Source organism: Pseudoliparis swirei, chromosome 12 (assembly GCF_029220125.1).
Source record: "Pseudoliparis swirei isolate HS2019 ecotype Mariana Trench chromosome 12, NWPU_hadal_v1, whole genome shotgun sequence".
Lineage (NCBI taxonomy): Eukaryota > Metazoa > Chordata > Actinopteri > Perciformes > Liparidae > Pseudoliparis > Pseudoliparis swirei.
Genome location: NC_079399.1, coordinates 22,964,694 through 23,087,193, shown reverse-complemented (window position 1 = coordinate 23,087,193; position 122,500 = coordinate 22,964,694). Strand labels below are relative to the sequence as shown.

The 122,500-nt window shown below is 48.8% G+C and overlaps 6 protein-coding genes across 7 annotated transcripts in view; 3 read left to right on the top strand and 3 right to left on the bottom strand.

Moving 5' to 3' along the window:
• Window positions 1-4,511, top strand: part of LOC130203077 (neurexin-3b-like) — a 181,067-nt gene extending 176,556 nt beyond the window's left edge. The window contains exon 17 of the mRNA XM_056428968.1: window positions 2,949-4,511. Coding sequence (XP_056284943.1) covers window positions 2,949-3,267 — 319 coding nt within the window. The 3' untranslated portion in view covers window positions 3,268-4,511. The remainder of the gene's footprint in view (window positions 1-2,948) is intronic.
• A 1,585-nt stretch (window positions 4,512-6,096) lies between these two features.
• LOC130202665 (uncharacterized) lies at window positions 6,097-11,045 on the top strand. 2 transcript variants are annotated; one of them, XM_056428369.1, is made up of 10 exons: window positions 6,097-6,416; window positions 7,906-8,008; window positions 8,317-8,457; window positions 8,592-8,746; window positions 8,869-9,005; window positions 9,356-9,449; window positions 9,572-9,910; window positions 10,014-10,173; window positions 10,313-10,437; window positions 10,566-11,045. In XM_056428369.1, exons 2-10 carry the CDS (start codon window positions 7,912-7,914, stop codon window positions 10,848-10,850), a joined length of 1,533 nt encoding a protein of 510 aa, XP_056284344.1. In that variant the 5' UTR covers window positions 6,097-6,416; window positions 7,906-7,911; the 3' UTR covers window positions 10,851-11,045. The 2 variants fall into 2 exon arrangements, with proteins under 2 accessions (XP_056284344.1, XP_056284345.1); XM_056428370.1 differs by lacking the exons at window positions 6,097-6,416; window positions 8,317-8,457 and having other exon boundaries at window positions 7,410-8,008.
• Window positions 11,046-22,368: 11,323 nt separating this feature from the next.
• Window positions 22,369-72,946, bottom strand: LOC130203066 (centrosomal protein of 128 kDa-like). The gene is made up of 26 exons (XM_056428956.1): window positions 72,380-72,946; window positions 68,231-68,317; window positions 67,168-67,294; window positions 66,880-66,998; window positions 66,561-66,652; window positions 65,430-65,499; window positions 64,223-64,372; window positions 64,029-64,190; window positions 62,324-62,392; window positions 61,589-61,663; window positions 61,242-61,356; window positions 60,152-60,285; window positions 58,668-58,739; window positions 52,203-52,376; window positions 49,203-49,391; window positions 47,968-48,417; window positions 43,297-43,461; window positions 42,146-42,310; window positions 37,089-37,148; window positions 36,181-36,373; window positions 35,352-35,401; window positions 30,735-30,758; window positions 25,820-25,897; window positions 25,400-25,513; window positions 22,681-22,789; window positions 22,369-22,578 (listed from the first exon to the last, which is right to left on the bottom strand). Exons 1-26 carry the CDS (start codon window positions 72,524-72,526, stop codon window positions 22,505-22,507), a joined length of 3,264 nt encoding a protein of 1,087 aa, XP_056284931.1. The 5' UTR covers window positions 72,527-72,946; the 3' UTR covers window positions 22,369-22,504.
• An 857-nt stretch (window positions 72,947-73,803) lies between these two features.
• On the top strand, window positions 73,804-95,281 carry tshr (thyroid stimulating hormone receptor). Its single transcript, XM_056427897.1, has 10 exons — window positions 73,804-74,036; window positions 79,659-79,730; window positions 80,948-81,022; window positions 83,054-83,128; window positions 83,516-83,590; window positions 83,702-83,779; window positions 85,899-85,967; window positions 88,518-88,595; window positions 91,934-92,122; window positions 92,965-95,281. The coding sequence occupies exons 1-10, from the start codon at window positions 73,804-73,806 to the stop codon at window positions 94,403-94,405; spliced, it is 2,385 nt and encodes a 794-aa protein (XP_056283872.1). The 3' UTR covers window positions 94,406-95,281.
• Window positions 95,282-107,680: 12,399 nt separating this feature from the next.
• On the bottom strand, window positions 107,681-113,646 carry gtf2a1 (general transcription factor IIA, 1). Its single transcript, XM_056428050.1, has 9 exons — window positions 113,432-113,646; window positions 111,804-111,905; window positions 111,398-111,638; window positions 110,558-110,622; window positions 109,487-109,562; window positions 108,944-109,065; window positions 108,522-108,626; window positions 108,103-108,423; window positions 107,681-107,957 (listed from the first exon to the last, which is right to left on the bottom strand). The coding sequence occupies exons 1-9, from the start codon at window positions 113,459-113,461 to the stop codon at window positions 107,778-107,780; spliced, it is 1,242 nt and encodes a 413-aa protein (XP_056284025.1). The 5' UTR covers window positions 113,462-113,646; the 3' UTR covers window positions 107,681-107,777.
• A 3,873-nt stretch (window positions 113,647-117,519) lies between these two features.
• The window catches only part of LOC130202463 (forkhead box protein N3-like), an 88,847-nt gene continuing 83,866 nt past the window's right edge, over window positions 117,520-122,500 (bottom strand). The window contains 2 exon segments of the mRNA XM_056428016.1: window positions 117,520-119,253; window positions 120,839-120,947. Of these exon segments, the coding sequence (XP_056283991.1) occupies window positions 118,728-119,253; window positions 120,839-120,947 (635 nt within the window). The 3' untranslated portion in view covers window positions 117,520-118,727.

The following is a 122,500-nucleotide window of genomic DNA, read 5'->3' as shown; positions in this document are numbered from 1 at the left end:
GACCTGTTTGACCTGTTTGACCTGTCTGACCTGTTTGACCTGTCTGACCTGTCTCACCTGTCTGACCTGTTTGACCTGTCTGACCTGTTTGACCTGTCTGACCTGTTTGACCTGTTTGACCTGTTTGACCTGTCTGACCTGTTTGACCTGTCTGACCTGTTTGACCTGTCTGACCTGTCTGACCTGTTTGACCTGTCTGACCTGTCTGACCTGTTTGACCTGTCTGACCTGTTTGACCTGTTTGACCTGTCTGACCTGTTTGACCTGTTTGACCTGTCTGACCTGTTTGACCTGTCTGACCTGTTTGACCTGTTTGACCCGTCTGACCTGTCTGACCTGTTTGACCTGTTTGACCTGTTTACTTCTTAATAATCCCTTCCTGGGTTTCTGTGGCTTTACTTTGTGAATGTTTTGGTTTTTGCCCTAACTCTGAACGCGTTTTTTTGCAATGCCTTTTAATTATGATTTCTTATTTTCCTTTCTTTTTGTGTGGTGTTCTTTTGTGTTTGTTCCGGAAGGTTTGCATCTCTTTATGGTTTAGTCCTGTTTGTGAGCAACGTACAAACAAGCCGCCCTCGGCAAGAGGAGACGCAGCTTCAACGCGCACCTGAAGGTTTCCAGCCTCGCGGTAGAACACATCTGTTAGCATGTGTCTGGGAGTTATTAAGTCTTATGAATAATCAGTTCCCATAGAGTGCAATGTCAATCACGTCTTAAGAGGAACATATTGTCTCCAGCGTTTATCCTGGATCACAGTTACGTTTCTAGTCATGGTCATCTATTTTCTCTCGGCTACTCAAATGCGATACACAACGTTTGGTGGCGACAACTATTTACTATTTACTTACTATTTATAATGTTGCACGCAACCGTATTATGAAAGCAATAATGTACTCGAGGCAGTAATGAGTCAATAATGACCGCGGACATGTATTGACGGTCCAGTGCTGCCTCGAGGACATTATTGCTTAATTCTGTCAGCGTAAAAGTTCTCGTTCCGTTTTAATTTCACATTAATCAGGAGAAAATACCTGGAAACGTAACTGACGTTCAGTTGGAACCGAAACATTCAGGTGTGGTTGAACTGCGCGGCGACTTTGTGCCATGTGGTGACTGTCGGGGTCAAAAGGCACGAGGGGGGGGGGGGGCTCCTTTAGCTCCTTGTCCAGGTCGTGTTGTTATGTTAAGAAGCCCCTCCCCCTCTATGACACTCTTCACCGACAGCTTCTCATTGGTCCTGCTTCCTTCTCCGGATGCAAACATAAAGCGTCTGTCGGTGCAGCAGGTCGCCCACCTGGCCGGGCCCCTCGGGGCCTTTTGATGCAGCGGGGCCCCCAGCCCTGTTCCCCTCCGTCCGTTTGTTTCCTTCCCTCCGTTTGTTTCCTTCTCTCCGTTTGTTTCCTTCCCTCCGTTTGTTTCCTTCCCTCCGTTTGTTTCCTTCCCTCCGTTTGTTTCCTTCCCTCCGTTTGTTTCCTTCCCTCCATTTGTTTCCTTCTCTCCGTTTGTTTCCTTCCCTCCGTTTGTTTCCTTCCCTCCGTTTATTTCCTTCTCTCCGTTTGTTTCCTTCCCTCCGTTTGTTTCCTTCCCTCCGTTTGTTTCCTTCCCTCCGTTTATTTCCTTCTCTCTGTTTGTTTTCTTCCCTCCGTTTGTTTCCTTCCCTCCGTTTATTTCCTTCTCTCCGTTTATTTCCTTCTCTCTGTTTGTTTCCTTCCCTCCGTTTGTTTCCTTCCCTCCGTTTGTTTCCTTCCCTCCGTTTATTTCCTTCTCTGTTTGTTTCCTTCCCTCCGTTTGTTTCCTTCCCTCCGTTTGTTTCCTTCCCTCCGTTTATTTCCTTCTCTCCATTTGTTTCCTTCCCTCCGTTTGTTTCCTTCCCTCCGTTTATTTCCTTCTCTCTGTTTGTTTCCTTCCCTCCGTTTGTTTCCTTCCCTCCGTTTGTTTCCTTCCCTCCGTTTATTTCCTTCTCTCTGTTTGTTTTCTTCCCTCCGTTTGTTTTCTTCCCTCCGTTTGTTTTCTTCCCTCCGTTTGTTTTCTTCCCTCCGTTTGTTTTCTTCCCTCCGTTTGTTTCCTTCTCTCCGTTTGTTTTCTTCCCTCCGTTTGTTTTCTTCTCTCCGTTTGTTTCCTTCTCTCCGTTTGTTTTCTTCCCTCCGTTTGTTTTCTTCTCTCCGTTTGTTTTCTTCCCTCCGTTTGTTTTCTTCTCTCCGTTTGTTTTCTTCTCTCCGTTTGTTTCCTTCTCTCTGTTTTTCGTTCTTCCTCCGTTTGCTTTTCTTTTGCTGTGCGGCTGCTTCTCGCCCCGCCGCCCTCTGACCTCTGACCTCTGTTTCTCTCTCTCCAGGAGGGGCGCTCGTGATCCCCGTGCTAGTGGAGGAGCCCGTAGACACCCCCTCTGTCTCCACCCGCCCCCCCTCTGTCTCCACCCCCCCGACCCTCCACCCCGTCTTCACCATTATCGAGACCACCAAAGAATCCTCGGCCGCGCCCACCGAGGCGGGGCTGCCTTGCTTGTCGGACCGAGGCGGCGATGATTGTGATGATGGTGGTGATGATGATGATGATGATGATGGTGGTGATGATGATGATGATGATGATGGCATGGTGATTTCGGGGTTTGGCTCAGGCGAACGGCCCCCGACTGACGATGAAGATGTTCACCCCACCTTCTCCCCGGTAACAGATGAGATCTTGACCGCGTCTGACGGCGGCTACAAAGCCCTGGCGCCCGAGTGGGAGGCCAAGGACTCGAGGCCTAGCAAAGCCTCCGAGGCCGGTAGGACTCCCCCCGCGGCGCTCCCCTCGGACACGCCCCCCAAGCGGCCTGCCGGGAAAATGAACAACCGCGAGGTCAAGCCGCCGCAGCCGGACGCCGTCCTGCTGCCGCGGCCCACGCCGTCCTCGGACGGCGCCGAGCCGCGGGGGGGCCCCTTCGCCACGTCCCCCGTGCTGCGCACGGCGCCCGCCGCCGCCGCCCTGCCCACCGCGCCCGGCGTGGTGCGGCGGGCGCCGCCCCCGGGGGCCTCGGAGGTGATCCGCGAGTCCGGCGGCACCACGGGGATGGTGGTGGGCATCGTGTCCGCCGCCGCGCTCTGCATCCTCATCCTGCTCTACGCCATGTACAAGTACCGCAACCGGGACGAGGGCTCCTACCAGGTGGACGAGACGCGCAACTGCATCAGCAACTCGGCCACGCAGAGCAACGGCGCCGCGGCCAAGGACAAGACGCCCGGCGGCGGCAAGAGACCGAAAGACAAGGACAAGGAGTACTACGTGTAGGACGTCCCGACACGCCGCCGCGTGGCGGCGCGTGGCGCCGCGTGGCGGGGAGACAGAACCATATTGGCAACTGTGATGTACAAAGAATGAAATCTCTTCAGAACTCTCCAGACTTCGGGAGTCACGGACCTGGAAGCACACTTACTATTGTAAGCATTACAGAGACGCCGCCGGCCGACGTCCTGCTGGACACGCGCGGCGGTGCAGGACGACGTCGCTAACAAGCCCCGCCCCCCCGGCGCCGTGCCGTCGCGGCGTGTCGAGCGGGATCGGTCCCGGCGTCCGCAGCATGCGTGTCAGGTGTCTGTGGCGTGCTGTTCGTGAGGGACCGTCGGGAACGCCGGAGGTCAGAACACGTGGTGACCAGCGATGTCTCCGCCTCCTCGCGGAGCAGCTGTTTGTGTTTGTGTTGTTTTGTGTTCATTTTGTTATTTACTTATTTATAGGATTTCGGTCCTTTTTTGTTTTGTTTTGGAGCACGATGTCCAGTCAGGCTCCTCGGGGCGAGAGGAGGCGTGGCTTCATGTTCACGTCAGAAGAGACGCAGGGAACCCAGACGGGTTCAAGGAGTACGACCCGCCAGGCACAACAACAACAACACACAACAACACCAATGCGTTGTCGTTGTTCCCAACTTTAAATCTTTAGCTTTTTATTCGACTTCTTAACTTGTTGTGAAATGTTTTTCATGATCTGTCCGGCTGAGATTTAATGATCACAACCTTAAAAACAAAAGTATTCCCGCCAGAGAGGTTCTGTTTGCACACGCGATGACATCATCGCCTGCCGGCGTTCCCGGGATGTAAGTCGTGTCGACCTGGAGGTCAAACTCGTCTCTCCGACCCGCGTGGATGTTCACCGGGAGCTGTCGACCAATTAGAAAGCGGGTCCCCGGAGGCGGGGCCTCGTCCTGAAGCATCTCATCGTGCTCTTCTTCTTTCATTGGACATTTTAAGATCCCGACGCGATCGTAGCGCCGCCCCCCGCTGTGAGCTTCCTGCTTCCTGTTTCCTGTTTCCTGTTTTAAACTCCATGTCCTCTGAAGTCGTTTCTTTCTGTTCCTCGTGTATCTTTTTGGTTTCATGTCTCGTTTCCACGACAGCATCTTGTTTTCTACGTCTTTATTTATTGCTGACGGTGTTTTCCTGTCCTCTGAGTTGAGTTGACTCATTATTATTCATTATTGTCTTTTGCTCCTTTGACTCCGAACAATTCCCGAAAATAAAAAAATGTTCCCAAACTTTGTGGATGTTGAACGTGAGGTGGCTGTCGGTCACTGTGAGGAGGAGGAGGGGGAGGAGGAGGGGGAGGAGATTCTCCTCATCACTGAAGGTGCGATTGTTTCCATCCTGATGGAGTCCAGAGCGTCGTTCACCTACAGAGAGAAGAAGGGGATGAGAGAGAAGAAAGGGGGATGGAGAGAAGAAAGGGGGATGGAGAGAGAAGAAAGGGGGATGGAGAGAGAAGAAAGGGGGATGGGGAAAATAATAATAATGATGATGATAATAATACTAATACTAATAATGGAAAAGTGTGTAAATGTGTGTGAGGCCTTGCAGCCGACCTTTGGCTCCGCCCCCTCTCCCGCCTGCAGCTGATTGGTTGTTCATAAGTGAGCCGTCAGCACGCTGTGGCGTCTAGAGAGACACGTCCACACGGATCATATGAAACACTCTCGTCTCCACGGTAACCGCTGCCGTGACGTCACGGAGCTTCAGGTTTATTTATGAATGGATCATAAACTACGAGACGCTAGAAACAACATGTTCAGAAGAGTGACTGAAGGTATTCACAAGGTGGATCAGGAGACTCCTCCTTCATGAAGAGGAGCATCTTCCTCATCACTGACGATGAACACGAGCGACGGAGATCTCAGTGAAGAAGACAGGAAGCCGTCCACTCCTCCATCTTCTGTTCCTCCAGTTATGAAACAGAAAGAGTCGAAATATGAATGATTATGTTTTATGGTGCAGAGACGAGAACATCAGAAAGAACCTGATGAACCGTGAGCTCCCATTGGCTGAGAGGGCACGGATTGTCTGTGTTCCTCCAGTGAGTGAGTGGAAGTGGAAGTGGAAGTGGAAGTGGATCATCTCTTCATGACAGGATCACATTTCACATCCTCTGACGGCTCTGCAGGTTTCTGTGTGTGTGGCGACATTTGGCCCCGCCCCCCCTGAGGCTCCGCCTCCTGCACCCACAGGCTGGCAGGCGACCCGCCGCTTCAGAGATGAAGACGATGATGAAGATGATGAAAGCTGTTGGAGGAAACATGGAGCACTGGAGATGTCACCAGCATCCAACACAGCATCCTCTTCCTCCTCCTGTCTTCTTCCTTCTCCTTTTTCTCCTCCTCTTCTTCATTCTCCCCTTCCTTCTACTCTTCCTCCTCCCCCTCCTCCTCTCTTCTTCCTTCTCTTCCTCCTCCTTTTTCTCCTCCTGTTCTTCATTCTCCCCTTCCCTCTTCTCTTCTTCCTCCTCTTCTTCTTCTTCCTCCTCCTCATCCCCCTCATTGTTCCTCCTCTTCCTCCTCCTCCTTCCTTTGTTCCATGAGGAAGAGGAGTGATGTCTCCTCTGAGGAGCAGCTGTGAAAATGATGAGACCTGACAGCTCAAATATGAGCCGCGACCTCCAGCGTGATGAAGGTCACGCACACACAAACATTAGCAGAGCTCAAATAGAGAGTGGTGAGTGTGTGTGTGTGTGTGTGTGTGTGTGCGCGCATTGGAAACATCAACGTTCACACACACACACACATAGATAAATGCTCTGTTGTTGCACATTCATGTCACAGCGCGGCATTAGAAGTAGTCAGGTGCACAGCAAAATCAAAAGTGTTGGATATTCAGTGTTAGGGTTGAGTGTTAAAATATAGAGTTATTTCAACTCGGGTTTAGTGTTCATCAACTCCAAGAGAGTTATTGTTCAAAATGAGTTGGTGTTAATACAGGGAGTCAAATGTCATAATCTGCAAATAACTCTACAGTGTTGATTTTACACTACAGCTAGTGTTACCCATCCCCCAGAAGGCTGCATGTTTGAAAGAGGCGGGAGATTGTTTCACGCAGCCAGACAAACACCTTAAGACTCTTTTCTGTGGACTGGACATGTTCAGACATCATTCCAACTGTGACTAGGATGATACGTGTGTAAGTATGTCTCCGCATATGTCTCTTCATTAAATGTTCTACCCTAGTGTGTATTTCTACAGGTAACATTAACGTTGGAATAGGTATAACCTTGATGGTTAGCTAACATTAGCTAGCTATCCAGCTCACTAGGTTTAGCTAACCGAATAGCATAAAGAATGTTTAGCTAGCCAAAGACTGTGGTGTTAGCCAAGTAGGATGAATAGGATATTTTCTCATTAAGAAATTAGAATAATCAACACGTTGCAATCACGTTATATTATGAACCGTGATTGTAATTTTTTTTAAGAATTCTGTAATGGTAGAGCACAGACATTTATTTTGAAGGCAGGTTAAAAATTATCCTATGTTGTCCACTATTTTCTTTTCTTTTCGTTTATTACTGCCATTTCGCCCAAATGTGTGTTATTAAATTATTTAAACAAGTCTATTGGGCTTCATATTAAGGTTAGACACTTTTAAATAAAGAGAAATGTGTGGGGGTTGTCGTGAAATGTCGAGAGCATTTTATTTTGACTGCATTTATCTCACTGTTCCGTTAGCTTTACTTCCTGTTAGTGTCGGGACTTTTCGGGGTAAGCCACGTTTCCACTCTGCTCTTTGCACTTTCGTAGTTTTGGTTCAAATTTAAACTGAAGTTATTTGAAATACATGGAAAGTCAATGTATTATCATGTGTACATTATCTACTTGCAATTTAAGTTATTTTGTATGTCCGTGTGTCGATGTCTGTGGGTAGGGCTGCCATGTGGCTAATGTTCTAAGCTAGCATGTACAGTCAAGAACGTGTGCTAGCATTTGTGTGTGTCGATATAATGCGTGACCAGAAAAATGCAAATGGCAGAAGGCGTAGAGTAATTAAAACATGCGTTGGACAAACATGTCTGCACAATGGAGACGTGAAGAGATGTGCAAGCTTGTTGTTCTGGCCGACACATAGTTGGCTAAACAGAAGGTCAGGCTCAGGCTCTTTTAAGTGAAGGATGGGAGAGCTGGGCGCTCCATGCAGTCGCAGAAGTCAAGGCGATGCCACTCTCCCAACGTTTTCAATAGCGGCTCTGTTAAGCGTTTTACCCGACGAACGTGTCCCGATGTCGGCCGCGAAACCACCAGGGTACCCGCCAGTTATGGAGGAATTTTTTTAGATTTTCAACCCGCCCAAAGTGATCGAAATTCGGACCCCAGACTTGGGCAAACCACGCCGAATCATGGAGCCACGGATAATCTTTAATTCGACTGGAGGAAGTTTTCCTTTAGCGGTTCCATAAACCGCTTAACCCGATGAAAGCGGGTCGCGCATTCGCCAGGTCAGGAAATTTTTGGAGTATGAAAGGGGCTTAAGTGACTTAAAATAGTTAGTCACACAAGTATGATGTACATTAATTTGATTTAGTCGTACACTGCCGACGCCAGGTGGCATAGAAAAGGCAAGGGGAAAACAAAACATGAGTTTTAGATTTTTTATGAATGTTTTTTTCTTTTCTTTGTAGGACAATATGCTGGTCAAGGTGAGATTTGGTTCAAGTCAGAAGTATGTTAAGGTGGCAGAAACCGAAGCAGGCTATGAAGACTACAATACATTTATTGAGAAAGGTTGGTATTACTTGTTTATTACACAGCCATATCTGTTTGGAGTAAACTAATTATTTGCTTGAATGTCAGTTCATGTTATAGTGTCTTTTTTTATATTATTTTAAGTAATATGTTTGGTTGCCTCGCCTACCCAATTGTTTTTTTATTATGTTGACCAATTGTTATGTCTTGTGAGCAAGGCAAAATGGACAATTGGTGTATGATGGGGAATTTATATTACATATTCTGCACACTGCTCAGATTATAATAATAAAAGTGTCAATAGAAGTTTACAAAGGACCATTTTTCTAAATCTGATATTCTCTCAGTAATAGGAAAGTTAGGTCTTCCTCTACAGACAGACTTGCACGTGACAGATCAATCAGGGACAGAGGTGGCTGCAGATGTGTTTGAGGAACTCTTACAAGCAGGGGATCTTACCGTCAATGTGTCCACAGAAAAGTCTGGAGGTAAGACTTAGCTTTGTTCGGGAAAATGAGGATCATCAACTGTAATGTACTGTGAGCTGTTTTACTGACTAGTATTGTAGAGTTGTGACGGTATAACCAATTTTTTGTGTGTATTTCTTTGAATTGTCTTGCAGTTGTGCTTCAACCAGATCAAGCAGAAATTTCTTTTGAGTCGAATGTGTCAGACACCGTATCCTCTGTGCCTTCTGATTCATCTGATGCAACAATAACTATTGAGAACGATGGTGGGAGGAAAAGGACCCACGACGATCGGGAATCAGCTGAAGCGGTATATAGCACATTACATTTGTGAATAAAACTGAAACCCAAAGACATTGTCCAAACGAGCAGTGCTCTTGTTGCCGTAAAGGTTAACATAATAACTTATTGTCTGATTCTTTTTATTTTTAGATGGTGAGAGATGTTCTTCAGTCCAAGCCAGGGGGAGAAAAGGTGTTGCATGAATATGACAAAATGAAGACATTGACGGATGGTACCCGGCGACATATGATAAACCTACTGGTGGCTGACATGATTGAAGTTCATGGGTAAGCATTTTATGTTCACTGGTGCAGATCTTAAATCTATTTTTTCTTCATAGCATAAGATGCAGTTGTTACAGAACCCTGTCACATTATTAAATGAGAGATATATATATAATCTCATTTCTGGAGCAAAAATATTGAAGCAATTAAGTTATACAAATTAATTAGCTAAGGGAATTGTAAACAAAAAGACTAATAGTTATCATGATAACACAAATCATTTGTTTGCATTAATATAGTTTACTTTAGAGATGACTGTCTTTTTTGCTTTCTTCTTGATAATAATACTTATTTTAGTTTGACATTTTAACATTTTAAAGTTTGAAAAATAATATGTTTTTCTACTTTTAAAGGAGGATCCCACCAACCTATGTGCGAACAAAATACGCTCTTGGCATTATAACTCTATTTCCTTACCTCGGGGATCCTTACTCAAAAAATGGATATGTAAGTTTGTAAATGAATGGCTTATACTACAATGTATGCAGGGAGGTTATTCTGAATTTGCCTTGTTTGGCTGTGACCCATCAGTGATGTTTAGTTTTGTTCTTTCTTCTCGAATTTTATAGGAGCACTTCTATGATGCTGACAGTGGATCTGGTTATTTGGCCTGGAGGATAAAGACAGTCCAGCGCAACATTGCAGTTCTATCTCGGAGATGCTCAACCACCTGTACCTATCAAGCTGGACCAAAAAGCAAGAGAGATTTTCTCCTAACTGACAATCAACTGTCTGGCGAGGAATGCCGTGAGGCAATCTCCATATTGAAACATACAACTGATGAATCGGTTGTCAAAGAGAAAATGAGGGCAACATTTCAATACTGTCAGACGGTAGTTCAACAAGACCAGCAAGACTCCTCTACAGTCCTGGATGTTTTCCCACGTTTTCTCGATACACCTGGCTTGGTAAGAAACGCATATGGTTTTATTTATTTTTAAAGTGAACAATGTACATTTAAGGACTACACTTTCAGCACGGTTGCAGGGATTTACGGAGTTTCTTCTGTAGATTGACCAAGACTTTGCCATGATGTTTGGAGAGGAGGCTTCTGGCAGATTCTTGGCAAAATGGCCCACTTTCTTCAAACCCAGGATCCTGGCAAACTGCAAGAATTCTAATGAGAATGTTGAAGACTTGTTGTCTGGGCATCACTCCTCAGATGCGTCTGGTAAGCATCGTTCATTATCTTTTTTAAACATTAATTTACTTGCCTGATTCAGAAATCTTGTATGAGCATAATGTGGATATATTTATTTTCACATGTAAGTCTTTGTTAAATCTTCTACTTTCTTCTGGTTTCCCCCTAGGCTGGGACAGTGACCTGTCAAGTATCCTACTGCTGGTTCACCTACTTCCCCCTACTGCAAAAGGACCCAAGAGTCCTAAAATTAGCTCGCATCAAGCAATCAAACATGTTGTGAGATATTTGAGGGTATGCAATGTTTTAATATGCTTGTTAATTTAGTTATTTTCACAATGCCTCTTTTTGTGAAGAGACACATGTGTTTTTAGTAATATAGTGGGCCATTAAAATTGTTCTTCATGCTTCTGTTTTTCCAGATTGGCGCCAGTGTTGAGACCTTCCTTGAGAGATTGGAACCTGGACAACCCATCCTCCTGTGTGTCGGTGAAGAGAAGAACAACATCCAAAGATTCTATGTCATCGTTGACCACAAGGCCATCCTTGCAAGGCTCAGACGTCCCTGGCAGCTTTCGATGAACTCTTTAAGGCCCACTTCATCTTCAGTGTTCACTACCACGAATCCCTTAACAGCTTCTACACATTCATCCAAACAACTGTGTTCAACATTGATGTGGGAAGTCCCAAGGAAAGTCCTCGTGTGAAGGAGCTCAGAGCAAGACTGCTGAACACAAGTATCTGAGGTGACACACATCCTTGGCTGCAAATATGTTGATTTGTTTTATCTGCAAGTTACACCACATAAGTTCTATGTTGCTTTGTAAGCATTTGAGATTTTACCATGGTTTATATCCAGGAAAGACATTACGTTTGAAATGTGGACAGCCGGGATGTTCTTTATTCTTTGCACTTATTCAGGGTTCAAGAAACACCTTATTCGTTTGCACCGGGACACTGTTTCAACAAATACTGTTAACAGTATGGACACTCAAATAATAGATGAGCCTTCAACTTCAAATGCAGTCAGTACAGATATTCCAGTAACCACCAATGTCTCTGTTGACAAGCATAATTTGGTAAACATGTGTTGTTCTGTTGTAGCACAGTTGCAATCATCAGGTGTTGCTGAGAGCACTATCCAATCAATGGTCGGGTCAATGGAAGAGCTTGTAAACAATATTCACAGTCAAACGAGAGACTCAGTCCTCAACTGCACTTCAGAGATGCAAGGAACAGACTTTGAAAAAAAGCTAGACAGTTGTTTTGAACAACTACAAAATCCTTTCTCAGTCTTAAATACAAGAGCCAAACGACAGAAGTATTTCAAGGAAAAGTGGGAAATAGTTGAGCCAGTTGAGTATGTTCTTGGGGTGCGATTTGATGTACGTAGAGATCGAACAACAGGAGTTTACAATCAGATCCCTGTAACGGATAAGTTTGTGTATGTACCCATCTTAGGAACCCTGAAGTCTATGTTCAAAAATAGTGAAATTTGTGAATGTTTCCTGCAGGCCAAACAAGAGGAAGAAGGATTTTAAAAGATATATGTGATGGGTCATACTTTAAAAAAAATGATTTGTTTTGCCAGCAAAAACATGCATTACAAATTCAACTATATTATGATGATTTCGAGACCGCAAATCCCTTAGGTTCAAAGAAGGATACACAAACTTGGTTGTATTTACTTTATATTGCGGAACCTGCCCCCAAAATACAATTCTGTGTTGATGAATATTCATGTTGTGGCTCTTTTTCACTCACAAGACCTGAAAAAGTATGGATTTGATGAAATACTGAAGCCTCTCGTTGATGATGTTAAAAAACTAGAAAATGAAGGAATAGAAGTGCCTTTCTCTGACTCACCATTGCTAGGGTCTATTATTCAAGTAACTGGTGATAACCTTGGTTTACACGGGCTGTTTGGTTATGTTGAGTCTTTTCTGCAACATATTGTTGTAGATTTTGTTTAACCACGAAGGAAGAGTTTCAATGTGTTTTCACTGAAGATCACCCTGGCTTAATATTTCGTACAAAAAGCATCTATGCAGAGCATTGTTCAGCATTACGTGAAAATCCTATGTTAGTGACAACATTTGGTGTCAAGAAGACATGCTTGCTCAATACATTGCGATTTTTTCACATCTCTGACAACTATGCAGTTGACATCATGCACGACTTGCTTGAAGGTGTAGTGCAGTACGAACTGAAACTTGTCTTTCAATACCTTGTCAAGGAGAAACTTTTATCTTTGGAGTCATTGTCACAGAGAATTCAAAGTTTCAACTATGGTTTTACTGAGAGAAGAAACAGACCAAGTGGGTTGAAAATGGATGAGAGCAAAGATCTTGGATTGAATGCTATCCAGTCATGGTGCCTTGTGCGAAACACTCCTCTCATTTTGGTGATCTAGTTGAAAGAAATAACAGTTTTTGGAACCTGCTCCTCCTCTTGCTTCAAATTGTGAATATAGTGTTTTCACCAGTTGTGACTAACGGTATGACATATTATCTGAAGCATTTAATTAATGATCACCACAAGCTATTCAAATATTTGTTTCCTGAGAAAAGACTTATTCCAAAGCATCATTTTATGATCCATTACCCAAGGTGCATTCGTAAAATTGGCCCACTCCTTCATGTATGGTGCATGAGGTTTGAGGCCAAACACAATTTCTTTAAAAGATCTGTCAAAATTTCAAAAATATAACAAAAACATTGGTCAAACGACACCAGAGACAGCTAGCTTATCACTGGGAGAATTTAAATTTTCAGAGGTTTGAGTTTGGTCCAGTGAGGAAGGAAGTGATTGATAGCTTGGAGTGTGGTGAGGCATTAATTGCAATGTTAAATGTGAATGCATACTCTGATGTGTCAACTACCAATTGGGTGAAGAACTATGGAACAGAGTATCAAATTGGTATGTATGTTTGTATGAAAACAAATATGGAAGTTCCTGTTTTGGAAAGATCACCAGTATCATTATACATGAAGATCATGCTTTTATTTTGACTTGCACAGTTGATACACTCTATTTTGATGAGCACTTCAGTGCTTATTGTATCAAGGAGAGGATGATTCATTTTCTGTTGTTTCTATTGATGAGTTGATTTATTATAGACCCTATGATAAACAGTTATCTAATGAGATGGATGACAAAATATACATTGTGCCACATTGCCATGTTGTGTGAACTGTGCTATTGTTTTGTGTTACCCCGTGCTATTGTTTTGTGTGACCTGTGCTGTTGAGGCTGTCATTTAAGAAATGTTATTGTAATGCAAATGCTATGTTTGTGGTGGGCTTGAAAATACAAGTTTTATTTGAACAAACTTTTGTATTTTTGTTCTTCTTTGTAATTAAATAGTAGGAGTATACTGAATTCCAAAGTAAAATTGTACCATGTCTAGCATTAAGGATTGTAACTCCCTACAGTGTTAAAAAATATATATAAATCAACTCTACAAGAGTAAAATACAGAGTTTAATTTTAAATCCTTTATAGTGTTACATAGCTCAGCAACTCTAGTCGGTGTTAAAACAATATACAGATAGTGTTAAATTCTGACACTGCACACTAGTGTTGTGTAAATTCAACACTGGCCTGTGTTGACTGGTGTTAAATGTCAACTATTGAGAGAGTTGCTTCAACTCGATCACAGTGTTGATCTTTTAACACTTTTAAAAGTGTAGTTTTAACTCAAAATAGAGTGGACCAATATAGACACTTTCAAAGTGTTAAATTTAACTCTATTGGTGTTGAATTGACACTCCGGATTTTGCTGTGTGGAGGCGTGTGACGTGAGCGTGTGTGCACGTGAGCGCGTGTGCACGTGAGCGCGCCTCCTCTTCCTCTCCCCATCCCTCCGCAGCTCGCCCTAACTGTCGAGGTGTGATCTGGTCATCAGCTCTGACGGGCCGTCACAGCCCAGTGGACACAGCGCCCCCTGGCGGCCGGGGCCGGTAGCTCACTGCAGACTGCAGGCTGTCTGCATCATAACGCGTGCTCGTGCACGGGGTAAAACACCATTTTGAGCAATTGTTAATTTGAGAGTAATATTACCATAACTATAGTAATATTACCATAACTTTAGTTATATTACAATAACTCTGAATAAATACAAAATCCAGGATAAGAGCCTGAGCTGCTGTCAGGAGCATCAGCGGCCACGCCAGAGCGCACGCTGCCGGGGAAAGTGCAGTAGTGTGCACGAGGTGTAGGAGTGTGCACGTGGTGCACGCTCCCGCTGCGTCTCCGCCTGTGAGTGATGTCAGCGCTCGGCTCCTCTGGGAGTCGGGCCTCCTGTCCGAGCTTCTCGAGTGAGAGGATCCACGGAGAATCCCAATGAAGCGATGAGGATCTCAGGGGTCCCGGGGGCCCCCAGGCCGGCCTGGGGACCCCCGGGACCCCCCAGCGCGGCCCTGGCTGCTCCAGCGGTTGTAGATCTGAGTGTGGTTGTTATGCAGACTTATGATCATATTTAAGTGCAATAAGAAAAACATAAATCCGACTCCTTCAGTCCGACGTCATCATGTAGTCGACGAACACGAGTCACGCCATTCCTCCCAATGCATAATATAATAATGTATAATATAATATAACGTGTATGTTATAATATAACGTGTATATTATAATATAATGTGTATAATATAATATAATGTGTATAATATAATGTGTGTATATTATAATATAATATGTATAATATATGTGTATATTATAATATAATGTGTTTAATATAATATGTGTATAATGTGTATAATATAATATAATGTGTATAATATAATGTGTATAATATAATGTGTATAATATAATATGTGTATAATATAATGTGTATAATATAATGTGTATAATATAATATAATGTGTTTAATATAATATGTGTATGATATAATGTGTATAATATAATATAATTTGTATAATATGATATAATGTGTATAATATAATGTGTATAATATGATATAATGCGTATAATATGTGTATATTATAATATGTGTTTAATATAATATGTGTATAATATGATATAATGTGTTTAATATAATATGTGTATAATATGATATAATGTGTATAATATAATATAATGTGTATAATATGATATAATGTGTATAATATAATGTGTATAATATGATATAATGCGTATAATATAATGTGTATATTATAATATGTGTTTAATATAATATGTGTATAATATGATATGTGTATAATATAATGTGTCTAATATGATATAATGTATATCATATAATATAATGTGTATAATATAATATAATGTGTATAATATGATATGTGTATAATATGTGTATATTATAATATTTGTTTAATATAATATGTGTATAATATAATATAATGTGTATAATATGTGTGTGATTGGTTGAGGGGCCGAGGTGGCGTGTGATTGGCTGAGGGGCCGAGGCGGCGTGTGATTGGCTGAGGGGCCGAGGCGGCGTGTGATTGGCTGCGGGGCCCAGGCGGCGTGTGATTGGCTGAGGGGCCGAGGCAGCGTGTGATTGGCTGAGGGGCAGAGGCGGCGCTGTGTTTTGAGTGTTTTGAGACCCCCCTTGAAACTCACCACTCAACAAAGCCTGACTGAAGCCTTGATTAAAGCCTGACTAAAGCCTTGATTAAAGCCTGACTAAAGCCTGACTGAAGCCTTGACTAAAGCCTGACTGAAGCCTTGATTAAAGCCTGACTGAAGCCTTGACTAAAGCCTGACTGAAGCCTTGATTAAAGCCTGACTAAAGCCTGACTGAAGCCTTGATTAAAGCCTGACTAAAGCCTGACTGAAGTCTTGATTAAAGCCCGACTGAAGCCTTGATTAAAGCCTGACTGAAGCCTGACTGAAGCCTTGATTAAAGCCTGACTGAAGCCTTGATTAAAGCCTGACTGAAGCCTTGATTGAAGCCTTGATTAAAGCCTGACTAAAGCCTGACTGAAGCCTTGATTAAAGCCTGACTGGAGCCTTGATTAAAGCCAGACTGAAGCCTTGATTAAAGCCTGACTGAAGCCTTGACTAAAGCCTGACTGAAGCCTTGATTAAAGCCTGACTAAAGCCTGACTGAAGCCTTGATTAAAGCCTGACTAAAGCCTGACTGAAGTCTTGATTAAAGCCCGACTGAAGCCTTGATTAAAGCCTGACTGAAGTCTGACTGAAGCCTTGATTAAAGCCTGACTAAAGCCTGACTGAAGCCTTGATTGAAGCCTTGATTAAAGCCTGACTAAAGCCTGACTGAAGCCTTGATTAAAGCCTGACTGGAGCCTTGATTAAAGCCAGACTGAAGCCTTGATTAAAGCCTGACTAAAGCCTGACTAAAGCCTGACTGAAGCCTTGATTAAAGCCTGACTAAAGCCTGACTGAAGCCTTGATTAAAGCCTGACTGGAGTCTTGATTAAAGCCTGATTAAAGCCCGACTGAAGCCTTGATTAAAGCCTGACTGAAGCCTGGATTAAAGCCCGACTGAAGCCTTGATTAAAGCCTGACTGAAGCCTTGATTAAGGCCTGACTGAAGCCTTGATTGAAGCCTTGATTAAAGCCTGACTGAAGCCTGACTGAAGCCTTGATTAAAGCCTGACTGAAGCCTTGATTAAAGCCTGACTAAAGCCTGACTGAAGCCTTGATTAAAGCCTGACTGAAGCCTTGATTAAAGCCCGACTGAAGCCTTGATTAAAGCCTGACTGAAGCCTTGATTAAAGCCTGACTGAAGCCTTGATTAAAGCCTGACTAAAGCCTTGATTAAAGCCCGACTGAAGCCTTAATTAAAGCCTGACTAAAGCCTGACCGAAGCCTTGATTAAAGCCCGACTGAAGCCTTGATTAAAGCCTGACTAAAGCCTTGATTAAAGCCTGACTGAAGCCTTGATTCAAGCCTGACTGAAGTCCTGATTAAAGCCTGACTAAAGCCTTGATTAAAGCCTGACTGAAGTCCTGACTGAAGTCCTGATTAAAGCCTGACTAAAGCCTTGATTAAAGCCTGACTGAAGTCCTGATTAAAGCCTTGATTAAAGCCTGACTGAAGTCCTGATTGAAGCCTGACTGAAGTCCTGATTAAAGCCTGACTAAAGCCTTGATTAAAGCCTGACTGAAGTCCTAACTGAAGTCCTGATTAAAGCCTGACTGAAGTCCTTACTGAAGCCTTGATTAAAGCCTGACTGAAGCCTTGATTGAAGCCTTGATTAAAGCCTGACTGAAGCCTTGATTGAAGCCTTGATTAAAGCCTGACTGAAGCCTTGATTAAAGCCTGACTGAAGCCTTGATTAAAGCCTGACTAAAGCCTGACTGAAGCCTTGATTAAAGCCTGACTAAAGCCTGACTGAAGCCTTGATTAAAGCCCGACTGAAGCCTTGATTAAAGCCTGACTGAAGCCTTGATTAAAGCCTGACTGAAGCCTTGATTAAAGCCTGACTGAAGCCTTGATTAAAGCCTGACTAAAGCCTTGATTAAAGCCCGACTGAAGCCTTGATTAAAGCCTGACTGAAGCCTTGACTAAAGCCTGACTGAAGCCTTGATTAAAGCCTGACTAAAGCCTGACTGAAGCCTTGATTAAAGCCTGACTAAAGCCTGACTGAAGTCTTGATTAAAGCCCGACTGAAGCCTTGATTAAAGCCTGACTGAAGCCTGACTGAAGCCTTGATTAAAGCCTGACTGAAGCCTTGATTAAAGCCTGACTAAAGCCTGACTGAAGCCTTGATTGAAGCCTTGATTAAAGCCTGACTGAAGCCTTGATTAAAGCCTGACTGGAGCCTTGATTAAAGCCAGACTGAAGCCTTGATTAAAGCCTGACTAAAGCCTGACTAAAGCCTGACTGAAGCCTTGATTAAAGCCTGACTGGAGTCTTGATTAAAGCCTGATTAAAGCCCGACTGAAGCCTTGATTAAAGCCTGACTGAAGCCTGGATTAAAGCCCGACTGAAGCCTTGATTAAAGCCTGACTGAAGCCTTGATTGAAGCCTTGATTAAAGCCTGACTGAAGCCTGACTGAAGCCTTGATTAAAGCCTGACTGAAGCCTTGATTAAAGCCTGACTAAAGCCTGACTGAAGCCTTGATTAAAGCCTGACTGAAGCCTTGATTAAAGCCCGACTGAAGCCTTGATTAAAGCCTGACTGAAGCCTTGATTAAAGCCTGACTGAAGCCTTGATTAAAGCCTGACTAAAGCCTTGATTAAAGCCCGACTGAAGCCTTAATTAAAGCCTGACTAAAGCCTGACCGAAGCCTTGATTAAAGCCTGACTGAAGCCTTGATTAAAGCCTGACTAAAGCCTTGATTAAAGCCTGACTGAAGCCTTGATTCAAGCCTGACTGAAGTCCTGATTAAAGCCTGACTAAAGCCTTGATTAAAGCCTGACTGAAGTCCTGACTGAAGTCCTGATTAAAGCCTGACTAAAGCCTTGATTAAAGCCTGACTGAAGTCCTGATTAAAGCCTTGATTAAAGCCTGACTGAAGTCCTGATTGAAGCCTGACTGAAGTCCTGATTAAAGCCTGACTAAAGCCTTGATTAAAGCCTGACTGAAGTCCTAACTGAAGTCCTGATTAAAGCCTGACTGAAGTCCTTACTGAAGCCTTGATTAAAGCCTGACTGAAGCCTTGATTGAAGCCTTGATTAAAGCCTGACTGAAGCCTTGATTAAAGCCTGACTGAAGCCTTGATTAAAGCCTTGATTAAAGCCTGACTGAAGCCTTGATTAAAGCCTGACTGAAGCCTTGATTAAAGCCCGACTGAAGCCTTGATTAAAGCCTGACTGAAGCCTTGATTAAAGCCTGACTGAAGCCTTGATTAAAGCCTGACTGAAGCCTTGATTAAAGCCTGACTAAAGCCTTGATTAAAGCCCGACTGAAGCCTTAATTAAAGCCTGACTAAAGCCTGACCGAAGCCTTGATTAAAGCCTGACTGAAGCCTTGATTAAAACCTGACTAAAGCCTTGATTAAAGCCTGACTGAAGCCTTGATTCAAGCCTGACTGAAGTCCTGATTAAAGCCTGACTAAAGCCTTGATTAAAGCCTGACTGAAGTCCTGATTAAAGCCTGACTAAAGCCTTGATTAAAGCCTGACTGAAGTCCTGACTAAAGCCTTGATTAAAGCCTGACTGAAGTCCTGATTGAAGCCTGACTGAAGTCCTGATTAAAGCCTGACTAAAGCCTTGATTAAAGCCTGACTGAAGTCCTAACTGAAGTCCTGATTAAAGCCTGACTGAAGTCCTTACTGAAGCCTTGATTAAAGCCTGACTAAAGCCTTGATCAAAGCCTGACTAAAGCCTGACTGAAGTCCTGACTGAAGCCTTGATTAAAGCCTGACTAAAGCCTTGATTAAAGCCTGACTGAAGTCCTGATTAAAGCCTGACTGAAGTCCTGACTGAAGCCTTGACTAAAGCCTTGATTAAAGCCTGACTGAAGTGCTGACTAAAGCCTGACTGAAGCTCATTAGCATATGATGCTTGAGGCGAGGCCCCTAACGAGGGCAGCTGTGTGCCATTAACCTGCTCTCGTCTTCTGACCAATCACAGCTCTCACAGGACACACTGATGGGAGGAGCTACGCCCACAGCACCTCATGAATATTCATGAACCTTAAGTGAAGTACTCCCTCCTCCTGAAGATATATATATATACACACATGTATATATATACATGTATATATATACATGTATATATATATGTAACATGTATATATATACATGTATATATATACACACATGTATATACATATAACATGTATATATATATTTACATATATATGAAAAATATATATATACACACACACACACCCTGAGCTCTGAAATAAATATATATATAAATAAATATATAAATAAATGTATATTTAAATATATATATATATGTTGGAGTTGGACAGCATCACACCACCTGGACGGTACTCACTGGGAAAAACAGCGGTAGACTTTTACTTTAACTCTATAAAGCGTTTATTCAAAATCAGGATTCAAATAGACAATCATGCGCATGGACCCCAATCCAGAGCTGTGACCAATGGCCCCAGCGCTGGAGAAAGGATGCTGAGCAGAGCGCGCGGCCATTGAAATAGTCAACAGGGACAGTTCTGATTGGTCAGGAGGAAAAGAGGGTGGTGTCTTCTCATTGGTTCTTGTTCCTCTGCTTCCGCCGTTGTCGCTCCTTCATTGGTTCTTGTGGTCCGCCAATGAGTGCACATGTTTGTGAAAGAAAGTGTGAGAAAGGAAGAGAGTTGATTTAATGGGTTCCTCTCTTTAAAGAAGACTCCCTTCGGTGCCTTATCTGTGCAGGGATGGGGCCTGGATCTTCTCAGAAGGTCGTCTATACAAAGGGGGCCTCTTCCCATGTGTGAGTGTGTGAGCGTGTGAGAGGGTGTGAGAGGGGTCAGTGAGGGGCCATAAATGACTAAAGGAGAGTAATGTCACATCTGGACCCTTCCTTATCTATCTGCCCGGTGAGGTAAGGACTGTGATTGCTCTTCCCAAACTATGAATACAATGAGCTCTCTGTCTAGTCATCTTCTCGGATGAGCTTGGTGCAGGGAAGGGGGGTGCATAAAACTTCCTTAGGTGTCACTGTTATCTTTCTTTAGATCAGTTCAGGCGCCAGAGCGCCCCATTAAAGATTTTAACCTTCCTCCAGTCTTCTCCATCTTTACACATAAGCTTTATGCACATAACATTAGGGGTAAGCCAAGCAAAAGTATATATTCTTTACATATACACACACACCCTGAGCTCTGAAATAAATTAGGGCTGTGAAACGATTACAATTTTTAATCGGGTTAATCACAGGTTTCTGTGGATTAATCATGATTAATCACACATATACACTTACAGGGCTCTTACAGGGGGGGGGGGGGCACATAACTTGCTCACCAGTGCGCGCGCCAGCATCGGAGCTCTGCCGCGCGAGCCGAGAGAAGAGTTGTTGAGGGGGGGGGGGGTGCAAGTGACTTTTTTTCGTCCCGATGTGCGCGCACACGCCGGCATCCGAGCTCTGCGGCGCGCGAGACGGGGATCAGAGTCGTGTTAACGCGACACTAGAGACAGAATGACATGCTGCTGGACAGACGACCAACAACAGACGGATTGGAAGCTCATTCTGCGCATGCGTTAAAAAAAAAAAAACTAATTAATCCTGTAATTTAATTAACTGAGTTAACGTGTTATTTTTCACAGCACTAAAATAAATATATAGAAATAAATAAATATATAGAAATAAATATATAAATATATATATAGATAAATATATATATAAATATCTAAGTAAATATATATTTAAATAAATATATATAATTATAGATTTAATAAATATTTAAATAAATATATATATTTAAATAAATATATATAAATAAATGTGTATATATATATATATAACCCGCGACCCTAATGAGGATGAAGCGGTATTGATAATGGATGGATGGATATATATATATATATATACACACACACCCTGAGCTCTGAAATAAATATGTATATACATAAATATATACACACACACACCCTGAGCTCTGAAAGGAAGCAGTCGTGTGACGTTGTGTGCGTGTGGATTTATTCACAGTAAACAACACACTGACCTGCTGGTGCTCGTTGTGTCTTTGTACAAATATAAACTATAGGAGGCGACACAGGAAGCCTGAAGCAGGCGGGTCAGCACATTAAGAGATGTACACACACATGTATATATATGGATCTGCATGATGAGGACGCATGTTGTTGAAAGGCACCAGAGTTTCATTGGAGTAAACATTTGAGCACAAACACATTGGCATGATAACAATACACTCACTCTATTTACAATATAACAAAGTTCAAATATACATGTAACAGGGAAACTATTGGGATTCAAACCTTTTGTTTCAAATCCAACCCGTTCAATTGTTCTTCTGCCTGACGAGACCCTCTGACCTGAGACCCTCTGACCTGAGAACCTCAGACCTGAGACCCTCTGACCTGAGACCCTCAGACCTGAGACCCTCTGACCTGAGACCCTCTGACCTGAGACCCTCTGGCCTGAGACCCTCAGACCTGAGACCCTCTGACCTGAGACCCTCAGACCTGAGACCCTCTGGCCTGAGACCCTCTGGCCTGAGACCCTCTGACCTGAGACCCTCTGACCTGAGACCCTCAGACCTGAGACCCTCTGGCCTGAGACCCTCTGACCTGAGACCCTCTGGCCTGAGACCCTCTGACCTGAGACCCTCAGACCTGAGACCCTCTGACCTGAGACCCTCTGGCCTGAGACCCTCTGACCTGAGACCCTCTGACCTGAGACCCTCTGGCCTGAGACCCTCTGGCCTGAGACCCTCTGACCTGAGACCCTCCGTGAGGCCCGTTGAGGTAGAGGAGGGTCAGTGATGAAGCACGGCCTCCAGGGGGTTTGGGCTTTAAGGGACACAGGTAGAGGGGGGGCTACTCTGAGGAGGGGGGGGGTCCGTGGACGGGGGGCTCATCCAAGTCTGAACTGCTCAGCCGTCGGCGAGGAGCTGCGGAGGAGATGAACACATTAGTATCGTGAACGTCCCTGGCGAGCTCTCCTGTGCTGGTGCATTGTGGGTGTTCCCAGCAGTCACGGTGAAGTGACTCACACGGGGGCCCGGAGCCCAGCGGGCCGCTCAGGACCGCTCCGGAGGCTTTCACGCAGGAGGAGAGCGCCGCCAGCCTCAGGCTGCGCGACGCGGCGTCCAGCTTCTCGTCCTGGAAGACAGGAGGACGAGGTCAGGTTTTCGCAAAATGTTGACAGACAAACGGATTGACAAATCATGGTGAAGGTTTCGTGGGACGAGTTCTCTCCGCGCCGCGTCACCCGACACGTCGCCTAGATTAACGCGTTAACGCTGACAGCCATAATATATTTATATTAGGGCTGTCAGCGTTAACGCGTTAATCTATGCGATTAATTTGGCCGCGTTAACGCACTAAAATATTTTAACGCAATTCCGGTGTTCGTTGACGTTTTTACACTCAAACCGAGTGTCAAACCGCGGCAGTACGGTTTAACACTGTTTCCGTTTTTAAAACAATTATTTCTCCGCGAAAATAAGGAGCATAAATCAGTTTAACTCGTGGATGAATCAGTCGGGTTTCCTCCTGCTCCTCCTTCCTCCCGTCTCCCCCTCTGATACACAGAGGAACGGAGGGGCGACGTGTCGGGGGACACTGCACGGAAAGAACTCGTCACACGAAACCTTCACCGTGATTGGTCAATCCGTTTGTCTGTCAACATTTTGGGAAAAACAACCAATGAACACTCAGTAAATCACAAAGGACCTCCCACCTCACAGGTGAGGCTCTATAGCAGCCTGTCAGTCAGAGAGCAGAGAACACGGCGCGAGGACAATGAGCCTCATTGAATAGAGCTGAGATTGTTCTGGAATGTTTGATGTATAACACGTGGGTATGTGTCATATGCAAACGCCTTTAAAAGGTGAATTTACATGTTTTTGTAAAATGTATAAAATGAGCCCAGCCTCCAGAGGGTTAACGTGACATATGTGAATGTCAGTCAGTTCCCAAGGCCACTGGTTCTGCTGTTCAATGTTAAAGATGACAGGACCAATGGGGTCTCAATATACTTCTTTTTTTTACTAATCTGATGTTTCACTGAAGAAACAATTTATCATCCACAATATTAAATACCTCGCTGGCACTTTATAGGTAGGAGCCTCTTTGAAAATACAGCTCTGTGTGAAATTTGGTCTTTAAAAAGAATGAACTTTTAACTTTTAATTGCGATTAATCGCGATTAATGAATTTCAAAATGTGCGATTAATTAGTTAATTTTTTTTAATCGATTGACAGCCCTAATATATATACATACATATGTAAATATGTACGTGCATATATGTATTTATGAATGTATATATATATATGAATGCATATATAAATATATATACTTATATGTGTGTATATATGTACATATATGTACTTATATATATATATGTACATATATATATATATGTATCTTATTTAAAATATACAACAAATTGTTGTTTTTTTACCAGTGAGGGAGTGACAGTTACTCGTTCCCACAATTTGTCAGTAACAATGTTTCCATGGCGACCATGTCAGTGACGTCACGAAGATGAAAGGCACTGACAAGAAGTGACTTCCACCAGGAAACCTGTTTATACTTCATTTTAATATTATTTAACAAATAATAACATATATTTAAAAAGAAGTAAAGTATATATTCTTTTTTATCTTATTTCAAACATTGAGAATGGGTTTTTTCCCTGGTGGGGGAAACCGAAGTGCTCGGAGGAAACCCACACTGACACCGGGAGAGTCTCTCCGTCGTGCTCCGGAGATCTTCGGGTGTCGAGCCGTGGCCACGCCTCTAACCCTCACTCCCACATGACTGCTACCGCTAGTGGTACTGCTAGCGCACTGTGTCAGCTACAACAGCCCTTCTGCAAACAGAAGGGCTGTTGTAGCTGCTGGAAATCACTTCTAGTTATAGACTCTGGTCCGGTGCTCCGTGACGTCACTAGCGACGAGAACACAGACATACGGCAGAGACAATGGAATGGAATTCTCAGGCCAGGTTACTGATGCTAAAACGCGATTAGCATCTGCTAGCTAAACGGCGCTCGCCTAAATTAACCGTGGGGCTGTCTGGGGGTCTTTTCATGTGGTTTGGAGTCATTCTATCAAAAAGGTCTCCGGAGAAGACTTGTGCTAACAGGAGCAGGCAGAGTCCTGCTGTGAAGAGCATCCAACACCCAATAGCAGAGACATCATCTCTCTGCTGGTCCAACGTGTTGGTGACTAAAGCAGGGTTCTGACCAGTGACCAGTGGATTTCCAGGACTTTTCCAGGACTTTAAACCAAATGTCCATGACCAAACTGAAATCTCGGTTTATACATGAAAAAGTGAGAACATTTAGTATTTAAACAATGTGAATTCCAAAGCATACAGTATACATTAAATGAAACAAATGAATAAGAGACAATATTTTGATTAAAAGAATAAACACTTGCTTCATGGGCTATGGCCAACGAACTTTCCAGTTAAGGTGTTTAAGTTTTTTCCATGACTTTTCCAGGCCTGGAAATTACCATTTTAAAATGCCATGACTTTTCCAGGTTTTCCATGGCGGTACGAACCGTGTAACGGGTGGAGCCACGTCCTTATTGCCATGGCGATGTCTCACAATGTGACACTAACACCCATAAAGCTCATAAACGGCTGCTGCAAAACACGGCAATTAGAGACAGAAATAGAAGCGGGTTGTTGTCTGGGAGTCAGGAGAAGCCCACAGTACTGGATCTGTGTGTGTGTGTGTGTGTGTGTGTGTGTCGTACTCGGTGCTCCTGGATCCTGCGTTTGGACTCGTCCAGCTGGTGCTGCAGGTCCCAGACGATCTCTTGGTACCGGCTGTGGCGCTGCTCCAGCGCCGCCCTCTGCTGCTGGGACTCCTGTTGGCGCGACACGGAGGCGGTTCCATTATCAGACGCGGCCGGACCGGGCCGGAGGGTCCAGAGCCGGCATTTTGATTCACGTCGATGTTCTCAGACCCAACGCTCCAGACCCAAACCAGACCCAAACCAGACCCACCCTGGACCCACTAAAGTAACCAACGCCTTGTGGCCTGAGGGCCGAGACGTCGCCTGGGGAGCCGTGTTGGCCTCTGGGTCAACAGCACTTTAAAGTATCACCGGGCCGTGTTGGTAACTGCACACTTGAATCACAGAGCAGGAGAATCTGTCTTCATCGGGACCCACCTCCAGGTCCTGGAAGTTCTTCATCAGACATTGTTTCTCAGGAATGGAGTCCAAGTGGTCCAGGGCCACTCTGGTGTTCTGGAGAGAACACACACAGGATCAGTTCACACACAGAACCCTGAGACTAGAGCATAGAACCCTGAGACTAGAGCACAGAACCCTGAGACCAGAGCATAGAACCCTGAGACCAGAGCATAGAACCCTGAGACTAGAGCACAGAACCCTGAGACTAGAGCACAGAACCCTGAGACTAGAGCACAGAACCCTGAGACTAGAGCATAGAACCCTGAGACTAGAGCACAGAACCCTGAGACTAGAGCACAGAACCCTGAGACCAGAGCATAGAACCCTGAGACCAGAGCATAGAACCCTGAGACTAGAGCACAGAACCCTGAGACTAGAGCACAGAACCCTGAGACTAGAGCACAGAACCCTGAGACCAGAGCATAGAACCCTGAGACCAGAGCATAGAACCCTGAGACCAGAGCATAGAACCCTGAGACTAGAGCACAGAACCCTGAGACTAGAGCACAGAACCCTGAGACTAGAGCACAGAACCCTGAGACTAGAGCACAGAACCCTGAGACTAGAGCACAGAACCCTAAGACTAGAGCATAGAACCCTGAGACTAGAGCATAGAACCCTGAGACTAGAGCCAGAACCCTAAGACAAGAGCACAGAACCCTAAGACTAGAGCACAGAACCCTGAGACTAGAGCACAGAACCCTGAGACCAGAGCACAGAACCCTGAGACTAGAGCACAGAACCCTAAGACAAGAGCACAGAACCCTAAGACTAGAGCACAGAACCCTGAGACTAGAGCACAGAACCCTGAGACTAGAGCACAGAACCCTAAGACCAGAGCACAGAACCCTAAGACCAGAGCACAGAACCCTGAGACCAGAGCACAGAACCCTAAGACAAGAGCACATAACCCTAAGACTAGAGCACAGAACCCTAAGACCAGAGCACAGAACCCTGAGACTAGAGCACAGAACCCTAAGACCAGAGCACAGAACCCTGAGACTAGAGCATAGAACCCTAAGACTAGAGCACAGAACCCTGAGACTAGAGCACAGAACCCTGAGACTAGAGCATAGAACCCTGAGACGAGAGCATAGAACCCTGAGACTAGAGCACAGAACCCTGAGACTAGAGCACAGAACCCTAAGACAAGAGCACAGAACCCTAAGACTAGAGCACAGAACCCTGAGACTAGAGCACAGAACCCTGAGACTAGAGCACAGAACCCTAAGACCAGAGCACAGAACCCTGAGACCAGAGCACAGAACCCTGAGACTAGAACACAGAACCCTAAGACAAGAGCACAGAACCCTAAGACTAGAGCACAGAACCCTGAGACTAGAGCACAGAACCCTAAGACAAGAACACAGAACCCTAAGACTAGATCACAGAACCCTGAGACTAGAGCACAGAACCCTAAGACAAGAGCACAGAACCCTAACACAAGAGCACAGAACGCTAAGACTAGAGCACAGAACCCTGAGACTAGAGCACAGAACCCTGAGACTAGAGCACAGAACCCTAAGACTAGAGCACAGAACCCTGAGACTAGAGCATAGAACCCTGAGACTAGAGCCAGAACCCTGAGACTAGAGCACAGAACCCTAAGACAAGAGCACAGAACCCTAAGACTAGAGCACAGCACCCTGACACTAGAGCACAGAACCCTGAGACTAGAGCACAGAACCCTAAGACAAGAGCACAGAACCCTAAGATTAGAGCACAGAACCCTGAGACCAGAGCACAGAACCCTGAGACTAGAGCACAGAACCCTAAGACTAGAGCACAGAACCCTGAGACTAGAGCACAGAACCCTGAGACTAGAGCACAGAACCCTAAGACCAGAGCACAGAACCCTGAGACTAGAGCACAGAACCCTAAGACCAGAGCACAGAACCCTGAGACCAGAGCACAGAACCCTAAGACAAGAGCACATAACCCTAAGACTAGAGCACAGAACCCTAAGACCAGAGCATAGAACCCTGAGACTAGAGCACAGAACCCTAAGACCAGAGCACAGAACCCTGAGACTAGAGCATAGAACCCTAAGACTAGAGCACAGAACCATGAGACTAGAGCACAGAACCCTGAGACTAGAGCACAGAACCCTAAGACCAGAGCACAGAACCCTGAGACTAGAGCACAGAACCCTAAGACAAGAGCACAGAACCCTAAGACTAGAGCACAGAACCCTGAGACTAGAGCACAGAACCCTAAGACAAGAGCACAGAACCCTAAGACTAGAGCACAGAACCCTGAGACTAGAGCACAGAACCCTAAGACAAGAGCACAGAACCCTAAGACTAGAGCACAGAACCCTGAGACTAGAGCACAGAACCCTGAGACTAGAGCACAGAACCCTAAGACTAGAGCACAGAACCCTGAGACTAGAGCATAGAACCCTGAGACTAGAGCATAGAACCCTGAGACTAGAGCCAGAACCCTAAGACAAGAGCACAGAACCCTAAGACTAGAGCACAGAACCCTGAGACTAGAGCACAGAACCCTGAGACCAGAGCACAGAACCCTGAGACTAGAGCACAGAACCCTAAGACAAGAGCACAGAACCCTAAGACTAGAGCACAGAACCCTGAGACTAGAGCACAGAACCCTGAGACTAGAGCACAGAACCCTAAGACCAGAGCACAGAACCCTGAGACTAGAGCACAGAACCCTAAGACCAGAGCACAGAACCCTGAGACCAGAGCACAGAACCCTAAGACAAGAGCACATAACCCTAAGACTAGAGCACAGAACCCTGAGACTAGAGCACAGAACCCTAAGACCAGAGCATAGAACCCTGAGACTAGAGCACAGAACCCTAAGACCAGAGCACAGAACCCTGAGACTAGAGCATAGAACCCTAAGACTAGAGCACAGAACCATGAGACTAGAGCACAGAACCCTGAGACTAGAGCACAGAACCCTAAGACCAGAGCACAGAACCCTGAGACTAGAGCACAGAACCCTAAGACAAGAGCACAGAACCCTAAGACTAGAGCACAGAACCCTGAGACTAGAGCACAGAACCCTAAGACAAGAGCACAGAACCCTAAGACTAGAGCACAGAACCCTGAGACTAGAGCACAGAACCCTAAGACAAGAGCACAGAACCCTAAGACTAGAGCACAGAACCCTGAGACTAGAGCACAGAACCCTGAGACTAGAGCACAGAACCCTAAGACTAGAGCACAGAACCCTGAGACTAGAGCATAGAACCCTGAGACTAGAGCATAGAACCCTGAGACTAGAGCCAGAACCCTAAGACAAGAGCACAGAACCCTAAGACTAGAGCACAGAACCCTGAGACTAGAGCACAGAACCCTGAGACCAGAGCACAGAACCCTGAGACTAGAGCACAGAACCCTAAGACAAGAGCACAGAACCCTAAGACTAGAGCACAGAACCCTGAGACTAGAGCACAGAACCCTGAGACTAGAGCACAGAACCCTAAGACCAGAGCACAGAACCCTGAGACTAGAGCACAGAACCCTAAGACCAGAGCACAGAACCCTGAGACCAGAGCACAGAACCCTAAGACAAGAGCACATAACCCTAAGACTAGAGCACAGAACCCTAAGACCAGAGCACAGAACCCTGAGACTAGAGCACAGAACCCTAAGACCAGAGCACAGAACCCTGAGACTAGAGCATAGAACCCTAAGACTAGAGCACAGAACCCTGAGACTAGAGCACAGAACCCTGAGACTAGAGCATAGAACCCTCAGACGAGAGCATAGAATCCTCAGTGAGGAGCCTGATGGTGTGTTCACACCGGACGCGTCGAAATTTCGACGCGCGTCGAGATGACATGTAAAGTCAACGCACAGCTGCGTAGAAGCTGCGTGTTTCCCAGCGAGCGCGTCAGACGCGTTTGAAGCAGCAGAACAGAGCGTTTGCCGCGGGGCGAACAGCGAACAGACGCAGCTCGTCGACGCGCGAGTTGAAATTTCCCAACTCCGGCAGCAAAAACGCGTGAGTCATAGTTGCGTCAGCCAATCAGCGTTGAGCAGCTCCGCTCGTCATCGTCCTGCCGGTTGAAAAAATGGAGGAAAAGATTATTGTCGCCGTCTGTGGGCACCCCGAACTTTATGACACGCCTCTTTTTACTGACCGAAACCGGAGCTATAAAGATGAAGCGTGGAAGAAGGTCGGAGAAGCCGTGGGACTACCTGGTAAGTTTTGAATGTATGTATTTGCTTTTATTCTCTTTGTTGTACTTTACTATGAACCAACCGCCGGCATACGTGTTTCATGGCAGGAGATCTGCCGCCGGAGGTGGAAAAGTCTCAGAGACACGTATCAAAGAGAGAAGAAGAGAGAGCAGCGCAGTGGGAGAGCAGCTCGGTCCACTAAAGTGGAAGTACTCTGCGGTCCTGTCGTTCCTCGACCCATTTATGACTCCGCCCCCGACGCGTCTGGTGTGAACACACTTTTTTCGACGCGCGTCGAGACTGCTGCGTCAGACGCGTCGAGAATTTTTTCGCCGCGTCCGGTGTGAACGCACCATGAGACCCAGAGGATCTCTTCCTCCCTCTGGTCCTTCAGACGGAGCAGAAGAGGAAGCTCTCGTTCCAAGGAGCCCCGGCCCCCTGCTGCTGAGGGTGGAGCTCTCTCCTCCTCTTCCTCACAGCAGCCGATTGGACGGACAGTGGAGCGGGGGGGTCATAGGAGCGTTCAGCCGAGTCATGTCGGGTACCATGACTCAGCTGATTCAGGATGTCCGTGATGCTTAGAGGTAGAACCCTCCCCCTCCAGGGCTGTGAGTGTGTGAGTGTCTAGAGACGCTCTATCAAAGTCTTGTTATTGTTTTAAACCTCCACGGCTTCTAAACCGGGATTTATATTCCACTGTTCTGTAAGCGTTCTGATGAGTGTGATGAGCAGCTCACCATCTCCAGGTCCAACATGCGGTCCTGAGGAGAGGAGAACAGAACCATGAGCATCACACACACACACACACACACACCAACGGTTACACTGACACGGAGAGTCAGGGGACTGGTCACACACACACTCACACACACACATTCTCTCACACTCACACACACACATTCCCTCACAGACACACACACACATTCTCTCACACTCACACACACACATCCTCTCACACTCGCCACTCACCCAGCTCCTGACTGATGTTCCCTCTCTAGTGATGCATAAGTGATGCCCCCCCCCCCCGTGATGTGCTGATGGCGTGTAACACGTGTTCTCTGTCCCTCGCCCTGCAACGCTCTGGTTTTATTAACTCCTCTGCGTCGCTCGCTCTTAATCTTTCATAATTAAACGCTCGGCTGGCTCTGAAAGATCCTGATTAATTGCATGCGAGCGATGGCAGGTGTCATCATGCACACACACACACACACACACACACACTCACACACACACCTACACGCACACACTCACACTCTCTGTCCTCCATCAGGGCGGCTGCAGGTTGATGTGAAGCCCATTTGAAAAGGGGCGGAGTCAGCAGGGAAAATAACGAATGCTTAGCAGACATTGTAGTGTGTGTAGGTGTGCGTGTGTGTGTGTGTGTGTGTGTGTGTGTGTCTGTGTGTGTGTGTAGGTGTGTGTGTGTGTGTAGGTGTGTGTGTGTGTGTAGGTGTGTGTGTGTGTAGGTGTGTGTGTGTAGGTGTGTATGTGTGTGTAGGTGTGTGTGTGTGTGTGTGTGTGTGTGTGTGTGTGTGTGTGTAGGTGTGTGTGTGTAGGTGTGTGTGTGTGTGTGTGTGTGTGTCTGTGTAGATGTGTGTGTGTAGGTGTGTGTGTGTGTAGGTGTGTGTGCGTGTGTGTGTGAAGGTGTGTGTCTGTGTAGATGTGTGTGTAGGTGTGTGTAGGTGTGTGTGCGTGCGTGTGTGTAGGTGTGTGTGTGTGTGTGTTTAATGGTCCAGTCCAGGGAGTTGGTGCTGTGGTTCTGGTCGGGGTGTGTACCTGTGAGCTCAGGTGTTCAAGATTCAAGATTCAAGATGTTTTATTTGTCACATACACACACAGGGTGTGCAGTGAAATGAAAGTGGCAATGCTCAGCAGGAATGTGCAAGGGCAACAAGTACACACTATTTACAAATAAAAAACAACACAATATTTACAGTAAGTGTGTGTGTGTGTGTGTGTGTGTGCCTAAGAGGGGCAGTTGTGTGGGTCTATGTGGGGGTCCTGGTGAGGTCGGAGTTCACAGTCCTGATGGCCTGAGGAAAGAAACTCCGTCTCAGTCTCTCTGTTCTTGCAGCGTGACTACGGAGGCGCCTGCCTGACCGCAGCAGCTGAAACAGTCTGTTGTTGGGGTGGTGAGGATCCTTCATGATCCTGCGGCTCTGGTTCTGCACCTCCTGGTGTACAAGTCCTGCAGGGTGGGAGTGTAGTTCCAATAGTGCGCTCAGCCGAACGCACTACTCTCTGCAGAGCCTTCCTGTCCTGAGCGGAGCAGTTGCCAAACCAGGCTGTGATGCTTCCTGTCAGGACGCTCTCTACAGCTCCAGAGTAGAAGGACTGAAGGATCCTCTGGGAAACTTTAAATTTCCTCAGCTGCCTGAGGTGGTAGAGGCGCTGCCTTGCCTTTCTCACCAGAGTGTCTGTGTTCGTTGACCATGTCAGATCCTCGGTGATGTGGACTCCCAGGTATTTATACCCGCTCACCCTCTCCACAGTAGTCCCGTTAATCCCCAGTGGTGAGTACGTCCTCTGTTGTTGTACCCTCCTAAAGTCCACAATCAGCTCCTTAGTTTTGGTGACATTCATGATGAGGCTGTTGTCCTGGCACCAGAGTGACAGATCAGCAACTTCCTCCAGGTAGGCCTTCTCGTCGTTGTCGGAGATCAGGCCCACCACCACTGTGTCATCCGCAAACTTGATGATGGTGTTGAGCTGAACCTGGCCACACAGTCATGTGTGTACAGGGAGTACAGTAGGGGGCTGAGGACGCAACCCTGGGGGGATCCTGTGTTCAGGGTGAGGGATTTGAGGTGTGTCTGCCCACCCTGACCACCTGTGGCCTGGCGGTCAGGAAGTCCAGGATCCAAGCACACAGGGGTGTTCAGTCCCAGCTCAATCAGCTTGCCGGCCAGTCTGGAGGGACTATGGTGTTGAAAGCTGAACTATAATCAATGAACAGCAGTCTCACATAGCCCCCTCTGGCTGTCCAGATGAGAGAGTGTGGTGTGCAGTACCTGGGAGACAGCATCATCCGTGGATCTGTTTGGGCGATAAGCAAACTGCAGCGGGTCCATGGAGGAAGGAGGAAGGCGCAGATGTAGTCCTTTATCAGCCTCTCAAAGCATTTCATGACCACCGAGGTGAGGGCCACGGTCGGTAGTCATTCATACATGCTGGAGAAGCATTCTTGGGCACAGGGACAATAGTGGATCTCTTGAAGCAGGCGGGGACCACGGACTCAGCCAGGAGAGGTTGAATATTGTGGTGAACACTGGAGCTAGCTGGTTAGCACAGGTCTTCAGTACTCGCCCAGATATGCCATCTGGACCTGCAGCTTTCCTGGTGTTCACCCTCAACAGAGCCCTCCTCACACTGTGCTCGGTCACAGAGAGTGTGTTCATCCCCAGCGGTAGAACTCACCTCGGCTACGCTTAACGGTGTTGTTGTTAGCGGCGAGCTAGCGCTGTTGTTGCTAGCCTCAAACCGTGCATAAAATGAGTTCAGGTCGTCCGCTAGGGATGCGCCGGCACTCACCATTGCGCGGGTCTGCTCTGGTAGTTTGTGATAGTCCGTAGCCCCTGCCATAGGCGCCTGGTGTCGCGCTGCTCCATCTGTGATTCCACTCTGTCTCGGTACCTCCTTTTGGCGTCCTTCACCGCCCTCCTCAGTCCATAGACCGCTGCCTTGTACTCGTCCATGTTGCCGGATACAAGACCGGAGTTATAGGCAGCAATGCGGGCGTTCACAGCTTCACGGATGGATCTATCAACCCACGGCTTTTGGTTCGGAAAGACCCTAACTTTTACCGTGGGGACGATGGTGTCCGCTAGCGTTGCTATGAGGCTCATTGCTACTTCCGCAAACTCGCTGACGCCACTGGAACTGGATTGGATCATGTCCCAGTCGACGACACGCAGAGCGTCCTGTAGCTCAGCCTCTGATTGGTCAGACCACCGCATTACGTTCCTCGTCACTACCGCTTCCCGCGCGATCCTTTGTTTATACTCCGGAAGCAGAAAATGGCGGCATGGTCTGATTTCCCTAACGGAGGAGAGAGACAGCCTTGTAGCCTCTCTTGAATGGCGTATAGCAGTGGTCCAACGTTCTTTCCTCTGGTAGCACACGTAATGTGCTGGTGAAAGTTCGGCATGACTTTTTAGGTTTGCCTATTAAAGTCCCCAGCCACCACCACAGCCGCCGGGATACTTGTTCTGATGCCGACATAACACATCATGTAGGTCCGATAGTGCTACGTCGGTGTCCGCTTGTGGTGGAATGTAGACGGCTGTGGTGATGACCGAGCTGAACTCCGGGAAGGTAGAATGGACGGCATGAGATCGTCAGATGTTCCAGGTTCGCGAGCAGGAACGAGAAAGAGTCTTAATGTTCTTGGGGTCACACCACATGTTGTTTGTCATGAAGCAAACCCTCCACCCTTAGATTTACCAGACTCTTCCGTTCTGTCTGCACGGAAAACAGAGAAGGACTCGGTTGGGCATATGACTCGATCCGGCACCAGCGAGGTCAGCCAAGTTTCCGTCAGACAAAAGATGTTACAATCCCGCATGTCCCGTTGGAATCTGATCCTTGCCCTAAAATCATCCATCTTATTTTCCAGAGACTGGACATTAGCAAGAAGGATGCTGGGCAAAGGTGGACGGTGGGCTTGAACTCTCAGTCTGTTCCGAATTCGCTCCGTTTCCCTCGATGTTTTCGTCTCCCGTAGTAGCGGCTCCACTGTTGTTGTTGTGGTTCGCTCGTACAATCTCTGCCGGCCACGCTGGATCGATGGAAAAAGTGGACAAAAACCCTTGTTTTGCGCAAAAGTTTATGTCCAAAAGTGTGCTGCGGTCGTATGTTGTTAGTGCCGATGTGTTTGTGGCAAAGAAAATATTAAAAATAAACACAAAAACTAAAAGAGCGCACAATCTCCGCGGAGCTGCCGCGACGGCGACTGGACACAGCCGCGCCATCTTGAGAGGTGTGTGTGTGTTTAATGGTCCAGTCCAGGGAGTTGGTGCTGTGGTTCTGGTCGGGGTGTGTACCTGTGAGCTCAGGTGTGTGTGTGTTTAATGGTCCAGTCCAGGGAGTTGGTGCTGTGGTTCTGGTCGGGGTGTGTACCTGTGAGCTCAGGTGTGTGTGTGTTTAATGGTCCAGTCCAGGGAGTTGGTGCTGTGGTTCTGGTCGGGGTGTGTACCTGTGAGCTCAGGTGTGGGCTGTGATGCCCTACGTGCCTCAGGCTGATGTCTGGACTCAGAGCTTCAGACACTCGGCACACAAAGAAACAACAGAGAGCGTCCCTCGCTGTGGTGAACCAATCAGAGCGCAGCAGCGTGAACACGATGAGAAACACTCACCTGGAGGCTCCGCATGTCTTCCTCCTTCCTGCGACTCCTCTCCAGCAGCTCTGAAACACACGGGACAGCTGAGTGGAACCACAGCGGTCTCTCTCTCTCTCTATGGTCTCTCTCTATGGCCTCTCTCTCTCGCTATCTATGGTCTCTCTCTCTCTATGGTCTCTCTCTCTCTATATCTATCTATGGTCTCTCTCTCTCTTCTATGGTCTCTCTATCTATGCTCTCTCTCTATGGTCTCTCTCTCTCTCTGGTCTCTCTCTCTCTATCTATGCTCTCTATCTATGCTCTCTCTCTCTATGGTCTCTCTCTCTCTATATGCTCTCTCTATCTATGCTCTCTCTGGTCTCTCTATCTATGCTCTCTCTGGTCTCTCTGGTCTCTCTATGGTCTCTCTATGGTCTCTCTCTCTATGGTCTCTCTCTCTCGCACCAGATGCAGAGGAACAGTCAATGCACCAGTTACAACAAAGAAAACAACCTTCAGTCATATCATTTAATTAGTGCTCTTTTGATTACAGTGTGTTTGAATCCAGTGAACACAGCGAACAGGAAGTCAGCGTGGGACCAGGAATCAGGGAGTGAGTCCATGGAGCGCCGTTCCCCTGCAGTTAATCCACCGACCAGAGGATTTATTATCCAGCGCTTCCTTTAATCAGGGATTAGCTGCCCGACGAGGAACACACGGCCTGACGAGTCTCCCATGATGCCTTGCTGTTGTATAGCCGGCTTTAGTTTGATGACAAGACGACCGACTCGCACATCTGAACCCGTAACTCATACGTTGCGTATGTGCGTCCTCCGTGCCGGTGTGTTTGGGTCTGTTGGAGTACCTCTCTTCTCGGCGTCCAGGACGTGCAGCAGCTGCTCCTGCTGGTCCAGGCGCTGCAGGAGGGCCGTCTGCTCCGAGACGCGGCTCTGCCTCAGGGCCTTCAACTGATCCCTGGTCTGCTGCTGTTGCTTCTTTAAGCGCTGCTCTCTGCTGGTGGACTCACGCACCTCCTCACACAGCCAGCGGATCTTGGTCTGGGTGGTTGAGTAAATACAAAATCAATGGGGTGAAGTGAGATCATTAGCTCAGATAGTGACGGTTTTAATCAAGACTTAAGGGGATCAGGGCTGGAATTCACCACAACACTACGTTATAGAACCGTCTGTCAGACAGGCGGCAACCTTCCATTCTCAAGCTAATGCAGAGGTAGCTTAGTCCTGCAGTCTCTCTCCTGACCACCAGGGGGCGACTCCCTCTGGTTGTATAGAAGTCTATGCTTCATGTGTTAAGCTGCATTCTCTCTCCTGACCACCAGGGGGCTCCTCTGGTTGTATATAAGTCTATGCTTCATGTGTTAAGCTGCATTCTCTCTCCTGACCACAAGGGGGCGACTCATCTGGTTGTATAGAAGTCTATGCTTCATGTGTTAAGCTGCATTCTCTCTCCTGACCACCAGGGGGTGACTCCTCTGGTTGTATAGAAGTCTATATCATGACTCTACTTCTCTTGATGTATTCCCTCAGTAAACATTGTAAACATGAGTTTGTCTCAGTCTCTAGTTTCAAGTATTCATCTATACAGCATGATGTCATCATTTAGGACATGATGGTCTGTAGAGAGACACAGACCATAAAGCAGGGGATGCTTTAGGGGCGGGGCTACCAGGTGATTGACAGGTCTCTTTTTATATATTCTGTATATATGTATGATCGATTATTTAGACCAAGGCAGCACATGTGAGGATCGTACCTGTGTCTCAGCCAGCCAGCGGTGGAGGTCCTTCACTAATCCAGGCTTCTGTGAGATCGCCTGTTAAAACAGAAGAGAAGTGTGAGGGTCAAGATGCTATGAGGGGTCAGAGGGGTCAGGATGCTCTGAGGGGTCAGAGGGGTCAGGATGCTCTGAGGGGTCAGAGGGGTCAGGATGCTATGAGGGGTCAGGACTCAGGAGGTTTTACACATCGACACCAAATACAAGAGGAACGCAGAAAGTGTGATGGACAGACCACCGGATGAATAGCAGAGCTGTGGTTAAACCCATCACTGTTGAGAAGAACCGCTTCTGACAACTTAGATCGGCGTGTGTGTGTGTGTGTGTGTGTGTGTGTGTGTGCATGCACACATGCACAGAGGTTGTGTGTGTCATGAAAATGAGCTCAGGGACTTTGTTCCTTCTTGTCAGCATCAGCGATACAAACTGACGGTCTGTCAACTCCTAACGTCTGCTGCCACACACACACACACACACACTTCAGATAAAGCGTAAACACGGTCACACCACTACATGGCCCTCAGCATGCCTCCAACACTGGGCGACTGCACTGTCCATATCATCCTTCATCCACACGGGGACATGAACGCTGCGATGTGAGACCGGCAGGTCTCTGTTTGGTGGGGGGCCGTTAGGGCTGCACACGCTGATGGAGGCCTAAGCTTACTAATGGCTCACACACACAACTAAGAGGGGGGGGGGGGGCTTCAGGTACCAATGAAGCCGAGTACCAGATTACCCCACTAGAGAGCTTGTAGTACAATATCACCCCACTAAAAAGCTTGTAGTACCATATTACCCCACTAGATGGCTTGTAGTACCATGTTACCCCACTAGAGAGCTTGTAGTACCATATTACCCCACTAGAGAGCTTGTAGTACCACATTACCCCACTAGAGAGCTTGTAGTACCACATTACCCCACTAGAGAGCTTGTAGTACCATATCACTCCACTAGAGCGCTTGTAGTACCATGTTACCCCACTAGAGAGCTTGTAGTACAATATTACCCCACTAGAGCGCTTGTAGTACCATGTTACCCCACTAGATGGCTTGTAGTACCATATTACCCCACTAGAGCGCTTGTAGTACCATGTTACTCCACTAGATGGCTTGTAGTACCATATTGCCCCACTAGAGCGCTTGTAGTACCATATTACTCCACTAGATGGCTTGTAGTACCATATTGCCCCACTAGAGAGCTTGTAGTACCATGTTACCCCACTAGAGAGAGTGTAGTACCATATTACTCCACTAGAGAGCTTGTAGTACCATAATGCCCCACTAGAGAGCTTGTAGTACCATGTTACTCCACTAGAGAGCTTGTAGTACCATAATGCCGCACTAGAGCGCTTGTAGTACCATGTTACTCCACTAGAGAGCTTGTAGTACCATATTACCCCACTAGAGAGCTTGTAGTACCATATTGCTCCACTAGAGAGCTTGTAGTACCATATTACTCCACTAGAGAGCTTGTAGTACCATATTGCTCCACTAGAGAGCTTGTAGTACCATATTACTCCACTAGAGAGCTTGTAGTACCATATTGCTCCACTAGAGAGCTTGTAGTACCATATTACTCCACTAGAGAGCTTGTAGTACCATATTGCTCCACTAGAGATTGTAGTACCATATTACTCCACTAGAGAGCTTGTAGTACCATATTGCTCCACTAGAGAGCTTGTAGTACCATATTACTCCACTAGATGGCTTGTAGTACCATACTGCCCCACTAGGGAGCTGCCTCACTAAATGCAAGGCTACTTGTGGTCCCTAGTCTAAAGTAGGAGGAGCCAGAGCTTTCAGGTATCAAGCTCCTCCTCCTTTATGAACCAGCTCCACCTTCAGTCCTGGAGACACATAGTCAGAATGATCTCGAAGGTCAACCTCGTGGTGGTGAATGTTTGCGTGAGTCCATTTACAGAGAGATGTCCTCATAACAGAGACCATGACTCACAATAAAGACTTCAGAACCCCAAATCACAAAGAAAAACTCTCACGGCCGCAAACTAGAAGTCAACAGCAGCTTTCTGTCTTCACTCCCCCTGGTGGCCAGGTGTTGGCGTGAGATCAGACATGGCGGCGGGCTTTTGAACCCGCGCCTCGGCAAACATGGTTACCGCGGCGCTGTCGAGATGCTTCTTCAAGACCAGATCCAAGCAAAGAGAATCTCCCGAGATGTGGAGCCGCTCAAAGGGCGGCGGCTGCTGTGTGGGAGGATGAGACGAGCCTTCGGTCTCCACCCCAAAGCACCACAGGAAGCTCTCAGGGAGGAGGAGGAGATCTGGACGAGCTGCAAAGAGACGTCTGCGGGACTCAAAGAGACGCAGAGACTTCCTCAGCAGCAGCGCCGCGGAACCAGGCTCCAGACACGGGATTTAAACCTGTGACCGTCGACGTCCCTCAGACTGACGGAGGTCTGAGGGTACAGGCTGAGGACACCACCCGCTGAGGACATGGCGGAGATGGAAGAGAGAAGCCAAAGGTGGAGATGTTTCGACTACCAGGAAGTGGAAGGTAGGTGGAGATGTCAACAAATACCAGGAAGTGGAAGGTAGGTGGAGATGTCAACAAATACCAGGAAGTGGAAGGTAGGTGGAGATGTTTCGACTACCAGGAAGTGGAAGGTAGGTGGAGATGTTTAGACTACCAGGAAGTGGAAGGTAGGTGGAGATGTCAACAAATACCAGGAAGTGGAAGGTAGGTGGAGATGTTTAGACTACCAGGAAGTGGAAGGTAGGTGGAGATGTCAACAAATACCAGGAAGTGGAAGGTAGGTGGAGATGTTTAGACTACCAGGAAGTGGAAGGTAGGTGGAGATGTTTAGAATACAAGGAAGTGGAGATGTTTAGACTACCAGGAAGTGGAAGGTAGGTGGAGATGTTTCGACTACCAGGAAGTGGAAGGTAGGTGGAGATGTTTAGAATACAAGGAAGTGGAAGGTAGGTGGAGATGTTTAGACTACCAGGAAGTGGAAGGTAGGTGGAGATGTTTAGACTACCAGGAAGTGGAAGGTAGGTGGAGATGTCAACAAATACCAGGAAGTGGAAGGTAGTTGGAGATGTTTCGACTACCAGGAAGTGGAAGGTAGGTGGAGATGTTTCGACTACCAGGAAGTGGAAGGTAGGTGGAGATGTTTCGACTACCAGGAAGTGGAAGGTAGGTGGAGATGTTTAGAATACAAGGAAGTGGAAGGTAGGTGGAGATGTTTAGAATACCAGGAAGTGGAGATGTTTAGACTACCAGGAAGTGGAAGGTAGGTGGAGATGTTTAGCCTACCAGGAAGTGGAAGGTAGGTGGAGATGTCAACAAATACCAGGAAGTGGAAGGTAGGTGGAGATGTTTCGACTACCAGGAAGTGGAAGGTAGGTGGAGATGTTTAGACTACCAGGAAGTGGAAGGTAGGTGGAGATGTTTCGACTACCAGGAAGTGGAAGGTAGGTGGAGATGTTTAGAATACAAGGAAGTGGAAGGTAGGTGGAGATGTTTAGACTACCAGGAAGTGGAAGGTAGGTGGAGATGTTTAGAATACCAGGAAGTGGAGATGTTTAGACTACCAGGAAGTGGAAGGTAGGTGGAGATGTTTAGACTACCAGGAAGTGGAAGGTAGGTGGAGATGTTTAGAATACCAGGAAGTGGAGATGTTTAGACTACCAGGAAGTGGAAGGTAGGTGGAGATGTTTCGACTACCAGGAAGTGGAAGGTAGGTGGAGATGTTTAGAATACAAGGAAGTGGAAGGTAGGTGGATATGTTTAGACTACCAGGAAGTGGAAGGTAGGTGGAGATGTTTAGAATACCAGGAAGTGGAGATGTTTAGACTACCAGGAAGTGGAAGGTAGGTGGAGATGTTTAGACTACCAGGAAGTGGAAGGTAGGTGGAGATGTCAACAAATACCAGGAAGTGGAAGGTAGGTGGAGATGTTTCGACTACCAGGAAGTGGAAGGTAGGTGGAGATGTTTAGACTACCAGGAAGTGGAAGGTAGGTGGAGATGTTTCGACTACCAGGAAGTGGAAGGTAGGTGGAGATGTTTAGAATACAAGGAAGTGGAAGGTAGGTGGAGATGTTTAGACTACCAGGAAGTGGAAGGTAGGTGGAGATGTTTAGAATACCAGGAAGTGGAAGGTAGGTGGAGATGTTTAGAATACCAGGAAGTGGAGATGTTTAGACTACCAGGAAGTGGAAGGTAGGTGGAGATGTTTCGACTACCAGGAAGTGGAAGGTAGGTGGAGATGTTTAGAATACAAGGAAGTGGAGATGTTTAGACTACCAGGAAGTGGAAGGTAGGTGGAGATGTTTAGACTACCAGGAAGTGGAAGGTAGGTGGAGATGTTTAGAATACCAGGAAGTGGAGATGTTTAGACTACCAGGAAGTGGAAGGTAGGTGGAGATGTTTAGACTACCAGGAAGTGGAAGGTAGGTGGAGATGTTTAGAATACAAGGAAGTGGAGATGTTTAGAATACCAGGAAGTGGAGATGTTTAGAATACAAGGAAGTGGAAGGTAGGTGGAGATGTTTAGACTACCAGGAAGTGGAAGGTAGGTGGAGATGTTTAGAATACCAGGAAGTGGAGATGTTTAGACTACCAGGAAGTGGAAGGTAGGTGGAGATGTTTAGACTACCAGGAAGTGGAAGGTAGGTGGAGATGTTTAGACTACCAGGAAGTGGAAGGTAGGTGGAGATGTTTAGAATACCAGGAAGTGGAGATGTTTAGACTACCAGGAAGTGGAAGGTAGGTGGAGATGTTTAGACTACCAGGAAGTGGAAGGTAGGTGGAGATGTTTAGAATACCAGGAAGTGGAGATGTTTAGACTACCAGGAAGTGGAAGGTAGGTGGAGATGTTTAGACTACCAGGAAGTGGAAGGTAGGTGGAGATGTTTAGACTACCAGGAAGTGGAAGGTAGGTGGAGATGTTTCGACTACCAGGAAGTCAGTGTTTGACCTCTCCACCGCTCTCAGGTGGACCCGTGTGTGAGGCCTCAGGAAGCAGCCGAGGCCGTGAGGGCGTCGACCCCACGACGAACAGAGCCACTCACCTGGAGCTTGTCCTCCCCGTTCTTCGCCAGGCTGCGACAGGCTGCGTCCAGCTCCTCGCCCATGGAGGTGAGGACGGCCTCTCGCTCCGCGTCCATGCGCAGCACCTTCTGCTCCAGCTTCAGCAGCTCGGACTCTGAAGCACGACCGCGCTCCGCCGACCGGACCTGTGGAGGGCGGGACCGCCGGGCCGAGTTCAGTCGTCAGAATCTCACGAGGCTGAATATAGACACTCATGACAGCAGGCGGTCTGGACATGAGGAGACGTCCAGGTGTGTGGTCACAAGGTCAATTGTACAGTTTACTTGATTACACACACACACACTGAGTTCAGGTCCCTCCTACCTGCCAGTAGCGTCAGAGCCCCTACCAGGACGTGTCCATCAATATATGCGCGGCGTACAGGAACTAAGTGACGCCCCGGGGCCTGGATCATTACCCTGTCTCTGGGATGATGAACCAATAAGAAGAGTCCCCCATCCACCCGATAGCAGATCAAATACACGCAGCCCCTCCGCGCCCCGCGTGACGTATCAAAGGTCTTCAAGGCGTCATGTGCCGGGGGCGTATTGATGGAGCCCCTTGAAGAATGCTGCCGATTCAGCACCACTGCCAGCCCCCCGGTAGGTCGGTCTGATCACGTGACCTCACGGACATCGCAGAGCTCTGAGTGCCAGGAAGGGAGCGAGGGAAGCGCCCTTGAAGGCAGCCGTGAAGCTTCCTGTGGCGGTCGCGTCGTCTCCAGCATTCGATGACAAAACAAACAAAGACAATACTTTCTGAGCAGAGTCAGCTCATGTAAGAGTTCCGACCTTCCCCTTGGATAGAGCTTACAGTCAGGGCTGAACCCGGCCTTTAGATCAGCGTCGGAAACACACCGGGGCAAACGGCCCTTAAGGAAGAGAGTGTGGCCCCTGATATCACGAGGAGCACAAAACGCCCCCAGAATGTCCTCCAATAATTATGATGATTTAAGGAACTTGTCAAAAACATCGTAGCCTACATTACCCGGTCCGGAATCTATTAGACTACTGCTTAATAGTCTTATTATTACCTAATAGTCGAATAACTGTTATGGCTTGAATATTATTTAAACTTTCAGGGCTTTGAACATTAGTCAATAGAAAGCGCATCAAAAGGAGGCGGGGCTTACTGTGTCCTCCAGTTCCTGTTTGAGGAGCTGGTACTTCCTGTGGGAGAGTGCGTGCGCCTCGTCTTTGGCGCTCAGCTGCGCCGCCAGCTTATCACACTCGGCCTTCATGCGGTCCAGCTTGAGGTGCAGCGCCGCACACAGCTCCCGGTCCGAGGCCGCCGCCGCCTGCAGGAGGAAGGCGGGGTTTAAGGCCAATGAACAGGGGTCACATGGGGACCAATGAACAGGGTCCACATGGGGACCAATGAACAGGGGTCACATGGGGACCAATGAACAGGGTCACATGGGGACCAATGAACAGGGTCCACATGGGGACCAATGAACAGGGTCACATGGGGACCAATGAACAGGGGTCACATGGGGACCAATGAACAGGGGTCACATGGGGACCAATGAACAGGGTCCACATGGGGACCAATGAACAGGATCCACATGGGGACCAATGAACAGGGTCACATGGGGACCAATGAACAGGGTCCACATGGGGACCAATGAACAGGGTCCACATGGGGACCAATGAAGAGAGTCCACATGGGGACCAATGAACAGGGTCCACATGGGGACCAATGAACAGGGGTCACATGGGGACCAATGAACAGGGTCAAATGGGGACCAATGAACAGGGGTCATATGGGGACCAATGAACAGGGGTCATGGGGACCAATGAACAGGGGTCATGGGGACCAATGAACAGGGTCCACATGGGGACCAATGAACAGGGGTCACATGGGGACCAATGAACAGGGGTCACATGGGGACCAATGAACAGGGTCCAAATGGGGACCAATGAACAGGGGTCATGGGGACCAATGAACAGGGTCCACATGGGGACCAATGAACAGGATCCACATGGGGACCAATGAACAGGGTCCACATGGGGACCAATGAACAGGGTCACATGGGGACCAATGAACAGGGTCACATGGGGACCAATGAACAGGGTCACATGGGGACCAATGAACAGGGTCACATGGGGACCAATGAACAGGGTCACATGGGGACCAATGAACAGGGTCACATGGGGACCAATGAACAGGGTCACATGGGGACCAATGAACAGGGTCACATGGGGACCAATGAACAGGGTCACATGGGGACCAATGAACAGGGTCACATGGGGACCAATGAACAGGGGTCACATGGGACCAATGAACAGGGTCACATGGGGACCAATGAACAGGGTCACATGGGGACCAATGAACAGGGTCACATGGGGACCAATGAACAGGGGTCACATGGGGACCAATGAACAGGGTCACATGGGGACCAATGAACAGGGTCACATGGGGACCAATGAACAGGGTCACATGGGGACCAATGAACAGGGTCACATGGGGACCAATGAACAGGGTCACATGGGGACCAATGAACAGGGTCACATGGGGACCAATGAACAGGGTCACATGGGGACCAATGAACAGGGTCACATGGGGACCAATGAACAGGGTCCACATGGGGACCAATGAACAGGATCCACATGGGGACCAATGAACAGGGTCACATGGGGACCAATGAACAGGGTCACATGGGGACCAATGAACAGGGTCACATGGGGACCAATGAACAGGCTCACATGGGGACCAATGAACAGGGTCACATGGGGACCAATGAACAGGGTCACATGGGGACCAATGAACAGGGTCACATGGGGACCAATGAACAGGGGTCACATGGGGACCAATGAACAGGGTCCACATGGGGACCAATGAACAGGGTCCATGGGGACCAATGAACAGGGTCCACATGGGGACCAATGAACAGGATCCACATGGGGACCAATGAACAGGGTCCACATGGGGACCAATGAACAGGGTCACATGGGGACCAATGAACAGGGTCCACATGGGGACCAATGAACAGGGTCACATGGGGACCAATGAACAGGGTCACATGGGGACCAATGAACAGGGTCACATGGGGACCAATGAACAGGGTCACATGGGGACCAATGAACAGGGGTCACATGGGGACCAATGAACAGGGTCACATGGGGACCAATGAACAGGGTCACATGGGGACCAATGAACAGGGTCACATGGGGACCAATGAACAGGGTCACATGGGGACCAATGAACAGGGTCACATGGGGACCAATGAACAGGGTCACATGGGGACCAATGAACAGGGTCACATGGGGACCAATGAACAGGGGTCACATGGGGACCAATGAACAGGGTCACATGGGGACCAATGAACAGGGTCACATGGGGACCAATGAACAGGGGTCACATGGGGACCAATGAACAGGGTCCACATGGGGACCAATGAACAGGATCCACATGGGGACCAATGAACAGGGTCACATGGGGACCAATGAACAGGGTCACATGGGGACCAATGAACAGGGTCACATGGGGACCAATGAACAGGGGTCACATGGGGACCAATGAACAGGGTCACATGGGGACCAATGAACAGGGTCCACATGGGGACCAATGAACAGGGTCCACATGGGGACCAATGAAGAGAGTCCACATGGGGACCAATGAACAGGGTCACATGGGGACCAATGAACAGGGGTCACATGGGGACCAATGAACAGGGTCACATGGGGACCAATGAACAGGGTCACATGGGGACCAATGAACAGGGTCCACATGGGGACCAATGAACAGGGTCACATGGGGACCAATGAACAGGGGTCATATGGGGACCAATGAACAGGGGTCATGGGGACCAATGAACAGGGTCCACATGGGGACCAATGAACAGGATCACATGGGGACCAATGAACAGGGGTCACATGGGGACCAATGAACAGGGTCACATGGGGACCAATGAACAGGGTCCACATGGGGACCAATGAACAGGGGTCATGGGGACCAATGAACAGGGTCCACATGGGGACCAATGAACAGGGGTCACATGGGGACCAATGAACAGGGTCCACATGGGGACCAATGAACAGGGTCACATGGGGACCAATGAACAGGGCCACATGGGGACCAATGAACAGGGTCACATGGGGACCAATGAACAGGGTCACATGGGGACCAATGAACAGGGGTCACATGGGGACCTATGAACAGGGGTCACATGGGGACCAATGAACAGGGTCACATGGGGACCAATGAACAGGGGTCACATGGGGACCAATGAACAGGGGTCACATGGGGACCAATGAACAGGGTCACATGGGGACCAATGAACAGGGTCCACATGGGGACCAATGAACAGGGTCACATGGGGACCAATGAACAGGGTCACATGGGGACCAATGAACAGGGGTCACATGGGGACCAATGAACAGGGTCCACATGGGGACCAATGAACAGGGTCCACATGGGGACCAATGAAGAGAGTCCACATGGGAACCAATGAACAGGGGTCACATGGGGACCAATGAACAGGGTCACATGGGGACCAATGAACAGGGTCCACATGGGGACCAATGAACAGGGTCACATGGGGACCAATGAACAGGGGTCATATGGGGACCAATGAACAGGGGTCATGGGGACCAATGAACAGGGTCACATGGGGACCAATAAACAGGGGTCACATGGGGACCAATGAACAGGGTCACATGGGGACCAATGAACAGGGTCCACATGGGGACCAATGAACAGGGGGCATGGGGACCAATGAACAGGGTCCACATGGGGACCAATGAACAGGGGTCACATGGGGACCAATGAACAGGATCCACATGGGGACCAATGAACAGGGTCCACATGGGGACCAATGAACAGGGTCCACATGGGGACCAATGAACAGGGTCACATGGGGACCAATGAACAGGGGTCACATGGGGACCAATGAACAGGGGTCACATGGGGACCAATGAACAGGGTCACATGGGGACCAATGAACAGGGGTCACATGGGGACCAATGAACAGGGGTCACATGGGGACCAATGAACAGGGTCACATGGGGACCAATGAACAGGGTCACATGGGGACCAATGAACAGGGTCCACATGGGGACCAATGAACAGGGGTCACATGGGGACCAATGAACAGGGGTCATATGGGGACCAATGAACAGGGGTCACATGGGGACCAATGAACAAGGGTCACATGGGGACCAATGAACAGGGGTCACATGGGGACCAATGAACAGGGTCACATGGGGACCAATGAACAGGGTCACATGGGGACCAATGAACAGGGTCACATGGGGACCAATGAACAGGGTCACATGGGGACCAATGAACAGGGTCACATGGGGACCAATGAACAGGGTCACATGGGGACCAATGAACAGGGTCACATGGGGACCAATGAACAGGGTCACATGGGGACCAATGAACAGGGTCACATGGGGACCAATGAACAGGGTCACATGGGGACCAATGAACAGGGTCACATGGGGACCAATGAACAGGGGTCACATGGGGACCAATGAACAGGGTCACATGGGGACCAATGAACAGGGTCACATGGGGATCAATGAACAGGGGTCACATGGGGACCAATGAACAGGGGTCACATGGGGACCAATGAACAGGGGTCACATGGGGACCAATGAACAGGGTCACATGGGGACCAATGAACAGAGGTGCCAGACTATCTGGGCTGAGACCAGGTGCAGGAGAGCGTGTCTTAATCCTGTCTTAATGCTACATATTCACTGTCGGGACATGAGAGTCTGGATAATCTCATTTTAAGCAGAGCTATATTTACCAAATGTGATTCCTTGATGGACTAAGATTCAAGAAGAGGACTCACCTTCAGCTCCTCCAGGTGAGCCATGACGTCATCCCTCTCCTGCTGGCACAGCGCGAGCCGCTCCTGCAGGTCGCAGCACGTGTCGGTCCTGCGGTCCCGGGTGCTGTCCAGCTCGGACTGGTGCACGATCCTCTCCAGCTGCAGCTGCTGGCCCAGGGCGGCCCGCTCCTCCTGCGCCGCCGCCAGCTGGGCCTGCAGCTCCGCGGCGGCCTTCAGGAGCTTCCCCTTGGCGCGCTCCTCCTCGGCCGACCTCTGGAGCAGCAGAGCGTGGGCCGAGGTCGCCTGCCTCAAGGCGGCCCGCAGCTCGGCCTGCGCGTCCTGGTCCGTTTGGCAACGCCGGGCTTGGGCGTCGGCTCGGTCCTCCAGCCTCTGGTTCTCCTCCCTCAGTCTGGCCTGGGCGGCAGCCAGGTGGTGGGACTCCTCCCCCAGGGCAGCCGAGGCCTCCCTCACCTAGGGGCAGGGTTAGAATGACTCTACAGCTGAGCTTTTCATTCTCCTCTGGACTTTAACGCGACTCACCCATCGCCAAAACTGTTCAAACATAAGCAGCATTACATAATTACGCGGTCCTCGACCTGCGTTCCCTCTTGGCAGGATTAGACAGCTAGTTTACATTTTCTTTATGAATAAATATGAATTATTACATGGTAACGACAGTACAAGCGTTCTGATTGGCTCATGGGTCGTCGGGTCAATAAATAAAAAAAGCCCAGTCAGATATCAAAATTCATTTGGAGGGAATTGATGACAGAGAAAGTCATTTTTATTCTTAAATTCTGATGAATGAAGAAACAATGTGCCTCCATAAAAAGGGGCACTTTTCTCATCCAGGGCAAAAGGGGAGGAGCTTGAGCACCACTAGAGGTCTACCTGTGCACGTGCCTGCACATACTGGTCCTTGGATGTAGTTGCACTGGGATCTGTGCTCCGATGCTGATGTGCCAGAAAAATGCATTCAGTAAAAAAACTGAATTGATACGTCGACCTTTAACCTCACCGCTTGAGGAGCAGAGGGGTCGTCGTTACATCACACACACACACACACACACACACACGGCGTCTGGTCATTTGTGAAAACAAGTCAAACTGGTCTCCAGTCCATGAGCCAGACGTGCAGCCAGGTGGAAAGACACAGTTTCTGACGGAGGGTCTTTGACCCTTCAAGGACACCGTTTTGAGTTCCCCCAGTGGGAGGAAAGATCTTTACGATTCCCGGCTGCTCGACCGCATCGTACCTCCCGGATTTCCTGCTCCAGTGACAACTGGCGCTGGCGGGTCTCGGACAGCTCCACGTCCTTGCGGTGGAGCTCTTCTTCGCGCTGGGCCAAGCGCCCGAGGACCTCGGCGAGCTCCCTGCGGGACGCCTCGCTCTGCTGGCTCAGCGCCTTCAGCTGCGCCTGGGAGCTCTGCTTGTCTCTGGCTGCCTGGAGAGAGAGAGGGAGGGAGGGAGGGAGGGAGGGAAATGAAGAGGAGGCGGAAGATGTTGTACAAAAAGGAGCTGGAACAATAATGAAATTGTGACAGGGAGGCAGAGGAACATGTGCAGTCGCAGCTGTCAGCTCGGCGATAAGGCACAGCGCTCAGGTCTGTTCCAGGCAGATTGCTTCTAATACTCCGGCTTTGACTGGAATGTGCAAAGACTTTGCTGCAGCTCAGAACCTAATCATTTAATTGAGCACTTGATTCTCTCCCTAAATTCATAAAGGGGGAATGATTCTGTAATTAATGTGCGTCCCGCGGAGTAAGCCGGGTGGGGGTCTGCAGCCGGAGCGTTGGGAGGGCACCGAGGCTTCAAGCGAGTAACCACCGTCAGCCTTTAATGATTCGACAAAGCACACGCGGCGCAACGTACGGGAGAAACGTTCTCAAGACCACTTCATACATGGTTCTATCATCATTAAGACATTACATACACATTATTCAAGAGTTCCCGTCTGACGACAGAACAAAGTCTGAATTAAAATGAACAGAGAACACGTGTTATGACTTTTAGTTATTCACTGTTCCAGCTCCTCTTATGTAACCCCCCCCCCCCATCATTACAATGCTAATGCACAGAAGCTGCTTCCAGTCCATCATGAAATATGATTATTATTAAGAGTATGAAATAAAACGGGAGAAGTGGACCAGAAAAACTCATCAATACATCTATTGTTCTGTCCATCCTGGAGAGGGATCCTCCTCTGTTCTCTCCTGAAGGTTTCTTCCTTTTTTCCCCCCTGAAGGGTTATTTGGGAGTTGTTCCTGGTCCGATGTGAGGTCAAAGGTCAGGGATGTCTATGTGTACAGATTGTAAAGCACTCCGAGACAAATTTGTAATTTGTGAAATTGGGCTATACAAGTAAACTGAATTGAATTGAATACTTTAACATCTGTATTTCCCCAGCGATGATTTATTTCCCCTGAAACGTTGAGCTCTGGAATTGAATGTGTTGTTCCACTGAGAGCACGGAGCTCGTGTCTGTGTGACGTTGTGTTAACACGCACAACAATTACACACAACAATACACACGCACAAACAGATTCGCTGGGAGACGCACACGCATTTAGATTCTCCTGACTCCACAAGACATGGAGGACAGTTATGTCGTCAACGTCTGTAGCATGACGTCCGTAGCACGACGTCCGTAGCACGATGTCCGTAGCACGACGTCCGTAGCACGATGTCTGTAGCACGACGTCTGTAGCACGACGTCTGTAGCACGACGTCCGTAGCACGATGTCCGTAGCACGATGTCTGTAGCACGACGTCCGTAGCACGATGTCCGTAGCACGGCGTTCGTAGCACGACGTCCGTAGCACGATGTCTGTAGCACGACGTCCGTAGCACGATGTCCGTAGCACGATGTCTGTAGCACGACGTCCGTAGCACGATGTCCGTAGCACGATGTCTGTAGCACGACGTCCGTAGCACGATGTCTGTAGCACGACGTCCGTAGCACGATGTCCGTAGCACGATGTCCGTAGCACGACGTCCGTAGCACGACGTCCGTAGCACGATGTCCGATGTCCGTAGCACGATGTCCGTAGCACGATGTCTGTAGCACGACGTCCGTAGCACGATGTCTGTAGCACGATGTCCGTAGCACGATGTCTGTAGCACGACGTCCGTAGCACGATGTCTGTAGCACGACGTCCGTAGCACGCCGCCCGTAGCACGATGTCCGTAGCACGCCGCCCGTAGCACGATGTCTGTAGCACGCCGCCCGTAGCACGATGTCTGTAGCACGCCGCCCGTAGCACGATGTCTGTAGCACGCCGCCTTTCTGGGCCTTCTACAACGTGTCGTGACGGTGATGCTCGTGCTTGATGGTGAGCCGATGCTACGCTAAGCGTCTCTGGGGGTGAGGAGGCCTCCCATTGGCTGTTCAGGCGGAGCGTGGCCGTGCTCTCCTTCTCCGAGGAGCGGTCGTGGCGGCTGCACAGCCTCGGGACGGTTTGGCCGGGATGCGTTTGGTGTTATTCTCGCTGCTGCAGATCGGTTTACAGCTGGAGCTGAGAAACGCATCCCAGACGTTATTGATCACTTTGAAGAACACGCTGTCAAAGCAGCTTCACACGAGTCCACGGCTCATCCAGAACCTGAGAGACGGCGCTGCTGTCTGGGCTCTGTGAAACAGGCTGTTTACGTCGTTCAAAACAACAACGAGCCGACGACGAAGCCGTTGGGATTTCTCTCTGGACTCATGTACGATGATCAGACTTCTGCTTTCCTGTTTGTTTATTGATCGCTGCGTTAATGTTTCATGCTCAGAGGCGTTCAAGACCTTCAAGAACCTCGTATAGAACTTTATGTTTTCAGTTTGAATAGACTAAACTTACTAAACTAAGTCACTTCATAAATACATGCAGGTCAAATTTAAATTCCTAGAAAATGTGCTTTCCTTAAATCTGGACTTCTTTAAATCTGGATCGTCATCCAAAACGTAGTTTGGTAAACACACCAGAACGCAGAAAGGTTTCATCTCCCTCAATTCAGATTATTTTGTGTAGCCCAATATCACAACCTCCCCTCAGAGGGCTTTACAGTGTGTACACAGACATCCCTGACCTTTGACCTTTGACCTCACATCGGATCAGGAACAACTCCCAAGAAATAGGAAGAAAAAAAACCTTTCAGGGTGAAAAAGGCAGAACCCTTTAGCAGGCCCAGAGGAGGCCCCTCTCCAGGAGGGCCAGCATGGCGGCTCAGTCCCCGACTCAGAGTTCTAAAGAGCAGCAGCTCCTCCACCGACCTGCGAAGCCTGGTCACTCTGGGCCTGCGCCTCCTCCAGCTCCTTCTGCAGCCTCCTGCACTTCGCCCTCCACTGCCGCACCGCCTCCTGGGCCCTGGTCCTAAGCTCCTCCCTGCTCCTCGTGCTCTCCTGGAGCAGCACCTCCGTCTCCCTCCTCTCCGCCTGCCCTCGGCCCTGGAGGAGGAGGAGGAGTGAAACACAGGCGGTCACTCTTTGTTTACTCTTTGTTTACTCTTTGTGCGGCTCAGGGGAGAGCGGCTCGTCCTTCAGAGGGTCGGCGGTACGATCCCCGGCTCCGCTAGCCCATGTCGATGTGTCCTTGAGCAAGGCACTGAACCCCCAAATCCCGTAGCTGTTCTACAGGTGGATGTGAGTTACTGTGATGTGCAGGTGAACCGTAGCTCCTCCCACCTGGAGGTGAACGAGTGAATGACGTCATTAAAGAGCTCTGAGAGGCCGGAGGACGAGAAAAGAGAAATACAGATATCTTCTGTTGACGGACCTGGATGTGAATCACATGACCACTGAAGACCTACAGTGTTAACTTACAGTTACCTGAAGACCTACAGTGTTACCTGAAGACTAACAGTGTTACCTGAAGACCTACAGTGTTACCTGAAGACTAACAGTGTTACCTGAAGACTAACAGTGTTACCTGAAGACTTTCAAGTTTTTATTGTCACATCCCCTTTTATACAAGTATAATCGGTTCGTGAAATTCTTATGTGCAAAACACCCGACAGCAGTAGCAGACTAAAAAAAGAATAAGAATGAGAATAAACTATACAATATCCACACAAAAAAAAGAAGAAAGTATTAACAATATATATATAAAACAATGTAATAGAATATACATCATGGCAATATATATATATAAAACAATGTAATAAAATATACACTTTTTTTGAGACTATATATATATATATATATACATACAATATATATATACAATATATATATATATAAACAATGTAATAAAATATATACCATGGCCATAGATATTCACAGAATGTGTTCTGGTGTGTAGTGTTAATGAGGGTCTCAGTCCTTGTTCAGCAGCCTGATGGCCTGACTGAAGAAGCTGTCCCTCAGTCTGTTTGTGCGGCACTTGATACTGCGGTATCGCCTGCCTGACGGTAGAAGGGTGAACAGTTTGTGGCCGGGGTGGTTATTGTCTTTCATCATCCGTTTGGCCCTGGCCACGCACCGCCTGGTATATATGTCCAGGATGGAGGGAAGCTCACCTCCAACGATGTACTGTGCCGACCGCACCACCCTCTGTAGTGCCCTACGCTCCAGGGCGGTGCAGTTCCCGTACCAGACGGTGATGCAACCTGTCAGAACACTCTCGATGGTACTGGTGTAGAATGTTCTGAGGATGCGGGGCCATGTTGAATTTCCTCAGTCGCCTAAGGAAATACAGGCGTTGTTGGGCCCTTTTCACCACGTGAGTGGTGTGCGTGGTCCATGTGAGGTCCTCGGAGATGTGCACGCCGAGGAACTTGAAGCTGCTGACCTCTCTACTGCAACTCCGTCTATGGAGATGGGGTGTGCTCTCCTCTCCGCTTCCTGTAGTCCACGATCAGCTCCTTGGTCTTCTTGACGTTGAGGACGAGGCTGTTCTCCTGGCACCACTGTACCAGTGATCCAACCTCCTCCCTGTAGGCTGTCTCGTCGTCGCGGTGATCAGCCCCACCACTGTTGTGTCGTCAGCATACTTGATGATGTCGTTGGTGCTGTGCATGGCCGTGTAGTCGTGGGTGTACAGGAGTAGAGGAGAGGCTCAACACGCATCCCTGAGGGGCTCCCGTGTTGAGGGTCAGCGGCTCTGAGGTGGTACTGCCCATCCTCACCACCTGGCGGCGGCCCGACAGGAAGTCCAGTATCCAGCTGCACATGGTAGAGTGCAGGCCTAGACCTCTGAGCTTGGTGTCGAGCTTGGCGGGAACAATAGTGTTGAACGCTGAGCTGTAGTCCACAACCAGCATTCGCACACAACAGTTCCTCCTCCAGGTGGGAAAGGCGGTGTGAAGTGCCATGGCAATTGCGTCGTCGGTGGATCTGTTTTGACGATATGCAAATTGCCATGGGTCCAGCGTGGCAGGCAACATGGAACAAATGAAGTCCTTGACCAACCTCTCAAGCATTTACTGACAATCGAGGTGAGGGCTACGGGTCTCCAGTCATTCAGGCAGGTTACCTTGGGGTGTTTGGGGACAGGCACAATGGTGGACATCTTGAAGCTCTCAGGAACAACAGCCTGGGACAGGGAGAGGTTGAAGATGTCTGCGAAGACTCCTGCCAACTGGTCTGCACATGCTCTGAGGCGCGCCCGGGATGTGGTCGGGACCTGCCGCCTTCGGATGTCCACCCGCTTGAAGGCTCTGCGCACGCCAGCCTCTGAGATGATCAGCAGGCTGGTCTCCTCGGCGCGCTGCCTTCGGCGGGCTGCCGTTCACGTCGAACCGAGCAAAGAATGTATTTAGCTCGCCTGGGAGGGAGGTAGAGGAGTTCTCTTCACCGCTGGTTCTCCCTCTGAAGTCCGTGATTGTCTGTAGCCCTTCCACACACCTCTCACGTCATGGCTCTTGAGCTTTTCCTCCACCTTGTTCCTGAACTCCCACTTGGCAGAGCCGATGGTCTTACGGAGGTCATAGCGGGCTCTTTTGTATTCCGCCATATTCCCGGAGTCAAAGGCGGTGTTACGCGTGCGGAGTGCAGCGAACATCGCCATTTATCCACGGTTTCTGGTTGGGATAAATCCGAACCGACTTGGTAGGAACAACGTCATCTATGCATTTCTTGATGAACCCGGTGACTGAGGACGCGTACTCACTGACGTTGTTGTCCGACGCGACCCTGAACATATCCCAGTCAGCACGTTCAAAACAGTCCTGTAGCATAGACTCGATTGGTCCGACCAGCGTTGCACTTCCTTCATAGCGATTGGTTGCTGCTTAAGCCTCTGCCTGTAGGCGGGAGTAGTTGGATGGAGCGGTGGTCCGATTTGCGAACGGTGGGCGGAGGAGGGCTTTGTATCCATCCCGGAAGGGAGTGTAGCAGTGGTCGAGATCCGCTCCCCTCGTGTTGCTTGTTATGTGTTGGTAGAACTTGGAGAACTTTCTTCAGGTTCGCTTTGTTGAAGTCCCCGCCACAATGAAAGCAGCCTCGGGTGTGCCGACTCCTGCTCGCTGATCGCCCGTAGAGTTCCTTCAGCGCTATGTCCGTGTTAGGTTGAGGCGGAATGTAGAGAGCAGTTAGGGTGACTGCTGTAATCTCCGCTGTAGCCAGAATGGTCGACACATGAGCGTTAGGTACTCGAGGCCCGGGGCACAGAACGACTTGAGAGTATGTACATGACTTTGGTTGCACCAAGATCTGTTTATCATGAGACATACCCCTCCACGATCTTTACCAGAGAGAGTCTTTGTTCTGTCCGCGGTGGGCGGAAAATCCTGCCGCTCGATGGCTGAGTCGGTAACCTCCTCCGACATCCATGTCTCCGTAAGGCAGATGATGCAGTTGTCCTTAGTTTCCGGTGGAATTGAATACGAGCCTGTAGCTCGCATAGCTTATTGTCCAAAGACTGTACATTTGCCAGTAAAATGGTGGGTAGTGGGGGTCGATTGGCTCGACGTCTCAGCCTAACCAGCACGCCAGCTCGCTTCCCCCTCCGTCGGCGACGTTTGCGTGAGATCGCGCCTAAAATGGACGGAGATAGTTCCGCTACTGTTCCTGGCGGGACGTCCGAGTAAGAGTTGAAAAACTCTGGTAGGCGGCGAGCAATTGCCGATCCAATCTCCAGAAGTGTGCATCTGTCGTACGTGTTACCTGAAGACTAACAGTGTTACCTGAAGACTAACAGTGTTACCTGAAAACTAACAGTGTTACCTGAAGACCTACAGTGTTACCTGAAGACTAACAGTGTTACCTGAAGACTAACAGTGTTACCTGAAGACTAACAGTGTTACCTGAAGACTAACAGTGTTACCTGAAGACCTACAGTGTTACCTGAAGACTAACAGTGTTACCTGAAGACTTACAGTGTTACCTGAAGACTAACAGTGTTACCTGAAGACTAACAGTGTTACCTGAAGACTAACAGTGTTACCTGAAGACTAACAGTCTTACCTGAAGACCTACAGTGTTACCTTACAGTGTTACCTGAAGACTAACAGTGTTACCTGAAGACTAACAGTGTTACCTGAAGACTAACAGTGTTACCTGAAGACTAACAGTGTTACCTGAAGACTAACAGTCTTACCTGAAGACCTACAGTGTTACCTTACAGTGTTACCTGAAGACTAACAGTGTTACCTGAAGACTAACAGTGTTACCTGAAGACTTACAGTGTTACCTGAAGACTAACAGTGTTACCTGAAGACTAGCAGTGTTACCTGAAGACTTACAGTGTTACCTGAAGACTAACAGTGTTACCTGAAGACTTAGTGTTACCTGAAGACTTACAGTGTTACCTGAAGACCTACAGTGTTACCTTACAGTGTTACCTGAAGACTAACAGTGTTACCTGAAGACTTACAGTGTTACCTGAAGACCTACAGTGTTACCTGAAGACTTACAGTGTTACCTGAAGACTTACAGTGTTACCTGAAGACTTACAGTGTTACCTGAAGACCTACAGTGTTACCTTACAGTGTTACCTGAAGACTTACAGTGTTACCTGAAGACTTACAGTGTTACCTGAAGACTAACAGTGTTACCTGAAGACTTACAGTGTTACCTGAAGACTAACAGTGTTACCTGAAGACTAACAGTGTTACCTGAAGACCTACAGTGTTACCTTACAGTGTTACCTGAAGACTAACAGTCTTACCTGAAGACTAACAGTGTTACCTGAAGACTTACAGTGTTACCTGAAGACTTACAGTGTTACCTGAAGACCTACAGTGTTACCTTACAGTGTTACCTGAAGACTTACAGTGTTACCTGAAGACCTACAGTGTTACCTTACAGTGTTACCTGAAGACTAACAGTGTTACCTGAAGACTAACAGTGTTACCTGAAGACTAACAGTGTTACCTGAAGACTTACAGTGTTACCTGAAGACTAACAGTGTTACCTGAAGACTAACAGTCTTACCTGAAGACCTACAGTGTTACCTGAAGACTTAGTGTTACCTGAAGACTTACAGTGTTACCTGAAGACTTACAGTGTTACCTGAAGACTTAGTGTTACCTGAAGACTAACAGTGTTACCTGAAGACTTACAGTGTTACCTGAAGACTTACAGTGTTACCTGAAGACTTACAGTGTTACCTGAAGACTTACAGTGTTACCTGAAGACTAACAGTGTTACCTGAAGACCTACAGTGTTACCTGAAGACTTAGTGTTACCTGAAGACCTACAGTGTTACCTGAAGACTTACAGTGTTACCTGAAGACTTACAGTGTTACCTGAAGACTAACAGTGTTACCTGAAGACTTACAGTGTTACCTGAAGACCTACAGTGTTACCTGAAGACTTAGTGTTACCTGAAGACCTACAGTGTTACCTGAAGACTTAGTGTTACCTGAAGACTTACAGTGTTACCTGAAGACTTACAGTGTTACCTGAAGACTAACAGTGTTACCTGAAGACTTACAGTGTTACCTGAAGACTTACAGTGTTACCTGAAGACTTACAGTGTTACCTGAAGACTAACAGTGTTACCTGAAGACTTACAGTGTTACCTGAAGACTAACAGTGTTACCTGAAGACTTAGTGTTACCTGAAGACTTACAGTGTTACCTGAAGACTGACAGTGTTACCTGAAGACTAACAGTGTTACCTGAAGACTAACAGTGTTACCTGAAGACCTACAGTGTTACCTGAAGACTAACAGTGTTACCTGAAGACTTACAGTGTTACCTTACAGTGTTACCTGAAGACTGACAGTGTTACCTGAAGACTAACAGTGTTACCTGAAGACTAACAGTGTTACCTGAAGACCTACAGTGTTACCTGAAGACTAACAGTGTTACCTTACAGTGTTACCTGAAGACTTACAGTGTTACCTTACAGTGTTACCTGAAGACTTACAGTGTTACCTGAAGACCTACAGTGTTACCTTACAGTGTTACCTGAAGACTAACAGTGTTACCTGAAGACCTACAGTGTTACCTGAAGACTTACAGTGTTACCTGAAGACTAACAGTGTTACCTGAAGACTAACAGTGTTACCTGAAGACTAACAGTGTTACCTTACAGTGTTACCTGAAGACTTACAGTGTTACCTGAAGACCTACAGTGTTACCTGAAGACTAACAGTGTTACCTGAAGACTAACAGTGTTACCTGAAGACTTACAGTGTTACCTGAAGACTAACAGTGTTACCTGAAGACTTACAGTGTTACCTGAAGACTTACAGTGTTACCTGAAGACTAACAGTGTTACCTGAAGACTAACAGTGTTACCTGAAGACTTACAGTGTTACCTTAAGTCTTATGAGAACCACGGTGAACGTACCTGAATCTCCCTCAACTGCTCCAGCATCATCAGTTGCTGCTGCTCCCGCCGGGCCATGTCAGAGGACAAGTCCTGGAGGACAGGGAGGAGAGGTCACGGGGTGGAGGTGTGTGTGTGTGTGTGTGCTTGTAGGTGTGGGTGTCTGAGGGGCGTCTGAGGAGTCATCAGTCTCCGGCCTTTAGGCTCCATAGACGTAGATTCCTCCCGTTTCTCCTCATCTTGCTTCACTTCTGCTCATTTACAGTTAAAATGAAACGTTTCAAACGTCTATTTGGATCCCGACATGTACCCATGAGCCTCAGGTGAGACACGCAAACACCTCCTTCATCGTTAACACCTCACGCGGCGAAAAACGCGGTTTCCTCTCCACGTGACGACTGGAGCGCCGCGTTCACGCCAGCGAAGCCCTGAGAATATTCACAACGTGAGTTCACTCGCTTGACTTTGTGGCTTTTTTCGCATCGCTCGCTTCGTTCGTGCCTTGGAGTTGGTAGTCGGCATATTCCACCATCCAGACCTCCACCATCCATCGTGCCTGATGGATGGTGGAGGTCTGGATGGTGGAATATGCCGACTACCAACTCTTCATCCACTCTGTCATCTTCATTATGTTGTTCCTGTGTTTTAATTTGTGTGTAATGATTCCTTCTGGTCACATGACATCTATGACACCTGTCCATCCTGGAGAGGGATCCTCCTCTGTTCTCTCCTCAAGGGTTCTGACCTTTTACCCTGAAGGGTTGTTTGGGAGTTGTTCCTGATCCCATGTGAGGTCAAAGGTCAAAGGTCAGGGATGTCTATGTGTACAGATTGTAAAGCACTCTGAGGGGAATTTGTAATTTGTGAAAATGGGCTAAACACATAAACTGAACTGAATTGAATTATAGGGGCGGGGCTTATCTCCGTGGAAACCGTGATCATCTCCTTCATCCTGGAGGTCTTGGCACACTCAGCACTTTATTATCAGACACTTGAACCTGCTGGAAATTCAGTTTGGTCACTGCCTTGTGTATATATTTAGTTTCCTCTGTATATTTTATATTTTAGTATTGTTATTGTGTTTAGTTTTTATCTTTTATTAATGCTCTAATGTGCACCGGCTGCTGTGATCCTGAAAGGTCCCCACTGTGGGACCAATACAGGAATAAATCATCTAATCATCACCATGAAGAACTACCCACTAGTTCTGCTTTATACTTATTTATTCTTTATACATATGATCATCTAATGTTCATAACATTAATATATATATATATATTATATTGATACATGACATCACCGTTGGCTCACACAGCTGGGTGACCTTCACCTCTAGTCTGGATGTCTCTTCAGCTCCACTAGAGCAGCTCAACTCTGATTGGCTGTCAAAACAACGAGTCAACGCTCCTGGTGTGAAGGCAGCTTTAGAGGATGAAAGAGGGCGGAGTCGGTGGAGGAGACCCACTAAAATAACCCGTCTCTCCCTCCCACACACAGACACACACCTCCACCTGGAAGCTGAGCTGGAGCCTCTCCTTCTCCTTGCGCTCCAGAGTCTTCTTCAGTTCCTCCACCTCGCTGGCCGCGTGCAGCCGGGCTCGCAGCTCCGACACCTCCAGCTGCAGGCGATCTGTGGACCCTACGCACACACAGTGTGGTAACACACGCGGATCAGGGAGGGCACACACACACACTATACACTATACACTACGCACACACACACACTATACACACACTACGCACACACACACTATACACACACACACACACTATACACTACGCACACACACACACACACTATACACACACACACTATACACTACGCACACACACACACTATGCACACACACACACTACACACGGCAACAGCTTTGGAGTGAGATACATAAGTTGACTTATTTCCCATACCTCTGTCCTGTAGAGGAGCTCAAAGGGAAGACTCACATCAAGTATTGGACTATGTTCAGATTTAAACCTGAATCATATTTCCGGGCGCATCACTGCAGCCCACTGCTCCTTAATAACTAAGGATGGGTTAAATGCAGAGAACTAATTTCCCCTTGGGGATTAATAAAAGTGTATATTTATTATATATATATATTTTTGTTACAAATATTTACTCTTGAACTAAAGAGCTCGAGACACTTTTAAAAGAAGCGTTCAGACTTGCCCTGCTATGTGAGGCCCTGCGGTGACACAGCCTCAGCTATTTCTATGGTTACGCACAGAGTTGTCATAGCGATAGTTTGCAGAGAGGATGTGGATGCAGGGTAATGGAGGGGTTCCATCAGCCTGCATCCAGCTCCTCTTCCTCTCAGTACCTGCTGCTCTCCCTCCTCTCCCTCCCTCCTCCTCTTCCTCTCAGTACCTGCTGCTCTTCCTCCTCTCCCTCCTCTTCCTCTCCCTCTCAGTACCTGCTGCTCTTCCTCCTCTCCCTCCGCCCTCCCCCTCCCTCCTCCTCCTCCTCTTCCTCTCAGTACCTGCTGCTCTCCCTCCTCTTCCTCTCAGTACCTGCTGCTCTTCCTCCTCTCCCTCCTCTTCCTCTCCCTCAGTACCTGCTGCTCTTCCTCCTCTCCCTCCTCCTCCTCTCAGTACCTGCTGCTCTGCCCTCCTCCCTGAAGGCGTGGTCTCCTCGCGGCTGACACGTCTGCAGCTGGAGATCAGACTTCTCCTTCCTCAACCTCAGCAGCTCCACGCGCATCTCCTCCACCTGGAAGCAGAGAGAAGACCACGAGACCATGAGACATGTGACATGAGACCATGAGACATGTGACCATGAGACCACGAGACCATGAGACATGTGACCATGAGACATGTGACCACGTGACCATGAGTCATGTGACCACGTGACCATGTGATGCTCTGGTTATTGCTTCGTCTTTTGGGGTTTCCTGTACATCTGCACGTACAATCAGGTGGAGAACACACACACACACACACACCTGGTGAACGAGGGCTTCTCGGCTTTCCTCAGACTGTCCGTGTAGTCGTCGAGCTCCCTCCAGTTCCTGCTCCATCTGAGGACAACAACAACAACGTCGTCGTCGTGACGATACGTGACGAAGCAGCCGGCTGGCAAATTGTGTGTAAAGCACAATAATGACACCATGAGGACGTTAAGCTGTAAAACAACTGGCTGAGCAACATATGAATAATAACTATTAGTCCAGAGAAGGAGAAGAAGAAGGACCGTTACCGTGCTCAGGCAAACTTTCACCACACCAAGTTATATATATATATATATATATATACACACACACATACATATATATACATACATACATACATATGTACATACATACATACACACACACATATAATAATAATAATAATAATAATAATACATAAAATTTCTATAGCGCTTTTCATAATACTCAGACGCTTTACAACACATAATTTAAAAAATCCTAAAAGCTATGCATTAAAAATTACAATAAAAATAACTGTGGTGAAAGTTTGCCTGAACACGGTAACGGTCCTTCCGCTATATATAAATATATATATATAGATTTTTTTAATTATATACACACACATACATATATATATATAAAACTTAGTGTGGTGAAAGTTTGCCTGAATAAAGTAACGGTCCTTCCTCTATATATATATATATATTTATATACACACACATATATATATATATATGTATATATGTATAAATGGCGGAACATATTCACCTTGGCTGTGTCTGCTCTCAGCTGTCTGGACGGAGCTGCCTCCTCTCTCTCCTGGTGTCTCCCTGAAGTCTATCCAGCACAGGCCACAGCATCATCACACCAGCACACGCATAAGTGTGGAGTAAAAAGGCCATTACATCACCCCCCCCCCCACCCCCCCACCCCCAATCTCATCTCCCTGGAACGAGATAGTGCCACCGTGGAGGATTTGTACCAGCGCTTAGATCCCACTCCATCCCACTCAGAGCGAGCTGTGATGAGGAATTACCGGCTGCTCGGCATAACCTCCACCGAGTGCCTCATCAGCCGTTTGATTCACACCGCAGCGGGCCCATTGGTGGGGACTCAACGGGCCCGCTGCCCCCCTCTCCGGCTCTTTAGTGGTAAAAGAGATGATTTTCCTCTTCATGGCCTCGTGCTTGTTTATTTACCCTTAATTTTTGGACAAATGCATTATTTCCCATCTGCTGCCGTCCCGTCGGGGCGATACGGGGGCGAGGGAAGCAAATGAAATGAGAGCTTCAGTCATGGCAAAGCACGTGGAAGGTTATCGGCGCGGACACGGCTCCACAGCGCCCCTCTGTGGTGGGCCGGTGAACTGCGAGCAGGCGGGAGCGACTGCAGAGGAAAGATGCCAAGGCTTCAACGAAACGCTGGCCTCAAAACCCCAATAAATAAAGATGAAGCTGATGATGTCTAATGAGGATGATTAATGCTGCTGAATGGAAGTCGCGATGCACGGAGCACTAATACACCGTAATGTGTTATTTACTGTGACTGTGGGCATCTATTGACGCTGAGTGCAGCCAGCGTTGGCGCTCCGTCACTGAAGTGCAGCTAATGACGGAGCTCCGGCGCCTCGGGGCGATGCACGCCTTCAAAGAAATACATAAGAGCATGATGGGCGTGAAATACGGGAAAGTATCAATCGCTTGCTGAGCGACCGTGCGCCGCCTCGCAGTGACTGCCTGGCTGTGGTTCATGGGCCCGGGGGGGGGGGGGAGGAAACCCTCCAATTAGGACCAGAAAGTCACCGGCAAGGGCGGAGACTTTTAGATTCAATTGTTTAGATCAACGTGTGGGTCGCAGTGCGGTGCATAGATGTGTGTGTGTGCGTGTGTGTGTGCGTGTGTGCGTTTGTGTGTGTGTGTGTCTGTGTGTGTTTGTGTGTGTCTGTCTGTGTGTGTGTGTGTGTGTATGTGTGTGTGTGTGTGTGTGTGTCTGTGTGTCTGTATCTGTGTATGTATGTGTGTGTATGTATATCTGTATGTGTGTATCTGTGTGTGTCTGTGTGTGTGTGTGTGTGTGTCTGTGTGTGTGTATCTATGTGTATGTGTCTATGTGTGTGTCTGTGTCTATGTGTGTGTGTGTGTCTGTGTGTGTGTTTGTGTGTGTCTGTGTGTGTGTGTGTGTCTGTGTGTGTCTGTGTGTCTGTGTGTGTGTCTGTGTGTGTTTGTGTCTGTGTGTGTGTGTCTGTGTTTGTGTGTGTCTGTGTGTGTGTGTGTCTGTGTGTGTGTTTGTGTGTGTGTCTGTGTGTGTGTGTCTTTGTGTGTGTTTGTGTGTGTGTGTGTCTGTGTGTGTGTGTGTCTGTGTGTGTGTGTATCGTCTCTGATGAAGTTAAAATTAAGTGTTGTTGTGTTCACTCCGTTGAATGAAGCGAGAGGAGGTGACGGTGTCAGCGAGGAGGTGTTGGGTGGAGTCTCACCTCCTGCGGCCTCCTCTCTCGCTCCAGGCCGTCGTGCTCGGGCCTCCTCTCTCGCTCCACGCCGTCGTGCTCGGGCCTCCTCTCTCGCTCCACGCCGTCGTGCTCGGGCCTCCTCTCTCGCTCCACGCCGTCGTGCTCGGGCCTCCTCTCTCGCTCCACGCCGTCGGGCCTCTCGCCCACGCCCGCCGTGCTCGGGCCTCCTCTCGCTCCACGCCATCGTGCTCGGGCCTCCTCTCTCGCTCCACGCCGTCGTGCTCGGGCCTCCTCTCTCGCTCCACGCCGTCGTGCTCGGGGTGCATCTCTCTCTCCAGCTCCTGCAGTCGGCGCTCCACGCGAGACGACACCTGCGGACGGCGAAGACGGGACGTGATGAACGACGCGGCAGGAAATGAATACGAGGGTGACAAAACACCTCCATCTTTTAGGAGAGAGTTCTCCTCGTCTAATCGGGAAGCAGCACAGACACCTGCAGACGGCAGTTATTACCTTTATCTCCACACATCCAGACAGATAAGAACATATTAAACATGCTGCAGAAGCATATTTGTTAGAGTCGTGGAGGTGAGGTCGCAGACGGGAACCTTGACTGATGTAGCTTTTAGAAAAGAGGAGGACTTTAACCCTTTAAAACAAAAGTTACCTATGTGACTCTGGTTCTATGAATCCTGGATGACCGCCAGAGGTCATAAGTACCAGAAGAGTCAGATAATTAGATGTAACTCTCTATGGTCTATCTGATGATCGCCTCATCATCGTCAGTCATCTAGGATTCATAGAACCAGAGTTACAACCGTAACCTTTGACCTCTGGCGGTCAGGAAGGATGAAACAGAACACACAGCGACACAACCCAACCAATGAGGCGCCTGTGTTCTGTGAGGTCACATGACCTCGATACGGCAAATACTTTAACTAATAATCAGGGTTCATACACATGTTGATGGATTTCCAGGACTTTAAACCAAATTTCCATGACCAAACATGTTGTGAAATCTAAAGTATAAACCTTAAATGACACAAATGAATGAGAGACAATAGTTTGAATAAAAGAATACATATTCATATCAATGTGTATTCTTTTAATCTAACTGTGTCAAATGCACATATAAATATAACAACACTTCTAGGACTTTTCCAAAACTTTTGGAATAATTTTTTTTTTCAAGGACTTTTCCAGGCCTGGAAATAACTATTTTAAAATGCCGTGACTTTTCCAGGTTTTCCATGAGCGTAGGAACCCTGAATATTCATCTTTTTAGGAGTTCTTGTCTAACATCCGTCCAGAGCGTCTCTCTCTGCTTTCTGCAGACCGCCATCCTCTGTGAGGACCGTCAGTTCGCCGCCACGAGATCCCCCGGAGGGCGACCCTGGGAGGTCGCCGCGGGCTTCAGGGGGAACTCACCGAGTCGTGTCTGTGGGACGCCGTGTTGTCCGTGAGGCTCTCCATCGCTCGTCGGGTGTCAATCTCAGACCTGGAGGAGGAGAGGAGCGGCACAGACGAGTTGAGACGAGTCCTTTGAGTTTGATCACCGTGGCAACGCATCGGGAGATTCCACTCAAAATGAAGTAATAATATGCAGCTTCGGATGTTAAAATATCGTGTGGCTTTCTGACTTTGTCCGTGACACTTTTATCACTTTCTCATCAGAGAGACAAACAATTACACTTTTGTTTTCAAAGCTAAAGAAAAAAACTTTTTGGATGGACAGTGGATTTGGAAAATAAATGTTAACACTTAATAACAACTACATGCTATTTAGCCGTCGTGAAGTAGGAGTAAACACTTACATCATCATTTTATATATGATGATGATTTACATTTTTATTCTTGATTAATAAGCTTGATTATTATGCATTTCACTTTATAAATGATGTACTCCCCATTTGTAAATTAAGGAATATATATTACAAACCAATTATTAAGGATTTATAGATTACTGAGATCATTTATAAACTGTTAGTAAATGACTACAAAAATTATTCATATATTTATTTAAATATGTAATGATTTAGATATGCAGTAATAGTTCAGGACAATGATAACATGAACTTTATGAACGTGTTTTAATGCTGCAATTCAGGATTAATCCAGGTAGTGACTCGTGGTTAGTTAATGTTAGTTAAGTATTGTGTGACCTCATTTAGAGGAATATCTATGCATTATAAAGCATTTATAAGTGTCATGATTTTGACCAATGGATTTCCAGGACTTTTCCAGGACTTTAAACCAGATGTCCATGACCAAACTGAAATCTCTCTATAAACGTGAACAATGTAGAACACGTTGCGTATCGAGAGCGTACGCCGGCTTATATATTGAGCGTCTTTCTTTAAAAAACACATTCATTATTTTAAACTCGGCGTAAATGAACATGTGATTATAACACATTTCCATGACTTTTCCAGGCCTGGAAATGACCATTTTAAAATTCCATGACTCTTCCAGGTTTTCCATGAGCGTACGAACCCCGCCTCATGAAATACGACAGCCGTGTACTCGGCTCCAGTGTTCTGACGCTCAGGGTTCAGATACCTGTTCCTCCTGAGGATCTCTCTGTCCAGGTCGTCAGACAGGCGGTGCTGGTCACAATGCAGATCCCTCAGGGACTGGTGCAGAGCGTGGATCTACACACACAACACACACAAGCAGAGGGGGGGGTTGGCGATCGCTGCCTTTAAGGAGACGCACATGCATTGCAACCACTGAGACCAGGAGCATCAAAGATAAAGAGTCCTGATGTGAATCCCCTCAGTCAAGAGGAGCGTCACATCAACGCTCCTGACCCAGGCTGCCCCCTAGTGGCAACCTGCTGACACTGCATGGCAGGAACACGGCTCGTCTCTGTTCTTACGTCGTCGGCTGACAGGCCGGCGTCCTTAAAGCGAACGCTGGCCGACTGAGACCTGCGCCTCCTCCCTGGAGGGCCGCTGTCGTCCCTCAGGGGGGAGGTGGGGGAGAACCGCTGGCCCTCTGGAATGACAGATGGACACAGATCATAAAGCGTCAAGGAAAGAGCCGGAGGACAATATATTCTCATGCTCTTTTCACATGCGTCGTCATTTTGGTATCTGTTATTTCTGTCGTCTGCCAAGCGATGCAGAGCTGAGACCGCGCTGAGCGGGACGGCCTTCCTTTGTACCTGATCCGGAGCAAGCCTCCAGGTCACTGGTGTGGAGGGTGGAGGCCGAGGCGCTGCGAGCGGCGCCGGGCCTGCCCCCCCTCTGCGTCTGGAGCTGACTGATGGACTCTTCCAGGTTCTCCCTGAGCTGGAACACACATCAGGCATGAAGGGTCAAGGGTCAAGGTGTTTTATTTGCCATTTGTGCCTAGACCAACAGTCCAGACACATTGGAATTGTTTTGCAGGGAGGAGGAGGAGAAGAAGAAGAAGAAGAAGAAGAAGAAGAAGAAGAAGAAGAAGAAGAAAGAAGAACAACAACAACAAAGAAATCGAACAGGTTAAAAGCTTGAAGAAGAAGCAGAAGAACAACAACAAAGAAATAGAAGAGGCTTAAAGCTTGAAGAAGAAAGAAGAAGATACAGTATTAAGTACAGTTTTTAACCCTTGTGTTGCCTTCGGGTCATTTTGACCCGATTCAATATTTAACCCTCCTGTCGCCTTCGGGTCAATACCTCACACTTAAACTTGGAAAACAATATTAATTCTAATAATTTTAATAGCTGGGGTCATATTGACCTCAAGGGTAAAATATGTTAGTAAATATAAAGGTAACAGGAGGGTGAAACATTGAATCGGGTCAAATTGACCGGAAGGCAACACAAGGGTTAAAACAGGTTATCAACATAACAAGGAGAGGTCAGAGGTCAATAGAGAGATAGGGCCGTGCTGCTCCTCGCTTGAGGAAAGAGAGAGGGGGAGGGGCAGCTCTATGGGATGTTGCCATGTTGAGAGGTGGGGGGGGCTGTGTGGGGATATTACACAGATTGGAATATTGCACATTTTCACAGATGGTACACATGTCTCTATAGTTCTGATCAGCTGTTAAAAAAACAAAACACTAACTGTGAAATATATAATATATTTCATATACATAATCACATCCCTGAAAAGATCTGTCGAAGGAGAAATATAAGGCACACAATCCCAACTTAGAAACGTGAATGATGAGTGAATAAACAGTGAGACAGTGGACTGAGGAACAACAGGGAGTGCAACATTACATCCCATAATAAGTGTCTGACCAGAGCCATGGCCTGGGCCTGGCCGTCTGTGTGCGCCCGGTAGTGGCCCAGCATCCGGTCCACTTTGGTCAGGTTCCTGCTGGTGTCCTGCAGCAGAGAAGATGCGTTCAGGTACTGGACCAACAGAACCAACAGGTGCAGGGAGCTGCTGGGAGGAAGACATGTGCAGCTGGGACGACTCTCGGGCCCTGGACCTACCTGTAGAGGTGGTGTTCTCTGTGGTGGACCTACCTGTAGAGGTGGTGTTCTCTGTGGTGGACCTACCTGTAGAGGTGGTGTTCTCTGTGGTGTAAATACCTGTAGAGGTGGTGTTCTCTGTGGTGGACCTACCTGTAGAGGTGGTGTTCTCTGTGGTGTAAATACCTGTAGAGGTGGTGTTCTCTGTGGTGGACCTACCTGTAGAGGTGGTGTTCTCTGTGGTGGACCTACCTGTAGAGGTGGTGTTCTCTGTGGTGGACCTACCTGTAGAGGTGGTGTTCTCTGTGGTGGACCTACCTGTAGAGGTGGTGTTCTCTGTGGTGGACCTACCTGTAGAGGTGGTGTTCTCTGTGGTGGACCTACCTGTAGAGGTGGTGTTCTCTGTGGTGGACCTACCTGTAGAGGTGGTGTTCTCTGTGGTGGACCTATCTGTAGAGGTGGTGTTCTCTGTGGTGGACCTACCTGTAGAGGTGGTGTTCTCTGTGGTGGACCTATCTGTAGAGGTGGTGTTCTCTGTGGTGGACCTATCTGTAGAGGTGGTGTTCTCTGTGGTGGACCTACCTGTAGAGGTGGTGTTCTCTGTGGTGTAAATACCTGTAGAGGTGGTGTTCTCTGTGGTGGACCTACCTGTAGAGGTGGTGTTCTCTGTGGTGGACCTACCTGTAGAGGTGGTGTTCTCTGTGGTGTAAATACCTGTAGAGGTGGTGTTCTCTGTGGTGGACCTACCTGTAGAGGTGGTGTTCTCTGTGGTGGACCTACCTGTAAAGGTGGTGTTCTCTGTGGTGGACCTACCTGTAGAGGTGGTGTTCTCTGTGGTGGACCTACCTGTAGAGGTGGTGTTCTCTGTGGTGTACATACCTGTAGAGGTGGTGTTCTCTGTGGTGTACATACCTGTAGAGGTGGTGTTCTCTGTGGTGTAAATACATGTAGAGGTGGTGTTCTCTGTGGTGTAAATACCTGTAAAGGTGGTGTTCTCTGTGGTGTACATACCTGTAGAGGTGGTGTTCTCTGTGGTGTACATACCTGTAGAGGTGGTGTTCTCTGTGGTGTAAATACCTGTAAAGGTGGTGTTCTCTGTGGTGTACCTACCTGTAGAGGTGGTGTTCTCTGTGGTGTAAATACCTGTAAAGGTGGTGTTCTCTGTGGTGTACATACCTGTAAAGGTGGTGTTCTCTGTGGTGTAAATACCTGTAAAGGTGGTGTTCTCTGTGGTGTAAATACCTGTAAAGGTGGCGTTCTCTGTGGCGTACATACCTGTAAAGGTGGTGTTCTCTGTGGTGTAAATACCTGTAAAGGTGGTGTTCTCTGTGGTGTAAATACCTGTAGAGGTGGTGTTCTCTGTGGTGTAAATACCTGTAAAGGTGGTGTTCTCTGTGGTGTAAATACCTGTAAAGGTGGTGTTCTCTGTGGTGTAAATACCTGTAAAGGTGTTCTCTGTGGTGTACCTACCTGTAGAGGTGGTGTTCTCTGTGGTGTAAATACCTGTAAAGGTGGTGTTCTCTGTGGTGTACCTACCTGTAAAGGTGGTGTTCTCTGGTGTAAATACCTGTAAAGGTGGTGTTCTCTGTGGTGTACATACCTGTAGAGGTGGTGTTCTCTGTGGTGTAAATACCTGTAAAGGTGGTGTTCTCTGTGGTGTACATACCTGTAAAGGTGGTGTTCTCTGTGGTGTAAATACCTGTAAAGGTGGTGTTCTCTGTGGTGTAAATACCTGTAAAGGTGGCGTTCTCTGTGGCGTACATACCTGTAAAGGTGGCGTTCTCTGTGGCGTACATACCTGTAAAGGTGGCGTTCTCTGTGGTGTAAATACCTGTAAAGGTGGTGTTCTCTGTGGTGTAAATACCTGTAGAGGTGGTGTTCTCTGTGGTGTAAATACCTGTAAAGGTGGTGTTCTCTGTGGTGTAAATACCTGTAACGGTGGTGTTCTCTGTGGTGTAAATACCTGTAAAGGTGGTGTTCTCTGTGGTGTACCTACCTGTAGAGGTGGTGTTTTCTGTGGTGTAAATACCTGTAAAGGTGGTGTTCTCTGTGGTGTACCTACCTGTAAAGGTGGTGTTCTCTGTGGTGTACCTATCTGTAAAGGTGGTGTTCTCTGTGGTGTAAATACCTGTAAAGGTGGTGTTCTCTGTGGTGTACATACCTGTAGAGGTGGTGTTCTCTGTGGTGTAAATACCTGTAAAGGTGGTGTTCTCTGTGGTGTAAATACCTTTAAAGGTGGTGTTCTCTGTGGTGTAAATACCTGTAAAGGTGGTGTTCTCTGTGGTGTAAATACCTGTAAAGGTGGTGTTCTCTGTGGTGTACCTACCTGTAGAGGTGGTGTTCTCTGTGGTGTAAATACCTGTAAAGGTGGTGTTCTCTGTGGTGTACATACCTGTAAAGGTGGTGTTCTCTGTGGTGTAAATACCTGTAAAGGTGGTGTTCTCTGTGGTGTACCTACCTGTAGAGGTGGTGTTCTCTGTGGTGTAAATACCTGTAAAGGTGGTGTTCTCTGTGGTGTACCTACCTGTAGAGGTGGTGTTCTCTGTGGTGTAAATACCTGTAAAGGTGGTGTTCTCTGTGGTGTACCTACCTGTAAAGGTGGTGTTCTCTGTGGTGTACCTATCTGTAAAGGTGGTGTTCTCTGTGGTGTAAATACCTGTAAAGGTGGTGTTCTCTGTGGTGTACATACCTGTAGAGGTGGTGTTCTCTGTGGTGTAAATACCTGTAAAGGTGGTGTTCTCTGTGGTGTAAATACCTGTAAAGGTGGTGTTCTCTGTGGTGTAAATACCTGTAAAGGTGGTGTTCTCTGTGGTGTACCTACCTGTAGAGGTGGTGTTCTCTGTGGTGTACCTACCTGTATAGGTGGTGTTCTCTGTGGTGTAAATACCTGTAAAGGTGGTGTTCTCTGTGGTGTAAATACCTGTAAAGGTGGTGTTCTCTGTGGTGTAAATACCTGTAAAGGTGGTGTTCTCTGTGGTGTAAATACCTGTAGAGGTGATGTTCTCTGTGGTGTAAATACCTGTAGAGGTGGTGTTCTGTGGTGTAAATACCTGTAAAGGTGGTGTTCTCTGTGGTGTAAATACCTGTAAAGGTGGTGTTCTCTGTGGTGTAAATACCTGTAAAGGTGGTGTTCTCTGTGGTGTAAATACCTGTAAAGGTGGTGTTCTCTGTGGTGTAAATACCTGTAGAGGTGATGTTCTCTGTGGTGTAAATACCTGTAAAGGTGGTGTTCTCTGTAGTGTACATACCTGTAGAGGTGGTGTTCTCTGTGGTGTAAATACCTGTAAAGGTGGTGTTCTCTGTGGTGTAAATACCTGTAAAGGTGGTGTTCTCTGTGGTGTAAATACCTGTAAAGGTGGTGCTCTGTGGTGTAAATACCTGTAAAGGTGGTGTTCTCTGTGGTGTACCTACCTGTAGAGGTGGTGTTCTCTGTGGTGTAAATACCTGTAAAGGTGGTGTTCTCTGTGGTGTAAATACCTGTAAAGGTGGTGTTCTCTGTGGTGTAAATACCTGTAAAGGTGGTGTTCTCTGTGGTGTAAATACCTGTAGAGGTGATGTTCTCTGTGGTGTAAATACCTGTAGAGGTGGTGTTCTCTGTGGTGTAAATACCTGTAACGGTGGTGTTCTCTGTGGTGTAAATACCTGTAAAGGTGGTGTTCTCTGTGGTGTAAATACCTGTAAAGGTGGTGTTCTCTGTGGTGTAAATACCTGTAGAGGTGGTGTTCTCTGTGGTGTAAATACCTGTAGAGGTGGTGTTCTCTGTGGTGTAAATACCTGTAAAGGTGGTGTTCTCTGTGGTGTAAATACCTGTAAAGGTGGTGTTCTCTGTGGTGTACCTACCTGTAGAGGTGGTGTTCTCTGTGGTGTACCTACCTGTATAGGTGGTGTTCTCTGTGGTGTAAATACCTGTAAAGGTGGTGTTCTCTGTGGTGTAAATACCTGTAAAGGTGGTGTTCTCTGTGGTGTAAATACCTGTAAAGTGCTCGCCAACGTGCCGATCTTCTCCGACAGGTCTCCGGCTCCCCCGTCGCCCCCGCCGGCTCCGTCCCGGCCCGGGGTGCGGCGGGCTTCACGCCCCCGTGTCCGGTGGTAGGAGTCGGACTCACTGGACGTGTCCATGGTCCCAGCACGGAGCCGGGTTGCGGGTGCGAAACCTCGGAGTGACCTCGCTTCGTCTGCAGAGACCGTTATTTAGCGGTTGACTGCGCCGTGCGTCAGACCACCGGGCCAACCGGGCTGCTTTCTAACTTTTCCTACGAGCGGAAACGGGCGCTTTGTCATCGTTGCCGTAGCAACCCGTGGTGACGGACAGTTAGCCGAGCACCCTGAGATGCTCCGACTAGCAACAAGTGGCCGTTAGCGGGCTAACGTTAGCCCCGTGATTTAGCGTGGTGACCCGAACCCGTGAGCAAGGCAGCTCGCTGTCGCTCCCCAGCGGGAGCAGAGGGCGTCTAACCGCCGCTAGAACTCCAGTACACACCGCTGTTAGCTACCGGGAGAACCGGGTTACCGTCAGGTTCCCCTGCTATGGCAACTTAAACTCGCCGCGCTGGGGCAGCAACACAACGGCTCGGAGCGGCTCCAAGGGGCCGACGGGAAATGTAGTTTTGGCGGCATTGTAACGGGTCTGGAATCCATTGTTGGTGAACTACCTTTCCCAGAAGGCTGTGCGTTAGCGCCAGTGCTGCCGCTCGTCAGTTAGAAAAGATTAGTTAAAAAAGAAAAAAGGAGACGAAGGAAATTGTTTAACACATGAAAAGCAAAACTATTAATTGGAAGATAATGACAAAATAAAATGTTTAAAAAATGTACATCGTGAAATGGAAAATTCATATTATATATTGTCTTGTACACTGTAATGATAATTAAAGAAAACATGAAAAAAACTAAAAAACGCAATTAACCACTATACATCTGAGAAATGTGTCCTTCTAAATGTATTATGGTTCTTATAATGATGGAATAATTTGTCTTCTTTTAAAAATATATATATATATATATGGTTCAAATATAAATCATTCATAAGTGAAGTGTTCCTTATAATATATTTGAACTGACTGTATTATAATGTATGCATTGGGCATAATTGGACTCACATAACTATGTTAGTCACTATAACTGAACACAACACTAGGGACACAATAACAGACTCTGCTCTGACACCAGAGAGCCTGAAGTCCTCCCTCCCTCCAGCTGAAGACCACCTCCAAAACCACCAGGACTGCAGCTGCCCGGCCAACCTCCCCACCTCCCCAGACTCAGACCCTGCGCGGCCCGGTACAGACCTCACCGCTCCCCGGTCCCTACCTGAGGAGGACCCCCCAGAGCCCCCGGGTGACCTGATCAAGGGGTCGTGTGCAGAACCAGCACCGGCCCGTGTCCAGCATCCCTCCAGCATGCAGGTGATCACGTGCGCGCTATTCACGCTGGCCAGCCTCCCCATCAGCGCCGGGCTTGAAGCCGCGTCCTGCGGGCCGGGGGCCGCGTCCTGCGGGCCGGAGGCCGCGTCCTGCGGGTCGGAGGCCGCGTCCTGCCCCGCCGTCTGCGAGTGCTCCGAGTGGAAGACGCTCACCATCTCGTGCTTCGACATCGCGGCTCTGCCCCGGTTCCCCGCCAGCACGGAGACGCTGTGAGTAGAAAGACTTCATGGAGTCTCTCAACGCAGAGGAAACATCGTTATAACTTATTAAATATTACTTCAAGGGCCCCCAGTGGCTCTGAGATGTGAAGAAGTTATTCCATTGTAAGGTGTTATATTCAGTGTATTCAGTGAATGATATTCAGCTTATTCAGAATATGATATTCAGTATATTCAATATATGACAGGATATAATATTCACTATGATATTCAGTATATTCACTATATTATATTCAGTATATTTAGTATGTTCAGTAAATGATATTCAGTATATTCACTATATGACAGTATATGATATTCAGTATATTTAGTATATTTAGTATATGATATTCAGTATATTTAGTATATGACAGTATATGATATTCAATATATAACAATATATGATATTCAGTACATTCAGTATATTCAGTATATTCAGTAAATGAAATTCAGTATATTCGGTATATTACTAACAAGCTATATGTTTCAAAGTTGTCAGGATGAAGCCAATCTGAAATATATTAAAATAAAAAACAACCTAGTGAATGATTTATAGTTGACTTGTTATATTCTTTGCTAATCTCATGTTGGTGGAGGCCCAGCTGTGTGATTAAATATAGAATAGAGGGCTGAGGGCGAAAGGTCCGGGGCGTGTGTAGGCGGTGTGAAGGTGATGAGGCGTGGACGTATGGGCTGGGGTACGATTTGAGGGGGGTGGAAGTGGGGTGAGGCGGTAACGTGTGATGGTCGGAGCGGTGATGGACTAGTCGGGGGACTGGTCAGGCGTGGTGAGGTCGTAGGGAAGGGCTCGATGGGTAGACGTGTGGGCTCAGGGCGATGTGAGTCGGGGGTAGCGGAGGTCGGACGTAGAGGTAGATCGGGCGTTGCGTGGATGCGTTAGGAGCCGAGGTATGGTCACGGGCTATGTGAGTGGCTCAGGTGACGGAGCTGCGGATGACGTAGAGCCGGGTCGAGTGTGGACAGTCTAGTAGGTCATACGGACGTTAGTGGTCGTCAGGACGTGGTGCAGGGGTCACGGGTGACGTGGTGAGGTCGGTGACGTAGGAGGTCATCCGGGATGTAGGAGGCTCACGCTCAGGGAATGAGGCTGGGTGACGGTGATCGGGCGTTCAGGTGAGGTCGTGTAGTAGGCCAGGGAGTCGATAGTGAGGCGTCGATCGGGCGTGAGCTGAGGCGTCGACGGATGTAGGGGGCGTCCGGGTTAGCGGGTGGAGTGAGGCTCGAGGTGACGGTGAGGGGCTCCAGGGTGACGGTGTATGAGGCTCAGGGTGGTGGGAGGCTCAGGTGACTGGTAGTGACGGCGTCGGTGATGGTGAGGGTGGGTAGGGGGAGTGAGGTCAGGGTCGGGTGTATGAGGCTCAGGGGACGTGTAGTGGGTGCAGGTGAGGTGTGGAGGCGGGAGGGTAGTGAGGCTGGGTGTGTAGGAGGCTGCAGGGTCGAGTGTGTGAGGCTGCAGGGTGGGATGGGTAGGTGACGTGAGGGGGAGGCGGATGTAGTGAGGCTCAGGGTGAGGTGTAGTGAGGCTCAGGGTGACGGTGTAGTGAGGCTCAGGGTGAGGTTAGTGAGGCTCAGGGACGTATGAGGCAGGGTGGGGTAGTGAGGCTGCAGGGTGACGGTGTGGGGTGGGTATCAGGTGGGGGAGGGGACGGTAGTGAGGCTAGGGTGCGGTGTAGTGAGGCCGGTGACGGTGTAGTGAGGCTGGGTGACGTGGTGAGGCTCGGGTGACGTGAAGGTGAGGTTTTGGCAAGGGTGGCGTTGTAGTAAGGATTAGTCGAGCCAGGGCCGAAAAAGAAGGGAGGTTGTTGTGAGGAATCCTAGGGGAAAACAACGGGACTGCGTAATATGATTAATGTATATTTTAATATATTCCACATAAAACCTGAAACATAAAAGGACATGTTACCTGGCAGTGATGTGCTCTGTGGAGGTATTGCTTTAGTATTGATATCCTTTTATTCTTTAGTTGCAGCATCGATTTAATGTCCGATTGCAATGTAGGCAAAGGTACGAAATCTTTGAACGAGCAAGTGGAGAACGCGACATTGGTCCGTTAGTCGGCTGCAGCCAGGCTCTGGATTTAAAACAGGTAAACCAGTGCTAAAACCTTAGTCTGATTAAAACAAAATACCTCTCATTATCATTGCTTAGGTCGGGTGTTCACGTGTCTGAACGGTTAGAAAGGCTCATGTCCATGATGATCAAATAACTGGTATTAGTATGTGCGACGAAAGGACATATTTTATGCTTCAAAGAACGGCATAATTATGTTGAACGGGTGATCCAAGTGGTGTGTTGAGGTAAGATGGTGTTGAGTGTAGTTTGACGTGAGAGGTGATGGTGTGGAGCGTGAGTGAGCTTAGATTGAGCCGGTTTCGGTGGAGGGTGGTGGTGATGGGGGATTTTGGCCATTTTGGAGCCAGGGTGGTGTTGATAGTAGTTTCGTCGGCTGGGACGATTGGTCCTGTTGAGTTGGGTAGTGTCGTGGTAGATTGAAGGTTGTGTGTTAGACGGTTGTGGCCGTAAAGGTCGAGCCGTGGTTAGAAGGTTGGACGAGGAAGGTGAGTGGTCGTGGCGGGAGTGACCTGTGGGTGAACGAGGCTCTAGGGGGTCAAAGCACGCATCGGTAAGGATGACTCCAGGTTGGGCGCGATAAAGTTACAATTCGTCTAGCTAGCAAAAGGTCGAGCCATCGAGGAATAAAAGACGGAAGAAACGGAAAAGGGTACGACGTGGGGACCAGATTGAGGCACTGCGAGGGTTCTGGAGTAGACGGAGAGACCGGCCTGCACGGACCAGATGAGCGGATACAATGATGAGAGATAAACAGCTCGTAGAACAGACTGAGCAACATTGATTATGACAGCAACTGTCGTGAACCTAGAGAATCAATCTGACGTGATCTGATGGACAGCGAGCTCTCTGCCGACGACGTCATCAATGGCGACGAAGGCCGACGTGTCGATGGGAGTGGGGCTTTCCATCAGGGGTTGGAGGTGTCAACCCTTTCGCCCTAAGTCGGGGCCTTGAGCGACATTTCGAATGTCTTGCAGCTGGCTCTCGAAGTGAACGTCGATTGAGTTGATGGTAACGACTTAACCGATCAATAGGAGTTCGATCAGAACCGTCCGTGGTAGGTGATCTGACTTGCAGTCATATGGGTGACGTGTACTGATGGCGAGCGGTGGATCGCGTGGTCTACGCGCGAGGACGTTAGAGGTCTTGGACTTGACGTGTCGGAACGTTACGGTCGTGAATGGGATGAGGTCGCAGCTTAGCAGTTCCATGGAGACTCCAGAAGTCCAGAAGACGTGAACGTGAGGCAGATGGAAGTGTGAGGGACGGTAAGGGTGTAAAGGTTCGAACGAACGGTCGAGTCATCGGCGTCTGACGTCCTGGAAGCGAGTATCACGTCAATCGAACTTGCGCTGACGACCACGGACGACAGTCGAGCTCATCGATCTGCAGACTGTCGTCCTGTCCGGTCGATCGGTGTAAAGCGAGGCTCCCGACATACGACGAGGTCGTCAAGGTCGCGAACTAGAACAACGTGATCCGACTACGGATATAGACTGATGTATCTAGAATCGTTTAGAAAGTTCATCGGTATTCAGCGGAATGTTAGGAAAGTGTGATCGTCGTATAACTGTGTGATTCTTGTTGATGTACTTTGGACTTCATGAAGTACAGCTGTGGATGAAGTTGTAGAGCGTCGATGAAGAGGAGACCGTAGAGATGAGGTCGACGGTACGTGTGAGTACGATGAATTAGAGACAGTTGTGCGAGCTGTGTGAGTAGCACGCTCATCGTGACGGTGATGGTAGGTAACCTTCCGAAACAGTGAGAAGAGCGAATCGGATCGATTGGTTCTCCGTTACGTCGATATCTGGAGACTGAGCGAGGTATGAACTGTGACGTTCGAGTAGATGTGCATTGATACGGATCTGGAAACGAGCGAGAACGTTGTTGGACGTTGATCGGACCTGTGACGTCGGATCAATGTCACTTGCGTTAGTCTGGACACACGTGTCGAAATAGCAAGGTCGAGCGGTGACTGATTTGACGTGACGGAGAGTGCGGCGATCAGGCTTAGGCATGACCAGAGTGATTCACTTTATAGGTCATCGCGTTCAAACTGGTTCCAGAGGTTTACAGATGAACCTAGACATCCTGACGTACCTGTGACTCAGGATCGGTCAGACGCTCGTTAGAAAGCAACGACCTGACGGGAACAGGAGAGGACAGAGAGACGGTTCAGATGAGAAGAGCAAGACACTCAGATAGTGTTCATCAATAGAACTAATGAAACGTGTTCACTCGACGGTGTGGGGAGAATCGCGAGACGGCAGCACGCAGCTAGAGCAGACATGGCTAGTCAGGCAGTGAGACACGGCGTACGAGAGAGAGGTCTCGTCAACTCCAGAAAGCAGAGCAGCGTTGTCAGGAGAGAGAGAGACAGACAGAGAGACAGAGACAGACAAAGAGACAGACAAAGAGACAGAGAGAGAGAGAGAGAGAGAGAGAGACAGACAAAGAGACAGAGAGAGAGACAGAGACAGAGACAGAGAGAGAGAGACAGAGAGAGAGAGACAGAGAGAGGTCTCCTCGTCAACTCCAGAAAGCAGAGCAGCGTTGTGAGGAGAGAGAGACAGACAGAGAGACAGAGACAGACAAAGAGACAGAGAGACAGAGAGAGAGAGAGAGACAGAGAGAGAGACAGACAAAGAGACAGAGAGAGAGAGAGAGAGAGAGAGACAGACAAAGAGACAGAGACAGAGACAGAGAGAGAGAGAGAGAGAGACAGAGAGGTCTCCTCGTCAACTCCAGAAAGCAGAGCAGCGTTGTCAGGAGAGAGAGAGACAGACAGAGAGACAGAGACAGACAAAGAGACAGACAAAGAGACAGAGAGAGAGAGAGAGAGAGACAGACAAAGAGACAGAGAGAGAGAGAGAGACAGACAAAGAGACAGAGAGAGAGAGAGACAAAGAGACAGAGAGAGAGAGAGAGGGAGAGACAGACAAAGAGACAGAGAGAGAGACAGAGAGAGAGAGAGAGAGAGACAGACAAAGAGACAGAGAGAGAGAGAGAGACAAAGAGAGAGAGAGAGAGAGAGACAGACAAAGAGACAGAGAGAGAGAGAGACAGACAAAGAGACAGAGAGAGAGAGGGAGAGACAGACAAAGAGACAGAGAGAGAGACAGAGACAGACAAAGAGACAGAGAGAGAGAGAGAGAGAGGGAGAGACAGACAAAGAGACAGAGACAGAGAGGACCCAAACGCAGACAATTCTTCAAACGAAAGATTTAATTCTTTGGCTTGCAACACGAGGCCGACCAACACCACCCAAACGGTCCGACGCCTCACCGGGAGAGAGGACAGGGTGTCCATACACAATGAGGGCGGGGCCAGCAATCACACAGGAGGAACCAATCAGGACCGGGGCAGACCACCACAGGGAGACAGGTGACACGAGGACTTCCAAATCAGACTCACAACCAGACAGGAGCCGGGTCGTGTTGGCGAGCCGTGCGGCGGCCGTGTTCCACCACGTGGCTCACGGCCGTCAGAGGAGAGCCGCGTGTGTTTGTGACGACTCGACATCTTTATTTCCACCAGATGGCTTTTCGAGACGCGGCTGTCGTCGGTGCCGACGGACGCCTTCGCCAGCATGGTCAACATCTCCAGGATGTGAGTAGCCGTTCATCCGGGGGGATTATTCCCTTCAGGGCTGTCCGTACGCTCCGCTGTTCAAACTTGTCGTGTAATTCAATGTCAGAGTATCTAGAACACGCAAGTCAGAGCTCAAGGTTCAGACTCTACGTGACGAGCCTCGGTTCAGGCGAAGCCCTCTGAGGTCCTCCACCCTCTACGGGACGGGCCTCGATTTCGGAAGACCCGTCCCTGTGTGGAGATCAGAACCTGGTCGCGGGGCGGGGCGAGTAGATCATTCTAGAATATGAGGGGATTCTGTGAGTCTTCAATTGGATCAGGGCCGGGAACAATGAACTCCTTGTCTGTTGAGTACAGAGCTCGTGGTAGAACTCATTACCGGCAGACTTTTCAATTCGCCACCTGAAGTTCTCCAGACGTCCCGGGCGCCTGTACCTTTAAGAATAAAACTGAATATTCTTGCAAAGTACAGTGTCACTCAGAGATTCTTCATCATCAATTTCTTCAACCCACCTCCGGTCGACGAGAAGATACGACAAACTCAACCCGCCGGCCTCCTCTTCCTCCACCTGCTGCTGCTCCGTTAAGCCCCGCCCACCGGCTCCTCTCCGCCTCCCGCCCGACAGAAGACGTGCTCTCTGGTTAGCGTCACCGCGCCTCCTAATCACAGCTGGAAGCGCTAATGCGTTCCTCCAATAGGAATGTTGGTGTTCCGACCGCGGCGTCCCGGCACCGCCCGGCTGCTCCAGCAGGGCGTCTGGTGTGTGTGTGTGTAGAGCTGGAAATACACACTCCATCTCCAGCGCTGAGGCTGGCGTCCGAGTCGTGCACGAAGCAGAGGAGGAGAGGATGAGTCCAGAGACCACGCCGGTCAGATTATTATGAGTAACATGTGGAAACGGAACCCGGGTCTATCAGAACCGCCTCAGGCGGAGCGAGGGATGAACAGTTTATTTAAAGAGCGTTCTCGTTACCGAGGAATAACAGCTGGTAGCAGAGTGGCTGATGGTAATGTATATGCGGGGAGCATACCTGGAAAATTACCCCTGAGTTTGGAGGCTTTAGGCAGGGGGGGGGGGGTGATGAATTGAGGAAACCACTGCAGGCGTTCGGATCACTACCTCCTCTCTGAGCACGTCTGCGGCGCCTTCATTCTCACACGGGAAGCAGATGCTGAGAAGTGTGTGATTCTGCTCATGAAGCCGTGTCCTCAGGTTCTGTTGTGTTTCTGGTAGATACATCTCCGTGGACGTGGTGCTGCAGAGGCTGGAGAGGCACGCCTTCCACAGCCTGCAGAGCATCACCCACATGTGAGTGGAACCAACACTTCATGGACCTTATTGAACCAGGGTTCTCTAAGGAACCATGTCCTTAAGTAGTTCTCCAAAGGACTTATCAAGGTGCCTCAAAGAACCATAAACATATTTATTTAAGGCACCATATATGTTTCCTCAAAGAACCTTTCAAACCAGGGTTCTCTAAAGAACCATTTCCTTAACCCTCCTGTTATGTTGCGGGTCAAATTGACCCGTTTCAAAGTTTGAAAATCTAGGAAAAATACTTCTAAGTACTTTTTCTGTATAAAACTTCTGCTGCTTACCTTATTTAGTGTAATCAACGTAAAAAAAAATACTAAAAAAATATCATGTATTTGCAACCCCCCCCTGCAGGTTTATATAACAGAGATGATGTTCCCGGGTCAATTTGACCCCTATGGAAAGTGAAGGCTAAAAGTCACCAAAAGAGTCACGTTTAGACTATTTCTTTCTTTGTAAATGTAGGCAGTCTTTCTTACTCCCTCCACCAAGTTTCAACACACACACACACACACACACACTAACACCACAGAACACCAACACACACACACACTTTACAGACCATGTTTATCATCTCTAACTTTCCCCTAAATACACCTTTATTGGACATGGGACACTAATGTGAGGGTTTCTTTCATGTCTCAACTAATAAATATGTAGTATAGTACTTCTAATATACTGTCTGTCTGACTGGGAGAGACACACACCCTGTCTCATCCCAATCTCAGACCCACACACATTCTCTTTCTAACGACCGCACCTGTCGAAATACAGATACTATTTTGACGGGAACCTTATTTTTTCCTGCGTGAAAACTCCACCACACGTATCAGGGAGGGCCAAACATACAAAATGGTTGCTGAGAAGTCCTACAACATTACACTCTGCAGATACATACGACTGCACCAAGAGATGACTGTGCTGGCCTTTGGTCATCTTTTATCATATAATTTATGCATCTTAACACTAAAAATAAACATAACTAACGTTTACTTTCAATACAAATCCTTTATGACTCATTTGGCTTGTTTTCTAGGGGGCGGGTCATTATGACCCTGAACAGCACAGGTGTCTCATCTTTATTTATCTACATCACCCCATGAAAAAAAAAAACTTACAAAATGCAAATAAAATTTAGGAGAAAATACATGTTATGGTAGACTAATGCAATTTAGATTTCGATTTTTTCAATGTACCTAAAAAATAGTTTGAACATGTATTTTTCATTAAAAACGAGTGAGTGATCCTGATTGAACTCTGATCTATGGAGGGGTGAATAACTCAATTCCACTAAACTGATTTAATTGTTAGTAATGTTGTTGGTGATGAGGTACAAACTATAGTTTTTAGAATGTTTTGGTTTCTGATCACTTTTGGATGATTCAACATTAACCGGGTCAAATTGACCCGGGAACATCACGGCTGTAAGTAAGAAACGAACATAACAGGAGGGTTAAATAGTTCTCCAAAGAACTATATCTGGATCCGACTATATCTGGATTAAAACACAGATTAGCACTTCAGTGGCACTTAGATAGCACTTACTTATGGTACTTTTGTAGTTCGACTATGTTGAGGAAATGTTACTTCCTGTATTCTTGTTGTTCTTAGTTTGTACTCTAGGTTGAAATGCACTTATTGTAAGTCGCTTTGGATAAAAGCGTCTGCTAAATGACATGTAATGTAATGTAATGTAACTGTAAACAGATTTCTTTAAGGCACCATATATGGTTCCTCAAAGAACCTTTCAAACCAGGGTTCTCTAAAGAACCATTTCGTTAAATAGTTCTCCAAAGAACCTATAAAGGTGCCTCAAAGAACCATAAACATATTTCTGTAAGGCACCATATATGGTTCATCAAAGAACCTTTCAAACCAGCGATCTTTAAGGTTCCTCAAATGAAAAGGGTTCTCCAGTAGGCGATGATTCTTCGTAGAATCACAATGCCTTTAAAGAACCTTTAGAGAACCTTTATGGTTCTGGGTGTCGGAGCGTTTTCAGGACACGAGTTTTTTGTGTTCCAGAGAGTTGCGCAACGCAAAGAGTCTGCGCTCCATCGACCCAGAAGCCTTCCAGAACCTCCCAAACCTCAAGTACTTGTGAGTAGTTTTCACTTTAACTCGTCCGCCGCTGGTCCTTGAACGCATCGTGTTCACCTCGTTATATTCATGAAGACGGGGGGTTATATTTAAAGTCTGTCTGGCCGTCATGTAGAGGTCGTGACCTGTTCCCAGCCGTGTGGGCGGCAGTGAGTCACGCTGTGGTCCAGGTCCAGCTCTGGTTCTGGGTCCTAGAGGACCACCAGACGACTGCCTGGTGTCACGTGACGCTTCCCCAAAGACACGGTGATGAGTACAAGATGTTACGCAACTCAGATCTTAAGGAACTTTATCCTCATGATACCTTTATATAGGAGGCAGGTACCACACACCTGGTGTGTAGTCTCTGTGTGTAGTTGTGTAGTCCTGACTGTCTCCTCCTCTCAGGGGGCTCTTCAACACCGGTCTCTCTCTCTTCCCCGACCTGAGCAACATTCACTCCAACGACCTGAACTTCATCCTGTAAGTTATCACAACCTCATCGTGATGTTGTTGATGTTTGGAATGCAACGTCAACAACAACGTTTGGAACACAACTCTAATTTAACTCACACGACGTCGTCTCCTCTGCAGGGAGCTGGTGGATCATCCCTTCATCACGGAGGTCCCAGCCAACGCCTTCAGGGGCGTGACCAGCAACACGCTGACGGTGTAAGACACGTGTGGACGTGACGCGTGTGGACGTGACGCGTGTGGACGTGACGCGTGTGGACGTGACGCGTGTGGACGTGACGCGTGTGGACGTGACGCGTGGCAGCGTGTGGACGTGACTCGTGTGGACGTGACTCGTGTGGACGTGACTCGTGTGGACGTGACTCGTGTGGACGTGACTCGTGTGGACGTGACTCGTGTGGACGTGACGCGTGTGGACGTGGCCAGCGTGTGGGCGTGGCAGCGTGTGGGCGTGAGCGTGTGGACGTGACGTCGTGTGGGCGTGGCAGCGTGTGGACGTGACTTCGTGTGGGCGTGACGCGTGCGGGCGTGACTCGTGTGGGCGTGGCGTGTGGGCGTGACTCGTGTGGGCGTGGCGTGTGGGCGCGTGGCGGCGTGTGGGCGTGGCGTGTGGGCGTGACTCGTGTATGGACGTGGCAGCGTGTGGGCGTGACGCGTGTGGGCGTGGCAGCGTGTGGGCGTGGCGCTGTGGACGTGACGCGTGTGGACGTGACACGTGTGGGCGTGACGCGTGTGGACGTGACTCGTGTGGACGTGACGCGTGTGGACGTGACGCGTGGGCGTGACACGTGTGGGCGTAACGGCGTGTGGGCGTGACGCGTGTGGACGTGACGCGTGTGGACGTGACTCGTGTGGACGTGACGCGTGTGGACGTGACGCGTGTGGACGTGACTCGTGTGGACGTGACTCGTGTGGACGTGACGCGTGTGGACGTGACGCGTGTGGACGTGACTCGTGTGGACGTGACGCGTGTGGACGTGACTCGTGTGGACGTGACGCGTGTGGATAACCCAGCGTGTGGGCGTGACGCGTGTGGGCGTGACTTCGTGTGGGCGTGACGCGTGTGGGCGTGGCGCGTGTGGACGGCGTGACTCGTGTGGACGTGGCGTGTGGGCGTGGCGGACGTGTGGGCGTGACGCGTGTGGGCGTGGCGGCGTGTGGGCGTGACTTCGTGTGGGCGTGGCTGTGGGCGTGTGGACATGACGCGTGTGGGCGTGGACGTGACGCGTGTGGACGTGACGCGTGTGGACGTGACGCGTGTGGACGTGACGCGTGTGGACGTGACTCGTGTGGACGTGACTCGTGTGGACGTGACGCGTGTGGACGTGACGCGTGTGGACGTGACTCCTGTGGACGGGACTCGTGTGGGCGTGGGCGTGGACGGACGTGTGGGCGTGACGCGTGTGGACGTGACGCGGTGGACGTGGCGTGACGTGTGGGCGTGGCAGCGTGAGGTCGTGACGCGTGTGGACGTGACGTGTGGGCGTGGCGGTGTGGACGTGGCGTGTGGGCGTGGACGCGCGTGGACGTGACGCGTGGACGCGTGTGGGCGTGGCAGCGTGTGGGCGTGACTTCGTGTGGGCGTGGACGCGTGTGACTGGCGTGGACGTGACGTGTGGGCGTGACGCGTGTGGACGTGACTCGTGTGGGCGTGCGGGACGCGTGTGGGCGTGACGCGTGTGGGACGCGTGCGCGTGTGGACGTGACTCGTGTGGACGTGACGCAGCGTGTGGGCGTGACGTGACGTGGGCGTGGACGGCGTGTGGGCGTGACTCGTGTGGGCGTGACGTGTGGACGGGCGTGGACGTGTGGGACGTGACGCGTGGACGGACGGCGTGGACGTGACGTGTGGGCGTGACGCGTGTGGGCGTGACTTCGTGACGGGCGTGGACGCGTGTGGGCGTGACTGTGTGGACGTGACGCGTGTGTGGTGGACGGCGTGTGGGCGTGGCAGCGTGTGGACGTGACGCGTGTGGGCGTGCCGCGTGTGGGCGTGACTCGTGGGCGTGGGCGTGTGGGCGTGACGCGGTGGACGGACGTGTGGACGTGGACTCGTGTGGGCGTGACTTCGTGTGGGCGTGGCGTGTGTGGGCGTGACTCGGTGTGGGCGTGACTCGTGTGGACGTGACTCGTGTGGACGTGACGCGTGTGGACGTGACTCGTGTGGACGTGACGCGTGTGGACGTGACGCGTGTGGATATGACACATACATGAACATGTAGACGTGCAGACATGACACCACAGGAGTCACCAACACATGGGACATGTGTTCACTGAATCTAAAGATGCACATGATGACCTCTGACCTCTGCTTCAGGATGATGTATGGGAACGGCTTCAGGGAGATCCAGCACCACGCCTTCAACGGGACCCGGCTGGATCAGGTGTAGGTGCTTCACCTGAACTCTGAGGAGATTGATGCTGCTCATATCTTTACGCTCAACATGGAAGCCCAATGCTGAGACCCCGATGACCCGATGACCTCGCATGGTCTCCTGTCGTTGCTGAATGAATGGCTGAGTGACGTGTGGCTGCGCTGCAGTGTGTGTGTGTGTGGCATCGTTCAGCATGCAGGGTCAACGGAGCTGGACGACTCCACCGGTCCTCAGTCGGGTGTGTTTGTCCCTCCTGGGCTGCCGTAGAGACGGACGGCTCGTTGTTGTCTTCAGGGGACGGGTTTTCAAAAGTTTGAATCTGGATCAAACTGATCCAGATTTGGAAATCTCTTTTTCTGCTATCCAGGGTCACGTAATCCATCTAATTTTCATGCTGGTTTTTCAAAGCAATGCGGGATTGGATTACTCTTCTCCGGATTCAAACTGTTCAGGATTACCAAATCTGGATTACCTGTGGTCTAAATGGGATCACAATGCAGCTCTGTGAAGAACAGTGTGGGCTCACTCCAATATGCTTCATTTGAACAGGAAGTAGACTGAACGGAACAGCAGACCAACAATAGAAACACACCTCCATTGTCCATTTCAGATCATCTGAGACATACAACAAATAAATAAATACATACTTTACTCACAAATATATGATGGATATATCCGTCCTTCTGTCAGAATGAGACCGACTGGACGACCAATCAGAGATGCGATTGTTAGACACTATTCTTGATAAGTCCATGACTGATGATTGTGTCGGTGTGATTAATGTTTAATGAACAAAGACAGTTTGGGGGATTCATTTATGGGGCCGAAATATTTATAATTTATACATTGCTGTAGTGAAAGGTTGCTGTCCTACATAGCTACTCTATGTCCTCGGAGACATCAGTTCACGGGACGCAGCGCTTCCTCTCCTCTCGGAGGGACATGTTTTCTTCTTGTCGTCCTGAATCGTGTCCGTTCAGGATATGATGATGTTAATCTCCTGTGTTACAACACACACACACACACCCCGGGTCCTTAATCAAGCCGTCGGGCCGTGACCTGAGTCTTTTCACTCAGGCGTTTGTGTTGGCGCCCGATGTTCTCTGAGGGGAGCGCTGATCCCAGAGCAGCCGGGCCAAGACCGACACGCCCTCACGGGTACATCACTGACGGTGTAGTGAGGCTCCAGGGTGACGTGTAGTGAGGCTCCAGGGTGATGGTGTAGTGAGGCTCCAGGGTGACGTGTAGTGAGGCTGCAGGGTGACGGTGTAGTGAGGCTCCAGGGTGACGTGTAGTGAGGCTGCAGGGTGACGGTGTAGTGAGGCTCCAGGGTGACGTGTAGTGAGGCTCCAGGGTGACGGTGTAGTGAGGCTCCAGGGTGACGTGTAGTGAGGCTCCAGGGTGATGGTGTAGTGAGGCTCCAGGGTGACGTGTAGTGAGGCTCCAGGGTGACTGTGTAGTGAGGCTGCAGGCTGACGGTGTAGTGAGGCTGCAGGGTGACGGTGTAGTGAGGCTCCAGGGTGATGGTGTAGTGAGGCTCCAGGGTGACGTGTAGTGAGGCTCCAGGGTGATGGTGTAGTGAGGCTGCAGGCTGACGGTGTAGTGAGGCTCCAGGGTGATGGTGTAGTGAGGCTCCAGGGTGACGGTGTAGTGAGGCTCCATGGTGATGGTGTAGTGAGGCTGCAGGGTGACGGTGTAGTGAGGCTCCAGGGTGATGGTGTAGTGAGGCTCCAGGGTGATGGTGTAGTGAGGCTGCAGGGTGACGGTGTAGTGAGGCTGCAGGGTGACGGTGTAGTGAGGCTCCAGGGTGACGTGTAGTGAGGCTCCAGGGTGATGGTGTAGTGAGGCTGCAGGGTGACGGTGTAGTGAGGCTCCAGGGTGACTGTGTAGTGAGGCTGCAGGGTGATGGTGTAGTGAGGCTGCAGGGTGACGGTGTAGTGAGGCTCCAGGGTGACGGTGTAGTGAGGCTGCAGGGTGACGGTGTAGTGAGGCTGCAGGGTGACGGTGTAGTGAGGCTCCAGGGTGACGGTGTAGTGAGGCTGCAGGGTGACGGTGTAGTGAGGCTCCAGGGTGACTGTGTAGTGAGGCTGCAGGCTGATGGTGTAGTGAGGCTCCAGGGTGATGGTGTAGTGAGGCTGCAGGGTGACGTGTAGTGAGGCTGCAGGCTGACGGTGTAGTGAGGCTGCAGGGTGACGGTGTAGTGAGGCTCCAGGGTGACAGTGTAGTGAGGCTCCAGGGTGACGGTGTAGTGAGGCTCCAGGGTGACGGTGTAGTGAGGCTGCAGGGTGACGGTGTAGTGAGGCTCCAGGGTGACGGTGTAGTGAGGCTCCAGGGTGACGGTGTAGTGAGGCTGAAGGGTGACGGTGTAGTGAGGCTGCAGGGTGACGGTGTAATGAGGCTGCAGGTGACGGTGTAGATAACAGGACCGAGCCGTGACGGAGCTCGGGGGAATATTCCGCCATGCCTAATATTTCATGATAAATATTCTCCTCCGTCAGCCTGATGGAAATGAGAAGGAGTTCTTTTTACTAATAAACTTAAATGTGTGCTTTCCTGTCCAGAGACCTTCACAGGAACAGGTACCTGACCACGATGGATGACCAGGCGTTTGCGGGCGCCGTCAGCGGCCCCATGCTGCTGTGAGTACCTGACCCCTCACAGGAGACCAGAGGTCACGCTCACTTATCAGCTGCTGTGATCGTGCTTTACAGTTTTTATCTTCCTGTTATGAGCACGGAAAAATAATAACAACCTGCTGTCTAATCTTTAAAAGAGTAACCACACAACTACATGATATGAAACACATCAACGCTGGAATGATGAACAGAATATCTCATCTACAGTTGTTGTGAGACTCAATCTGTGGTTTTAAATCAGCCCGAGGAGCCTGAGGTCAGATCTGAGGGAGAAACGAACTTTGAGGATCCAAGTCATGAAATAAAATAATTGTAGCGGCGTTCCGTCGTTGTTTTCTTAATCCGCTAAAGAGCTGCAGACACAGTGAGTTTCCTCTCACGCGCATGACAGGAGACCGTTCATTTCCTTTTCTTTCAATTTGATTTTAAACAGCAAAACATGCTTTTATTTACACCTTCACGATTGATTTCAACAATTTCCTAATCCGTTCTTTGCCGACCGAAGGAGACGTGCCTGTGAGGGATAGCATGTCCTCAGAGTAACAACCATTCCCCCACAGCTGTGTCTGTGACCAGGACATCTGAAACGCATTGTGTGCAAAGCGTTGGAGCAGAAGCTTCCGACACTTCCTCGATACGTTCATTGTTTTTGCCGTTCTCCAGGTTTCTAATCCCGAGTCTCCATTTTAAAAGCGTTGGATTGCCAGAACCCTTTACCACGGCTCTCTGGTTGCTGTCATGGCTCTGATGCAGCCATTAAGGGTCTGGTGAGCTGAGTGGGTTTCGTGTGCAGGTCTTCCACTGAGGAACAGGTCCTGAATGAGTCACCTTCACAAGGTCATGAGTTAAACATCTGGGAATGACACAACCAGACAGACTCAGAGGCTTTACAGCCTTACTCAATGCGTCCCGCGAGAGGAACAACGAGCAGAGGTCAGGGAAGTGGGGAGAGCAGCTGGGACTAAAAGAGAACAATTGGGCTCTTAGTGAATATTAAATACTCTGGATTGTGTTTATTTTATTTTACTAAAATAATCGGCAGATGACTTAAAGGTGCAACGGGTTCAGAAACTAAAGAAAGCAAGATAAAATGTGGCCTCTACTTGGCCCTGTAAGGGGGAAGAGTGTCCTGATGATGGGATCACACACAGCGTTAGCAAGACGGTGGGACACAACGTGAGCGAGACTGTCGATCGGAACGTTAGCGAGACGGTCGATCGGAACATGAGCGAGACGGTCGATCGGAACGTTAGCGAGACGGTCGATCGGAACGTGAGCGAGACGGTCGATCGGAACGTGAGAGAGACGGTCGATCGGAACGTGAGCGAGACGGTCGATCGGAACGTTAGCGAGACTGTCGATCGGAACGTTAGCGAGACGGTCGATCGGAACGTTAGACGGTCGATCGGAACGTTAGCGAGACTGTCGATCGGAACGTTAGACGGTCGATCGGAATGTGAGCGAGACGGTCGATCGGAACGTGAGCGAGACAGTCGATCGGAACGTTAGACGGTCGATCGGAACGTTAGACGGTCGATCGGAACGTTAGACGGTCGATCGGGCGTGGCGAGACGGTCGTCGGGCGTTAGACGGTCGATCGGAATGTGAGCGAGACGGTCGATCGGGCGTTAGGCGGTCGATCGGAATGTGGCGGGCGGTCGATCGAACGTGGCGGGACGGTCGATCAAACGTTAGGCGGTCGATCGGGCGTTAGACGGTCGATCGGAACGTTAGACGGTCGATCGGAACGTGAGCGAGACGGTCGATCGGAACGTTAGACGGTCGATCGGAATGTGAGCGAGACGGTCGATCGGAACGTTAGCGAGACGGTCGATCGGAATGTGAGCGAGACGGTCGATCGGAACATTAGCGAGACTGTCGATCGGAACGTTAGCGAGACGGTCGATCGGAACGTTAGACGGTCGATCGGAATGTGAGCGAGACGGTCGATCGGAACGTTAGACGGTCGATCGGAACGTTAGCGAGACGGTCGATCGGAACGTTAGACGGTCGATCGGAACGTTAGCGAGACGGTCGATCGGAACGTTAGACGGTCGATCGGAACGTTAGACGGTCGATCGGAACGTTAGCGAGATGGTCGATCGGAACATGAGCGAGACGGTCGATCGGAACGTGAGCGAGACGGTCGATCAGAACGTTAGACGGTCGATCGGAACGTTAGCCGGTCGATCGGAACGTGAGCGAGACGGTCGATCGGAACGTGAGCGAGACGGTCGATCGGAACGTTAGACGGTCGATCGGAACGTTAGACGGTCGATCGGAACGTTAGCGAGACGGTCGATCGGAACGTGAGCGAGACGGTCGATCGGAACGTTAGCGAGACGGTCGATCGGAACGTTAGCGAGACGGTCGATCGGAACATGAGCGAGACTGTCGATCGGAACGTTAGCGAGGCGGTCGATCGGGCGTGGCGGGCGGTCGATCGGGCGTTAGACGGTCGATCGGGCGTTAGGCGGTCGATCGGAATGTGGCGAGACGGTCGATCGGGCGTTAGACGGTCGATCGGAACGTTAGCGAGACGGTCGATCGGAACGTTAGACGTTCGATCGGAACGTTAGACGGTCGATCGGAACGTTAGCGAGACGGTCGATCGGAACGTGAGCGAGACGGTCGATCGGAACGTTAGCGAGACGGTCGATCGGAACGTTAGACGTTCGATCGGAACGTTAGACGGTCGATCGGGCGTTAGGCGGTCGATCGGGCGTTAGCGAGCGGTCGATCGGGCGTGGCGGGCGGTCGTCGGGCGTTAGCGAGGCGGTCGATCGGGCGTGGCGGGCGGTCGTCGGGCGTTGACGGTCGATCGGAATGTGAGCGAGACGGTCGATCGGGCGTTAGAGACGGTCGATCGGGCGTTAGACGGTCGATCGGAACGTGAGCGAGACGGTCGATCGGAACGTTAGACGGTCGATCGGAACGTGAGCGAGACGGTCGATCGGAACGTTAGACGGTCGATCGGAATGTGAGCGAGACGGTCGATCGGAACGTGAGCGAGATGGTCGATCTCCTGCAGGTCTCTGTCCCAATGAGGTTGAGCTGGCTTTGGCATGAGAGCAGAGTGCAAGAAATACCACTTGTAATAGTTTAAAGATCATGAAGGACGGAGGAGCTTACTCGAGGAACCAGACGAAGGCTGTTGTTTAGGCACACATAGCATCAATATTGGCAAAAAAACAACTTTTAAGAACCCTAAATGGGGTTGTGATGCAATAATGGTCTTTGGAAGTGACTTCTTTCCTTTCATGACCACTCTGCCTATAACGTATATTGTAATGCCCCTACTTGTATCCTCTTAAATTCTTTCCTTCCCTTTCTCCTCAAAGAGACGTGTCCCTCACAGCGATCACCTCCCTGCCGACCACAGGTGTTGCTTCTCTCCGGGAGCTGAAGGCTCGCGATGCCTGGGCCCTCAAGAAGCTACCACCCATCAAGACCTTCAAGCACCTCACCATCGCCAACCTCACCTACCCCAGCCACTGCTGCGGCTTCAAGAACCTCAAGAAAAAACGAGGGTGAGATTACGTCAATTCTTCTCCTTTTTATGTTCACCGTATGTACTTAGAGGAGGAGAAAGGTCACAGGAAACGTGTCCACAGGGTTTGAGAGACCAACGGAGTCCCAGAGAGTCCTCTCGTGTTTGTGTGTATTCGGATTATCTCCCATAGTGACTTGTACGGTGTGGATCTTGGCAAAGCAAGTGTAATTGTAGAGCACATTTCAACAAGCCGATTCAAAGTGCTTCACATAAAACCATGAAAAGCATCAAAACATAGAAAACAAGATTTAAAAACATTGATAAACACAAGAACATTCTTTTAAAAACTGTCAAAAAGCATAAATAGAATAAAAGTTGGATTGCAGTTAAAGAAATAGAATGCAGTAATGAGATGTAGACATTGATTGATATCCTTGAATCTGGTTCAATTCAAGGAAACAGCAAACAGAAAAGTCTTCAATCTGGATGTAAAGGAGCTGAGGGTCTCTGAGGGTCTGTGAAGGTCTGTGAGGGTCTCTGAGGGTCTGTGAGGGTCTCTGGGGGTCTCTGAGGGTCTCTGAGGGTCTGTGAGGGTCTCTGAGGGTCTCTGGGGGTCTCTGAGGGTCTCAGCAGGAAGTTAATCAACTCTCTGACGTCTTCACCTTAAACTTCTTACAGCGCTGCCATAGTTAATGTCACTCATTGATGTTATTGTAGGAAAAAGGTTGAGCCAGACTAATAATGACTCTCCAAACAGGAAACACTTTTCTTCCACTGGATATATAAATGAAATGATGTGATTTGACACTTACTGTGAGTGAAGGTTGAAACCAGGCCTCCAGTGTTTCTTTATGAACTCAATCTGTACGTGTGTTTCAGCTTCCTGGAGTACCTCATCTGTAACCTGACTGCGTTCTACGACCAGCAGCACAAGCGTTCGGTCGGGCCCCTTGGCATCCCGTCCCTCCAGGGGGACGTCGTGGAGGAGTCGGTCCCAGACGAGGATCCAGATGACGGAAGCCACAAAGAGTCCCGAGACTGGAGGAGAGGTGACTTACATGGAAGCCTCCACTACCACACCTATTTTGGGGGCCAGCCAGATGAGGATGTGGGTTTTGGAGAGACCCTCAAGAACCCCCAGGAGGACACCAGCCAAGACTTTAACAGTCGGTACGATTATGTGGTGTGTGAGGAGGGGGAGGAGGTGGCATGTGCACCAGTGCCTGATGAGTTCAATCCTTGTGAGGACATAATGGGGTTTGGCTTCTTGCGAGTGTCCGTGTGGTTTGTGAGTCTGCTGGCGGTTCTGGGTAACGTGGTGGTGCTCCTGGTGCTGCTCACCAGCCACTACAAGCTCTCGGTCTCCCGCTTCCTCATGTGTCACCTGGCCTTTGCAGATCTGTGCATGGGGATCTATCTGCTGCTCATCGCCTCCGTAGACCTCCACACCCGAGCCGAGTACTTCAACCACGCCATCGACTGGCAGACGGGCCCCGGCTGTGGACTCGCGGGGTTCTTTACGGTCTTCGCAAGCGAGCTGTCGGTCTACACCTTAACGGTGATCACTCTGGAGAGGTGGTACGCCATCACCTTTGCTATGCGGCTGGATCGTAAGCTGCGTCTGCAGCACGCGGCGGCCGTGATGCTCGGCGGCTGGATCTTCTGCCTCCTGCTGGCGCTGCTGCCGCTGGTCGGGGTGAGCAGTTACCAGAAGGTCAGCATCTGTCTCCCGATGGACACCCAGTCCGCCGTGGCGCAGGTCTTCATCTTGTCAGTGCTGGTGCTCAACATCCTAGCCTTTCTGGTTATCTGCGCTTGCTACTTCAAGATCTACTGCACAGTGCACAACCCTCACTACCGCTCTGGATCCAAGGATACCAACATCGCCAAGCGCATGGCCGTCCTCATCTTCACGGACTTCTTGTGCATGGCGCCCATCTCCTTCTACGCCATGTCGGCCGCAATGGACCGGCCGCTCATCACCGTCTCCAACTCCAAGATTTTATTGGTGCTCTTCTACCCGCTCAACTCCTGCGCCAACCCGTTCCTCTATGCCATCTTCACCAAGGCTTTCCGGGGGGACATATTCATCCTCCTCAGTAAGGTGGGCCTCTGTCGGCAGCGAGCGCAGCTGTTCAGAGGCCAGACGGTGTCGTCGAAGGGCAGCAGCGCCGCATCTCAGAACCGTAAAGACAAGGACCGGGTTCAGAAAGGCCAGGAACAAGTGCCCATCTGCCTGAAGAAGTGCTCCGGGGGGACCGACCACCAAGCCGCCTGCCGGCCGACGGGGCCTGAAGAGAGCCGGAGCCTGAACACGTGAGCCCGACACCAGCTCCAGTACAGCAGGGCCGGTTCTGGGGGGAACGGGTCCGTTTGGATAGTTAACAGAAAGATCCGGTATTCTGTAACTGCTTCAGTTCGCAGGCCAACTTCAGCTGCTTTCACAATTCCGGCTGTGATGATTTTGGGGTTCCGGTTGTTGGATGATATCGAGTGTCCCTGAAACGTGAGCCTGACTTCATCTCTCACGGAGTCCTTTGTATCTGGAGCGAGAGGCTAACATCGTAAAGATAAGAACTCACACATACATACATCTTCAATTTAGTTGAGATCTTATTTCATTTCAAATCCCTGCTCAGTCTAGCATTGATATACAAGGACATATAACAGATTTGTATAAATACTTAATTTCCCTGTGATAAAATAATCTTTCTGAGGCGCCGTATTCATCCATGGTAATCGTTTTTAAGGACGGCCTGCTGGCTCAGTGCTGTTCACAGTGGGAAGTGAATCCAAAGAATAAGAAACACTGCATTTGTTCATGTCATATCAAAACCTCGACATATAATGGAAATGCACTATAGTGTTTGGTGATTTATGGATGAAAACAGGAACACACAGTTGGCGTCTATTTAGTCTTATTTTATTTAAAATCTTTTTGATTGATTTTTGCAAACACAGGAATGAAGAATAATGCCTCCCAGAAGTTGGGGTACATGGAACTTTACATTCAGTCGTTTGGAGGTTGTGTAACTGTGACTCACTGTCACTGTATATAAAGATTATTTAGTCTTTTAGCTGGAGACTGAACAGATATCGGCCGATATACCAGACTGACATTGGAAAGCAGTGTTTTTAAATGTCTTATATGTGGATGTATCACTTTGTTAGATTCATAAAGCATTTGTATACTTTTGTTGTTTGTGTCATTGTGAGTTTTTATTATAACATAACAAAATATTATACTTTCCCTTTTTTTAACGTTGATCCAGCAAAACTGTTCTGAGAGGTTCGTCCTCGTCTCCCGGGAGCACGAGGTCCAATTACAAGAAACACGTTGATTAGCAATTTTCTACAAATTGCAGACGGGTATGATAATCACAAAAATAGAGCGTCAAAGCCTCGTCTCCCCTCTGGAATGTCGTGGTGGTTTTTCTCGCACGATCGGGAAATTTTTCCATCCTCTTACGGAAACGCGTGACTTATGCAATCAGCGGAGATAGCTTTGACTTCGTAAAGCAAACACAGCTGAGACACGTGAGCGGAGCCGCTACGAGTTAACGGACACGCTCTGCCAATGGCAGCTTAACATCTGGTTAGCATTTCATCTGCTGGGTGACATTTTTTTTCAAGAAAATATACTGACTTCCAGGAAAGAGGGATCATACGAGACCTTTTTTAATTCAGCTTGCAAAGTCGTCGTGAAGTTATTTGACTGGACAGCTGGACCGCTTGTTTCAGTATTAAAGTAGAGCACATTCCCAACCCTCGACCACTCGTATGGATTCTAACAGTAAAGCAATGGAAGGAGTGGCTTCTGCTCAATGTTTCCCACAGCCTTGAGTCCATCTCCCCCTCACTCGTCCAGCAGCCCAGTGTGGACCCTTCACCCAGAGCTGGAGCATGACGGGCTGGCTGCGCTTGTGAGAGGCCTTCCTTCCCTTCCAGTTCATCAGAAGCCACGTTTCATACTTGTTTCGACAGTTTCCAGACATGCCCAGTTTGTTCATAATCAAAAACACTTCACATTTGCGTGGGTGAGTGCAAAGAGGCTGTAAATGCCTCTGAAACTACTCCTCAATTTAGGACGACAACATAACAGATTATATCGGAGAAACCAACGGACAGAAAGAGCAAAAAAAGACCCGATCGAGACTTGGACTGGATTTATTTTGACATTCTTCACGTAGCCGGTTCTCAGGCCAGCCTCATCATTCTTCGGCCGGTATTTCAAATAAACTCGTCCCCGAGCCGTTCCTCAAATAAGCAATGAAATACCAGATTATGTTGCTGAACTCAAACGCAGTGGGAAACGAAATCCTGAGATGGACTGAACAGAGAACTTGTGTTTTTTATCTTACGATTTAGAACAGCCTTGAGTCTTCAAGTGTCCATCCAGCTCTCGTTGCTGTGAAGATGAAACCTCTCCCTTCATGACGTCCATCCTCGAGTTACTCCATGGGCCAGTAGGCATGGACGGTCCTCTTGGAGAGTCAAGTTTCTCTCTTGAATGACGACTGGAGCGAACCACAGAGTTGAAGTCAGCGGAGACATTTGTCCTCGCGTTGTTCTGAAAGTGGTTCCACTCGTCAACCATAACCTCCAGAACAAGTTCTATATGTCTTACTGTCTTGGTTGTTATCAGAGCGTCACAGCCGGCCGTCGCGTGTGAGCTCGCCCCGCTGGTTAGCTCAGCAGTGTTGCTATGGAAGCGTAGCGCCCACCCTCCGAACCACTTATCCTGTTCGGGGTCACGGGGTCACGGGAGCCGATCCTAGCTGACCTCGGGCGAAGGCAGGGTTCAGCTGGACAGGGTTCACCTGGACAGGGTTCAGCTGGACAGGGTTCACCTGGACAGGTTTCAGCTGGACAGGGTTCACCTGGACAGGGTTCAGCTGGACAGGGTTCAGCTGGACAGGGTTCACCTGGACAGGGTTCAGCTGGACAGGGTTCACCTGGACAGGGTTCACCTGGACAGGGTTCAGCTGGACAGGGTTCACCTGGACAGGGTTCAGCTGGACAGGGTTCACCTGGACAGGTTTCAGCTGGACAGGGTTCACCTGGACAGGGTTCAGCTGGACAGGGTTCAGCTGGACAGGGTTCACCTGGACAGGGTTCAGCTGGACAGGGTTCACCTGGACAGGGTTCAGCTGGACAGGGTTCAGCTGGACAGGGTTCAGCTGGACAGGGTTCACCTGGACAGGGTTCACCTGGACAGGGTTCAGCTGGACAGGGTTCACCTGGACAGGGTTCAGCTGGACAGGGTTCACCTGGACAGGGTTCAGCTGGACAGGGTTCAGCTGGACAGGGTTCAGCTGGACAGGTCTCCAGGTTACCTCAGGGCGCGTATAGAGACAGACAACCAGTCACACCGACGGGACATTTAGAGTCCAACTAACCTGAGCTGCGTGTCTTTGGACTGTGGGAGGACGCCGGAGAACCGGAGGGAACCCCGGAGAACGTGCAGACTCCACACAGAAGGAAGGCCCAGGATCAAACCCGGGGCCTCTTGCTGGGAGGTGACAGTGCGAGCCACTCCACCACCGTGCAGCATGTTTGCAGTAGTTTATACAGTTAGCGATGTTAGCACCGTTAGCTAAGAGGCGCTGGCAGGCTGTCTCACAAAGGTCTCTTCTTCACTTAATGAACCTTTCCAAGCACAACCAATGGCAGCACAGCTGTCTGTGGGACTTGTTGTCGTCGTGCCCTGAAGGGATCAGGGTTCACAGACTGTGGAGGTGATGGTGTCCAGCGTCACGTCGACCTGAGCAGACAATGGATCCCACCTCTCGTGTCCAGCGCAGCGCGCGCTGCTTGCTGCTCTGCAGGCTTCAGCTCAGCCTCAGGCCAACGCTGGCCAGCTTGATTTACTCCTGATGAAACCAGCACCTCCGACTGTTACCATAGCATCCACTGAGCCCTCGAAACGTTTCAGATGTTACAGTTCACTTTTCACTGCTTGAGAAAAATGTACATTGAAATATAGAATTTGCAGCTAAATCAAAATTCTTTGTTTTATTATAATGCATTTAATACTTTGCTTATTTATTCACAGTGCTTGAACAAAGGCGATAAATCAGTCCGTGAATATAACATACATTTACAGTTCATCACAATTACTCCTCAGCATCGTGTCGGTTGGTTCATGGTTCAACGCTTCAACTCTGGGAGCAGTTTTGAAGTAGTTATCCCTGTAATCATTGTTATCCCCGTTAGCGCTGTTATCCCTGTTAACACCGTTAGCGCTGTAATCCCTGTTATCTCTGTTATCACTGTTAGCACTGTTATCTCTGTTAGTACTGTAATCCCTGTTCGCTCTGTTATCTCTGCTAGTACTGTTAGCGCTGTAATCCCTGTTATCTCTGTAATCACTGTTATTCCTGTTAGCACTGTTATCTCTGTTAGTAGGCCTACTGTTAGCAGGCCTACTGTTAGCTCTGTTATCTCTGCTAGTACTGTTAGCGCTGTAATCCCTGTTAGCGCTGTTATCTCTGCTAGTACTATTAGCGCTGTAATCCCTGTTAGCTCTGTTATCTCTGCTAGTACTGTTAGCGCTGTAATCCCTGTTAGCACTGTTATCTCTGTTAGCACTGTTATCTCTGTTAGCGCTGTAATCCCTGTTAGCACTGTTATCTCTGTTAGCACTGTTATCTCTGTTAGCGCTGTAATCCCTGTTAGCGCTGTTAGCACTGTTATCTCTGTTAGCACTGTTAGTACTGTTAGCGCTGTAATCCCTGTTAGTGCTGTTATCTCTGCTAGTACTATTAGCGCTGTAATGGGTGAGTGGGTGAGTGGGTAGCAGTTCCGTCTTTCAATCAGGGGGTTGGAGGTTCAATCCCCGCCCTAGTTGATGTGTCCTTGAGCAAGACACTTAACCCTGAGTTGCTCCCTGTAGCTGCGTCTACAGTGAATTAATGTAACAGTATTGTAAGTCGCTTTGGATAAAAGCGTCAGCCAAATGACATGTAATGTAATGTAATCCCTGTTAGCTCTGTTATCTCTGTTAGCACTGTTAGTACTGTTAGCGCTGTAATCCCTGTTAGTGCTGTTATCTCTGCTAGTACTATTAGCGCTGTTATCTCTGTTAGCACTGTTATCTCTGTTAGCACTGTTAGCGCTGTAATCCCTGTTAGCGCTGTTATCTCTGTTAGCACTGTTATCCCTGTTATCTCTGTTAGCACTGTTATCTCTGTTAGCATCTTAGCATTATCTGTTAGCACTGTTAGCTGTAATCCCTGTTATCGCTGTATCTCTGCTGTATTGTTAGCACTGTTAGCACTGTTACTGCAAGCCACCAGCTCAGCAGTCACCATGTTGAGAGCTGAAGAGGCGAACAAAATAACAATCTTATTTATTTAACACCTTTATGCATTTAAATCGTGGCCCTCGCGTTCTACTCCAGTGAGCCAACATGCCCGACACCAGAACCCCGAAGCTGAAGTAGCTGCACGGGATTCGACAATGGATGAACACCAGGGAAGAAGGAACCTCCATTAGCAGTGGATAGAGGCTCTTTGTTCCAGAGCTCCACAGGCGACGATCAACTCACCGTTCCACTGAAGCCGACACGCTCCGCTCTACCGTGCAGCCGATTGGCCGTCACTGTCAGTTAGGTGGTGAGCAGAGAAAGCCGTCAAGTCTCCGTCAGACATCTCCTGGGCCTCATTAGGAGCTCCATTCCACAGCCTCGTGGAGGTCTGAGTGGCCAGGAGTAGCAACTGGGCCCACTGCACCAGCTGCAGCCAGGGAGACGTTGTTCCTCCAGGACAGAGCGAGTCTTTGTGCAGCGTGATGTGCCCCAGAGGTGACGGCTCGTCTCAAATCCACTTATAATCAAGGGCAGAAATCTCCACGTAGTTTTGGATTCAGCTTTAATCCGGGCAGCACCACACCTTTACCTCAGAACCAACCACAAGAACATACACGGGGGATTTGCTGAGGAATCAGAGGCAAGGAGAACGCCCAGCGCTGAACCGACAGCATCCAGACGCTGGATTACACGGCTCTGGAGGGGAATTGAAGACAGATTCTGGGGCTCACAAGTCCATGTAGCACTAGATGTAGTAAGGAAGTGATTTAGGACCAGGGCTCCCTAAGAGACACAACTTAAATAGTTAAATAAAAGCAAAGTGATTGAAATGGCTAAAGGATGAATTGCAACAATATTAGAATGCAAAGAATTGTTATAATATTATCTCAAGGTAACAGGTGAATTGTTATAATATTATCTAGGTAACAGATGAATTGTTATAATATCTAAAGGTAACGGATGCATTTTTATTATATTATCGAGTTAACAGATGAATTGTTATATTTGATAAAGGTAACGGATGAATTGTTACAATATTAAAATGCAAAGAATTGTTATATTATCTAAAGGTAACGGATGAATTGTTATAATATTATCTGAAGGTAACGGATGAATTGTTATCATATTATCTAGGTCAGTGGTCCCCAAACTTTTTTGAGCCACGGACCGGTTCCGTGTCAGAAATTATTTTCACGGACCGGCAATATAAATGACGTAATACATATGACGTCATACAATTATACGAAGGACATAAACAACTCCTCATGACGCCGAGTGTGAGCCGTGCTTGTTGACCTGCAACGAGCCGCTGATGGGTGTTTGGCTCCTAACAGAGTTCTGGTCGCTGTCATTAGAACAGGCAGAGGACTCGATTCACCGGGTGGGTTTGTTTACAAATGGGTTGCAGGTCCATTCTTTTGCGGTCAGGTGTTTTGTGGTTGAAGTTCAGCTCAAACTCTTTTAAAAGCCTCTTCCACCGGTCAACGCCTGAAACATGTAGAATATTCCGCTGTTCACCGCCCACAGCAGCGACTTCAGCCAACGGCCAACTTGAAAGTTGTCATTTCCCTGAAGTGAATTCATTGAGCAGGTTGAATATGTTTGAAGATTCTTTGTCAACTGCCAGCAGAGGGTTCATCGTGAGACTCGCCTGCAGCGATAAACCAGAACTTTAAGACTCCTGAACGCGGCTCAGACACACGGGTGTATCCGGTCCTTTTTCAAAATAATATATTTTTCCGACTGATAAAAAAAAAAAAAATCTGTTAGGATGAATTGTTATAATATTATCTAAAGGTAACAGATGAATTGTTATAATATTATCTAAAGGTAACAGATGCATTTTTATTATATTATCGAGTTAACAGATGAATTGTTATAATATTTGATAAAGGTAACGGATGAATTGTTATAATATTATCTGAAGGTAACGGATGAATTGTTATAATATTATCTGAAGGTAACGGATGAATTGTTATTATATTATCTGAAGGTAACGGATGAATTGTTATAATATTATCTAAAGGTAACATGAATTGTTATAATATTATCTAAAGGTAACGGATGAATTGTTATATTATCTGAAGGTAACGGATGAATTGTTATCATATTATCTAAAGGTAACATGAATTGTTATAATATTATCTAAAGGTAACGGATGAATTGTTATATTATCTAAAGGTAACAGATGAATTGTTATAATATTATCTGAAGGTAACGGATGAATTGTTATATTATCTGAAGGTAACGGATGAATTGTTATAATATTATCTAAAGGTAACAGATGAATTGTTATAATATTATCTGAAGGTAACGGATGAATTGTTATAATATTATCTAAAGGTAACGGATGAATTGTTATAATATTATCTGAAGGTAACGAATGAAATGTTATAATATTATCTAAAGGTAACGGATGAATTGTTATAATATTATCTGAAGGTAACGGATGAATTGTTATAATATTATCTGAAGGTAACGGATGAATTGTTATAATATTATCTAAAGGTAACGGATGAATTGTTATAATATTATCTGAAGGTAACGGATGAATTGTTATAATATTATCTGAAGTTAACGGATGAATTGTTATAATATTATCTAAAGGTAACAGATGAATTGTTATAATATTATCTAAAGGTAACAGATGAATTGTTATAATATTATCTGAAGGTAACGGATGAATTGTTATATTTTATAAAGGTAACTGATGAATTGTTATATTTTATAAAGGTAACAGGTAAATTGTTATATTATTTTCTAAAGGTAACAGGTGAATTGTTATAATATTATCTAAAGGTAACAGATGAATTGTTATAATATTATCTAAAGGTAACAGATGCATTTTTATTATATTATCGAGTTAACAGATGAATTGTTATAATATTTGATAAAGGTAACGGATGAATTGTTACAATTTTAAAATGCAAAGAATTGTTATATTTTCTATAGGTAACGGATGAATTGTTATAATATTATCTGAGGTAACGGATGAATTGTTATAATATTATCTGAAGGTAACGGATGAATTGTTATAATATTATCTGAAGGTAACGGATGAATTGTTATTATATTATCTGAAGGTAACGGATGAATTGTTATAATATTATCTAAAGGTAACATGAATTGTTATATTATCTGAAGGTAACGGATGAATTGTTATCATATTATCTAAAGGTAACAGATGAATTGTTATAATATTATCTGAAGGTAACGGATGAATTGTTACATTATCTGAAGATGGATGGTGTTATAATATTATCTGAAGGTAACGGATGAATTGTTATAATATTATCTAAAGGTAACAGATGAATTGTTATAATATTATCTAAAGGTAACAGATCTATTGTTATAACATTATCTAAAGGTAATGAATGAATTGTTATAATATTAATTAAAGGTAATGAATTAATTGTTATAATATTATCTAAAGGTAATGAATGAATTGTTATAATATTATCTAAAGGTAATGAATGAATTGTTATAATATTATCTAAAGGTAATGAATGAATTGTTATAATATTATCTAAAGGTAATGAATGAATTGTTATATTAATTAACGGTAATGAATGAACTGTTATAATATTATCTAACGGTAATGAATATATTAATGAATGAACTGTTATAATATTATCTAACGGTAATGAATGAATTGTTATATTAATTAAAGGTAATTAATGAATTGTTATAATATTATCTAACGGTAACGGATGATCTATAACAGAAGTTTGAACAAACAGAAAACATTGTGAAAGCAGAGAAGCAGTTTTTAATAGACATCCTTTTCATAGCCTCATCTAGTCGATATTAAAAAAAATTAAAACACTTTTAAAAAGGCACACGCAACATCCAACAGGGAGGAATACAAATAACTCAGCAGTTTAATTTGAGACTAATAAGCCCAGCGAGCTCCTGAACGCTGCCGTCGGCCTTCAGCTTCTCCCGGACACGTGGAGCCCGGCTGCTGATCGGTTGTTGTGGAAGTGTAAAGTGTCTTTAGGAGCCGCTTTGAGTTCAGTGACCATGAACCATTAACAGATGCAGACAATTACTTAATCTGTGTGAAGAGAGATCTCAAATAAACATGATTGTATTCCCATGAGATTATTTTAAATGTGTTCTCGTTGTCACTCGTCACCGTGACGTGGTGTTAATAAAGTTTATTTCTAAACACACCGTACAGCCAACCACTGACCAGATTGACACGAGTCAAAAAACCACATACTTTATTTCAAATTGCTGCAACAGGGGCACTAAAAACAAACTGCAGAGCAACACACAGCCCCCCCCCCCCAGTTCAACTCGCTTCAATAGAAAATATTCTCATTTAAAAGTCATGAATAAAATGAAGGCGAGCGCATGGTGGACACGTGGACCGCGGCGTGATGAAGCTCCGCCCCAACAGAAGAAAAGGAACACTTAGTCGATAAGAGCACAGTTTGGTGCGGCTTTCCAACCTTTCAAAAAAGAGAACATTTTGAATTTTTCAGGAATAAATAAAAATAACAAAAAGGACGTCACCCAACAAAAACAAAAAAAGGGAGGAAAAATAAATCCTAAACTATGTGACCGTTTCTACTGAGACACGTTGAGATTATGGGTGTGCAAAAAAAAAAAAGACAAAGCGGTGACAACACGCATCAACATCCACACACACACACACACACACACACACGCACACGCACACGCACACGCCTGTACAGTCAGGTGTCACTCGCTCTCACACCCGCCGTGGCTCTGGACCCACTCGACCGGCTCCGCGACGCATCCATAAACTGACAGTGCAAATCTTCAGACGGCTGGAACTGAAACGACACGACAGAACCACCGCCACACACGTTGTACATTTCTTTAAATTAATTCAGTGTTGGGTCTGCTCCTCCTTTGTGAGTGAAGGATGAAGATGGAATAACTGTATAGATTTGAAAAGGCTTCGTTAGATTAAAATAATGCCTTTATGCGACTATTAGTTATTCTAGGATGAATGTCGTTGTAACCTTCTTTTCTTTACCCTTCATGGAACACATTCAAAAGAAGAAGTTTAAAACAATAACTACATAAAACCCTCTGCAGCACCGAGGTCATGAACAGGAATTGAGACAGAATCACGATCCAAGAGCAAAGATTCAGAGGCAGGAGTCGACTCTGGCCGCTCGGAACGAGGCAGAAGTCTCGACCGGTGGACTTAAACGTCGCCGCGAGTCAATCCGGTCGAGCAACGGCGGCGCGGCGTGAAGGTGGTTCTCATCTACGGGGTTATAACGAATGACCTCTGACCCTCCTGGGGAGGTCAGGTCACCCTGGTCCAGGACATCTGTATGATGTGAAATGCTTACTTTCCATTGCGGGTGAACTCTCGCAGGAGGCAGGAGAACCAGCGGAAGAACCACGGGCTCCTCCCCGAGGCCGCTCCTCCGGCGGAGAACCACGCTCGGCGGGGGCTCAAGTTCTCAGGAGGATGTTGAAATGTCTGTTAACCCGGCGGAGAGCAGCATGCTAGAGTTGCTGTGGCGCTCGGGAGGAGACCGCTCCGTCTTCACCATTCGGCATCCCCAATGGCTTTGGAGAACACGCTCCACGAGAGACGCTCACACAGGCGGAGATCACGCCTCCACCCGGCGGAGGACCGCTCCACCCGGCCGGAGAACACGCTCCACCCGAGCGGACACGCTCCACCCGACGGAGGACACGCTCCACCCGACGGAGGACACGCTCCACCCGACGGAGGACACGCTCCACCCGACGGAGGACACGCTCCACCCGACGGAGGACACGCTCCCACCAGCGGAGACCGCTCCACCGCGGAGGAGACGCTCCACCCGGCGGAGGACACGCTCCACCCGGCGGAGGACACGCTCCACCGGCGGGACCGGAGGACACGCTCCACCCGACGGAGGACACGCTCCACCCGACGGAGGACACGCTCCACCCGACGGAGGACACGCTCCCACCCGACGGAGGACACGCTCCACCCGACGGAGGACACGCTCCACCCGAGGAGGACACGCTCCACCCGACGGAGGACACGCTCCACCCGACGGAGGACACGCTCCACCCGACGGAGGACACGCTCCACCCGAGGAGACACGCTCCACCCGGCGGAGACGCTCCACCCGGCGGAGGACACGCCCACCTGAAGGAGACCGCTCCAGCTGAAGGAGGACACGCTCCACCCGGCGGAGGACACGCCCACCTGACGGAGGACACGCTCCACCCGCGGAGACACGCTCCACCCGCGGAGGACACGCTCCACCCGGCGGAGGACACGCTCCACCCGACGGAGGACACGCTCCACGTGACGGAGACCGCTCACCCGGCGGAGACACGCTCCACCCGGCGGAGGACACGCTCCACCCGGCGGAGGACACGCTCCACCCGGCCGAGGACACGCTCCACCCGGCGGAGACACGCTCCACCCGGCGGAGACACGCTCACGTGACGGAGACACGCTCCACCCGCGGAGACACGCTCCACCCGGCGGAGACACGCCCACCCGGGTGAGGACACGCTCCACCCGGCGGAGGACACGCTCCACCCGGCGGAGACACGCTCCACCCGACGGAGGACACGCTCCACCCGACGGAGGACACGCTCCACCCGACGGAGGACACGCTCCATCCGACGGAGGACACGCTCCACCCGACGGAGGACACGCTCCACCCGACGGAGGACACGCTCCACCCGAAGGAGGACACGCTCCACCCGACGGAGGACACGCTCCATCTGAAGGAGGACACGCTCCACCTGAAGGAGGACACGCTCCACCCGACGGAGGACACGCTCCACGTGACGGAGGACACGCTCCACCCGACGGAGGACACGCTCCACCCGACGGAGGACACGCTCCACCCGACGGAGGACACGCTCCACCCGACGGAGGACACGCTCCACCCGAAGGAGGACACGCTCCACCCGAAGGAGGACACGCTCCACCCGACGGAGGACACGCTCCACCCGACGGAGGACACGCTCCACCCGACGGAGGACACGCTCCACCCGACGGAGGACACGCTCCACCCGACGGAGGACACGCTCCACCCGACGGAGGACACGCTCCACCTGACGGAGGACACGCTCCACCTGAAGGAGAGGACACGCTCCACCCGACGGAGGACACGCTCCACCTGACGGAGGACACGCTCCACCAGCGGAGGACACGCTCCACCCGACGGAGGACACGCTCCACCCGACGGAGGACACGCTCCACCTTAAGGAGGACACGCTCCACCTGACGGAGGACACGCTCCACCTGACGGAGGACACGCTCCACCCGAAGGAGGACACGCTCCACCCGACGGAGGACACGCTCCACCCGACGGAGGACACGCTCCACCCGACGGAGGACACGCTCCACCCGACGGAGGACACGCTCCACCCGACGGAGGACACGCTCCACGTAACGGAGGACACGCTCCACCCGACGGAGGACACGCTCCTCCCGCGGAGACACGCCCACCGGACGGAGACACGCCCACCTGGCGGAGGACACGCTCCACCTGACGGAGGACACGCTCCACCTGACGGAGGACACGCTCCACCTTAAGGAGGACACGCTCCACCTGACGGAGGACACGCTCCACCTGACGGAGGACACGCTCCACCCGAAGGAGGACACGCTCACCCAGGAGGACACGCTCGCCCACCCGACGGAGGACCACGCTCACGTAGCGGAGGACACGCCCACGGGAGCCACGCCCACGTAACGGAGGACACGCTCCACCCGACGGAGGACACGCTCCACCCGACGGAGGACACGCTCCACGTGACGGAGGACACGCTCCACCCGACGGAGGACACGCTCCACCCGACGGAGGACACGCTCCACCTGGAGGAGGACACGCTCCACCCGACGCTCCACCCGACGGAGGACACGCTCCACCCGACGGAGGACACGCTCCACCCGACGGAGGACACGCTCCACCCGACGGAGGACACGCTCCACCTGAAGGAGGACACGCTCCACCCGACGGAGGACACGCTCCATCCGACGGAGGACACGCTCCACCTGACGGAGGACACGCTCCATCCGACGGAGGACACGCTCCACCTGACGGAGGACACGCTCCACCTGAAGGAGGACACGCTCCACGTGACGGAGGACACGCTCCACCTGAGGGAGGACACGCTCCACCCGACGGAGGACCAAGCAGGAGGCCCAAGGCAGCCAATAGGATCAAGCGAGGCTTTCCTTCCTGTTTTCCCGATGAGAACCTCATATCAGCGGTATTTAATGATGAAGAGCTTTATAATTCTAAATCTAAACACGACTCCAGCTGACTCGTAACTCAAAGCGCTCGCCATCGAGACACAATTAGCGGAATAGACGGTGGTGTTCGCCGCACGGCGCTGTTTTGCCCGGCGCGTTTTTGGAGCGGCTGCTCTTTTAAAAGCCTCGTCCGGTGTGACGGCGCCTGAGACGGGTAACGGACCGACGGTAAACAAACAGACGTGTTACACCGGCCGCCCTCCTCACCTTGTCGTACTGGCACACCACCACGTTCTCCGTGTCGAACAGCTCCTGGTCCTCCTCGTCGCTGACGTCATCGCTGCTGTTCAGGGGCTCCTGGGAGGAGACACAACCGGCAGCTCCGTGATGACATCATCGCTCAGGACACGACCTCCTGGGCGTCATATTCAAATCTACTCGGAGCCCGACCCAGCGCAGCCGCCTATAGAGCCTCTGTTCTGGGTCCGGTTCCTTTGCCCACCTCGTCCACCTGGCCGTCCTCGCCCCCGCCCTTGTCCTTCTCCTCCTCTTCATCTTCATCATACTCCTCCTCGTCCTCGTCGTCCTCTGAGGAGGTGTCTCCGGCGCCGTCCGCCTGAAGGATCATGGGGGCCTGCGGCTGGGCCTGCGGCTGCGGTGGGACCTGTGGTGCAGCTGCGCCCTGGATCTGTTGGACCTGCTGGATCTGCTGGACCTGCTGGACCTGCTGGATCTGTTGGACCTGCTGGACCAGCTGGGCCTGCTGGATCTGAGCCGTTGCTGCCTGAATGGGCTGCTGCGCCAGACCTGCCGCCTGCATCACCTGACGGGAAACAGCGTCGGGTTAAAAAGTTAAAAATAAAACCTTCCACAGAAGGAGAGGAACTCGGGTGACGTGGGAGGAGCCGGGGCGGCGCTGACCTGCGTGTTGCCCTGGACTTTGTTTCCCGAAGCTAAGACGATCTGCTGCGGCTGGATGATGACGCCGGTCTGCTGGGGCAGGCCTCCCTGCAGAGGAGCCAGGACCTGCACACACACCGGGGCCAGGTCACCGCTGGCTCTCGTTCCAACGACAGGAGCCATCAGAGTGACGCTCAGAGAGGAGTCCGGCTCACCGCGACGCAGTTTCACTGCATTTGACTATCGCTGGTTCATTTTGAGAAGAAACTATTAGTCGGTCACGGATACGTGAAGTTTGAGTCGTCAAGTTTCCCGATGTATTCTCACGTCTGTATTTCCATCAGCGGGTGAGAGATGACGTATGAGACCCGGTCGTGGGACACGCTCGGCCCTGTGGGTCCTACTGGTCAGCGGTCTGGACCCTGATGTCTAATGGGGCATACCTGCTGTATGACCGGCGCCTGCACGCCGCCGGGCTGCATCTGCTGCTGCAGGAGGATCTGCTGCTGGGGCTGGATGATGTACTGCGCCCCGTTGGGAGCACGGACCACCTGCAGGATCTGACCTGGGAGGCCGGGAAGCAGAGCAGATGTGAGGGCCGTATCAAAGGGACACAGCTCCCCTCTCTAGACAGCGCTGGTGTGAGTTTCCTCGTGCTGGAGAGCTTAGAGATGTCTTCTCCACGATGTACTGGGAATGAATGGGACTTGGCTTGTGGTGTTTTGAATAAAACCTTTTTTTGTGTGGGTACTTTCACCTCCAACACTATGCGACCTTTTTGTATAACTCTAAAATGTACATTATTTTACAGTGTTTGGTAACCTAAACCTTTTTGTTTGACCTTCTGTTAGTTTGCCGCTGACCTTTGTATCATTTCAGGTTATTTACTTTAACTGCTTGAATTTCATTAAAAATGGGGGAAGTGTTGTTGTTTTGAGGGTTAGTGTATTTCTTCCCACGTTGGAGATAAAGCTGTCAGGGCTCACCTTGGCTGGTGATGAGCTGCTGGTATGGGGTGACCCCTGTGGGCAGAGCCAGGGTTGCTGCTGTCGCTGCTGCACTCTAGAGGAGGAAGAGGAGAACACACACATGAGCAGCTGGAACAAGGCAGGTACACACTCTCTCACACACACTGAAGCATGTTACCACCCTCTAGAGGCCATATCAGTGAACAAAAATGAGGACCAGACTAAATGTCCTCAGTTTGTATTTTGGTCCTCACTTCAAAGGTTAATAACCATCGACGGTCCTCAGAAAGATAGCCGTGCAAACACACACACACACAGGTTGTCGCGTGTACATGTTCTACAGGGGCTCTTAAAGGACACACCAGGTATGTATGATTACATTTCCCATGAAACATTAACATTTTTATGAAATGCAACAAAACTACACAATTAAAGTGCTATATTGGTATATTCCCTGGCACCAGGGGGAGGTGTGCTGACACTCTGTTGTGCGGATGTGAAAGCGATGAAGATTAAGTGTGAGAGGATGCTTAACCCCGGCTTCATCTCCACTGTAATCCAGACTGCAGGACGCCTCTCTGAAGGTCCTCCCCCATAGTTTCAAAACATGAGTGTAAATATGATTTGAGAGATGTTTGTAAGTTTAGTGTACAAAAGTCTAAAAAATGGATTAAAAGAAGATGTATTTGTTGTAGGGGTCCAATTATGGAACAACGATAACATGGATATAAGAATGGTGAACTCCCTTTTGGTTTTCAAAGGAATTATTTATAAAACAATTCTTCAGAGTTATAAGTGTGATTGAAATGTATTTATATGGAAGATGTATGTGGAAGTATATCTGTGTATATATGTATATATATAATTTTGTAATTGTCTTTGTTATTTTTGTTCATTTTATATTAATTTTCTGATTGGTTTGTGAATAATTTAGAATAGGAATATATAAGCATATTTTTGCTTCTACCTATACCTTTTCAGTCTTTCTGTTTTGTATATTATATATAATAATATTGTATTGTATTTGATTGACTGAATAAAAAATACACACACATAGTACTACATGGTATCTGCACAGGGTCCACTCACCATCCCTGTGGCGCTCATGTGCTGAAGAATCTTTGAGTCTTGAACAATAACTTGCTGCTGGGGAGCTGTGCAGAGAGACACGATTAACAACACGCCACCAAGCGCATTACAATGTCCTGCTAAGACTATTAAACAAAGAAAATACTATCTGTGAACACTGGTTTAGTCATTGAATGACCTTCATGTGCTCACACTGTCATTATATACCGTACTGTACATGAGAAAGAGCATCTGTGGTTCCTCCACCAACTAACGTACTCATTTGACAGATTAACACCCAACTATGTTTCTGAAAACATTTGAGGGGTTGAAATAAACAAAGCAACAGATGGTGATTCATGTGGATCAGCCTTGTTGGACCGTTTCATCATCACTCGTGCACAGTGCGGCTCCTCTAGTGGATCCTGAGGAGTCGTGACGAGCTCTGAAGGAGCTGATGATCCGTTTCATGCACTCACACCAGGATGGAGTGACTTTTAGAGCAAATAACACAAAACGTTACTTGAATTTAAGTTACAATTTAAAAAAAAGAGTAATTATCTAGAGTAATTATCTCCCAAACCACGTCATTCCAGGAGGAAGACTATGACTGAGTGTGTATGAATGTCATTCACAGATGAATGCTGCTGTAGAGTGTGTAGTTGTTGTTGATTAGCACTTCAGTGGCACTTAAATAGCTCTTACTTATGGTACTTTTGTAGTTCGACTATGTTGAGGAAGTGTTGCTTCCTGTATTCTTGTTGTTCTTAGTTTGTACTCTAGGTTGATGCACTTATTGTAAGTCGCTTTGGATAAAAGCGTCTGCTAAATGACATGTAATGTAATGTTGTTGTTGTTTACCAGTGCCGTGAGCCAGGGCCGACCGGCCTTGCTGCTGCTGAGGCGGCAGAATGACTTGCTGGGCCTGAGCCGGCTGAGTCATATGGTGGACCTGTTGGATCTGCTGGACCTGATGGACCTGATGCTGGACATGATGCTGGACCTGATGCTGGACCTGCTGCTGGGCGGCCTGCAGGGCGGCCTGCTCCTCCGTGTGGAAGCCCTCCACGGCCTTGGACTGCAACAGCTTGTTTTCCCACAGCTGGAGCACCCGGCACAAGAAGAAGGAGGACGACTCAGAGTTTTAATAATGCTTTGGGGATTTACCATCTTCAGTCGGAGAAACAAAACCACCCGGGGCCTTCACAATGTGAATATACTTCATGACTACATGGGGGGAAGTCGTTGTGCAGTGCTGATGCGTTACCGTCTTCAGCTCCAGCAGCACCTGCTCGTCCACCCCCTCATCCAGGAACAGCTCCCGCACGTCGTTGATCACATCCTCGATCACCGACTTGTAGAGTTTAGGCTGCGAGGACGAGGACGCGGACGCGCGCACACGCACACGCACACACACACACACACAGAGAGCACTTTCATTACTGTGTATAGAAATATACATAAATGTGTGTCTGTGATGATCAAAGTTGCCATGTGGGGCTTAATTCAGACCATATGGCGTGTGGTGATATTAACTCATCCGTTGCTATAGCAGCAGCTACACATCACAGGTCTATCAATCCATCCAGGTGTAGATTCAGTTTCCCATAACCAGATAAGCATAATATATCAGGTTATAATAACATTGAGCGGACATGTTTTAAATGTGTAGCTTCGTAGTAAACCAGGGAGCTCTATTGTGTCCACGTCACGATGACGTAGCTTCCATGGCGCGCGCTGTGTTTGCCATGTGAATGTGTTCCGCGGCTCTACGCTCGCGCTTCACTACGTTAGATTAGCCGCGGAACAATGGCGGCCTCGGTCCCCCGCCCCGGTGCCTAACGTCCGCGGCGCGGACCTCGAGCTCTCCTTTCTCCCCCTCGGCCCGTCTGCTGCGCCACTATTTAAAGCTTTAGGCCCGCTGTTAAAATGTAGAGGCGGTGACGTAGCGGCGAATAGCACCTTCCCATCCCGGGCAGTCTATATTAGAGAGCCAACATGGCGGTATAAAGCCGGGCGGCGCAAAAGAGGAGGGCCAGAAGCGGAGCGAGGGGAGACGTGGAGGCCATTTTACGGAGCGCGAACCGCGCGCCAGACAGCCCCGTACGTCGAGCAGTGTGTGGCGGGACGTGGAGGATGTTTTTTCGGTGCGTTATCTTATGGCTGCTCGGCTGTGACTACGGAGAGGGGCCGTTTCTCGGGGACTCCTGGCTCATGAGATGGGGACAAGTGGTGCTTCGGGGCGGCCGCGGCCGTTGGCCGTGGAATGGTGGACAATGAAGAGGCTTTTACTCTGAGCGGGGACGGGCTTCGGCTATAGATACTTTTAATAAAAAATTAAAAAAAGGACAAACACCACATAATTCATTCGCAGTGGAAGGTGGCGAGGTGCTTTGCGAACATCTGCAAAATAAAACAATTTAGCTCGTTTAACGTTACCGGATTCTCCTTTAATGTCCGACTCCTCGACACAAGCGTTGCTTAGACCCTGAAGTAAAGCCACAGCACAGACATCACATCCCGAGAATCAGTATGAAGTCTAACTCACTGAGCCATACGTGAGATATTAGAGAAAACTTAACGTTAACGGCCAAATCAGAACAGCGTTAACTGGATAACTAGCCCATAAACCATCTAGTGCATTCCATCTGTACCTGAACGTTACGTTAGCCATTGCGCTGCCAGATGGCTTTATCGGAGAGAAGTCTCACCTCTCTCTCTCGAAGAATCACTAAAATGGCCGATTGACTTAAGTTAGTCGTCATTTTATTTGATAGAACAGTGATGTGTTTGTTAAAGCCCATTCATTTTCCTGAATGATAAAAGTCGTTGACAGCGTTCTCTTATCTTAACCCCCATTTCCCCCGCTGACAATCCTTAGAGATTGATCCTTACCACTGGGTTCGAGTTAGCCGAGCTCGCCATTATACGTGTAAAAAACACACGGAAATAGGCGAGAAATAGAGCCAAAAAAACTTTAAAAAACCGATTAAAAACAACTGGGAACGGTCTCTTAAACAGCCGGCATTACTTTTGTAAATAAAACACAGTTTTAGCGGTCTTATTTACAATCCCGGGCTGCGACTCCCAGCCGTCCTCCTTCAGTCGTTGACCTGCTTTATATACTGAGCGTGGAGCTGCGAGTGCGCGAGACATAGGGCAGGAGCAGTTCGCAGCTCTCGCGAGATCTCGTTCGTCGTATAACGACGGAGAGATACGCTGGCTGCTGGGAATTGTAGTTTAAATGTGTCGTACACGTAAATACAAGAGCGCAGATCGCATTAGCGTTATAATGTGATTTGTTTACTAAATTAGGCCAAGTGGAAATATTATGACCCACATAAGGAGATAAGCGCAATATATATCTGATAATATGCTAATACTATTGATGTCGGGGTTTGAACATTAATATTTAGTGTTTGGTGACGTCACGTGACAACACACGAGAAGAAATGAGGCACTGTAAACACAAGAAACATTTCTGTATCCTGTTTTAACTTGTGTTGCTTATACTTAAGTACAATATGACTGATTAAGATTTGATTCCGTAACATATCTTACCATTTCATACATTTTCATTCTATTAAGTGGATGACTATTGTAAATATATTTATGTAATGTAACAGTTCTTCGCTATGGGAGAATTTGGTGCCTTTTTTTATGGTTTCAGAGCACTTTTAATGTAGTAACACACTGTTGCCACAAGAGGGCGATCACACCCCGTAGCTGAGCTCCGGAAAGCCAGCTCTCCTTTTTCTGATTCCATGACACACACACACACACACACACACTCAGGGACTCACGCACACACACACACACACACACACACACACACACACACACACACACACACACACACACACACACACACACACACACACACACACACACACACTCACGCACACACACACACACACACACACACACACTCACGCACACACACACACACCATTCACTCTGTCTAGGATCCAACTATTTTTATTTCACTGATGTGTATTTTTGGGGATCAGCCAAATCCATGAATTCTGTTTAATCTAAAATACACCTGTCCTGACTCCCAGGGGAACACTTCCAACTAATTATGAAAGCTTTACAGTAAATGAGAGCCGACAAGAGAACGTTACCTCTACTTCTGTAACCATGGAAACGTGCCTCGCTGTGGATGCTGAGGCCGTCGCTCCACCGAAGCCCCTCGGCGAGCGTCCTCCAGGACCGACTGTCACAACTGACTTCATTACACTCGGCCCAGCGAGGGGAAACTAAAGGTCGGCCCGCCGCTGATGATGAAAGGCTTTTGCTTTCTCGTGGAACTTTTTTTTTAAATTTCCCAAAACAAAAGGAAGCGTCGACCGTGTAACGAGGCGGCTGCAGACATCGTGGGTTCCTCGAACTACGAGACGAGATCCAACGTGACGCTGTCGCCTCACTCCTGGTGACGGAGTGGCGTGATGCCCTCTAAAGATCCAGAGGATGCACCCCCCCCCCCCCCTCCCTCTTTCTTTGCTGTAGTTGCATAGCAACAGAGGCGCTATAGCTCCAGTGGTGCACAGGAGGCTCTGGATTCAGTCTGGGCTTCATGAGGAGCCAACATGGCAGTCGGAGCGGCGCTCTGGACACGTCACTCTCTAACCTCAGAGTCTGACTTCAATCACAGGAATAGAACTTAAATGATTAGAGGAAGTAAATGAATAATTAAGTGGCGGGAGAGGAGAGGTTGTGATCAGCCCCGTGTTGATGGGCCTGTGAGAGGTCAACGGGGTCAACACGGAGAACCAGAGAGTCTCCAGGCTGAGTGTAGCATGGAGAGGAGAGAGAGAGAGATTATATTGACCTATGAAACATGGAGGTCCATCTGGAACCCAACAGGGTTCTCCAGAGTGATGCCATAGAAGAACCATTTCTGGTTCCACGAAGAACCTTTCAAACCAGGGTTCTTTAGAGAACCATGTCCTTATATAGTTCTTCAAAGAACCCTTAAAGGAGTCTCAAAGAACCCTCAAAATAGTTCTTTAAGGCACCATATCTGGTGCCTTAAAGAACTTTTCGGATCAGTGTTCTTTAAAGAACCATGTCCTTAAAGAGTTCTTCAAGGAACCTATAAAGGTGTCTCAAAGAACCTTCAAAACATGGTTCTTTAAAGAACCTTTCCAACCAGGGTTCTCTGAAGAACCATGTCCTTATATAGATCTTCAAATAACCCTTAAAGGTGTCTCAAAGAACCCTCAAAACAGTTCTTTAAGGCACCATATATGATGCCTCAAAGAACCTTTCAGATCAGGGTTCTTTAAAGAACTATTTCCTTATATACTTCTTCAAAGAACCTATAAAGGTGTCTCAAAGAACCGTAACACATTTTCTTTAAGGCACCATTTCTGGTTCCGCAAAGAACCTTTCAAACCAGGGTTCTTTAAAGAACAATTTATGGTTCCCCGAAGAACCTTTCAAACCAGGGTTCTCTAAAGAACCATTTCCTAGAGAGTTCTTCAAAGAACCCATAAAGGTGTCTCAATGAAAGGATGGTTCTCCAGTCGGTGATGGTTCTTTGTAGAACCACGAAGCCTCTTAAAGAACCCACCAGAACCTGTATGGTTCTGGTGGGTTCTCCTGTATGGTTCCGGTGGGTTCTCTCTGACAGACTCGTCGGGTTCCGTCAGAAGCAGCAGGCAAACAAATCTTCTGCAACTTGTATTTTTTATTATTGCAACCGACTGGAAGACAATACATCACAATAAACATCATTGCAGTTTTTCAGGAAATGGAAAACAAAATAAAAACAACATTTATATATTTTTTGCCACGGTATTAGACAACGTTGATATTTACATGTAGTGATGAAATAGGTCTTTAAATCATTCTTTGGCAATATGATTGCACAATAAGGAGAGAATTTAACATTGACTGGAAAAACAAACAAAAACAAAAACAACCCCCGGTGCATCTCACCGATCAACAACAGCTTGGCGGGTGCCGTCTCTCACCGATGGCGCCCCGACACTCAGCTCGGTCAGAACCGACCAAACAATGGCAGTTTTATAGATAATTTTTCACCGACAACAAAACAAACAATACAAATGTGCATAAAAACATAAACAAAGAAAATGGCCTCTGAGTCTCCGGGACGTGTTGACGTTTGGCAGCTGTGAGAATAACTCTAGTTTTAGGGGCCTTCCTTTGCTTTGAAGCCATTTCTGATGCGTCGCTCTGTTTTCTCCGTGACTCGGAGGTCACGAGGTCATCCTTCCTGTACGGGTGAGTCAGAGAAGAAGAGCGACGCATCGCCGGCTGAACACTGTTCCGCTCCGCGAGTCACCGCCGTGGGGGATCGGTGGCGACCCCGACGCGTCTCCTCGGTGGTCGCCATGGAGACCAAACAGCTGATGTGGTTCAGCTGTCCTGTTTCCCGGCATCATTTCTATGACTTCTGATGCACAGAAACGTCAAATCTCCCCCGCCTCGATCCTACGTGAGATTCTCTCTTTGCAGAGCGGCAAAATATAGAAAAAAACCTCTGGATCGGCTTCAAAGGGTCAACAATACTGCATGTAAACAATAACAAACGATGACGTCATCGAGCCGTCTCCTATGCTCCTCCCCCTTTCAAAACCATCTCTAGGTTGCCTATTCGGAGAAGCGAGGTTCTTCCAGGACCCGTCGGACCCGTCTACACCGAACACAATGCGGGGGGGGGGGGGGAATACTGTTATAAATAAAGACGAGTGACGCTGCGTGAGAACATGACGACAGAGTTACTGAGGGCAGGCAGCCCCCCGTGCTGAGGGGTGTGTGCTGCTGGGCACTCACACACACACACACACACACACACACACACACACACTCTACACACAGGGGTTAACATTGAACACCTAAAAAACACTGTACAGGCAGCAGGTGCCGGACGCCCCCCCCCCCCCCCCTAAGAGGTGGTGCAGCTGGCCTCCAGAGCCTGACCCCCCCCCCCCCCCACGCTCCTCCCTGAAGACATGAACAGAAAACAAAAGATTCAAAAGAAAGAACAAAACAGATTCCAATATAATCACGGGGTATAAGAATTGGCGGCAGAAACTTTTTTCTTTCCTCTAGGAACAAGGTTTATATGAAAATAAGTCATGCTTCATGCTAAATACATCGTTTATCTTACATGATCTTTGAATAAAAAAGATTTGCTTCTTATCTTATTTACAAGCACCCATGCAATATAACTGAGAAAAGTCCTGCAGGTCAAATTGCTTCAATTAAAAAAAAGGAAAAAAATAAAATATTTTCTAACCTTTTTACAGAGTTGTCCGCGTGGGACAAATTGCTTATATCTTTATGAGGGTAAACAGACGGCAGCAGAACTCAGCGCTCTGCCTCGTGATGAAGAGGAAGGTGAGCCGCGGTGTCGACACCCGGCGACGGCATACTGGGGAAGCTTCAGGGACGTTTACGTGATGCAACAACAACAACAACATGGAGGAGATATTGCCTCGGACCCGGCACGCTATCCATCGCTATGGTGATAAAAACATGACCTTTTTTTATTCTTTTTAAATATCTATTCTTAAATACTATGAGTGCTCTTGAAATAAAACCACGTCGTTACCCATGATGCGTCTATTATAAGTGGTGTTAAATAATCTTAAGTGCATGATTATATATCACATTGGGTTTTACAATTATTTGCACGCTCCTCCTCCTCCTCCTCCTCCTCCTCAGCTGTGGTTGTCGGCTACATGAAAGCAGCCTGGTCGTTTTTTCTTCTTCTTTGGCACAGTCTCACATTTGTGCTCATGGATGCGGGAGATCTCGTTGGATAGGCTCCACCCCCTTTTGCTGGCGTCACCGCGCGAGATTGCTACAGATTCCCACGGGAACGAGCGAACGGCCGTCCGCCGCGCGAGTCGCTCCTCGTCCAAATCAGTGACAACGCATGCGTTTTGTTTATGGCTTTCATCCCCTTTTAAACAACAACAACAACAGAACAACAGACGCGTGAGGACACCACGGCGGCGTGTCGCCGGACATGTAGGAAAACATAGATTTTTGATATTGCCACAAATAAGTAGGATTCACCTAATGCCCTGCAGAGAGAGAGGGATGAAGAGTCTGATGCTGGAGAACCTGTTGCCCTGTGTGTGTGTGTGTGTGTGTGTGTGTATGTGTGTGTGTGTGTGTGTGTGTGTGTGTGTGTGTGTGTGTGTGTGTGTGTGTGTCAGTTCCTCAGGGCCTCTTTCTGCTCCTTCTGGCCCTTGGCGGTGCGGTTGGTGATGTTGTTGAGGCAGGCCCGGACCCCCGCCAGGTGGAGCAGCGACCCCGCCGCCTCCTTCATCTCCTCGTCGTCGCTCTCCGGCGGCTTCTCCACCGCCGCCGCGCGCCGCTTCTTCAGCGGCAGCGTCTCGCCGGCGCCCCGCGCTCGGTTTTTGGTCCAGGGCGCCCCACCTCCCGCGGGGGGCCCGGCGCCCGGCCCCGAGCTACGTCTCTGTCCGCGCGCGGCCTGCTGGGAAATGTAGGCGGCGGCGATGTGGGAGTCCAGCGGGATCTCCCGCGGCTCGGGTTTCACGTCCGACTGGATCTCCACGGCGATGATGTCGTCGTCCATCGGAGAGGTCGGGCTGCCGGCGCCGGAGGAGCACGGCCTGCTGGGGGATTGGGCGGTGCTGTAGGTGTGGTCGTCCTGGAGGTCCTCGCCGCACAGCGGGCTGCCCGGCGCCCGGCTGAGGAACTCCCCCAGGGAGGATCTGCAGGAACACGGGAGAGCGCGGGTTAGCGTCACTCCACCCGACCACGCCGCTCTGTGCTCTCAGGACCAATCAGAACCCCAGAGTCAGCGGCCTCACAGGTGAGCCCGCCTCGTTCTCAGCTCTCGCGCTCCCGCCGCCGCAGGACGCCACACGGAGGCCGTCCTGCTACCCGCCGGCCTCGGCGCTACACAGACTGGACTCTGTCAGTCAGAAGACTCATGAGAGGACGGGGGCTCCACCCCCCCCCCCCAGTGGTCAGATGTTCACTGCACGCCGTGAGTGTGTAGCTCATCATGCTCAATGATCCATGTGCACGCCCCCCCAAAGCACCTGGATCAGGAGGCTCCTCCCACTAATCAACCTGTGTGTGTGTGTGTGAGACCGTTATGTAAACACACCTGAGAGGACGTGGACACGCCTCCACCTGCTCCACGTGGAAACCTCTGTGGCGAGGTCTGTGTGTGTGTGTGTGTGACTGTGTGTGTGACTGTGTGTGTGTGACTGTGTGTGTGTGACTGTGTGTGTGTGACTGTGTGTGTGTGACTGTGTGTGTGTGACTGTGTGTGTGTGTGACTGTGTGTGTGTGACAGTGTGTGTGTGACTGTGTGTGTGTGTGTGACTGTGTGTGTGTGATTATGTGTGTGACTGTGTGTGTGTGTGTGTGTGTGTGTGTGTGACTGTGTGTGTGACTGTGTGTGACTGTGTGTGTGTGTGTGTGTGTGTGTGTGACTGTGTGTGTGTGTGTGTGTGACTGTGTGTGTGTGACTGTGTGTGTGTGACTGTGTGTGTGTGTGACTGTGTGTGTGTGTGTGTGTGTGTGACTGTGTGTGTGTGTGTGTGTGTGTGTGTGTGTGTGTGTGTGACCGTGTGTGTGTGACCGTGTGTGTGTGACCGTGTGTGTGTGACTGTGTGTGTGTGTGACCGTGTGTGACCGTGTGTGTGTGTGTGTGTGTGTGTGTGTGTGACTGTGTGTGACTGTGTGTGTGACTGTGTGTGTGTGTGACTGTGTGTGACTGTGTGTGTGACTGTGTGTGTGTGTGTGATTGTGTGTGTGTGACAGTGTGTGTGACTGTGTGTGTGTGACTGTGTGTGTGTGTGTGATTATGTGTGTGACTGTGTGTGTGTGACTGTGTGTGTGTGTGATTATGTGTGTGACTGTGTGTGTGACTGTGTGTGTGTGACTGTGTGTGTGTGTGATCATGTGTGTGACTGTGTGTGTGTGTGATTGGGTGTGTATGTGTGTGTGACTGTGTGTGTGTGCGCGTGTGATTGTGTGTGTGTGTGACTGCGTGTGTGTGAGGGTGACTGTATGTGTGTGTGCGTGTGCTGTGTGTGTGTGTGTGACCGTGTGTGTGTGCGTGATTGTGTGTGTGTGATTGTGTGTGTGTGACTGTGTGTGCTGTGACTGTGTGTGTGTGACTGTGTGTGTGTGATTGTGTGTGTGTTTGACTGCGTGTGTGTGAGGGTGACTGTATGTGTGTGTGCCGTTTGTCTGACTGTGTGTGTGCGTGTGAGGGCGACTGTGTGTGTGTGTGTGCAGGGCCCCGCCTGGCCCCTCCTCCGTGTGTGAGGGTGAACCCACCGTATGGCCGAGGTCCTGCTCCCCACGGGGCTCACGGGTCGGGCTCTGATCACGGGGAAGAGCGCCTGGCTCCTGATGCGAGCGCCATTTTGGATCACGCCCCGGGGAACTAAAAGAGAGAGAGAGCAGCGGACTTCAGAAGGGGAGCCACGTCAGTCACATGCAACACACACACATCACGATCAGCAGGAAGCTTCCGGAACGCCACGAGACCCGGAGGAGAATCATCCAATCGGCAGCGAGCGCCGGCTGACGGCGGAACACGAGAGACGAGGGACTCACGACTCACGACTCACGACTCACGACTCACGACTCATTCAATGTTTCCTTCCTGAGGATTTATAATTAGAACCCAAGAATTTAACTTCAACTCCTCATCCCTAGATTATCTTCTCAAACTCTAATTAGCATATTCACTTTCTTCTTCTCCATCCAAACAAGGCAGCAGAGAGTCGGTTGAAGAACAGAAATAAGGCAGTTGGGGCATTTTTGCTTTAAAAATTCTGTTAATCAATCATCAAAATAGTTTCTGCCAGTTCAATGTTTATCAGATAAGAAGTCGTAGCACTTAAGAAACATCACGTATTAAAACGTGTTTATCTCTTTGACTCGAGGGAGAACGAGACGGGAAGTAGAGATGCATCGGTATCGATCGACCATCTGGGGATGACCTTCAGATGACCTTCAGATGACCTCTGACCTCCATGCGAAGCCGTTAAAGTAGTGAAGTAGAAACAATTCAGCCCAGGGCTGACGGTCCGTCTGTAGAGCGAGAGGTCACCGAACGGCTTCTCCGCTCTGATGACAGGACACATGATTGAACTGGGTTGAATTGGTTTGATCTGGTTTAAACTGGTTTGAACTGGTTTGAACTGGTCTCACGGCACCATGTGGGTTCCTCCAGACTCATGAGGACAGGTCCTCTCAGACGACGGGCCCCTGCTGTCAACACAGCATCCAGGATCATGGACCGGCTTTGCAACAAGGCCCTGAAGGTCCTCCCGCGGTCCCCCCAAAGCCTGGGCCTGAGGGCCCTGAGGGACCTGAGGCCCCTGAGGGGCCTGAGGGGGGTCCTGCAGATCCTGGTTCAGTGCTCCTGATCCGGCCGGACTGAGGATGTCACTCCCTGACTCTGACTCTCAGAGCTCTTGTGGGTTCAGGGAACACGTGTCCCGAGTCAAACGAGAACGTTGACGTTAGAGACGTTAGCCGGTTACTCTTAGCTTAGCATCACGTGTCACTTCTGCTTTGACACAGATTAAACCAGATGTCTGAGTGATGCAGAGGGTCCACCATCTTTACACAGCTCATGTGAGTCAATGTTCTTATATGATTAGCAACAAGAGACTCAATAACTTTATGTCCTTGAGGCTCAAACTATTTCTTTAAAATGTCAGAATATGTTTTTAATTTGGCCCAAATTAAATCAGGATTATGTGTTAATATGTCCACGAGGCGTGAGGATAACACACCTCGCTGTGTGGATCACATGAAGAAGAGGTGGTGTAGCCAGCTGTGTCCCGTTCATGTTTCTGCTCTTATAACCTTATAAGTCGTCTCTATTGTAATCTAGATCACTCACTGCTGTGTGTGATATGATATGATATGATATGATATGATATGGGTTTTATTGTCATTGCATAGAGTACAGGTACAGAAGCA

Excerpts from the sequence above, each read along its gene's own strand:
- gtf2a1 (XM_056428050.1), bottom strand. The coding sequence starts at position 113,461 with ATGGCGAGCTCGGCTAACTCGAACCCAGTG. Across the intron at positions 110,623-111,397 it reads GGCCCTGGCTCACGGCACTG|CTCCCCAGCAGCAAGTTATT; the intron begins GTAAACAACAAC and ends CTCTCTGCACAG. Across the intron at positions 108,424-108,521 it reads AAGTCCAGGGCAACACGCAG|GTGATGCAGGCGGCAGGTCT; the intron begins GTCAGCGCCGCC and ends GTTTCCCGTCAG.
- LOC130202665 (XM_056428369.1), top strand. The coding sequence starts at position 7,912 with ATGCTGGTCAAGGTGAGATTTGGTTCAAGTCAGAAGTATGTTAAGGTG. Across the intron at positions 8,458-8,591 it reads GTCCACAGAAAAGTCTGGAG|TTGTGCTTCAACCAGATCAA; the intron begins GTAAGACTTAGC and ends ATTGTCTTGCAG. Across the intron at positions 9,450-9,571 it reads CTTACTCAAAAAATGGATAT|GAGCACTTCTATGATGCTGA; the intron begins GTAAGTTTGTAA and ends CGAATTTTATAG.
- tshr (XM_056427897.1), top strand. The coding sequence starts at position 73,804 with ATGCAGGTGATCACGTGCGCGCTATTCACGCTGGCCAGCCTCCCCATC. Across the intron at positions 83,129-83,515 it reads CTCCCAAACCTCAAGTACTT|GGGGCTCTTCAACACCGGTC; the intron begins GTGAGTAGTTTT and ends TCCTCCTCTCAG. Across the intron at positions 92,123-92,964 it reads AACCTCAAGAAAAAACGAGG|CTTCCTGGAGTACCTCATCT; the intron begins GTGAGATTACGT and ends CGTGTGTTTCAG.
- LOC130203066 (XM_056428956.1), bottom strand. The coding sequence starts at position 72,526 with ATGGACACGTCCAGTGAGTCCGACTCCTACCACCGGACACGGGGGCGT. Across the intron at positions 64,373-65,429 it reads CGTCCCACAGACACGACTCG|GTGTCGTCTCGCGTGGAGCG; the intron begins GTGAGTTCCCCC and ends CGCCGTCCGCAG. Across the intron at positions 30,759-35,351 it reads AAGACATGCGGAGCCTCCAG|GACCGCATGTTGGACCTGGA; the intron begins GTGAGTGTTTCT and ends TCCTCTCCTCAG.